The sequence below is a fragment of the Dipodomys spectabilis genome, unplaced genomic scaffold, assembly GCF_019054845.1.
Source record: "Dipodomys spectabilis isolate Male_0828 unplaced genomic scaffold, ASM1905484v1 ptg000030l, whole genome shotgun sequence".
In the NCBI taxonomy this organism is placed as follows: domain Eukaryota; kingdom Metazoa; phylum Chordata; class Mammalia; order Rodentia; family Heteromyidae; genus Dipodomys; species Dipodomys spectabilis.
The window spans coordinates 2593109-2737287 of record NW_024870707.1 but is presented as its reverse complement, the minus strand read 5'-3'; the positions used below and the strand labels follow the sequence as shown (position 1 = coordinate 2737287).

The following is a 144179-nucleotide window of genomic DNA, read 5'->3' as shown; positions in this document are numbered from 1 at the left end:
CCACTTGAGTCGTAGCTCTACTTCTGGACTATGGTAACTAATTGATCTTAAGAGTCTCTTCAGATCTCAGCCTCCTGATTAGCTATGATTACATGCATAAGCTACCAGTACTCAGCTCTGATAAGAGCTTTGTACATGGTTCATTCCTATCACTACTTTTACCTGACTCAGGAAGTGTCATTGTTGAAGCTATAGCCTGGCAATGGCACATTAAGAACATGAATCTACCAAAAGGGCTACCGTTCGTTCTCCTTGTGCTATTTCATGCTTCCTGTGGTTTTTGTTCTGCTCAATCAACCATGCTGAGTTTGATGAGGATACTAAACCATTATCTCCTTAACAGAGTAAAAACTGAGTATTTTGAATATATTGTTTGGTGTTTCAAAAATTTAACACTTTACAAAAAACTAACAAATAGTAAGAAGGGATTTTCAACTGAAAATATTAGGTCAGTAGTTTTCTAAAGAAAAACTACCCTAGATCCTACATGACAGGATTTTTTTCTAAACATAAAGCAATGCTAAACAAAAGGAATTCCAAGCTATGGAAACAAGAGGTTTCTCTTTGTTGTTCTTGTTTTTAATGTACTATATGAAGCAATTTCTTTTTTCTTCATCTTTGTCTTCCCTATGGTTTAATCCTTGTTGTCACTGTATTTGATGTTGGTACCTTTTGTATTGTATATACATTTATCTGAATTAGGGAAAGGAAGGAGAACAACAAAGTGGCGAGACAAAGGACAAATGGTAAACCAATGCAACAGCCATACTCACAAGACACTATGTTGGAAATGAACTGTACAACTCAGGGAAGGGGGGGGGGGGGAATGGGAGGAAAAAAGGGGGCTAACAATATTTGACAACAAATATACTTACATATGTAACTGTAATAACCCCTCTGTATCTCACCTTGACAATAAAATTAAATTTAAAATGTGTATAATATATAGGGCTTTACAGTCATTTTTGAATAAATGTAATCACTTTTGTAATTTTATGTCTCTCTGAGTAACATTGGATAACATACAATGCTAGGCATCATTTTTTTTTCCTTTGCAGACAGACTAAATGCTTGTTGAACCCATGTTAAGATTCACACGTTCAAGTCCATATAATGTTTCAGAAAATAATACACATAGGGTCCCTCGGAGCTACCACACTGGTATATTATGTAATTGTGAATTTTTTAATTCAGGTATGTCTAAAAGAATTATAGTGCTTTGTTATCATACTATACAAACTACAATACTCCATAAAATAAAATAATAAATCCACTTGTTTTAATATATAATGTAATCATATATAACTATATGTAATATGTATTCATATTTTATATATTATATAATATTCTATATCACATATATATCAAGGATCACTCTTTTTATATTGTATGTTATCATGTATGTTAACATACCCTATATTTATATTTTATGTGATATATATATCATATATCTCATGGATCACTCATTATTTGCCAAAAACAAACACCAACAAAGTACCATAAATATATATATATACATATATATATATATATATATATATATATATATATATATGTTTGTTCTAAGTACTTTCTAGGCTTTGCTAGCTGTACTGGTTTAATTTGGGTGCACGTAATGACAATTGGTGATATTTGATCCATTGGCTGTATTTCAATATAGCATACAATTTTTCACCTGGTATCCATTGTCATTTTCCATGAGCTCACATCTTGGGTCTTGTTCTGCTTTCACTCAGGGTGGCTCAGCATGTTAGGGAGCTGTGTGCTCACAGAACTCAGGATAGCCTGAGGCTGATGAGAAGATCGACAAAAGACTCCAACTGTCCACAGTTCCTATCCAGGCAGGTTTTCCTCATCTGTCTTTCAGAGAAAAATGTACTGGATGCCTCAGATATAAAAATATTTAAATTTCAACATTCACTGTATAAACATCTGAAGATTCTCACGCATTGGAAAACTTGCCTCATGGAAAACAGTTTTATATTTTTTGTGACCAAAACTAACCTAAACTAACCTAACCAAATGTATTTTTTGGTAGTACTAATAAACAGATGCAAAATTTCAATATCAAAATCAGTTATATAGGTTTTCTTCTTAATTGTGTTAAAGCAAGAAAAAATGTTTACTTTCTCAACATTTAAGTAGATACTTGTTAAAATAATTAACAAGACAAAGGCTGGTATTCAATTAAGTGTAAAAACTGATAATGGCTGTTTCTCATAAGAAAGTGAAACTTGTCAATCCTTTACTCATTCAAATGACACCTTCCTAAGTAAGGTCTCTTCGTTCTTAAATATAAACATAACCCAATGTCTCCATAATCCCATTCCAAAAAATAAAAACTTCTACAAACAAACCCATCTATAAGAAATGATGCATACAAAAAGAAAACATGACACTCCTAGAGGATCTCAAGACAAGCCGCCACCTGAGAGCTACTCAAGCCTGGGTAAAATCTGAGTTTTTAAAAAATCCTACTGGGTCTATCTAAAAATAAAATAAATCTTCCCTTTATATGAATGTGCAAGCTAGGAGTTTTATATGGTTGCTATTATTAATGAGAGATATGATAAGGTCATTATAGATTTGTTTGTTGCAATATTTGGAACAAAATCAAATGAATTCATTTCTCTGGGGTAAATTTCTTTCTTTGGACATCCCTACTGAGAAAACACTTGGCTCCTACCAAAAAAAGTGTAGCTAGCAGAGAAAATCATACGAAAATCTTCTAAGGTAAAAATTCTTCACTGTGTTCATTAATAATGTATGGCTTTCACATCATTAAATAGATAAGGAAGGAGATATTTGATCCAGCCTGAAAATATGTAATCCAGCCACAGTCCCCTAACATAATCACCCCAACCTAACCACTGTGAGAAGTTACTGCCCAAGAAGCTCAGAGGCTCAGTGGCACAGTGCCTTTTAAGTGAATGAATCATGAAAAGATAGCAGTATAAAAGAATTCTGAGTTAGATCCAAACACATACATTGCTTTGGAACACCATGGAGTTGGGATTTTAAAACAGTTGGGAAAATATTAATATTCCTATAAGAAGGTCCAACTGGGAACAAAGCCATGGCTCAAGTTGGTGGAGCACCAGCCATGAGCACACAAGCCAATGGGAGTATGAAGTCCTCCATCCAAGGCATCTTTTCTTTCTTTGTTTTTCAAGGCTCTATTATGGCATACAAATGAATAAATAGCCTGGCAAGAAGGGCTCACATCTGCAATCCTAGATACTCAGGAGGCTGAGATCAGAGGACATGGTTTGAAGCCAGCTTGGGCAGAAAAGTCTGCAAGACTCCATCTCCAAAGTACTATCAAAACTCAAGCTGGTGGTTTGACTCAAGAGATAGAGTGCAGGTGGAGCAAGCAAGCTAAATGAGAATAAGAGGGATTTTATTCAAGACCTGGAACTTACACACACACACAAAAGTGTAACTAGAAAGGTGAGTAAGATTCTGCTCCTAAGTTCCAAATAACTTTTAAAAGATTAATCAGAAAATATAAAACTACAAAAATTTTATATGTATTCAAACGATAAAAGTATGTAAGGATTTTTTATGAAATTTTGGTTGTTCAAGCCTTTAATCCTAGCCTCTCAGGAAAATGATCTCTAGAGCACCATGGTTCAAATCCAGCTGGGGCAAAAGAGGGAATGAAACTATATAGCCAATTAGCTAGTGAAATGCCCAGCTGCAGGTGTGGCCCAAGTGTTTGAGCTCAGGAACTCTGAGTCTTGATTAAGAACAAAGATGTTCGAATCTTCCTTCAGACAAAATTGGTCTTAATCACTCAGAAAAGGGAAGTATTTTGAGGTTAAAAGAGGTGAGGGTTTTAAGAGAAGAAAAATAATAAATTTGTGTTTTGTACTAAATTTATATCCCATATCAATAAAAGTGAAATAATAAAATGGCCCTTAAAACTTTTTGATTCTGGCCTCTCTTCATACATCTCAGTTGAAATTCACATTACCCAAATGATGGGGAATAACCCTAAATTTACTGAGTTTACCATTCATTTTACCACTTCCAATCCTTAAAAACACAGTCACAGGAATGTTGATATTGACATGCTCTGAGGTAAAGGCAAAAGGTCTGTGAACATCCCATCTGTATTTGAACTTTAGCACATATGGTAAAATCATTTGATGATTCATCACTAACACTTTAATTAAATTCATTGGGACCTTAATAATAATTCTGAGGGTAGAATACACTTCTCCAGAAATTCCATAAGAATGGTAACTACAAATGACCAGTTCTAACAGAAAACCCTTAGAAAAATTATGATGAGGGAGAAACTTGAGGTCAAATCATCAACATTGGGAAGTCCAGTCAAGGAAAGTATTGAGCATATAAAAACCTTCTTGGTAAAAATATCGGTACATGGAATGAGTATACTGTTCCATCTGCAACTTCTTAGCTGACATCTAAACTCACAACCAGAGTATAAGCAAAACTGACTTCAGAACAAGTCTTTAAAAACTTGATTCAAAAGCCCACAGATTGGGAGAAGATCTTCACTAGCCATACAACAGACAAGGGTCTCATATCTAAAATATACTTGGAACTCAAAAAAATTAAATCCCCCAACAACAAATCCTCAAAGAAACAACTGCCCAATAAATAAGTGGGCTAAAGACTTAAAGAGAAACTTCTCTGAATAGGAAATAAGAATGGCCAATAGACACATGAAGAAATGTTCCACCTCCCTATCCATAAAAGAAACGCAAATCAAAACAACATTGAGATACCACCTCATCCCAGTTAGAATGGCTATAATCAAGAACTCTAACAACAACAGATGCTGGAGGGGATGTGGACAGAAAGGAACCTTACTTCATTGTTGGTGGGAGTGTAAACTTGTTCAACCACTTTGGAAAGCAGTATAAAGGTTCCTGAAAAGACTTCACATAGAGCTCCCCTATGACCCAGCAATCCCACTTTTGGGCATTTACCCAAATGTTTACAAACAAGACTACACTAAAGCTACCAGCACAACTATGTTTATTGCAGCATTATTTACCATAGCTAAGATATGGAACCAACCCAGATGCCCCTCCGTAGATGAATGGATCAAGAAAATGTGGTATATATACACAATGGAATTCTATGCCTCCATCAGAAAGAATGACATTGCCCCATTTGTTAGGAAATGGAAAGGCTTGGAAAAAATTATATTAAGTGTAGTAAGCCAAGCCCAAAGAAACATAGGTCCCATGGTTTCCCTTATTTGCAATATCTAGTACATGTATGAGTCAAGCAGAAAAGGCCAGATAATGTGATGTTAGGAAAATGAACCCTTAGATATGTATTTAAATGTTTTTTTCTTTCATGCATTTGTTTCTAACGCATTTATAAGATGAATTCTTTGTTGCTTTGTATGTCCCTCCCACACAGTATAACCCCTGCTTTCACTATATTTGATGTCGGTATAATTTGTGGAGGAGATGGGGAAAAACAAGTCGTTTAAGGATACAGGTGGACCTGTTGCAACAATGAGAAGTACAAGTTGTCATGTCGAAAACGAACTTTACGACTTTGGTGGGGGGAGGGGAGGGGGAATTGGCAGGGGGTGGGGAGAGGCTGGGCAGGGATGTGAAGGATAAACAAAGGAGGAGACTGCAATGCTTGATAAGAAATATACTCATTATCTTGCCTATGTAATTGTAACCCCTCTGTACAGTATGTTCACAAAAAATTAAAATTAAAATTAAAAAAAAACTTGATTCAAATACAAATGAAGCAAGTTTTCCCCTAAGGAAAGTACTGTTCTTAGCACATAGCTTCAAGAAGGCAATTGGTAAATGTATATTACTACTGAAATAGGGAAAGAGAAAAATACATGGGAAATTATTCTCCATATCTTAGTATTCATGATACATTCAAAAATGTAAATACACACAGTACTATAACACACATTGTGACCCTGTTCCAAAGTATTTAATTCATGAAAAACACATAACAAGTAATAAGGAACTCAACCAGAAATTGATACCAAAAATAGCTAATTATTACAAATTAAGAAGCTATCTACATGAATTTGAAACATAAGACTCTAACTATAAATCTCCACTGAAATATATTCTACATGTAAAAGCAGCTAGAAAGAAATCTTAAACTGCATTGGACAGCAGTCATAGTTCAATAGTATCGTTCTTATGTTATACTTTTCCAGCTCTATTGGTGCACAATTGATATATGATCAATTTGAGTTTCATAAGTGACATTGCAAAATGATTACCACAATTAAACTAATAAATACAACTATCACCCTGGGTAAATACTATTTTCTTTGATTTGCTTTGGGTTTAAAAACACTTAAGTTATTTCTATTAAAATTTTAAGTACATAACACATTCTTAGTGTAGCTCGTATGCTATAATATCAATGCAGAAATCATTTATGTTTTGTATTGAAACTTTGTAACTCTCCAGTCTTTGTGAAAACCATTTTGGCCTTTACTTCCATGAGTTTGACTATTTTATATGCTACATAAATAAGACAATGCCTATTTTGCTCTCATATCTGGCATACAATTTATTACAATACCTTCCAGATCCATATAGGATATTTTCTAATACAAAGCTAAATAACATTCCATTGTAAATTTTCTTTGTCCATTCAGCCAGTGTCTGACACTGCATTATACTATTGTAGTAGTTATCCTGAATAATGCCATATTGAACACAAATGTGCAAGTCCTGTTTTATTTCATTTAAGTAAGTACACAGAAATAGAATTTCTAGATTACACAATAAAAACAGTACCAGGAAATGTGACTCACTTTGTGACATACACTTATCAATCAAACAAGCAGCCCTTCTTTCAAGTACTAATAACAGCAGATAATAATCTCCAAATAAAAAGCATGGCTGGAGGTATGGATCAAGTAGTAGAGTGCCTGCCTAGAAGCATGATGCCACAAGTTCAAACCTAACACCAAAGGAGAGGGAAAAAATCAACTAGAAATTCTTTTCATCATCACCTATTTCCAACATTAAAAAAAACCTCTACACTGGTAATATCTCATTTTGTTTTGCTCTGTGTTGTTTCTCTTTCCGTCACCTTGTAGTTGGAGACTGCATCTCACCAAGCACTACAAGAGGGCCTGGAAGTCCTAGTCCTCTCCTCTCTCTCTTACAGTAAGTTAAAAGGTAGAAAGCTTCAAGGTGATGCTAGTTGGACTTTTCTACCTGTTATAGGGGAAAATATTGCTATCTCTCATTTGGCTTCCTTAATTTCATGTAAAATGCAATATCAAAAGATGTTATTACATGGTTTTCAGTGAAAAGAACCAGGTCTAGAGAAAGCATTCAGTTGAATAATCTTTTGTAAGAATTCATTGTCTGTCTGATGTTTCTGAATTAAGAACAAGCCTCTTCGCCATGGGAGATGCACGCTTCCTCAACCCGTGGTTAACTGTCTACACCAGAGTTTGTTCATAGCATTTTTCATCTCTGAATTTCTCAAGGTGTATATCAAAGGGTTCAGCACAGGAGTGATGATCATAAACACGACACTAAGGGACTTGTCGATGGAAAAGTTGGAGACGGGTCGCACATAGATGAAAATACAAGGAACAAAAAAGAGCACCACCACCATGATGTGGGAGCTGCAGGTGGATAGGGCTTTGCGCCTCCCCTCCTGACTGTGAGTCTTCAGAGACGATAAGATGACTCCATAGGAGATGAGGAGAAGAGTGAAAATGACCACACAGATGGCGCCGCCATTGGCAACCACTGTGAGGCCTATGACATAGGTGTCGGTGCACGCGAGTTCCAACAGTGGGTACATGTCACAAATGAAGTGGTCGATGACATTGGGGCCACAGAAAGGAAGACTGTACACAAAGACTATTTGAATAATAGAGTGTCCAAATCCTCCAGTACAGGCCACCATCAACAGGATAAAGCAAACCCTCCGATTCATGATGGTCACATAATGCAATGGCTTACAGATGGCCACATAGCGATCATAGGCCATCATTACCAGAAGGAAGATCTCAGCACCCCCAAATAAGTGCTGTATAAAGAGCTGACCCATGTAACCTTGGAAGGAAATGGTCTTTTCAGCATAGAGTAAATCCACAATCATCTTGGGTGTGATGGCCGTGGAATACACAGCATCCATGAGTGACAGGCAAGCAAGGAAGAAGTACATTGGGGACCCTAAGGAGGGACTGGCAATAATGGTCACCACGATGAGCAGGTTGCCCACCATTGTCACAATGTATATGAGTGAAAACAGGACAAATAAGGCTTTTTGCACATAGGGATCCTGAGTGAGACCCAGGAGGACAAATTCTGTGACATTGTTCCTCTCTGTCATCCTTTACTCTTCTATGGGTCTTGAATCACCAATGAGAGCTCAGAACACTTCCTGAAATCAAGAACAGTATTTAGAATCCAGTGTATCATACAGAACATTTTCATCACTTTCTTCTACAGGGGTGAACACATATTAAACTTTTAGTATCGAGTAGAATGTTCTTGCAAAGGGGCCACGAGATCATCCCCTGACATTTCTATTATTCCTGAAATGATGTGCTTTAGAACCTAGCATTTAAAGAAAATCAAATACCCAACAGTTTTTTCATACATTTATTAAGATGATATAAGGTCATCTCTTTAAGTCTGTAGTATTCATGGATCATGATCAATATGATCATACAAAAATATCTGAAAAAATATTTAACTAAATAAAGTTGCATCCCAGTACTTATTAGGGAGTAATATTTCATATGTCAACAAAACAATCAGTCTTTGTGAATTGTTCATCAAGTCTGGATAAATACATTGGACTTGAAATGTGCCATCAGAGTTCTCAAGCACTGAACATGCTGCTTCCTGGAACAATTTCTTCCTATCACCTTTTTCAGGAACTATAATTCTGTCCTTTGTACCTCTGCCTATGCCAATTTTACAGTGCACATCCACTCATTGCCCTTTTTTTCATCAAATATTTTTTAACTAAACTGAACAAAATCATGATTTTTAACAGCTATTGGATTAAATGCACCTTTATTTTGCTGGGGTATTTTTTTAGATCTCTTGTGGTAAAACTGGTAATAACAATGGAAAAAATAGAAAGTAAAGTGAAAGATAGTGAATAATGAGGCATGCTTTATATATAAGACTTCCTTGGACATACTGCCCAAAAATGGAAGATCACAATGTTAAAATCACAACCTAATAAAGGAGAAAAGACCACTTGTTTTAGGTATGTTTCTAAAGGTAAATATGAGTAAGCTCAAAAGTCATCCCATATTAAGATAACATGATTGAACTAGATGATTTTAGAAAGCCTCTTCAGTCAAACTATTTACAAAACTAATTTGTATAGTTCTATATTTCACATTCTATTAGCATCTTCATATTTTTATACTTTATAAATAGCGATTTCCAAGTTTATCCTTTCTACTAAACAACATAAGCCAATAGTCAATGTGACATATTGACTACTCTAACCAAACATCAATTCTAAACGTTTCTCAGCCAGTAGGTAATGAAATAGACCCAAGACATCCCCAGAGAGAGAGAGAGAGGCATGGTTATATGGAATCAAGGTCTCTGCTGTCATGTTGAACTCCCAGGGCACTTATTTGCAGTCTACGTGACTTGAACAACTTAGAAAACTTCTCTGAGCATCTGGCATCATTATTCTGTGGTGACAAACATAGCATCAACCAGTTATACAGATAAGTACATACAATATTGCTTCATACCTGGAAAGTCTAACTAAGTGATATTTGTCATTAATGTTCTTGAATGCTTTACTATAAAGCTTGGATTGGGGGTAAGTCATCAGAATCATCTCATTTTAGCATGAATATTGACATATTTCTGAATATAAAGAATACAGTATCTGCAGGTGGACTTGTTGCAACAATGAGAAGTACAAGTTGTCATGTCGAAAATGAGCTTTACAACGTTGGTGTGGGGGGGGGAGGATTGGGGGAGGGGGAGGCTGGGAAGGGATGTGAAGGGTAAACAAAGGAGGAAGCTGCAATGCTTGGTAAGAAATGTATACATTATCCTGCCCATGTAATTGTAACCCCTCTGTACAATATGTTCACAAATAAAAAAAAAGAATACAGTATCTGTAAATCATGCAGTCTATTTGTAGGAAAGAATGAACTTATATCTACTAGGAATACTTGTTTAACTAAATAACAGTGAGAGTAACATTGATCTATTTTAATGAAAACACAGCAAGATTAGATGCACATGGATTTTATAGTGGAAGAAGACACATGCAAATAGCATCTAGGTATCTTCAGAAACCACCTGATAGGAATTTGCTTACTTACCTACTTGCTTGCTCATCATTTCTTTCTCTTTTTCTTCTTTTCTCTTTTTTTATTGTTTTTGTTTTTGGTACCAGTCATAGGGCTTGAACTCAGGGCCTGGGCACTGTCCCTGAGCTTTTATGTTCAAGGCTAGCACTCTACCACTTGAATCATAGCTCCACTTCTGGACTTTTGGTAATGAATTGAACATACGAGTCTCCTCAGATCTCAGCCTCCTGATTAGTTAAGATTACAGGCATAAGCTGCCAGTACTCAGCTCTGATAAGAGCTTTGTACAGCTCTGATAAGAGCTTTGTACAGCTCTGATAAGAGCTTTGTACATGGCTCATTCCTATCACTACTTTGACCTGACTCAGGAGGTGGCATTGTTGAAGCTACAGCCTGGCAATGGCACATTAAGAACATGAATGTACAGAATGGGCTGCAGTTCATTCTCCTTGTGCTATTTCATGCTTCCTGTAGTTTTTGTTCTGCTCAATCAACCATGCTGAGTTTGATCAGTATACTAAGCCATTATCTCCTTAACAGAGTAAAAGCTGAGTATTTTGAATATATTGTTTGGTGTTTCAATAATTTAACACTTTACAAAAAAAACTAACAATTAGTAATAAGGGATTTTCAACTGAAAATATTAGGTTAATAGTTTTCTAAAGAAAAATTACCCTAGATCCTACATGACAGGATTTTTTTCTAAACAAAATGATTTCCAAGGTATGGAAACAAGAGGTTGCTCTTTGTTGTTCTTGTTAATATACTATATGAAGCTATTCCTTTTTGTTCATTATTTCCCCCCCTATGGTTTATCCCCTGTTGTCACTGTATTTGATGTCGGTACCCTGTGTATTGTATATGCATTTATCTGAATTAGGGAAGGGGAACAACAAAATGGTGAGACAAAGGACAAAGGGAAAACCAATGCAACAGTGATACCCACAAGACACTATGTTGGAAGTGAACTGTACAACTGGGGAGGGGAGTTATTGTGGAAGAGGGAACATGGGAGAAAAAGAGGAGGGAGGGGCTAACAATGCTCGACAAGAAATGTACTCACTACCTTATGCATATAACTGTAAGCCCTCTATACATCAGCTTGACAATAAAATCAAATTTTAAAAAGTGATACCACAAATATTGTATATAGGACTTTACAGTCATAATCATATAAATGCAACCAATTTTATAATTTGATGTCTCTCTGAGTAACATTGAATAACCTATGATGCCAGGCATTGTTTTTTTCTGTGCACACACATTTAGCCTAAATGCTTGTTGGACCCATGCTAAGATTCACACATTAAAGTCCATATAATGTTTCATAACATGATATACATGGGGTCCCTCAGAGCTACTACACTGGCATATTATGTAATTGTGAATTTTCTGATTCAGATACGTCTAAAAGAATTATACTGCTTTGTTACCATACTATGCAAACTACAATACCCTATAAAATAAAGTAATAAATTCACTTAGATACTTGTTTACATATATCATATATAAGATAATCATATATAATTATATATAATATGTGTTTATATATTGTGCCCTATATAATAGTCTATATCACATATATATATTGAGTCATTCTTTATATGATGCATGTTATCATGGTGATAATATGCTATATTTATTATATATATGTTACATGATATATATATTATATATATATCATAGATAACTTATTATTAGCCCAAAATAAACACCAACAAAGTATCATAAAAATAAGCAAATATATTTCATATGATCTAATTAATTTCTATGCTTCGCTACCTTTACTGGCTTAATTCAGGTGCACGTAATGACTATTGGTGATATTTAATCTATTGGTTGTATTTCAATGTAGCATACGAATTTTCACCTGGTACCCATTGTCATTTCCCATGAGCTCACATCTTGGGTCTTGTCCTGGTCTGGAAATGAATGCTTCATTCACTCAGGGTGGCTCAGCATGTTAGGGAGTTGTATGCTCACAGAACTCAGGATAGAGTGAGGCTGATGGACAAAATGGTTCCGATTGTCCACTGTTCCTGTATCCCCAAGCAGGTTTTCCTCATCTGTCTTTCAGAAAAAAATGTTTTAAGTGGATGTGTCAGATATAAAAGCTTTGAAATTTCAACTTTTACTGCATAGACAGCTGATTATTCCCACACATTGGAAAACTTGCCTCATGGAAAACACTTTTATATTTTTGTGATTAAACTGATGATTAGCAGAAACTAACCTAGCCAAGTGCATTATTTAGTAGCACCAATAAACAGATGCAAAATTTCAATATTAAAATCAGTGATATAGGGATTTTTTAAGTTGTGCTAAAGCAAGAAAAAAATCTTAACTTTCTCAACATTTAAATAGATGTTAAGAGCATCAACAAACAAGCAAAACCTGGTATTCCATTAAGTGTAGAAATTGATGATGGCTGTTTCTCATAAGTAAAACTTGTCAATCCTTTATTCATTCAAAGGACACTTTCCTAAGTAAAATTTCTTCCTTCCTAACTATAAACATAACCCAATGTCTCCATAACCCCATTCCAAGAAAATAAAAACTTCTGTAAACAAAACTATCTGTAAGCAATGATGTATAGAAAAAGAAAACATGACACTCCTGGGATCTCAGAACAAGTCACTAGCTGAGAGCTGCTCAAGCCTGGGTAAAATCTGAGTTTAAAAAAATCCTACTGGGTCATTCTAACAATAAAATAAATCTTCTCTTTATATTTGCAGGCTACAAGTTTTACATCATTGTTAGTATTAATAAGAGATACAATAAGGTCATTATAGATTTGTTTATTGCAAGATTTGGAACAAAATCAAATGAATTCATCTCTCTGGGGTAAATTTCTTTCTTTGAACAATCCCTAGTGAGAAAACACTTGGCTCCTACCAGAAAGTGTAGCTAGCAGATAAAAATCATCTTAAACTCTTATAAAGAGATAGCAAAAATTCTTCACTGCATTTATTAATAATGTATGTCTTACACATTATAAAATAGATACAGAAGGAAATATTTGATCCATCTTGAAAATATTTAATCCAGCCCCAGTCCCCTTACATCATCACCTCCCAATCTAACCGCTATGAGAAAGACACTGCCCAAGAAGCTCAGAGGCTCAGTGGCACAGTGCCTTTCATTTGAATGAAACATGAAAAGATAGCAGTATAAAAGAATTCTGAGTTAGATCCAAACACATACATTGCTTTGGAACAGCATGGAGGTGGGATTTTAAAACAGTTGGGAAAATTATCATACACCTTTTAAAAAGTTCCAACTGGGAACAAAGCCATGGCTCAAGTTGGTGGAGCACCAACCATGAGCACGCAAGCCAATGGGAGTATGAAGTCCTCCATCCAAGGCATCATTTTTTTCTTTGTTTTTCAAGGCTCTATTATGGCATACAAATGAATAAATAGCCTGGCAAGAAGTGCTCACATCTGCAATCCTAGATACTCAGGAGGCTGAGATCAGAGGAGCATGGTTTGAAGCTAGCTTGGGCAGAAAAGTCTGCAAGACTACATCTCCAAAGAACTATCAAAAGTCAAGCTGGAGGTATGGCTCAAGAGATAGAGTCCCAGGTGGAGCAAGCAAGCTAAATGAGAATTAGAGGGACTTTATTCAAGACCTGGAACTTACACACACACACACACACACACACACACACACACACACACACACACAAACACACACACACTTGTAACTAGAAATGTAAGATTCCACCCCTAACTAAGCTCCGAATAATTTTTTAAAGATTAATCATCTCCCTTATCGAAAATTAGATGGCTACAGGTGTGTAGGTTCATTTCTGGGTTTTCAATTCTATTCCATTGGTCCTGAGGTCTGTTCTTGTGCCGTTCAAGCTGTTTTGATTACTATGGCTTTGTAGTAGAGTTTGAAATGTGGTATTGATATTCCTCCAGCACTGTTCTTTCTGTTGAGGATCGTTTTAGCTATTCGGGCTTTTATTGTTCCATATGAATTTTTGGATTGCCTCTTCTATTTCCTTGAAGAATGAGGATGGAATATTGATAGGTATCGCATTGAATTTGTAGATAGCCTTGGGAAGTATTGCCATTTTCACGATGTTGATCTTTTCAATCCAGGAGAATGGGAGTTTTTGCCACTTTCTAAGTTCTGTTTTGATTTCCTTTTTCAAGTTTTTAATGTTTTCCTCATAGAGGTCCTTCAGTTCTTTGGTTAAGTTAATTCCCAGGTATTTTATTTTTTGTAGGGTTATTACGAATGGAGTTGTTTCCTTAATTTCAGTCACACTTTTCTCATTGTTGGCATACAGAAAAGCCATTGATATTTGAGAGTTAATTTTATATCCTGCTGGTTTGCCAAAGTTTTGAATCAGCTTGAGTAATTATTGTAAATGTATTCAAACAATAAAAGTATGTGAGTTTTTTATGGAATTTTGGTTGCTCAAGCCTTTAATCTTAGCCTCTCAGGAAAATGATCTCTAGAGCATCATGATTTAAATCCTGCTGGGGCAAAAAATGAATGAGACTATATAGCCAATTAACTAGCGAAATGTCCAGCTGGAGGTGTGGCTCAAGTGTTTGAGTACCAGCCTTGTTTAAGTAAGCGACACATGAGTAGGAGGGCCAGAGTTCCAACATTGGTATTTTGGTAACTATGAATTGAGTATATTCTTCTACTTGTGGAATTTTTTAAAATAAAGTATTGACAGATTTGGCTACAAAACTGTTGAAATGTTACTAAAAATTCTATAATTACTTTATGTCATTGTAGCATCAAGAGTAAATCACCAGCTAGGAAACTATGATTACATGCACACCATCAAGGAAAGTTGTTTCCTACATAATGTGACCACAATATTTGTGTAGCAAAGATAAGCAATCATAGAAATCTTGTCAATGTAAACTGAATAAAACCATCTTAAGCAGGTTAAATAATAGTCTAGATTAAATTTAGTGAAGATGAATTAAGCAATCTTTTAGTCAGATTACCAATTGACTTGACAATACAGCTTCTATGAATACACTCAATCATATTCAAAAAGTTTGTTGCAGAACTCTTTATCATGGAAAATTGAAATACATTGAGGAATACTGAATACATTAATTTTTTACATCTTAATAAAGTAATATATAATAAAGAGAAAGGTGAAAATGGAGTATCTTAACCTCATGTTAATAACATGAGGTTAATATACTCCGAGGTAAATACCAGCTTTTTTTTACAGATATGTAACCACTTGTGTTCCTTTGCAAATATGCTTATATTGGGCAAGAATAAATATTAGATGAAGATTAGAAACACAATACAGCATTTTAACTTGCAAAGCTCTTGAAGGCTAGAGAGTGATGAGCATCATTTTGGAATTAGTATGCATGCCATTTTATCATATATTTTAAGATGTAAGATTTTTACACTAAAATTCATATGCCATGTAACTGGTATCCAACATAGATGGTAGTCTAAAATATAACAACCTAAAATATAATACATAATATACTATAATATAATGTATTGTTTTAATTAGTATAATAAAAATAAGAGAACTTCAAAAATAATCTAAAAATAAATGAAAAACAAACATAAATACATTTGTTGGAATCATTGATTTAATTTTATTTTTTTGGCTAGTTTATTTGTGTGTGTATGTGTGTGCATTTGTGTGTGCCAGTCTTGAGGCTTGAACGCTGAACCTTGGTACTTTCCCTTGAACTGATATGATCCACTAACACCCAGCTTTTAACTTAAAGTAGTTAATGTAAAACATTTTAAAAGTATAATATATTGACAACCATCCTAAGCATAAGTTTACCAACTTCATAATAATTCCAGAAAGTTGCATAAATCTAGTTGATTTTTGAGTGACCAAAATACTCTAATTATTACATTTAATAATTCTATTATTTATTGACTCATTATGACAGATGCATTACATCTTTCCAATACATTGATGATATATTATAGAAGAGAAAGTGTGATTAATACCATGACATATCCTTCATGTTTTATACTTACCATAGAATAATGAAGAGAACGGAATTTAAAAGTTGATTTGGGATGACTTCTCAGCAGAAGGGATGTGTGCCCAGCAGAAAAGTAACTGTTTTTGTGGTTGGTGATTTGCATATGTGAATGACTTTATGTGAATTTTCTTGCATATGTGAATGACTTCATGTGAATTCTTCCTGGGGACCTCCTTCGCCGCATTTTTAACTCTGGGTTTCTTCTCTAATCTTTTAAATAACTTCACTATATTTAAGTAGTTGTACAAAGGACTTGCCATGCAAATGCACAGTTTATGAATAGTGTCTCTCCTCTTCCGCCCCTCCCACCCCACATCACTTTGCTTAACCTTTAGGCTTGAATTTCTGCCATTTAACAAAGTAGTTTATGTATGCAATGTATCTTGACCTGTGTCATCCCTTCAAGATCTTCACCCCCTCCCTTCAGCCAACCCTTTCCCTTATTTTTCTCAATTCTGTGGTATATACAATGCATTTTTGACTGCATACTACAACCTTTCCCCCTTCATTTCTCCATCCCTCTCTCATTGCTCTCCCTGATTACTTACTTTTTGGGGATTTCACTTAATCTTTCTAGAGAATTATACTATGTGCACTCTGCATAGTCTATTCTACTTCAGTTAATTCATTTATAACTGCTTTCATACTACCCAGTGTGTTTACTTACTGATTTATAGATACAATCTAGGTACCACAAATGAGGGAACCATGCAATCTTTGTTTCTCTGGGTTTGGCTTACGCTATTATTATTTTTTCCAAGACTTTCCATTTCCTTACAAATGGTACAATATTATTCTTTCTGATGGATGGGTAGAATTCCATTGTGTATATACACACTACATTCTTCAATATAATAAAGGCTATATATGACAAATATACAACCAACATTATAGTTAATAGTGAAAAATATAAAGTCATTCTCCCTAAAATCAGAAACAAGACAAGGGTGTCTTGTCTTCAATATACTATTGGAAATCTAACAAGAACAATAAAGTAAGAGAAAAATGTAAAGGGTATCCAAATAGAGAAAGAAGAAGTAAAACTATCCTTTTTGGCAGATGACATGATTCTGTATTTAAAGGACCCTATAGACTCCTCCCCAAGCTACTAGAGTTGATCACAAAGTTTGGCAAAGTAACAGGCTATAAAATTAACCCACTAAAAATCAGTACAGTAGCTTTTCTGTATGCCAACAATGAGATCAACACTGAAAGCAACCCCATTTATAGTAGCATCAAAAACTAAAAGAAAAGAAAGACAGAAAAACTAGGAATTGACAGCCAAAGATATAAAGGACATGTGTTCAGAAAACTTTACAAATTTGAAAAAGGAAATTGAAGAAGATTTAAAGAAATGGAAAGACTTTCCATGCTCCTGGATTAGAAGAATTAGCATCATGAAAATGACAATACTGCCCCCGCCAATTTACACATTCAATGCAATACCCATCAAAATCCCAAAAACATTCATTATGAGATAGAGAAAGCAATCCAAAAATTACTATGAAATAAAAAAGAAAGATTCTGATAGGAAGAGAAATCTTTAGCAGGCAGAACAGTGTTGGAAAGATAATAACAACAAATTTCATCTCTGGGTTTCTTTTTTTATTAATAAGTTTTTTTATTGTGAAAATACTGTACAGAGGGGTTACAATTACATGAGCAAGGAAATGAGTACATTTCTTACCAAGCATTTTTGCCTCCTCCTTTGTTTCCCCTTACCATCCCTGATTTCCAATCTGCCCCCTCACTCCCCCCCCCCCACTTACCCCCACCCTCACTCCCCCCCACCCCCCACCCCACCCCCCACCCCCCGCCAAAACTGTAAGACCCAGAAACACAACAAATCAAAGAAAGGTTGGACAGATGGGATCGCATGAAGTTGCAGAGCTTCTGCATGGCAAAGGACATAGCTAGCAAGATCAATAGAAAGCCCACGGATTGGGAGAAGATCTTCACTAGCCATACAACAGACAAGGGTCTCATATCTAAAATATACCTGGAACTTAAAAAATTAAATCTCCCAACAACAAATCCTCAATGAAAATGCTCATAATTTGCCACTCAGTGGGGAAAAATCTGTAAATGCTTGCTGAATGCTCCACTGAAAGGTGACATCTGTTCCTGCCCACACAACCAAGATATAGGCTGGGACAAATGTTTGGGGGTAACACATTTTTATAGGCAAATACCACAGTCCTATCTATGGACGGTAAGAATAAATCAGAATGTTCCATGTTTTTCAAGTTTAACCAATATTATAATAAATTAAGTAGAGATCTGTCATAAAACATTAGAACTTATTGCAAAGGAGTGATTTTTTTTTAAATTTTATTGTCAAGATGATGTATAGAGGGGTTACAGTTACAGATGTAAGGTAGCAAGTACATTTCTTGTCAAACTCGTTTTTAATTATGTCATCATTTATCCAGCAAATCCAAAAGTATTAATTGAAAAAAATCTCATATAAAATAAAGGAGTTAAGTGAAATATTTCAATATTAAACTTTCTTGAATACTCCACAGTTATTTGGAAAATATAATGCAGAAAGTACATATTTTATTTACTTAACCCAAATAGCAAACATAGTCACAAATAAGAATGTTAATATCTATACAATGGAAAAAAATAAAGAAAAACAAACACTGAAAGATTAAAAGGATTTAAACATAGATATTTCATGATTTCTAATAGGTTCATTGTGTTCAGGATAAAACTATACATTTAATATACTGTTAGTCAAAAACCTTTCTAGATTTATAGAGTCTTCTAAAATTATTCCAAAGAGGAAAACATTAATAAGAATATTGAATGGGAAGCATGTCATTACACATTGCTGTAATATTCACTTAAAATAATTCAAAGGGACAAAGAAGAAGGAATGTTGTCATAAAATTCAATGCTTATTCTACAAAATTAAGAAAACTGAGGGAAGGGATTAGGGTGGGAAGAGTAGGGGAGAATAATAAGAGATAACATTGATCAAATTTCATAGTATTTATATACAACTTTGTTTAACTCCTCTGTACAAGTACTTAAAGATAAAAATAAAACTTTTTAAGATAAAAAAGAAATAATCTATTGATAAACTTAATATAGTTTAATCTGGGCACTGGTGGCTCAATTTGTAATCCTAGGTATTCAGGAGGCTGAGATCTTAAGATCATGATTCAAAGTCTGCCCAGATTAAGAAACTTGGTGAGACTCTTATCACCAATGAACTACTCAAAAAAGCCAGAAGTAGCACTCAGGCTCAAGTGGTAGAGCATTTACCTTGAGAGAAAAGAAGTTCAGGGACAATGCCTAGGCACAAGTTCAAGCCCAAGGACAGGCAAAAAAAATTAACATAGTTTAGAAAGAGATGTGTAAACATTAGAATGTTACCATAATGAACACAGCATATCAGACAAATGAAGAACTATTTTTAATGTCAAAAATGCTTCCAGGCCAGCAAGAAAATGATTATTATGATAGTAACAAAACAAATATCCCTATTGAAAACATCTTAAACCAAAAAAGTCAATATTCTCACCATAAAAAATATTAAGGTAATGGGTATGTGAATTAGCTCTATAAACACCTGTACTATTTGAAATCAGAATGCAAGCATCATACTATGTACTGATTCAGGGATTAATTCATAAAATGTATAAGAAATATATTTTAAAATAAAGGTAAATTAGAAATTCTTACTATTCACACTATATAATGATACTGTGAAGATGACTAAGAGCCTGGGATCAGTGGTTCACTTCAGTATACCTAGCTACTCAGGAAGCTGAGGTGTGAGGATGGAGGCTCAAAGCCAGTCCAGGTAGGAAAGTCCTTGAGATTCTTTTCTCCAATTAATTAACAAAAATAATGGAAGAGAGCAATGGCTAACGTCATAGAGCACTAGCCTTGAACAATAAAGCTTAGGAATGGTGCCTATGACCTGAGTACAAGCCCCAGAGCTGCTGAAATAAAGAAATCTTTGTGAACCGTATAAAAATAATCGGTATAACAAGTATCTACAAGAATGTGCATCGTGTTCAATATGGTTTTCTAATTCTTGTTGATACTTCGCCCCTAAGCCTTCTCATGGAATTTTTCATCTCCGAATTTCTCAAGGTATAGATCAAAGGATTCAGCATGGGGGTGACAATGGTGTAGAAAACAGTCAAGGACTTATCAATGGGAAAGTTGGAAACAGGTCTGACATACATAAAGATGCAGGGAACAAAAAACAGGACAACCACCGTGATATGGGAGCCACAGGTGGACAGGGCTTTGCGCCTCCCCTCCTGACTGTGAGTCTGAAGATTGTTCAGGATGATGCCATAGGAGATGAGGAGAAGAATGAAGACCACAGTACACATGGCACCAGCATTGGCAACCACAGTGAGGCCTACAACATAGGTGTCGGTGCACGCAAGTTCCAGTAATGGGAACATGTCACAGATGAAGTGGTCAATGACATTGGGGCCACAGAAAGGAAGATTGTACACAACGATGAACTGAAAGGCAGAGTGTCCAAATCCTCCAACCCAGGCCACCACCAACAGGATTCTACAAACCCTTCTATTCATGATGATCAAATAGTGCAGTGGCTTACAGATGGCCACATAAGGGTCATAGGCCATCGCCACCAGAAGGAACACCTCAGCACCACCAGATAAATGCACAATAAAGAGATGGACCATGCAAGCTTGGAAGGAAATCGTCTTTACTTCACAGAGTAAGTCCATGATCAATTTGGGCAAGACTGCAGTGGCATACACAGCATCCATGAGTGACAGGCAAGCAAGGAAGAAGTACATCGGGGAGCCCAAGGAGGGGCTGGCAGTAATGGTCGTCACGATGAGCAGGTTGCCCACCATTGTCACAATGTAGATGAGTAAAAACAAGATGAATAATACTTTTTGTACATCAGGATCCTGAGTGAGGCCCAGCAGGACAAATTCTGTGACATTGTTCCTCTCTGTCATCATTTACTCCTCTAGAAGGCTGGCTTTAGAGATTATAAGTCATCACAATAGGACTTTTCAGGAAATTCTGAACAGGACTAGGACCCTGTGCATAAGAAGGACAGCATCTTTGAGTCTACCACATAGGGAACACACAGCAAATATTTAGTTCACATCTGCTGAGTTCCTCTTCCAAGGAGCATAGCAACTCTTCTTAGGGACAATTCTATTTCCTCTTGGATTACCTGGTTATGCTACAGGCATAGGCTTCTATCCCAAAGTCAGTAGTGCTATAGAGAGAAGAATAGAAAAAGGTGTGTTTGTAATTTATATATATATATATATACACATATATATGTATATATATAAATATATGTATATATATGTGTATATATATATATATATACACATATATATGTATATATATAAATATATGTATATATATGTATATATACATATATACGTATGTATATATATACATATATACGTATATATACATGTATTTATATATATATATATATATATATATATATATATATATATATACAGAGAGAGAGAGAGAGAGAGAGAGAGAGTCGATCATGGGGCTTGAATTCTGGGCTTGGGCGCTGTCCCTGAGCTCTTCAGCTCAAGGCGAGTGCTTGAGCCACAGCATCACTTCTGGTTTTCTAATGGTTTATTGGAGATAAGAATCTCAGGGACTTTCCTGCCAGGGCTAGCTCTGAACCGTGATCCTCATAACTCAGCCTCCAGAGTAGCTAGGATTACAGACATGAGCCACCGGTGCCAGGCTTGTCATTTATATATTTAAAACTACGTATATAAAAGAAGTTACCACTTGACATAGATCTCAGCAAATATGCAGGGAAAAAATTCTCCTTATATGAAACCTATAATAGAAGAGTGCCAATAATTTTGCACTATATAACTAACATGAATTCAGTCCTTCATCTTACTATATTTGTGGAGTGTAACTTTATAACATGATCCATGTAGCACCAAATTTCTCACCTGTCCTGGAATACCAATTTCAATGCTATAAATGGCTCTATTGGAAGTTTCAAAGTATATCTAGTATTTGGGTCATGCTAGTATCAGAACATAAGGCCTAATGATTGCTAGGCAAGTGCTCTATCACTTGAGCCACGCCTCCAAAGCTCATATCAGTATTAATAAGAGTAATTAAATCTCAGGAAATTTACTCTGAACTGTATCAAAAAAACTCAAAAATTAGTTAGCTCACTGATAGCTATAACCACTACTAAATAAGATCTTGATTGTCAGTTTTATCAAGAGCTATAATTCTGTCCATTTCATTCTAGCTTATAACAATTCATAACATAATTACTTACATTCCCCGTTGGGATTTACAGCAATATTTTTAACTAACCTATTTTAGCAAACATTTAAAACTAACTCATTTCTCTCATCTAAGTTTCTACGTATTTTACTCGGTACTTTGAAAGCTCAAGGTAGACCTTCAGTTTCAAGATTCAAAAAATATCAGTATATTAAAGGAAAAGCACACACACACACACACACACACACACACACACACACACCAGTTAGAAAGCCTGGGTCTGAGTCATTTCTAAGTATAATTACAAAGTAGTCCCATTACACACATTGTAAAATATAAGGTTACAAGAGACGAATTCAGAGTCCGTTAACATCCTACTACCTACATCATTATAAGAGGAACCCTACCTTTTTGTATGTTGACTTCTTCTTTTTATAAGTACCTAATCAAATAACAATCTCCTAGTGATTTATTGTTTCCTGCCTGAAAAATGTTCAGTGATAAATGGGATGTAATATATACTGTAAGCCATGAATTTCTGTCAGGATTAATTCAGAGTGTAACTAGAAAAGATGCAAAAGAGTGTGGCCAATGTTGAGCAATATGGACTCTGAAACTTCATGGCTTGTGTTGCAATCCAAGGTTCACTCATTTGCTATCAATATGGCCTTAGACAACATAACTGCCTGGTGCCTGGCTTTTCCTTTTTGCATGTGGACACCCATAATATTCACAGCTCCGTGGGTTATTATACTCTTGTTAAGATACAGAGTTAAAAAAGCACTGTTCAGGACCATATGAGCTCTAAATAAATGATATTTGTTTTTAATATTTTGACTGCTTCCCAATGAACATGTAGACAATAAATCATGAAGATCATTGTCAATGCAATGAGAACTATAGAAAATTTATGCAAAGTCTAGCATGTAAAGAAAGTATATCTATAAGTCATGAATGCCCTTTTAGACAGACATAGAATAAATTTTATGTCCTAGTAATTACCTATTTTACCATATATCAGCACAATAGTAATATATTCCTATGAAAATATGTATTTTGACTAAAAGCAACTAAAAAAATGACTTTTGCTGGAACTCTATGGTAGAGAATATGTGCATAAAGTAATATATATTTTAGTTGTTTGTTTGCTTACATATAATGTATGTTACATATTGTATGTACGAAATAAATACAACATATATATCATAAATAAATATACTAATATTATATATTAAACTGCAAATAAAAATATTAATATTATATATCAATAAGATAATACATTAATATTATATGCTAGTCATATATAACTATATCATATATAACTATATAATATATACTATATATGATGTACATATAATATGTGATCTATATCATATTATATATGATATACTTATATATCATGAATCACTCATTATTTCTCAAAGATAAAGTCCTATAAAGTGTCAAGAGAAAAAAACATTTGTATGTTCGAGTTAATTTCTGTGTTTTGGTAGCTTTTTTTATTTAGATGCGCGTAATGACAATTAGTGATATTCAAACCATTGGTAGTATTTCAATGTAGCTAGAAATTTTCACCTGGTATCCATTGCATTTGCTATGAGCACACGTCCTGGTTCTTGTTCTGGTCTGGACATGAACGCTGCTTTCACTCAGGACAGCTCAGCATCTTAGGGAGTTGTGTGCTCACAGAACTCAGGATAGCGTGAGGGTGATGAGAGGATTGACAAATGGCTCCAAATGTCCACTGTTCCTGTTTCTCCACAAAGGATTCCCTCATCTGTCTTTCAGAGAAAAACCTCAGTGAACACCTCAGATATAAAAGCTTTTACATTTCAACATTTATGGTATAGACACCTGAAGATTCTCGCGCATTGGAAAACTCTTCATGGAAAACACTTTTATATTTCTGTGACTAAAAAGGACATGGATTTTGTTCTTAGTTGTGCTAACGCAAGAAAAATATCTTCTGTTTTCCAACATTTACGGGTTAAGACAAAGGCTAGTATCCAACTCATTGTAAAAACTGATGATGGCTGCTTATCTTAAGTTAAAGTAAAACTTGTCAATCCTTTAGTCATTCAAATAACACCTCCCAAGTAAGGTCTCTTACTTCCTAAATAAAAACATGACCCAATATCTCCATAATCCCATTCCAAAAAATAAAAACCTCTATAAACAAACCCATTCATAAGAAACAGTATAGTACATACAAAAAGAAACAACATTTCTGGACAAGCAACCAATTGAGACCTACTCAAGCCTGGGTAAAATCTTAATTTTTTTAAAAAACTGAACTGTCATTCTAACAGGAAAATAACTCTTCCCTTTATTACCTGCAGGCTAGGAATTTTACATGATTGCTATTATTAACGAGAAATACGGTAAGGTCATTATAGATTTGTTTATTTGATATTTGGAACAAAATCAAATGAATTCATCTCTCTGGGGTAAATTTCTACCCTTGAACAAGCCCTAGAGAGAAAACACTTGGCTCCTACTGAGAGAGAGTAACGAACTGAAAATTCCATATGAAAAGCATATAGTGTAAGAATGGAAGTCTCCACTGCCTTTATTAATTATGTATGGCTTTCACATTATGAAATAAATAAGGAAGGAAATATTCAATCGAGCCTGAAAATATTGAATCCAACCCTAATCACATCCACTGTGAGAAAGACGCTGCCCAAGAAGCTCTGGGGTTCAGTGGCACAGTGCTTTTCATTCGAATGAAACAGGAAAATACTTTAGTATAAAAGGATCCTGATACCTTTAGTGTGACCTTGTTTGTGTTCCATTGGATAGATGCCCAGAAATAGGACTGCTGGGTCACAGGGAAGCTCTATGTTAACTCTTTTGAGGAACATCCATACTGCTTTCCAAAGTGGTTAAACAAATGCACATTCCTACCAACAGCGTAGTAGTATTCCCTTTTAGCCACATCCTCTCCAGACTTTGTTCTAGTTCATTTTCTTGATAATGGCCAGTCAGACTGGGGTAAGGTAGAATCTCAGTGTTATTTTGATTTGTATTTCTTTTATGACCAGAGGGGTTGAACCTTTCCTCATGTCTGGTGACCACTCTTACTTCTTCCTCTGAAAAGTCTCTCTTTAAGCCTTTAGCCAATTTATCAATGTTGAGCTTTTGAGGGGTTTTTCCAGAGGAGGGGTTAATTTTTAGAGCTGAAGGATATTTTAGATAGGTGGCCCTTGTCTGATCCATAGCTGGTAAAAAGCTTCTCCTACTCTGTGGGGTTTCTACCTATCTTGTTAGCTATTTCCTGAGAATATGCTTCTTTAGCTGAAGAATATTTTATCATTTAAATGAATATATATATATATATATATATATATATATATATGCTTTCCCCCATTCTTCTGTTAATTAGCATGACAGTTGCTTTCATACTTTGGCCATTTTGGTTAATATTGTAACTGATGGAGGTGCTCCTGTATTTTTCAAGGTATTGATGTTTTTCTCCTTTCATATGCCCATAGAGGATGAGTGCTTTTGACTAGTTTCTGGAGATGGACATTTCAATATATTGAATGAATGACATCTAATGATGTGAAATGAATTATGTTTCACCAAGTCACAACCACTAATGCGATCAATATTATTGAGGTGTAACTGTAACCCTTCCGTATATCACCTTGACAATAAAATTTAAATTAAAAAAATTAGACTTGGGAACCAATGCAACAGTGCTATACACAAGACAATATGTACAACTCGGGGGGCGAGAGGCTGTGGGGGGAGGGAAAGCAGGAGATAAATGAGGGAGGGGGTAACAAGTTTGACAAGAAATGTACTTACTACCTCACTTATGTAACTATAACCCCTCTGTACCTTGACAATAAAAAAGGAAAATATTAGTTATGATAGACATCGCTGAGTTTAGAATACCTGAGAAACTGCTTTAAAGAACTTTGAAAAATAGTTGTTAGTGTCAATAAATGCTCAATATCATGTAAAGAATTTACAAAGCATAATTAGGCACAGACCCTAGTGCTTTTACATAGATTTATCCTGAAATACAATTTTAGATTTCTAGTTTTCACTTGGCCTGTGCTCAAAGTCACAAATGGAAACACTATCAGGCTATTGAAATTATGTGATTTACTCCCCTAAACTATAATTTTTGAACCAAGTTGTATACAAATGACCCCAGGCGGTGTTCATAAAATGACTAGCAGGCATAGCACATAGATTTACTCTGGCCCAATATCCACAGGAAACACATAGAAAGGTGAGAAGTCCTAATGAGCTCTTCCCATGACAATCTTTGAGTAAAGTTTCATTAGTGCTCCAACTGAGAATTATGATTTTATTATCTGTGATGAACTTAAGGTTCAATTTCTCTGCTAAGATAATTTGGATAAGAATGAACCGGAACTATGAAAGCATAGATAGGGATGAGTGAGCAGCTTAATTGGTAAAGGAATGTCAAAAGTACTACGGGATAGTCTTTGATTTGGGATTATATAAACCATTGACCTTAAATCTTTTTTTCCATTAATGCTCTTTACTTTTATTTTTTTCACTGAAGAGCTTTCTTCTTTTTTTTATTGTGAAAATACTGTACACAGGGGTTACAATTACATGAGCAAGGTAATGAGTACATTTCTTATCAAGCATTGTTGCCTCCTCCTTTCTTTCCCCTTCTCATCCCTTCCTATCTTCCCCACCCATCCCCCCCGCCCTGCACCAAAGTTGCAAAGTTCATTTTTTGACATAACGTCTTGTACATCTCATTGTTGCAATGGGTCCCTTAAATCTTATTGGAAATATGGAGCACTTACTATATCACACAAAGTAGTGTGACTAGAACTCCAATCACTTCCTCCCATTCTATGCTAGAATTTCTATTCACTCTTGAAACGTTCAGGTTATTTTTTTATTGAAAGAGCCAGAAGTGTTTCATTCTATGAAAATAAATCATCAAATGAATATTTGAAGGACAGGGAGTCAAATCTAACATATCCATATTATAATGAATTTTGTGTCTATGTGCTGGTATTGGGCTTGAAATCAAGGCCTTCTAATCTGGTTTTGCTTCTTTGCTCAGGGCTGGCACTCTATCACTTGAACCACACCTGCACTTTTGAATTTGGGGCTGCTTAATTGGAGATAAGAGTCTCATCAATTTCTCTTCCCAGGCTGGCTTTGAACCTCAATCATCAGATCTCAAGCACGTGAGTAGCAGGATTGCAGGCAGGAGCTATCAATGCTTAGCTTATGTCTATTATTATCATTACTGTTTTATTTGCATGTCTAATAATAGAGTAATAAGTTATATATAAACTCTGTTACAAGCAAATGCTTGTCATTAGTAAATATTATAATGTCCAGAAGGAATTTGAAATTATATAAGGAATCTCCACAAAATATTGATGGGATAAAAATGATACAAAAATCTCTATTATCCTATGATTTGCCATGAAAAACTCATTTTCCCATGACCTGAATGCCACATAAATCCACGCTAAGCAGTGAAATCGGGAAAAACTAAATTTATTTGATCATGAGTCACAAATTTTCACAAAGATTTTATATATCAAATTTTGGTTAAAAAAAGCACTATATATTATGTCAACATTACACTTAACAATCCACATTTAATTAGCAGAGGATCTTGAAATACCCAAACAAAACTAATAACAAGCTCATGGAAACACTACTTACCCTGATTTGAATAACATATATTGTATACATATATGAAAATAGCACTCTGTTCCCATAAATATCTACAATTCTTATGAGCTTATCAAACTTTCCTTTAACATTACAAGGAATGGAAATGCTAAATAATATTTTTGATTACTGTACAACCTATATAATTATAATACTGCATACAATAATAGGTAAAATTAAAATAAACATAAACAATAAACATGTAATTGTAAAAATGAAAATAAAGAGAAAATAAAGATTTTAGCAGGATTCTTTTTCTTGCAAATGATAGTTTGCATCTGGTGTTCATTTCCATGTTGTATGGTGTATTTCTTTAATTATGAATTATATTAATCTTACATAAGAAAAGCAGCATCTGGCCCCTTTTAGATGTCCACAGACATGTAAATAATCATGTGACAGACATATTGAAAATTTTGCAAAGATATTAGCAGGTATTTTAAAGTACAGAGGAAGATTAACGGGTTGTTTTTATTTTTATGAAAAATATATCACAAAGCTTTTCCACCAGAGAAACAAATTATTCTTGAATTTGGAAAGTAAGGTTAAGTTTGTATATATCTCCATGCCCATTCAGATTGCTTTTCATGCATAGTCTCCTCTTGTTAAACTTTATATGTTAAGCAATGTGAACAGACTACATATTCAAACTATCCTACAAGTACAAATAGAAAATATTTACTTTGAAGATCAAAATGATCAATTCATATTATGTATATATATATATAAGGAGATAAAATACCCAAGAATTTTCATATTTGATTTTTTTAAAAAATCTGTAATAAACACTATTGATGGTCAAATAGTATTAGCCTTATTTTACAAAGAAACAAGTAGTCAGTCTGCCATTAAGTAAAATAAATTTAATTGTGGCACATAAATCACTAGTCCCTACAGAATCAAATATATATCCTCCAGATTGATATAGAATATTTTTTAATACAAAGCTAAATAACATTCCATTGCATATTTTCTTTGTCCATTCAAACAGTGCCAGACACTTCATTGTTTCAGTGTAGTGATTATCCTGAATAATGCCCTGTTGAGGGCTGGGATGTAGCTCAGTGGCAGAGCCCTTGCCTAGCAAGTGCAACGTCCTGGGTTCCATCCCCAGTACCAAAAAAGAAAAGACAAAAAAAAAAAAAATAATGCCCTGTTGAACACAAAAGTGCAGATATTTTTAAGTCCTTTTTCATTTAAATAAATACACAAATATAGAATTGCTAGATTACACAATAAAAACAGGACTGGGATATGTTGCTCACTTGGTGGCATATAGTTATCAATCAAACATGGAGCCCTTATTTCGAGTCCCTAACAACAACTAATAATCTCCAAATTAAAAAAAAAAATCATGACTGGAGGTATGGATCAAGCAGTAGAGTACCTATCTAGCAAGCATGATGCCATTAGTTCAAACCCAGCACCAAAAGAGAGGGAAAAAATAAACTAGAAATTCTTTTCAATATCAACTATTTCCCATATTAAAAAAAACTCTACACTGGTAATATCTCATTTTATTTTGCTCTGTTCTGTGTAATTTTCCCTTGTCTTGTAGTAGGAGACTGGATCTAACCAAGCACTACAAGGGGGCCTTGAACTCCTAGTCCTCTCCCCACTCTCTTATGATAAGTTAAAAGATAGAAAGTTTCAAGGTGACTCTAGTTTGACATTTTTATGAGTTATAGGGGAAAAAAATCAGTGTCTTCATTTCAGCTTCCCTAATTTCATATAAGATGCAATCTCAGATGTAATCTCATTAATGAAAAGAACCAGTTCTAGAGAATACATTGAGTTGAGTAACCATTTGTAAGAATTCACTGTCTGTCTGATGTTTCTGAATTAAGAACAAGCCTCTTCACTGTGGGAGATTCACGCCACCTCCACCCGTGGTTAACTGTCTACACCAGAGTTTGTTCATAGCATTTTTCATCTCTGAATTTCTCAAGGTGTATATCAAAGGGTTCAGCACAGGAGTGATGATCATAAACACGACACTGATGGACTTGTCGATGGGAAAGTTGGAGACGGGTCTCACATACATGAAAATACAAGGAACAAAAAAGAGCACCACCACCATGATGTGGGAGCTGCAGGTGGACAGGGCTTTGCGCCTCCCCTCCTGACTGTGAGTCTTCAGATGATTCAAGATGACACCATAAGAGATGAGGAGGAGGATGAAGACCGCCATACAGATGGCGCCTCCATTGGCAACCACTGTGAGGCCTATGACATAGGTGTCCGTGCATGCAAGTTCCAACAGTGGGAACATGTCACAGGCAAAGTGGTCAATGACTTTGGGGCCACAGAAAGGAAGATTGTACACAAAGACAATCTGAACCACAGAGTGTGCAAAACCTCCAGTACAGGCCACCACCAACAGGATAAAGCAAACCCGCCGATTCATGATGGTCACATAATGCAATGGTTTACAGATGGCCACATAGCGGTCATAGGCCATCATTACTAGAAGGAAGATCTCAGCACCACCAAGCAAGTGCTCTGTAAAGATCTGGACCAAGCAAGCAAGGAAGGAAATCGTCTTTACCTCACAGAGTAGGTCTACAATCAACTTGGGTGAAACATTAGTGGAATACACAGCATCCATGAGTGACAGGCAAGCAAGGAAGAAGTACATCAGGGACCCTAAGGAAGGGCTGGCAATAATGGTCACCATGATGAGCAGGTTGCCCACCATTGTCACAATGTAGATGAGTGAAAATAGGACAAACAAGGCTTTTTGCACATCAGGATTCTGAGTGAGGCCCAGGAGGACAAATTCTGTGACATTGTTCCTCATTGTTTACTCTTCTATGGGACTTGCATGAAAGATGAGGGCTCCAAAGAACAGTTCCTGTCATGAAATTGTGAACAGTATTTAGAATCCAATGTGCCATACAGCACATTTTCATCATTTTCTTCTACAATGGTGAACACATATTAAACTTTTAGTATCAACTAGATTGATATCCCAAAGGGGCCATGATACCATCCCCTGACATTTCTATTATTCCTCAATGATTTTCTTTAGAGCCTAAAGTAAAACAGACAAATACCCAACAGTTTTCTCATGCATTTAATAAGTCATTGCTTAGATTTTATCACACTGTTGTATAGATTTCAGCAACAAGAGCAGGAAAAGGCTTCTTGTTGCCCACTTACTTTCTAGTGATGGCAGTTCCTTCTAAAGATATGAAGAGATAAGGTCACTGCTTCAAGTTTGTAGTATTCATGGATCATGCTGTTCAATATGATCTGGGTAGCACCATAATCAAATAACTAAAAAGAAACATTTAACTGAATTAAGTTGTACTCCAGTATTCATTAAGGGGCAATATTTTGTATATCAAAAAGTCCAGTCTTTGTGTCTTGTTCATCAAATTGGAATAAATGCACTGGACTTGAAATGTGACATCAGAGTTCTCAAGCATTTAACATGCTGCTTCCTGGAACAATTTCTTCCTATCAATGTTTTCAGGAACTATAATAATGTTCTTTGTAGCTTGCCTATGCCCATTTTACAATGCACATCCATTCACTGCCTTGATTTTCAGCAAATATTTTTAACTAAACTGAACAAAATCATGATTTTTAACAGCTATTGAATTAGCAACACCTTTATTTTGCTGGGGTATTTTTTTCATTTTTTTAATTGTGAAAATACCATACAGAGGTGTTACAATTACATGGGCAAGGTAATGAGTACATTTCTTTTTTTTTTTTTTTTTTGGTTGGTCGTGGGGCTTGAACTCTGGGCCTGGGCGTTGTCCCTCAGCTCTTCAGCTCAAGGTGAGCGCTCTACCCCTTGAGCTACAGCGCCACTTCCAGTTTTATGGTAGTTTATTGGAGATAGGAGTCTCATGGTCTCTCCTGCCCGGGCTGGCTTTGAACCGCGATCCTCAGATCTCAGCCGCCTGAGTAGCTAGGATTACAGGTGTGAGCCACCAGCACCCGGCGGTAATGAGTACATTTCTTATCAAGCGTTGTTACCTCCTCCTTTGTTTCCCCTTCCCATCCCTTCCCAACCCCCCCCCCCCCCCCCCCCCCCCCCCCGCCACTGGCCAAAGAGTAAAGAAGGATGGCCAATAAACACATGAAGAAATGCTCAACCTCTCTAGCCATAAAAGAAATGCAAATCAAAACAACATTGAGATACCACCTCACCCCAGTTAGAATGGCTATAATCTAGAACTCTAATAACAACAGATGCTGGAGGGGATGTGGACAGAAGGGAACCCTACTGCATTGTTGGTGGGAGTGTAAACTTGTTCAACCACTTTGGAAAGTAGTATGGAGGTTCATCAGAAGACTCCACACAGAACTCCCCTATGACCCTGCTAGGGTATTTTTTAGATATCGTAAGACTATTAATAATGATGGAGAAAATAGTAAAGTGAAAGGTAGTGAATAATGATGTATGCTTTATATGTAAGACTTCCTGGGACATAGTGCTCAAAATTGGAAGTTCACAATATTAAAAATCATACCCTAACAAAGGAGAAAAGACCACTTGAATAAGCTCAAAAGTCTTTACGTATAAAGATAACATGATCAAACTGCACAATTAAAGAAATCCTCTTCATTCAAATTATTTGCAAGACTAATTTGTGTAGTTCTATATCTTCACATTCTATTAACATCTTCATGTTTTTTATACTTTATACAGAGAAATTCCTAAGCTTATCCTTTCTACTAAACAACACAAGCCAATAGTCAATGTGACATATTGACAACTCTAACCACATCAATTCTGAAAGACTCTTGGCTGCTAATTAGTGAAATAGACCCAAAATATCCGAGGAGAGAGACAGGCACGATTATATGGAATCAGGGTCTATGCTGTCGTGATGAAGTCTGTGTGACTTCAACAACTTAGAAAACTTCTCTGAGCAACTGCTTCATCATTTTTCTGTGAGGACAAACATAGCACCTACCAATTATGCATGTAAGTACATACAATATTGCTTTGTACCTGAAAAGTCTAACTAAATGATATCTGTCATTAATGTTCTTGAATGCTTTACTATAAGGTTGGATTGGAAAAAAGTCATCATAATCGCTCTCATTTTAACATGAATATTGACGTATTTCCAGGGTCTATAGAATACAATACCTGTAAATCATGTAGTCCATTTGTGGGAGAGAATAAATTTATATCTATGAAGAATATCCATTTTACTAAATAACAGTGAGAGTAAAATTGACCTGTAAAGAAATCTATTTTATGGATTTTACTGTGGAAGAAGACACATGCAGAGTTGAAGTATCTTTGGAAGCCACCTATGGGAGCTTGCTTGCTTGCCTATTTGCTTGCTTGTCCTTTTTCTTTTTCTTTTTTTTTTTTTTTTGTACTAGTCATGGGGCTTGAACTCAGGGCCTGGCCAGTGTCCCTTGGGCTTTAGGCTCAAGGCTGGCACTCTATCATTTGGGCCATAGCTCCATTCTGGCCTTTTTGGAAACTAATTGGACATAAGAGTTGGGGAGGTGGGAAGGGAAGGGATGGTAGGTGAAAAACAAAGGAGGGGTAACAATGCTCAACAGGAAATGTACTCATTACCCTACTCATGCAACTGTAACCCCTCCATACAGTATCTTTACAATAAAAAATATATATTAAAAAGTCCATGTAAACTTTCAGAACATAATAGACATAGAGTCCCTCATGATTTACCACACTGTAATAGTAAATTTTATAATTCTGATATGTTTAAAGGAATTACAGTGCTTCGGTACCATACTATGAAAACTACAATACTCCATAAAATAAAGTAATAAACCCATTTAAGTATTTGTTTTAATATGTCATATTTATAATATTATAATAATATATGATGATATTTAATATCTAATATATTTATTTAGTATATAATATTCTCAATCACATATTTATCATGGGTCAATCATATATGTTTTTATATATGTTAATGTAATATAGTTTATACTTATTATAGACATATATGCTATGTGATAAATATTATATTATATATCTCATGGATCACTCATTATTTGTGAAAGATGAACACCAGCAAAATGTCATGAAAAAAATATATTTGTATGTTCTAATTAATTTCTGTGTTTTGCTAGCTTTATTGGCTTAGTTCAGGTGCACATAATGACAGTTGGAGATATTTAATCCATTGGTTGTATTTCAGTATGGCATATGAATTTTGACCTGTTATCCATTGTCATTTCCCATGAGCTCACATCTTGGGTCTTGTTCTGGTCTGGAAATGTACACTGTTTTCACTCAGGGCGGCTCAGCCTCTTAGGAAGCTGTGTGCTCACAGAACTTAGGATAGGATGAGAGGATCGACAGATGGCTCCAACTGTCCACGGTATTTCCACTCAGGTTTTCCTCATTTGTCTTTCAGAGAAAAATGTCCTTAGTGAACAGTTTTAAATATCAACATTTATGGTAAAGACAGCTGAAGATTCTCATGCATTGGAAAACTTCCTTCATGGAAAACACTTATATTTTTGTGACTAAAACTGACAATTAGTGGAAATTAATCTAGCCAAGTGCATTACTTGGTAGAACTAATAAACAGAAACTTTCAATATTAAAATTAGTGACATAGATTTTCTAAAGCATGAATAAAGTCTTTAGTATGGCAGCATTTTAATGGATACCTGCTAAGATCATTAACAAACAACACAATGATTGGTATTCAGTTAATTGCTAAAATTGATGTTGGATGTTTCTCACAAGTAAAGGAAATGTGTCAATGCTTTAGTCATTCAAATAACCTCTTCCTAAGTAAGTTCTCTTCCATCCTAACTATAAACATATCATCTCTATAACCCATTCCAAATAATAAAAACCTCTATACAAACCCATCTATAAAAAATAATACATACCAAAAACATGCTGTTTCTGGATAAGCAACCAACTGAGAGCTACTCACACCCACATAAAATCTTGTTTTTTAAAAACAAAAAATCTTGATGTTTTTTAAAAACGAACTGTCATTTCAACAGGTAAATAACTCTTCCCTTTATTGTGTGCAGGCTAGGAATTTTATATCATAGTTATTATTAATGAGAGATGCAGTAAGTTCATTATAGATTTGTTTATTCAATACTTGGAACGAAATCAAATGGATTAGTCTCTTGAGGGTAAATTTCTTTCTTTGAACAATCCCTTGAGAGAAAATACTTGGCTCCTACCAAGAGAGGGTAGCTAACTGAAAAAGTCATATGAGAAACACGTAATGTAGTAATAAAAAGTCTCCACTACCTTTATTAATCATGTATTTCACATAATGAAATGGATAAGGAAGGAAATATTTGATCCAGCCTAAAAATATTTAATCCAGCCCTAATCCCCTTACCTAATTATACCCACTCTACCCACTGTGTGTACCACACTTCCTAGGATGCTTTGAGGCTCAGTGGCACAGTGCCTTTCATTTGAATGAAACATGAAAATACTTCAGTATAAAAGAATCCAGACAGCTTTAGTGTGGCCTTGTTTGTGTTCTGTTGGATAAATGACCAGAAGTGGGATTGCTGGGTCATAGGGAAGCTCTATGTTTAGTATTTTGAGGAGGCTCCATACTGCTTACCAGAATGGTTGAATAAGTTTATATTCCCACCAACAGTATAGTAGCATTGCCTTTTGGCCACATCCCCACCAGCATCTGTTATTGTTAGTTTTCTCGACAATGGCCATTCTAACTGGGGTGGGGTGGAATCTCAATGTTGTTTTGATTTGCATTTCTTTTATGGCCAGAGACGTTGAATATTTCTTCATGTATCTATTCTTACTTCTCCTGAGAAGTTTCTTTTTATGTCTTTAGCCAATTTACTAACTGGGTTGTTATTTCCTTGAGGAATTATTTTGGGAGGATTACTTATTTGAGCTCTAAGTATATTTTAAATATGAAGCCCTTGTCTGATTCACATCTGGTAAAAAAAAAAAAAAAATCTCCCATTGTGTGGGCTTTCTATTTATCTTGGTGGCTATACCCTTTGCCATACAGAAACTTCAGTTTTAAACAATCCCACTTATCCAGTCTTTCTTTGACTTGTGATTCTGGAATTTTACATAGGAAGTTTGAACCATACCAAAGAGCCTTAATGTTACCTCTACTCATTTCTGCAATATTTTCGTGATATTTGGCCTTAAATTTAGGTCTCTGATCAGTTTTGAATTGATTCTGGTGCAAGATGAAATGTGTATGGATCTAGCTTCAGTTCATTACAGCATTGTTTATCATAGCCAAGATATGGAATCAACCCAGATGACCCAAGCAAGAAAATGTAGTTCATATACACAATGGAATTAAATCTATCTCTCAGAAAGAAGAGTATGATGCCATTCATAAGGAAACTTATAAGGAGGGGCACAGAAATGGAGGGACAAATGGTGAACAAATACAGCAGTGCTACTCACTAGATACTATGTTAAAAAGGAACTATCCAACTTGAAGGTAGGGACAAGTAGAAAAAACTGGAGAGTGGGAGGGAAGGAGTGATATTGTCCAAAAGGAATGTACTTTATATCTGACTTATGTAACTATAAACCTACTCTACATAACTTTAAAATAACAGGAAAAATAAATTAAAATAAATTTCAAATGTCACATAATGAAAATTAAATGACAAGAAAAAGCAGCAAACAATAAATAAATAAATAGACTCCTGTGTTATACTAAACACATACATTGTTTGGAACATAATAAAATTGGGAATTCGAAACAGTTGGGAAAAATAATTATACACCTATAAAATGGTCCAACTAGGACTAGAGGCATGGCTCTAGAGCACCAGCCAAGAGCAAACAAGCCTAGCAGGAATTTGAAGCCCTGAGTTCAAACCACATAGGCACAGAGGGAATGCATCTCTAATCTTACCTAAGGAGGATGAGATCAGAGGATCATGGTTTCAAGCCAGCTTGGAAAGAAATGTGTATGTGTGTGCATATGTCCCAGGCCCGGGGTTTGAACCCGTGCCTGGGTGCTGTCCCTGAGCTTTTCTTCTAAAGGCTAGCACTCTACTATTTGACTCACAGATCCATTGCTAGGTTTTTGCTGGCTAATTGGAGATAAGAATCTCATGGACTTTCCTTCTCAGGCTATTTTCAAGCCAAGCTCCTCAGATCTCAGCCCCTTAGTAGGTAGGAATACAGCATGAGGCACTGGTTCCCTAGTTTTGATTCAATTTTAATTAGTTAAAGGTAGGGGAAATACAAAGGAGGAGACAACAATGCTTGATAAGAAATGTATTCATTATCTTGTTCATGTAACTGTAACCCATCCTCTGTACAGTATTCTCACAATAAAACACTTGTTAGATAAAAAATTAATAAAATATTTTTAAATTTAGATATATTGAGGACTGTCCTAAGTATAGGTTTTCCAATTTTGAAATAATTTAATAAGGTTGCATGAATGCAGTAGGATTTTTTGACAGACCAAACAGAAGGAGAAAAAAAAAGAAAAAATAACTCTAAGTATAATCATTGATATATTTAATAGTTTTTATCTATTGTTCATTGACTCACAGATGCATTTTCTTTTTGTATGTTGATAGTATATCATAGAAAAGAAAGTGTAACTAGAACACAACACACCCTTCATATTTTATAATTACCTAGAACAATGAAGATAATGAATTGTTTTTCTTTCAAGTCTTTAATTTCAACAAATTGAAAGAATTCAGCAACTTCCAAGATTAGGAGCAATATTTACAAGAATAATTTGAAAAAATATTTTTTTGCTAAACAGAAAAATCCTCACTTGCTAGATTTATTATTGGAAGATGAAATAGCATTCTTGCATTAAAACTTTTTACTTGTAACAAATATAAAACAAGTATGGACAAAAGTTAAACTGTAGGTCTGTCCTTTGCTTCACTTGTGTCCAAGTTTCCTCTGATGACTCTCATTTTCATTCTTTTTAATTGACAGAGTATTCTAATACTCAGTCTTTACTTTTTCTTCCCTTTAGATTCTTGTCCCATAAGTGATTTTTACCTAATCCAGTAGCTTTGGTTATCAGTTAATGGATGGATGAATCTAGAACCGATTTTCACAGCCAACTGGAGAAGAGATATATGCCCAACAGAAAATAATTGTTCCCATGGTGACTCACTTATGAACTCCTTCAAGTTAATCTTAAAGACCTCCTTTGCTACATTTTCAGCTCTGAGTTTCGCAGCATGTAGATTAAGAGGTTGAGGCTGTATAAACATACTCGTGATTGATCGTTCAGTGGGGAAAATCTGCAAATGTTTGTTGATTGCTACACTCAAAGGTGACATCTGTTCCAGCCCACACAACCAAGATACAGGTTGGGATGACTGTTTTTTAGTCATACATTTTTATAGGGAAAGACCACAATCATCCCCAGGATGCTAAGAATAATCAGCACTCCATGTTTTCTAATTTTATCCAATACTGTAATAGCATAAGTAAACATATGTCATAGAGCATAGAACTTACTACAAAATGTTGATTTTTTTGATTATGTGATCATTTATCCAGAAAATTCAAAAGGATTAGCTATAAATCTCTCCTATAAAATAAAAGAGTTAGAGGGAAGTCATTTCATGTAAAACTTTTTTGAATAACACACAGATATTTGGAAAACATAATGCAGAAAGCAGATATTTTATTAACTTAGCCCAAACAACAAACCTAAGCACAAATAAAAATGTTAAAGATCTATACAATGGAAAAAAGAAGAAAATGAAATACTGAAACAATAAACAAATTTGAACAAAGATGTTTCATGATTTCCAATATGATAATTTAATTTGTTCAAATAAAATTATACATTTAATATACTGGTAGTCAAAAACCTTTAAGATTTAGAGGCTTCTGAATTTTTTGTGAAAAAACAACCTTCCTAGATTGACAAAGCCTTCTAAAATTATTCCAAATAGGAAAATATTATTTTTTGAGAATAGTGAATGGGAAGCATTTCATTACAAATCAATATAATATTGAATTAGATATAATCACCTCAAAGAGAAATACAATCATAAAATTAAATGCATGTTCTACAAAATTAAGAAAATTAAAAGAAAGAATGAGGTTGGCAGGGATAGGGAAGAATGAACAAAACTCATTGTATTTATATACTACTTTTATGGCAACTCTTTTGTAAACTACTTAAAGATAAAAATAAAAATTAAAGAAATGGAAAACAAGATAGCTAATTGATAAAACTAAGATAGTTTAGAAAGGAATACACAAATATTTGAATGTAAAAAAATGAACATAGCCTATCAGATGAAAAATATTTCTAATGTCTTAAATACAGAAAATTATTATTACAGTAACAAAAATATCTCTATTTAAAATGGCTTAAAACCTAGAATGTAACGTTCTCAACATAAAAGAATCTTAAATGATGTAATGGCTATGTAATTACCTCATTTTTTATTTGAAATGAGAAATTCCAACTTAACTAAATGATAGTGTAAAAACATAACCAATAGCCTAGTACCAATGGCTCACTCTCTCATCCTAACTACTCAGGAAGCTGAAGTCTGAGGATGGAGGTTCAAAGCCTGTTAGGACAGGAAAGTTTCTGATACTCTTACCTACAATTAATTACCCAAAAGGCTATAAGTATAGTGGCGGTTTAAGTGATAGAGCACTAGACATGAGCAAAAAAGCTCAGCGAAAAGGCCTGGGTCCTAGCTTCCCTCCACAGCATGGAGACACAAATAAAGACAAAGAACCAAAGAAACTGAGAGGTCTTTGGGGTCCATCTAATCAATATATTAGAATTAGTACCATGTTCAGCATGGTTTTCTTTTTTTTGTGTGAAAATACTGTACAGAGGGATTACAATTACATGGTCAAGATAATGAGTACATTTCTTATCAAGCATTGTAGCCTCCTCCTTTGTTTCCCTTTCCCATCCCTTCCCATCCCCCCCCCCCCCCCCCCCCCCGCCCCCTACCTCCAATCCTCCCGTTTCCCCCCCACCAAAGTTGTAAAGTTCCTTTTGGACATAATGACTTGTACATTTCATTGTTGCAATGGGTCCACCTGTATCCCTATTTAAACGATTTGTTTTTCCCCTTTCCCTCCACAAATTATACTGACATCAAATACAGTGAAAGCAGGGGTTATACTGTGGGGGAGGAACATACAAAGCAACAAAGAAATAATCTTATAAATGCATTAGAAACAATCACATGAAAGAAAAAAAAACACTTGAATACATATCTTAGGGTTCATTTCCCTAACATCACCTTATCTGAACTTTTCGGCTTGACTCAGACATCTACTAGATATTGCAAATAAGGGAAACCATGGGACCTATGTTTCTTTGGGCCTGGCTTACTTCACTTAATATAATTTTTTCCAAGCCTTTCCATTTCCTAACAAATGGGGCAACGTCATTCTTTCTGATGGAGGCATAGAATTCCATTGTGTATATATACCACATTTTCGTGATCCATTCATCTACTGAGGGGCATCTGGGTGGATTCCATATCTTAGCTATAGTAAATAGTTCAGCATGGTTTTCTAACTCTTGTTGATACTATGCCCCAAAGTTTTCCCATGGAAGTTTTCATCTCTGTATTTCTCAAGGTATAGATCAAAGGATTCAGCATGGGGGTGACAATGGTATAGAAAACAGTCAAGGATTTGTCAATGGGGAAGTTGGAAACCGGTCGAACATACATGAAGATACAGGGAACAAAAAACAGGACAACCACCGTGATGTGGGAGCTGCAGGTGGACAGGGCTTTGCGCCTCCCCTCCTGACTGTGAGTCTTGAGATTGTTCAGGATGATGCCATAGGAGATGAGGAGGAGAATGAAGACCACCATACAGATGGCGCCACCATTGGCAACCACAGTGAGGCCTACGACATAGGTGTCGGTGCACGCAAGTTCCAACAGTGGGTACATGTCACAGATGAAGTGGTCGATGACATTAGGGCCACAAAAGGGGAGGCTGTACACAAAACCAATTTGAACAATCGAGTGTCCAAAACCTCCAGCCCAGGCCACCAGCAACAGGAGGATGCAAACTCTACGATTCATGATGGTCAAATAGTGCAGTGGCTTACAGATGGCCACATAGCGATCATAGGCCATCACCACCAGAAGGAACACCTCAGCACCTCCAAATAAGTGTGCAACGAACAGTTGGACCATGCAAGCTTGAAAGGAAATCGTCTTTACCTCACAGAGGAAGTCTGAAATCATCTTGGGTGAGATGGCCGTGGAATACACAGCATCCATGAGTGACAGGTACGCAAGGAAGAAGTACATCGGGGAGCCCAAGGAGGGGCTGGCAGTAATGGTCACCACTATAAGTAAGTTGCCAGCCATTGTCACAATGTAGATGAGTAAAAACAGGATGAATAGTACTTTTTGCACATCAGGATCCTGAATGAGGCCCAGGAGGACAAATTCTGTGACATTGTTCCTCCCTGTCATCATTACTCTTCTTGGCTTTAGAGATGACAACACAGGACAGGAGAGCTTGGCAGGAAATCGAGGACAGGACTAGGAACTGTCCAGCAGGAGGGTAGCACCACTGTGTCTACTACATACAGATGTGACCATGATCTCCTGTATCATGGAACACAACATCTTTACATCTTCCAAGTAGTAAATGCACAGAAAATGCTTAGTTTTCTACTGGGTTCCTCTTCCAAGAAGCACAACAACCCTTTTTTAGGGACAATTCTATTTTTTTCTTGGATTGCCTAGTTTGCTTACGGGTATGGGATTTTTTCTCAAAATGAGTAGGTTCCTAAAGAGAAGAGTAGAAAAAGGTTTATTGGTCATTTATATATTTAAAACTATTTATATAAAAGAAGCTACCACTTGATCTTTGCAAATACACAAGGAGAATTTTTTTCTTCTTTTTTTATGAAACCATCACACAGGAGTGCCAGTAATTTTGAAATATATGACCAATATCAATTCAGTCCTTCATCTTAGTATATTTGTGGGAAGAAACTTTACAACATGATCAGTGTAGCACCAAATTTCACATCTGTACTAGAACACCCATTTAGTGCTATAAATTGCTCTATTAGTGGTTTGTCTTTCAATTTTCAAGGTATATCCAGTATTTTGGTAGTACTGGTGTTTGAACGCACAGCCTCATGACTTCTAGGAAAGTTCTCTATCAATTGAGCCACAGCTCCAACCCTTATATCCAGTATTAATAAGAGTAATTAAATTTCATGAAATTTGACTCTAAACTATATCAAATAATTCCAGAATTAATTACACTCATAGCTATAACCACTACTAAATATGAGCTATACCTCTGTCCATTTTCACTAGCCTACACCAATTTTATTTACATTCCTTGTCCAGATTCTTAGCAATATTTTTAACTAACCCATTTTAGCAAATATTTAAAACTAACTCCTTTCTCTCACCAGCTATTACATCAGGAGCTAAGTTTTTATTTATAAGCTTCACTAGATCCTGGGCAAGTTCAAATAGAAGTTCAGTGAGGAGATTCAAAAAATCCAGTATATTAAAGGAAAAACTTGTCCTCCTGGGTCTCAAAAAGTATTATTCACCCTGTTTTTACATCTTGTGTGTGTGCATGTGCACACACACCAGAATTAGAAAGCCTGAGTCTCAGCCATTTGTAAGTATAATTACAAATTAGTCTCAATGTGCATATTATAAAATATATGGTTATAACAGATGAATTCAGAATCCACTAAACATCCAACTACCTACAGCATTAGAAGAAGAATTCTTTTTCTACCTCTTTTTATTTTGATTTGTTTTTATATGTGCCTATTCAAATAGCAATTCCCAAGTGCACTATTGATTCCTGGAATAAATGTTATCAATAATAAATGGTATGTAATATTTGATGTAACCCAGGAATGACTGTCAGGGTGTGGACCAGTGTTGAGCAATATGGACTCTGGAACCTCATGGCTTATGCTGTGATCCAAGGTTCATTCATTTACTATCAGTGTGACCTTGGACAACATAACCCCCCCCCCCCCGGTACCATGCTTCTTCCTTTTTGCATGTGTACATTCATAGTATTCACATCTCCTTGAGTTATTATTCTGCTGTTAAGATACAGAGTTAAAAAGGACTGCCCAGTGAACTCTATTTAAATGGTATGTGGTACTAATATTTTTGACAGCTTTGCCTCTTGATGGGAATCTGCCTTGCTCTCGTAACCCAATGCTGCCTTTCTGGCCCACTGCCCCCCCACGCCTCTGGGGCTTTATAAATGTCCACATTGCCTGTGGGAGACCATCTTCAGTAGCTGCCCGAACCCTCCTGCTTGCACTCCATGTATCCCCGACTCCGTCTGGTGTTACCTCTTGCCCCTATACAGAAATGATTAAATCCAGATCTCATCTCTTTAAGTCTCTTCTTTCTCTCACCTTGTCTGCTTGATCTTTACTACCATATGCCTGACATCTCTATTCACAATTATCATGATGACTTGTCAATGCAATGAGAACTATAGAGGAGTCTTAGGCATTGCCTGGTATGAAAAGAAAGTGTATCAGTAAGTCATGAACACATTCTTAGACACAGAATAAAATTTTATGTTGTACATTTTACGTATATCAGCAATATAGCCATGCATTCTTGTGAAGAAATGTATTTTGACTGAAAGCAACAAAGAAAATTCCTTTGTAGGGACTCTAGGGTCAAGGATATGTGCATAAAATAAAATATTGAATCAATTCACTTATTTACATATATGATATATAATATATTACAAATTATATGTATAATGACTAATTCATGATATATACATATATACATATATGTATTTATATTTGTCAAAGATAAAATAAACACCAATAAAGTATCATGAAAAAAATGAATATATTTGTATGTTCTAATTAATTTCTGTTTTGCTAGCTTTATTGGCTTAATTCAGGTGCATTAAATGACAATTTGTGATACTTAATACATTGGTTGCATTTCAGTATAGCATAGAAATTTTCACCTGGTATCCATTGTCATTTCCCGTGAGCTCACATATTGGGTCTTGTCCTGGTCTGGAAATGAACACTGCTTTCATTTAGGACAGCTCAGCATCTTAGGGAGCTGTGTACTCACAGAACTAGGATAGTGTGAGGCTGTTGAGAGGATCGACAAATAGCTCCAACTGTCCACTGTTCCTGCATCTCCACGTGGGTTTCCTGATCTGTCTCTAAGAGAAAAATGTCCTAAGTGGATGCCTCAGATATAAAAGCTTTTAAATTTTAACGTTCACTGTGCAGACAGCTGATTATTCTTACCCTTTGGAAAATATTCTTCTTGGAAAACACTTACATTTTCATGACTAAAAACTGACAGTTCATAGAAGGTAACCTAGCCAATTGCATTATTTGATGGCTCCACACAGACACAGAATTCTATATGAAACTCGGTTACATGAGTTTCTTAGTCGATTGTGCTAACGCCACAAAAAGTTCTTTAGTTTGCCAACATTTAAATCGATACCTATTGAGATCATTAACAAACAAGACAAAGGCACTCAGTTAATTGTAAAAACTGATATTGGATGTGTCTCACAAGAGAAGCAAACTTTTCAATCCTTTAGTCATTCAAATGACATCTTCTCAAGTAAGGTCTCTTCTTTCCTAAAAAAATATATATGCCAAGATCTCCATAATCCCATTCCAAAATATAAAAAAAGCCATTGATAAGAAAAAGATGCATACACAGAAATGGAGGGTCAAAGGGTAAACAAATGCATCAGCAGTACTCAATAGACACTATGTTGCAAATGAACTATACAACTTGCCAAAAAGAAATGTACTCTTTATCTATCTTATGTAACTGTAACCCCTCAGTATATCACCTTTAAAAATAACAAAAATGATTTTTAAAAAGAAATTATGCATACAAAAAGAAAACATGACACTTCTAGGCACTAAGAACAAAACACCAGCTGAGAGCTACTCAAGCCTGGGTAAAACCTGAGTTTTTTCTAACAGGAAAATACCTCTTCCCTAAAATTTATACATGCAGGTAACGAGTTTTACATCATTGCCTTTATTAATGAGAGATTCAGTAAGGTCATTATAGATTTGTTCATTACAATATTTGGAACAAAATCAAATGAATTCATCTCTCTGGGGTAAATTTCTTCTTTTGAACAATTCCTAGAGAGAACATACTAAGCTAGAAAATACAGAGAGTAGCTAACTGACAAAAATCATATTAAAAAAAAAACCCTGTAAGGTTATAACAAAAAGTCTCCACTGCCTTATTAATAATGTATGGCTTCCACATTATGAAATAGATAAGGAAGGAAATATTGGATACAGCCTGAAAATATTTAATTCAGCCCCAGTCCCCTTACCCAATCACACCCAACCTAACCACTAGGAGAAAGGTATGGCCCAAGAAGCTCAGAGGCACAGTGCCTTCATTTGAATGAAACAGGAAAACACTTCAGTATAAAAGAAGGCTGAGTTAGATCCAAACACATGCATTGTCTTGGAACATAATAAATTGGGATTTCAAAGCAGTTGGGAAAAAATAATTATACACCCATAAAACATTTAACTAGAAGCATGGCTCAAATAGTAGAGCAATAGCCATGAGCAAGCAACCAATCAGGAATTTGAGGCCCTGCTTTTAAGCCACAGCTATGGCAGAGAAATAAAGATTTAGCCAGATCATGGTTTGAAGCAAACTTGGGCAAAAAATTCTGCAAGATGCCTTCTAGAGATGGATCAAAAATCCAGGCTGAAGGGATGATTCAAGAGATAGAGAGCCAACATAAAGCAAGCAAGCCATGTGAGAATGAAAGGTACCTTATTCAAGCCTCAGAATCGGTAAAAAGAAAAAAAAGTCTAACTAAAAACTTATTAAAATTCTGCCCCTAGCTAAACATTTTTAAAAATATAAAATCACAAACCGTGATTTTAAAATGTATGCAGAGAGAGGGGGTACCAAGGTGGCGACAGGGCAGTAGGGAAACGCCACAGCTCTCTCCAACCAAAAAGAGAGTTCGAGTTCCAACGCTTAATCTCCCCAAGAGACCGACAACAACAAAAAGACGAACACTCAGAGAAAAACCAGAGGTGGAAAATAATAAAAAAAGAAAGATAGGAAAAGAAGAATTTCAGAACAGAGAAGAGCGAAGACCCCTCCCCCAACCTTTACTGGCCGCGCGGCAGTGCGCCAAGCCGCCGGCCAGCCGGCCCGGCGGAGGCTGCCGGAGCCACAGAGACACAGGGGGCTGCTTGCAGATCACCAGGTACCGGTTTGCAGAACTGCGTATCGCCAGGAACAAAGAAACCTACCAGCCGGGAGTCTCCACGAGGATCCCACCCCCACCCCTCACTTTCGACCGGAGTAGAGAAGCTCCATCCCGCCAAAGCCGCCCGGCACCAGCAGCGCGACAAAGGGACCTGTTGGCAGACCACCCGCCGGATCGCGATTGCAACGACCCGGATCAAACCAGTTCAAAACAGCCCAAACCTGTTCAAACAGGTCAGAACCGGATCAAACCATTTAGAACCGGTTCAAACCGGATCAAACAGGTTTAAACCGGTTCAAGACAGTCAGAACCGGATCAAACCGGATCAAACCGGTTAGAACCAGTAAGAATCGGGTCAGACCGGCTCAAACCGGTTAGAGCCGGATGAAACCGGATTAAACCTGCTCTAACCGGTTCAAACTGGCCAGAACCAGATCAAACCGGTTATAACCGGCTCAAACTGGATCAGACCGGCGCAAACCGGTGTAATCCGCTTCAAACCGGATCAGACAGTTCAGAACCGGCTCGAACCGGTTAGAACCGGATCAAACCTGCTCTAACCGGTTAAAAAGAGCTCAAACCGGTTCAAACAGGTCAGAACCAGATCAAACCGGTCAGAACAGGCTCAAACCGGATCAGACCGGTCAGAAACGGATCAAGCCGGTTAGAACCGGATCAAACAGGTTTAAACCGATTCAAACTAGATCGAACCGGCTCAAACCGGTCAGAACCAGATCAAACCGGCTGAAATCGATTTGAACCGGCTCAAACCGGCGCCAACCGGTTTAAACCGCTTCAAACCGGATCAGACAGGTCAGAACGGGATCAAACCGGTCATGACCGGAAACTGGTGAGAACCGGATCAAACCGGTCAAACCGGTCAGAACCAGATCAAACCTGTTAGAACCAGCTCAAACCGGATCAGACCGGCGCAAGCTGGTGTAAGCCGCTTCAAACCAGATCAGACCGGTCAGAACCGGATCGAACCGGCTCAAACCGGTCAGAACCGGATCAGACCGGTCAGAACCGGTTCAAACCGGCTCAAACCGGTTCTAACTGGATCAAACCGGTTCTAACTGTTTCAAACCCGTCAGAATCCGATTTCAAACCCGTCAGAATCGGATCGAACCGGCCCAAACCGGTCAGAACCGGTTCAAACCGTTTAGAACCGGCTCAAACCGGATCAAACAGGTTTAAAACCGTTTCAAATCGGCTCAAACTGGTCAGATCCAGATCAAACCGGCTCAAAACGGTTTGAACCGGCTCAAACCAGATCAGACCGGTCAGAACGGGAACAAACTGGTTAGACCCGGATCAAACCGGTCGGTTCAAGCTTGTCAGAACCGGATCAAACCGGTTTGAACCCGTCAGAACCAGACCAAACCGGTTAGAACTGGATCAGACCGGTTCAAACCGGTCAGAACGGGATCAAACCGGTTAGAACCTGATCAAACCGGCTCGAACCGGATCAGACCGGCTCAAACCGGTTAGAACCGGTTCAAACCGGTCAGAACTGGATCAAACCGGCTCAGACCGGTTAGAACCGGATCAAACAGGCTCGAACCGGATCGGACCGGCTCGCACCAGTTAGAACCGGATCAAAGCAGTTCAAACTGGATCGGACCGGTTCAGACCAGTTAGAGCCGGATCAAAGCAGTTGGAACTGGATCGGACCGGTTCAAACCAGTTAGAGCCGGATCAGTTCGAACCAGATCGGACCAGTTCAAACCTATTAGAGCCGGAACAGACCGGCGCAAACCGGTTTAAACCGCTTCAAACCGGATCACACCGGTCAGAACCGGCTCAAACCGGCTCAAACCGGTTTACACACACACACACACACACACACATATAAATATATATCCATTTGTCCATTGAGGGGCATTTGGGCTGATTCCATACTTTGGCTGTGGTGAATAGTGCTGCAATAAAAATCGTGCTGGTGGCTCTAATGTATCCTGGTTTGTAATCTTTTGGATAAATGCCCAAGAGAGCTATTGCTGGATTGACCATAGGGTAGTTCTATGTTTAACTTTTTGAGAAAACTCCACATTGTTTTCAAGAGTGGTTGAACAAGTTTATATTCCCACCAACAGTGTTATTAAGGTTTGGTTTGGTTTGGCCACATCCTTACCAATATCTGTTATCAATTTTTTTCTTTTTGCAGTTGTGGGGCTTGAACTCTGGGACTGGCACTATCCCTGTGTTCTTCAGCTCAAGGTGAGTGCTCCATAGTGCCACTTCCAGTGTTCTAGTGGTTTATTGGAGATAAAGTCTCATGGACTTTTCTGCCCAGGCTGGCTTTAAGCCATGATCCTCAGATCTCAGCCTCCTGAGTAGCTAGGATTGCAGGCATGAATTGTCCAAGTCCCCACCCCTGCCTCGAGGAACTCGGGCATGCCCAGCGCCTGGAGATGGGACTCCACGTCCAAGAGTCTTTGGAAATTCCCTATCATCCAGCATGTTGCCAAGATGGGCCCAGTTAGATCCAGTATCCTTATTTCATTATAAAGATGATGTACAAAAGGAGTTGCAAGTGAACATCTCTTTCTGGACAATGTCACCCCTTCCCTCCTTCTCTTCTAGTTTTTCCCTGCCATCCCCACTCACAAATTGTCTAGTTCATTTTCAACATAGTGTCTAGTGAGCACCACTGCTGTATTTGTTTACTCTTTGTCCCTCCATTTCTGGGTCCCCCTTATCTTCCCAAGGACAGAAAAGGAGCAAACAAGACAAAAAGAAAACAAAAACAGCAACAAAGAAAAAAACAAAACTTGATGCCAGGCGCTGGTGGCTCACACCTGTAATCCTAACTACTAAAGAGCCTGAGATCTGAGGATCACAGTTCAAAGCCAGCCAGGGACCAGCCGGGATCTCCACGAGGATCCCACCTACACCCCTCACTTTCCACCGGAGCAGAGAGGCTCCATCCCGCCAAAGCCGCCTGGCACCAGCAGCGCGACAAAGGGACCTGTCGGCAGACCACCTGCCCGATCGCGATCGCAACGACCCGGGTCCCAGAGACACAGGGGGCTGCCTGCAGATCACCCGCGCACTCAGACCCACCGGATCTCTACAACCCACGAAGAAGCCGCCTGAGCGTGGACACTGTTGACCCGACAGCTTCGATAGAGGCAGAGACAGAAAAGAATCACACAGAGCCACCACCGCCCAACCCAGCCCGCAACCACCCCAACTGAACTCGGATTGCAACAACAACTGATGACCTATACCACACAGAAACAACCAGCTCCAGGGTGAGTACCCCACAGGGGACAGTGTATCCCTCAAGGGAGACCAGAGCTGGAGGGAATCCCCAGACCCTGACCTAGACTCCCTACCCCAACACCCGGACCACAGGACCCACTAAAACTGGGAACTGTCCGAGAGCTCCACCAGCCCATGGAGCATACTCTGCTGGCCAGACCAGAGCAAGAGTGCCCCTGGAAGGGAGCTTAAATGCCCAAGCCAGGAACAGCGCCCCTGGGTCAAGACTACCAACAGTAGAAGAAATTTGAACTGTGTCCTCCAGGCTGCATAACCTAGGTGGTATACACATCAGCATAGGCCTAACAAGCGCGCTCCAGGCTGGGGCCGGAACCAGGCCCGGGGATCCGGCGCCTGAACAACAAAAAACTGAGCATACGCCTCAACAGAGGGGAGAAAATAAACAACACTCCCCGGGAAGCACGCCTGTGACAACAAAAGACCTGGAGGCTCAGGACAAGAGAAGCCCAAACCCCACCAAAACTCCACCCATATACCCTAGGCTGGGAATTGGGCAACACAGGCTGCCAGCACCTGATAGTAAGCAGGAGCTCAGGCTGATAAGGCAGCTAAGCAATAGAGTGATAGTCTTGGATGTATGAGGCCCTGGATCTGATTCCTCAGCATTACAAAAGCAAAAAGGGTCAGAAGTGGTGCTGTGGCTCAAATGGTAGGGTGCCAGCCTTGAGCTGAAGAGCTGAGGGACAACACCCAAACCTAGAGTTCAAGCCCACAACCAGCCCAAAACAAACAAAAACACATCAGGAGCCCATAGCAGACTCCAGTATTTGGGAGAATGCATCCAGAGCATCTGATCTTCCCAAGAGCACCCGTAGGAGCAAACACAAGCAGTCTAGGCTGCTCAACCCTTCCAAAGGCGGGAATTGCCAGCAATCTACAGCAGAGAGCTGAGAATCCTAAGTAAGTCAGAATAGCAGCTGGAAATAGGCTCCCAACAGAACCCAGATCAGGCACAGACTCTCTCTACCAATACAGAATCAGCAACCAATCAAAGACAGACACACCAAAACAAAATTGAAGAGCAGTCTCCTGAACCCCCATGCGAAAATCACAGAGAAAAATCACAAGGTTTACCACCACCCAGGACAGCAAGCTCACCTCAAAAGCCAGCAGCCATGCAGGGGAGAGCCCCAGTGGGAGCAAAGCAGGAATGGAAGACAAAAGCTACATCCAAGGGTTGCTGGAGGCAATGACTCAAGAAATAAAGCGAGAAATGGATCAGAAATTGAAAGAGCACAAGGATGAACTATCAAAAGATATACAGCATATCAAACAAAAGTTGGATGCAAAAATAGAAGCTGCACAAACCTCAGTAAGAAGTGAGATAAATGCCAAATTAGAGGTAATGCATACCTCATTGAGAGGTAAGATCAGTACTCTGAGAATCCATAAAGGGATCCATTTCCTCCATGAAAACCACAATAGAAGCCACGGTCAACAGAGTGAATGAAATGGAAGGTAGAATATCAGACACAGAAGACAGAATACACCAACTGGACCAAAAAGTGACAGATATGGAAAAATCACTCAAACCAAAGGGAAATTCAAGAGCAAGCAGATAATGCCAAAAAATCTAATCTTCGCATAATCGGAGTGGACGAAGGTGAGGAATTCCAGAGCAAGGGAATGCAACACGTATTTAACAAGATAATCAATGAAAATTTTCCCCACCTCAAAAACAACCATCTTAACTATATTACAAAAGCTTATAAAACACCCAACAAGCAAGATCCCAGGAGAAACACTTCTAGACACATTATAGTAAAAAGATAGATCTGAATAATAAGGAAACAATCCTGCATGCAGCAAAAATGAAGAAGGAGCTATACTACAATGGGAAAAAAAATTAGAATCACTGCAGATCTCTCCACACAAACAATGAATGCAAGAAAAGCCTGGGAAAGCACCATACGAGCCCTGAGAGCCAATAACTGCCAACCCAGACTAATATACCCGGCAAAGCTAGCATTCACATTCGATGGAGAACTGAAAACTTTTAATAGCAAAGAAAAACTAAATGAATACATAAACATTAAGCCAGCATTACAAAGAATTCTAAGAGGGGGGGACACAACATGAAGAAAGCAACCAGGAACTGGGACCTGCCCCAAACAGGCATTACTCAAAGTCTAACTGAACAAGCACAGGAGGAAAGGAAAGAAGAAAAACTTAGGAAAACAGAATGGCAGGGACAACAATGCATCTCTCTATACTTTCTCTTAATATAAATGGGCTGAATTCGCCAATTAAAAGAAAACGAACTGAGGACTGGATCAGAAAACAAGACCCATCCATCTGTTGCCTTCAGGAGACCCACCTCTCAGCCAAACATACAAACAAACTCAGAGTGAAGGGGTGGAAAAGGATCTACCAATCAAATGCCCCCAGTAAGAAAGCAGGTGTAGCTATCCTGATATCTGACAAAATAAACTTTTCATTAAAATCAGTACAGAAAGACAAGGACGGACACTACATATTAATAAAGGGAACAATCCAAGAGGAGGATATAACCATCATCAACTTATATGCTCCAAATATTGGTGCACCCAGATATGTCAAACAAATACTCTCAAACTTGAAGAATAAAATAGATCCCAATACGATAATACTAGGAGACTTTAACACGCCACTCTCACCAAAAGACAGGTCTACCAACCAGAGAATTGGCAAAGAAGCTACCGAATTAAGTGAGGCCATACTTCAAGTGGAATTAACTGACATCTACCAAGTATTTCACCCTAAAACAACACAGTACACATTCTTCTCAGCAGCTCATGGAACTTTCTCCAAAATAGACCATATCATAGTTCATGCAAGGAACTTAAGCAAATACAAAGGGATCGACATAATCCCCTGTATCCTATCTGACCACAGTGGAATCAAGCTAGCTCTCAATAACAAAGCATACCGCAGAAATTTCTCTAATACATGGAAATTGAACAGCACACTCCTTAACAATGCCTGGGTAACAGAAGAGATCAGAGAAGAAATAAAGCATTTCCTACAACTCAATGAAAATGAAAACACCTCACAAAGAAACTTGTGGGACACAGCAAAAGCAGTCCTGAGGGGCAAATTTATTGCCCTCAGTGCCCACATCAAGAGAATGAAGACAGACCAAGTAAATAATCTCATTTTGCAATTAAAACAGCTAGAAAAACAAGAAAAAATGGGACCTAAAGCTACTAGACGAAGCCAGATAACCAAATTAAGAGCAGAGATTAACCAATTAGAAAATCAGAAAACCATAACCAAAATAAACCGAACAAAAAGCTGGTTCTTTGAAAAAATAAACAAAATTGATGGCCCATTGGCAAGATTAATTAAAAAAAGAAGAGAGGAAACCCATATTAATAGGATTAGGGATTCCACAGGAAACATCACAACACGTACCCAAGATATCCAAACAATTCTAACAGACTACTTTCAAAAGCTATACTCTCTAAAGGAAGAAAATCTGGCAGAAATGGATGCATTTTTAGAGAAATACAAGTTGCCCAAACTGAGCAAAGAAGAAGTTAACCAATTAAATAAGCCAATATCCTATAATGAGATACAGGAAGCTATCAAAAGTCTTCCAACAAAAAAAAGCCCAGGACCAGATGGATTCACAGCAGAATTCTATAAGACCTTTAAACAAGAACTAATACCCATACTCCTCAAGCTCTTCAGAGAAACAGAGAAGGAGGGAGCTATCCCAAACTCATTCTACGAAGCCAATATCACACTCATCCCCAAACCAGGCAAAGACCCAACCAAAAAGGAGAATTACAGGCCAATTTCCTTGATGAACACAGATGCAAAGATCCTTAACAAGATTCTAGCTAACAGAATCCAGAAACACATAAAAAAAAAAATACACTATGACCAGGTAGGCTTCATCCCAGAGACACAGGGATGGTTTAACATACCTAAGTCAATAAATGTAATCCAACATATCAATATAGCCAAGGTCAAGAATCACATGATTATCGCCACAGATGCAGAAAAGGCCTTTGATAAAATTCAACATTCATTCATGCTAAAAGCTCTGGAGAAAATAGGAATAGAAGGAACATTTCTAAAAACAATAAAAGCCATTTATGACAGACCAATAGCCAATATTATACTTAATAGGGAAAAGCTACAACCAATCCTCCTAAAATCAGGAACAAGGCAAGGATGCCCACTGTCTCCACTCCTCTTCAACATAGTCCTAGAACCCTTAGCCAGGGCAATAAGGCAAGAAAAAGACATTAAAGTGATCCGCATAGGGAAAGAAGAAGTTCAACTATCCCTTTTTGCAGACGACAAGATACTATACCTCCACGATCCCAAAAACTCCATCCCCAAACTTTTAGAAATCATAAGTCACTTTGCCAAAATAGCAGGATACAAAATAAACCCACAAAAATCAGTTGCCTTCCTATATACTGATAACGTACAGGAAGAGAGGGAAATAAAGGGAGCAACCCCATTCACAATAACCTCCCAAAAAATAAAATATTTAGGAATTAACCTAACCAAAGATGTAAAAGAACTATTTAATGAGAACTATAAAAAGTTAAAGAAAGAAATTGCAGAAGACACTAAGAAATGGAAAGACCTCCCATGCTCCTGGATAGGCCGACTTAATATAGTAAAGATGGTAATACTTCCAAAACTAATATACAAATTCAATGCAATTCCTATTAAAATCCCAATGACGTACATCACTGAACTACAGAAAACAGTCCAAAAATTTATTTGGAACAACAAAAGACTTAGAATAGCCAAAACAATTCTAAAGACAATATGGGAGGGCTATCCATGCCGAACTTCAAACTCTACTACAGAGCTATAATAACAAAGACAGCATGGTACTGGCACAAAAACAGACCCGAAGACCAATGGAACAGAATAGAAGATCCAGAAATAAATCCACAGGCCTACAGCCAGCTGATATTCGACAAAGGAGCCAAAGACATACAATGGAAGGAACACAGCCTCTTCAACCACTGGTGCTGGGAAAACTGGGCAGCCACATGCAGAAAACTAAAAGTGGACCCCAGCCTATCACCATGCACCAACATCAACTCAAAATGGATTAAAGACCTTAACATTAAACCTGAATCTCTGAAACTACTTCAGGACAGAGTAGGAGAGACACTTGAACTAATAGGCACAGGAAGGAACTTCCTGAACGGAGTCCCAGGGTCACAACAAGTTGAAGAGAGACTCGACAAATGGGACTACCTTAAAATAAAAAGCTTCTGCACAGCTAAATCTATCGCAACTAAGCTAGAAAGACAACCAACGAATTGGGAAAAAATATTTACCAGCAATATATCAGACAAGGGGTTAACATCCTGTATATACAGGGAACTCAAGAAACTAATCCCTCCCAAACCTAACAAACCAATTACTAAATGAGCAAGGGAACTAAAGAGGGACTTCTCAAATGAAGAAATAAAAATGGCAAAGAAACACATGAGGAAATGTTCATCATCCCTGGTGGTGAAGGAAATGCAAATTAAGACAACCCTGAGATACCGCCTTACCTCAGTCAGAATGTCCCACATCCACAAATTTGTCCCACAACGACAAATGCTGGAGGGGATGTGGAGAAAGAGGAACCCTATTACACTGTTGGTGGGAATGTACACTTATACAACCACTTTGGAAAGCAGTCTGGAGGGTCCTTAGAAAGCTAAAGATTGACCTCCCTTACGACCCAGTCATACCACTTCTAGGCATCTACCCTGAACAACAGGAACCAATATACAAGGACACGTGCACCTCCATGTTTATTGCAGCACTGTTCGCAATAGCTAGGATATGGAAACAACCTAGATGTCCCACCACAGATGAATGGATCCAAAAATTGTGGTATCTATACACAATGGAATATTATGCAGCCATTAGAAATGACAAAATAATGGCATTTGCAGGGAAATGGATGGAGCTAGAAGGAATCATGTTGAGCGAGGTAAGCCAAGAACGAAGAGACAAACGATACATGGTCTCCCTGATAAGTGGATGCTAAATCCAAAATGTTAGGTGATACGACAAAACTAACAGGACTTGAGAAACAAAGAACTCCCACTCATCTGGTTGAACCACTACTAAATATCCCCATGCTGCTGATCACAAATATGGTATATAACATGTGAACACTGTTATATATTACAGACTGTGATAGACAATTTGCTCCAGGAAAGTTAGAATGAACTTGTGACTTTGAAATTATGTAATCACTTAATCACAATCAAAAAAAAAAAAAAAAGAACCTCAGGGAAGGGAAGGAGGGAGGGGATGGTAGGGGGAAAACAATGGAGGGGGTAACAATGTTCAAGAGGAAGTGTACTCATTACCTCACTCATGTAACTGTAACCCTCTGTATAGTATCTTTACAATAAAAAAAAAATAAAAAATAAAATGTATGCAGAAAAAAGTATGTAAGAATTTTTCATGGGACACTGGCAACTCATTTAATCCTCGCTTCTCAGGAGGCTTATATGTCTAGGATCATGGTTCAAAGCCAGCTGGACAAAACAGTGCATGAGACTATATAACCAATTAACTAGCAAAATACCCAGCTGGAGGCATGACTCAAGTGGTAGAGGTGCAGCCATGTGCAAGAAAGCTGAACAAGAATAATAAGGCCTGAAGTCAAACATGAGTTTTAGATAAAAGTGAATTCATATATTCTTTTAAACCAGGAATATTTTTTTTAAATACTGACAGATTTGACTATAGAAATATAAAAATGTGGGCTGGGAAGGTGGCTCAGTGGTAGAGTGCTTGCCTCGCATGCATGAGGCCCTGGGTTCAATTCCTCAACACCACATAAGCAGAAAAACCGGAAGTGGCGCTGTGGCTCAAGTGGTAGAGTGCTAGCCTTGAGCTGAAGAGCTGAGGGGCAGCACCCAGGCCCAGAGTTCAGACCCCATGACTGGCAAAAAAAAAAGAAATATAAAAATGTTGCTTCAAATTCTATAATCATTTCATAGTTTTATAAAATCAAAAGTAAATCACCAGATAGGAAACTTGTATACTGTAAAGAAAATTTTATACCTATATCATTTTGATATATTTGATATATTTTATACATATATAATCACAAAAATCTGTTTGGCAAAGAAGAAATCTGATCAAATAATGTAAACTGAATGCAAACCATCTTAAATAATGTAAGCTGAATGCAAACCATCTTAAATGGGTTAATTAATATTCTAAGTAGATTAAACTTAGCAAATCTCAGTGAAAGTAGACAAATGAAAACAACCTTTCCGTCAAATTGCCACTTATATTATCATTGTCAAGGGCACTTTGCTGAGAATGAGTCAATCAAGTATTCTCAAAGACTTGTCAGTGACAAATCTGTCAACAGATTCATGGATGGTTTCATGCCAATCTCCATGAATACCAACATTTAAAATGTGTGTACCTACTGACTCAACAATACAGCTCCCATGAAGTCAACAACCAAAAAGCTCATTGCAGAATCACTTATTAAGGGAAATGTTTACATGTTGAGGAATACTGAATGCATCAATTTTTGTAAATCTTAATAAAGTAACATCATATAATAAAAAGAAACCTGGCAATAAAGTATATTTATGTGAACTCATATAAAAACTTTCAAGATACTGAGGATACAAAAACAAGTTTTATATAGAAAAATGTAACCACTTATACTGGACAAGAATAAATACTTGATGAATCATAGAAATATGGTGCAGCACTGGACTCTGAGACGCTGTGAAAAGTCTAAAGAGTGATGAGGATTTTTTCAAGTTTTATCATTTTGTATGTATACATTTTATCTTTATATTGTATATTAAGAGGTAAGTCTTTTCACTGAATACTCATGTAACTGAAATCAAATAGACATAGTATTCTACAAAATAACCTATATGCAATGTGATATATCTTACTGTGTTATTTTGTATGATAAAGAGAATGAAAATTTCAAAAATAATATAAAAGTAAATAAAAAATAAAAATGAATGCAATAATTGGAATCACTTTGGTTAATTTTATTAATATTGTTGTGTGTATGTGTATGTGTGCATGTGTGTTGGGGGAGTACTTTTCCTGTGAATTGTATCCTTGAGCCGAGTGCTATCACCTTAGCTATTTTTGCTCCAGGCTTTCAATCTGTCACTTGAACCACAGCTCCACTTCTGGCTTTTTGCTGGTTAATTGGAGATAAGAATCTCATGGACCTTCCTGCCCATGATGGCTTCAAACCACAGTCCTCAGATCTCAACCTTCCAAATAGCTAGGAGTACAGTCATGAGCCACTAAGACCCAGCTTTTCCATTAATTTTATTCAATTAATCTAAAAACGCTTTAAAAGTAAAATATATTAAGGGCCGTTCCAACTTGGGAATAATATCAAAAGAGTGAATCAATCTAGTAGGATTTTTGAATAAGATAAGAGAACATGCCCTAAGTATAATTATCACATTTCATGGTCCAATATGTATTATTTATTGACTCACTATTACAGACGTGTTATGCCTTTCTAATACACTGATAAATAGATAACAGAAGAGAAAGTGTGATTAATAACACAATATACCTTCATATTTTGTACTTACTGTAGAGCAATGATGAGAACAAATTTCAACAGCCAATTGGAGATGGCTTCTCAGCACAAGGGAACTGTGCCCAGGAGGAAAGCAATTGTTCTCATGGTGGGTGACTTGCTTATTAACTACTTTTTCTAAATTCCACTTGAGGACCTCCTTTGCTGCAATTTCAGCTCTGAGTTTCTCAGCATGTAGATTTAGGGGCTCAAATGGGGGTGGAGGCTGTATGAACATGCTCGGTGATTTGTTGCTGAGTGGTCTGCCAATGATGTTTTTGACTCTTACATTTTTGATTGCTGCATTGAAAAGTGATGTCTGTTCCTACCCAGACAACCAAGATAAAGGTTGACACAGTTATTTTTAATGAACATATTTTTATAAATACCAGTCATCGCTATGGATGCTAAGTATAAATGAAAGTTTTCCATATTTTCCAGTATAATATAACAAGTAGATATATGTCATTAAACATGAGAAATTCCTACAAAATATTGATTTTTTTAAGCTATTAGATCATTTACGTAGCAAATCCTAAAGTGTTTAACTGGAAATCTGGCATGTGAAATAAGGAAATAAATGAAGAATTTTGATGTTAAATATTCCATAGTCACTTGGAAAATGCAATGCACATATATTTAATTAACTTTACCTAAATAACAAGTACAAAAACAAATAAAAATGTTAAGCATTTGTGCAATTAAAGATTTTAATGACTAAAACAAAGCTATTTCTTGATTTTGAAGTATTCAGGTACAATTATACATTTAATACTGTTAGTTAAAAACCTTGATAGAGCCTTCCAAAGTTATTTCAAACAAGAAAACATTATTTGATAAGATTATTGAATGGGAAGAATTTTGTTAGATATCCATATAACATTATGAATGGATCAAGAAAATGTGGTATATATACACAATGGAATTCTATGCCTCCATCAAAAAGAATGACATTGCCCCATTTGTTAGGAAATGGAAAGGCTTGGAAAAAATTATATTAAGTGAAGTAAGCCAAGCCCAAAGAAACAACGGTCCCATGGTTTCCCTTATTTGCAATATCTAGTATATGTATGAGTCAAGCAGGAAAGGTCAGATAATGTGATGCTAGGAAAATGAACCCTTAGCTAAGTATTTAAATGTTTTTTTCTTTCATGCATTTGTTTCTAACTCATTTATAAGATTATTTCTTTGTAGCTTTGTATGTCCCTCCCCCAGAGTACAATCCCTGCTTTCACTATATTTGATGTCGGTATAATTTGTGGAGGAGATGGGGAAAAGGATACAGGTGGACCCGATGCAACTATGAGAAGTACAAGTCGTCATGTCAAAAACGAACTTTACAACTTTGGTGGGGGAGGGGCGTGATTTGGGGTGGGGGGGAGGCTGGGAAGGGGTGTGAAGGGTAAACAAAGGAGGAGGCTGCAATGCTTGATAAGAAATGCACTCATTATCTTGCCCATGTAATTGTAACCCCTCTGTACAGTATGTTCACAAAAATAAAAATTAAAATTAAAAAAAAAACTAGAAATAACCAGTTGATAGAGACAAAGGGGTTGAAATACCATAATAAAGGCCAATGCATATTCTACAAAATTAAGAAAATTGGAGAAAGTGATGTGGTTTGCATAAATAGAGGAGAATGAATGAAAATTAGTGACTTTGGTCAGGATTTATTATATTTATATACTACTTTGTTGAATGGAAACTCCTTTATACAACTACTTAAAGATAAAAATAAAATTTTACAAAGAAAGAAAGAAAAATAAACATTTGATAACAACTAAGTTTAGAAATATTTCAATGTACTCTAACAACAACAGATGCTGGAGGGGATGTGGACAGAAGGGAACCTTACTTCATTGTTGGTGGGAATGTAAACTTGTTCAACCACTTTGGAAAGCAGTATGGAGGTTCCTCAAAAGACTTCACATAGAGCTCCCCTATGACCCAGCAATCCCACTTTGGGGCATTTACCCAAATGTTTACAAACAAGACCACACTAAAGCTACCAACACAACTATGTTTATTGCAGCATTATTTACCATAGCTAAGATATGGAACCAACCCAGATGCCCCTCAGTAGATGAATGGATCAAGAAAATGTGGTATATATACACAATGGAATTCTATGCCTCCATCAGAAAGAATGACATTGCCCCATTTGTTAGGAAATGGAAAACTTGGAAAAAATTATATTAAGTGAAGTAAGCCAGACCCAAAGAAACATAGGTCCCATGGTTTCCCTTATTTGCAATAACTAGTATATGTCTGAGTCAAGCAGAAAAGGTCAGATAATGTGATGTTAGGAAAATGAACCCTTAGATATGTATTTTAATGCTTTTTTCTTGCATGCATTTGTTTCTAACGCATTTATAAGATTATTTCTTTGTTGCTTTGTATGGCCCTCCCCCACAGTATAACTCCTGCTTTCACTATATTTGATGTCAGCATAACTTGTGGAGGAGATGGGGAAAAACAAGTCATATAAGGATACAGGTGGACCTGTTGAAACAATGAGAAGTAGAAGTTGTCATGTCGAAAAGGAGCTTTACAAGGGTTGGTGTGGGGGGGGAGGATTGGGCGGGGGGGGGGGGGGGGGGGGGGGAGGCTGGGAAGGGATGTGAAGGGTAAACAAAGGAGGAGGCTGCAATGCTTGATAAGAAATGTAAGCATTATCCTGCCCATGTAATTGTAACCCCTCTCTATAGTATGTTCACAAAATAAAATAAAATAAAATGAAAAAAAATTTTTAAAAAAAGAAATATTTCAATGTAAGATATAATACAAGGGAAGAAGACAAGGGAAGAATTAGTTTTAATGCCTTACAAAAGGTTTTCAAAACAAGAATGAAAATGATTATCACCATTGTAACAAAACACTTATCTCTATGGAAATTGGCTTAATATAGAAGGTAAATGTTCTCAACATAAAAGAATCCTAAATGAGGTAATGGGCATGTAAATTAACTCAAATAACTCCTCTATTATTTGAAATCAGAAAGTTTGTATCACAATATGTACTAATTTCTTTTTCTCTTTTTCTTTTTTTTAACTATGAAAATACAGTAGAGAGGGGTTACAAGGTAATGAATATATTCCTTTTTTTTTTTTTTTGTCAGTCGTGGGGCTTGAACTCTGGGCTTGGGCTCTGTCCCTGTGCTCTTCAGCTCAAAGTGAGTGCTCTAAGGCTGGAGCCACAGCGCCACTTCCATTAGTATATTTCTTATCAAGCATTGTTGCCTCCTCCTTTGTTTCCCCTTCCCATCCCTTCCCATCCCCCCTCCCTCCCTGCCACTCCCCCCTCTCCTTCCCCCATCCCCCATCCTTCCCTGCTCCCCAGCCAAAGTTGTAAAGTTCGTTTTCAACATAATGTCTTGTACATCTCATTGTTGCAATGGGTCCACCTATAACCCCATTTAAACAATTTGTTTTTTCCCTTCCCCTCCACAAATTATACCAACATCAAATACAATGAAAACAGAGCTTATACTGTGGAGGAGGGACAAACAAAGCAACAAAGAAATCATCTTTTAAATATCGCAAGAAAGAAAAAAACATTTGAATCCTATCTTGGGGTTCATTTCACTTAACATCAACTTATCTGACCACTTCTGCTCGTCTCAGACATATACTAATAATTGCAAATAAAGGAAACCATGGCTATGTTTCTTTGGGCTTGGCTTACTTCACTTAATATAATTTTTTCCAAGTCTTTCCATTTCCTAACAAATGGGGCAATGTCATTCTTTCTGATGGAGACATAGCATTCCATTGTGTATATATACCACATTTTCTTGATCCATTCATCTACTGAGGGGCATCTGGGTTGGTTCCATATCTTAGCTATGGTAAATAATGCTGCAATAAACATCATCGTGCTGGTAGGTTTAGTGTAATCTTGTTTGCCGATCATTCGGGTAAATGCCCAAAAGTGGGATTGCTGGGTCATAGGGGAGCTCTATGTGGACTCTTCTGATGAACCTCCATACTACTTTCCAAAGTGGTTGAACAAGTTTACACTCCCACCAAAAATGCAGTAAGGTTCCCTTCTGTCCACATCCCCTCCAGCATCTGTTGTTACTAGAGTTCTTGATTATAGCCATTCTAACTGGGATGAGGTGGTATCTCAATGTTGTTTTGATTTGCATTTCTTTTATGGCTAGGGAGGTGGAACATTTCTTCATGTGTCTATTGGCCATTCTTATTTCCTATTTAGAGAAGTTTCTCTTTAAGTCTTTAGCCCACTTATTTATTGGGCAGTTGTTTCTTTGAGGATTTGTTGTTGGGGGATTTAATTTTTTGAGTTCCAGGTATATTTTAGATATGAGACCCTTATCCGTTGTATAGCTAGTGAAGATCTTCTAGTGAAGATCTTCTCCCAATCCATGGGCTTTCTATTGATTTTGCTTGCTATGTCCTTTGCCATGCAGAAACTGCAATTTCATGCAATCCCATTTGTCCAACCTTTCTTTGATTTGTTGCATTTCTGGGTCTCTATTAAGAAAATTTCAGCCTGTGCCAAGGAGACCTAGGGTTTCTCCTATTCCATCACAATACAGGACTCTTTCAAGGCCCTGTAATTTCTTCATTAATTTAAAAACTGTATTTTTATTAAGAATTTTTTATTGTGAAAATACAGTATAGAAGGGTTACAATTACATGAGCAAGGTAATGAATACAGTTCTTATCAAGCATTGTTGCCTCCTCCTTTCTTTCCCCTTATCATCCCTGCCTTCCCATCCCCCCATCTCCTGCTGCCAAACTTGCAAAGTTTGTTTTTTGACATGTTTTGTACATCTCATTGTTGCCATGGGTCCACCTGTATCCCTATTTAATCAATTTGTTTTTTCCCTTCCCCTCCACAAATTATACCAACATCAAATACAGTGAAAACAGGGCTTATGCCATGGGGGAGGGACATACAAAGCAACAAAAAATCATCTTAGAAATATATTAGAAATATATATAATTTATATATATAAATATATTTATATATATAAAGATATATAAATAGCAAGAAAGAAAAACCATTTGAGTTCTTATCCAGGGGTTCATTTCACCTAACATCAACTTGTCTGACCGTTTCTGCTTAAAAAAAACAACTGTATGAGAATATTTTTAAATAAAGGTAAATTAGAAGTTCCTACTATTCAAAAATACATAATGATAGTGTAGTAAAGGACCAACAGCCTGGCACCAATGGCTCATTTCTGTAATTCTATCAACTAAGGAGGCTAATTACCAGTTAATTATCAAAAAGATGGGAAGAAGAGCAGTGGCTCAAGTGGTGGAGCACCTGCCTTTAAATGAAAAGTTTAGGGACAGTGCCCAGGTCCTGAATGCCAGCCCCCCCCTTAAAAAACAACAGAAATAGAGAAGCTTGTATAATCCATATAATCAGTATATTGGAATATATATATGTATGTCATGTTCAGCCTGGTTCTCTAACTCCTGTTGATACTTTACTCCAAAGATTTCCCATGGAATTTTTCATCTCTGAATTTCTCAAGGTATAGATCAAAGGATTCAGCATGGGGGTGACAATGGTGTAGGAAACAGTCACATATTTATCAATGGGCAAGTTGGAAACAGGTCGAACATACATAAAAATACAAGGAACGAAAAACAGGACAACCACCGTGATATGGGAGCTGCAGGTGGACAGGGCTTTGCGCCTCCCCTCCTGACTGTGAGTCTTGAGATTGTTCAGGATGACACCATAGGAGATGAGGAGAAGAATGAAGACCACAGTACAGATGGCGCCACCATTGGCAACCACAGTGAGGCCTATGACATAGGTGTTGGTGCACGCAAGTTCCAACAGTGGGAACATGTCACAGGCAAAGTGATCAATGATATTAGGACCACAGAAAGGGAGATTATACACAATGACAATTTGAACAATCGAGTGTCCAAAACCTCCAGCCCAGGCCACCAGCAACAGGAGGATGCAAACTCGTCGATTCATGATGGTCAAATAGTGCAGTGGCTTACAAATGGCTACCCAGCGATCATAGGCCATCATCACCAAAAGGAACACCTCAGCACCCCCAAATAAGTGTGCAATGAACAGCTGGATCATGCAAGCTTGGAAGGAAATCGTCTTTACCTCACAGAGGAAGTCTGAAATTATTTTGGGAGAGATGGCTGTGGAATAAAAAGCATCCATGAATGATAGATAAGCAAGGAAGAAGTACATTGGGGAACCTAAGGAAGGGCTGGCAATAATGGTAGCCACAATGAGCAGGTTGCCTACCATGGTCACAATGTAACTGAGTAACAACAGGATGAATAATACTTTTTGCACATCAGGATCCTGAGTGAAGCCCAGGAGGACAAATTCTGTGACATTGTTTCGTCCTGCCATCATTTGCTCTTCTATCAGGCTGGCTATAGAGACAGCAAGTCAGGACAAGAGGACTTTTCAGGAAATCATGGACAGGATTAGGACCCTCTGCATCATGAGGACAGCTCCATTGTGTCTACTACATGGCGAACACACAGAAAATATTTAGTTCACATCTGCTGAGTTCCTCTTCCAAGAAGCACATCAGCACTTTTGGGGGACAATCCTATTTCCTCTTGGATTGCAAGGTTAGGCTACAAGTACAGCCTTCTATCCCAAAGTCAGTAGTTCCCTGGAGAGAAGAGTAGAGAAAAGTGTATCTGTCCTGTATACATTTAAAACTATGTATGTTACCACTTGACACAAATCTCAACAATCACACAGGGAAAATTTTTCTCCCTTTATGATACCTATCATGCTCCAGTACATATAATTCCAAAATACAACTACTAACATAAATTCATCTTTTCACCTTGCTATGTTTGTAGAGAATAACATTTCAACATGATCTGTGTAACACCAAAATTTACATTTGTCCTTGACACCAACTCAGTGCTATGAATTGCTCTATTAGAGGACTTGAAAGACACTTTCAAGTTCCAAAGTAGATCCAGTATTAACATGAGTCATTAAATATCAAGAAATCTGACTCTGAACTGTATCAAATAACTCCAGCATTATTTAGTTCACTTGTAGTTATGACAATTACTAAATCTGTTGATAACCACCATTTTTATTAGTAGCTATAATTCTGTCCATTTCCTTCAAGTCTATACCAATTCCTAACATATTTACCTACCTTCCCTGTTATGATTTTTTGCAAACATTTTAAACTAACCCATTTTAGCAAACATTTAAAACTAACTCATTTTTCTCACCAACTATTACATCAGGATCTAAGTTTCTATATGTAAGCTTTACTAAATACTGGGGAAGCTCAAAACAGAACTTCAGAGTTGAGATTCAAAAGAGAAATACCATATGTTTTACTACGTATCAGCAACATAGCAATACTTCTCTGTGAACAAGCGTATTTTGACTAAGTGCAACTAAGAAAATGTCTTTTGTGGGAATTCTATGGTGAATAATACATACCTAGAGTCTGAGTTTCTTTCTTAAAAAAGCAGTTGTGAGAAACATTCTACATGTCTCATTCATAATATTGACCCATTCAATATTATGATTTGGAGTAGTCTTGCTTGATTATATAGATGAATTAAGGCACAACTTCTAAAGACCATTATATAAATATTTTATGTCCATTTTTGTCTCTTCAACATCTTTTTGCCTACATAATGCCTCTACTCATCACTTTTTAGAGCTGTATTTCATCAGGGCAATCCTTTTATTTGTCAGTTTAATTATTTGAATATTAGAGCAAAAATAGAGTTTTCAAACTATATCATACTTAAAACATATAAACTTTCCTGTAAGTTATCACACAGTTGCTGATGCAAAAAGGAAAGAATAACATGAGTATATTTCACTTAAAACATTAAAATAATGTTATTATTAATGTTATTAATAAATAATATATAACATTGTAATTATGTTATAAAATTATAATTTGTGATATAATAACTTAATGTTATTAACAAGTAATATAGGTTAATAATACAAAAATAATAAATAATAGATTAATAAATAATAAAAATTAATGCCAGTTTTACAAACATGACTTTGAAACTGATAGACTTACCATTACAAAAAATACCCAAATAGTATATTATATTAACTAATAAATCCAACAGAAATAGAGAATATACTAATCTGATCATAAATTTTCCTATATATGCATACTAGCACATTTGCTGGAATCATATAAAGGTGTATGCATAAAAGATAGCATTAGCTTTCAGTGTTCCCTTATAGTCTAACAAATTTTATATAATATCCAATTTAAATACTATCATTGAAATATATGCAAAATAAGTACATTTCTATGTTAACATATCATGCAAATTATAATATTCCATAAACTACACAAATGAATTTTGGTGTTTTTGTTATGCATCTTATATGCATCATTTCTTATTTGGAACAATAGGAAAAAACACAATCAGGCCATGCTATTAAAACCTAATATGATTTGTATATTCTGATTAAATTCTGTGACTTGCCAACAAATATTTCCAATTTCAGATAGCGCTTGTGAAGTTACATGTCCTCTAACATATTGGCTATATTTTAGTGCATCACAGGACCAGTTAAATAGTATCCCTTCCCCAGGTTTTACTCACTTACTTCTTAAGTAATATCCTCATTATAGAAAAGTCAAGTTATTTTATTCAGGGTGATTTCAGATAGTTCCATGTGCCTGTGAATCTTCATAGAACACATAGAAATTTATGGCTGGTCAGCTGACCTAGATAGCACCAAGTGGCTACAACAAACCAACCAACACAGGATTCCCATTATGTCAGAGGATTATAAGACTTTCTCACCTAAAATCTAAATGCATTTAAATAAAATGCTAATAGCTACAAGGTGGTATACAAGGTGCTGGGTGCTCTTACCTTCATGGGAAATGAATATGAGATCTTTCCATGGCTATAAAAAACTGACCTGACAAAAATTGACCAAAATCATTACTCACTAGCATAAATAAACAAAAATATAACAACTATGAAATCACTTATTTTTTTCTCCTTCCATTCAATTGAGATGAAGCATGGAAAAGGGTTTTGCTTTATCAATCTGCCACAGATTCATGTGTCTAGTTTCTAGATCAGACGAAGGCCACGTTTAAATTCCATACAAAAGGTTATGTTTCTTAGTATAGAAGATGATGAAAGTTCTCAGAGATAGAAGCACACTCTTGGCTCTTTCAGTCACTCAAATAGCATCATCCCAAATGGTGTGTGTTTCCTCCTTATCAGAGTATGTCCACATGCTTAGAACAAATTTAGCCTTCCACAAATGTTTTTATAAGCAATCATGGATACAACATCAATCAGGACACACATAGAACGCTAAGTACCAACTGAAGACATATTCAAGCTTGGACTGATGATGAGTTTTCAGAAACCTTTCTAGCCATTTATCAGGAAAACAGTACCATTACCTATGCATGAAGAAAGACTGTGACCTTTTGTATCACCTCTCTGCTTTAATAGGTTAGCTTGTTAGAATAGCTGGAACTAATTCAAATGAAGCAATCACTCCTAAACAGGTTTCTTCCCCCCTGACCAATCCCTAGAGAAAATAGACTTAAATCCTGTGAAGAATGAGTAGTTGGGTGCCAACTGATAGGAGCTTATAATTTATAAAGAAAATTTCCAAGTTGTAATGATTGAAAAACTATGAGTTACAAATGATGAACTACTTAGCTAAGGCAAGTTCTAACTAAAAGAAACCAGGTGAAGGAAACCATAATGATCTCCAATCTGTCGATTCAATCCTTTAATTTCAATTTGAATTATTTGAATGTCTATTTCCCACATTCAGATATTTATTAGTTTGGCCATTGTATATCATCTTTTGAGAAATAGCTATTGAAGTCCTTCTCCTCCATTAACTGATTGTTTAGAGTGTTTTTAGTAACTGAATTTAGTTTCTTATATATTCTGTATATTAACACTTTGTCAAATTATGTGTCTTTCTCACCCAGTCAATTGGGTGAGAAATAGTCATAGACTGTTCCCTCTACTCGGTGGAAGCTTTTGTGTTTGATAAATCTTGTATTTGCCAATATTTTGTTGCTTTTATGATTTATCCAGAACCTTTTGCCCATTCCAATCTATTGAAGAATTTCCTCTTTGTTAACTTCTTTTCACTCATATTACCTTTAAGTAGTTGTACAAAGGAGTTGCCCTTTAACAAAGCAGTTTGTGAATATATATCTTGTTCAATTTCACCTCCTTCAGCATCTTTACCCATCCCTTCCCTACCCATCCCTCCCCTCACTCCTCTTAATATTGTAGTGTATGTGTTGGATTCTGATCAGCATTTTCCTCCTTTTCTCTGTTTACCTCATAGTGTGAAGGCTTTTCTCCATTTTGAGTTGGTTTTGGTAGATGAGGAACAATAAAAGTTTGAACTTCATTCTTTATGTGGATTTCCACTTTATCCATTACCATTCATTGAGCTGGTCTACCTTTCCCCAGTGCAAATTCTTGTTAACTGCATTAGATATAATTAGGTTGTAAATACAAAATATTTGGGGATCACTAATTAGAAAAAATTAGCATAGTATGCATAATATCCTTAGACCAGTTTATTTACATATCCACATCTGCTAGTTTGATTCTTTAGTGAACATCAGGATATAGATATATAGGATATATAAATTGTAGTGTATCTGGAACAACAAAACTACTGGAACACTGTGAGATGATAGGCATGTTAATTTGCTTCACTTCATTGAATATTTTGATATTAGTACAGCTCTTATTCCATATTGTATAACTAGGCAAAATAAAACATATTTCAACACAAAGCAAAATAACCACAAAATATAGATAAGGTACCACATTTCAGTGAAAATAAATAAACATACTTCCTGCTTTTTTATGCTTCAAGATGAAAGTAGATGGAAAAAAATTTCTCTTTTATGACATACATTTATATGCCAATGTATTATTATACCAAAATATACCCTTTTATTTCTATTACAAATTTTTGCAGTACAATCTTAAGAAAACATTCCACTTATACATACAACACATTTATTTCATCAAGTCAAAGTGACATACTTTGACTATTTTTAAACAGCTAGATTTTACTAGGTGGGGAATTTTGAAAATGCATGTTTACCACATTAACATAGTTTTAAAATCCAAGTATTTTTCTTTCAAGAAGAACTAGAGTCTGCTTTTGTCATCAACCACAATCACATCCAACAACACTTCCACAATAGTGTCATTGGCAGTACCATCTGTCACACAAATATCCTGAGTGGAAAATATACAGGCAGTGACCTGATAAAAATATCAAATGTTGATCAAAAAGGAACAACACATTTATCAAAATCCCTTTGGTCCCACAAATTTGTTTAAATCTACTTTTATAAATATGATGATAGTAAATTTTAAGCCAATAGCTTATTGTGTAGCTTTTTATTTTATTTCATTTTTGTGGCTTTAAAAAGAAAAGAAAAAAAAACACTTTCCTTAAGGTTTACTTAATCCGAAATAAGAAAAACAATTAGATGACAAGTTATACCTTTACTTATAATAATACAGCTTTTAAACCTGTGACTTGTATTTTCTTAAAATCAATTACAAAACTAATGGATAACTTATTTATATTTCAGGAGATCTTTTGCTAGACTCATACATTCCAACACAATTAATTAAGCTACATCACCTTCCTTAGAATGTGGTCACTGTTGGCCACGTTTGAATTCCTATCCTGTTCAGCACAGAGACTTTCTTACTTGACCCTGAAACTTTTCACACCAGAGTTTCTCCATACACTTTTTCATCTCTGAGTTTCTCAATGTGTATATCAAGGGATTCAACATGGGAGTGACAACTGTGCAAAAAACGTTTACAAATTTATCAGCGGGAAAATTGTAAACGGGTCTGACATACATGAAAATGCAGGGAACAAAAAACAGGACAACCACCGTGATGTGGGAACTGCAGGTGGACAGGGCTTTGCGCCTCCCCTCCTGACTGTGAGTCTTGAGATTGTTCAGGATGATGCCATAGGAGATGAGGAGGAGGATGAAGACCACCATACAGATGGCTCCAGTGTTTGCAACCACAGTGAGGCCTATGGCGTAGGTGTCGGTGCACGCAAGTTCCAGTAATGGGTACATCTCACAGATGAAATGGTCAATGACATTTGGGCCACAGAAAGGGAGATTATACACAAAGGCGAGCTGACCCACAGAGTGTGCAAAACCTCCAACACAGGCCACCACCAAGAAGATGATACAAACCCGTCTGCTCATGATGGTCAAATAGTGCAGTGGCTTACAGATGGCCACATAGCGATCATAGGCCATCACCACCAGGAGGAACACCTCTGCACCACCAAACAAATGCACTATAAAAAGCTGACCCATGCAAGCGTCGAAGGAAATAGTTGTTTTATCAGAAAGTAAGTCTGTAATCAGTTTGGGAGAGGTGGCACTGGAAAAAAGAGCATCCATGAGAGAGAGATAAGTCAAAAAGAAGTACATCGGGGAGGCCAACGAAGGACTGGCAATAACGGTCACCACGATGAGCAGGTTGCCCACCATTGTCACAACGTAGCTGAGTAAAAACAGGACAAATAAGGCTTTTTGCCCATCTGGATCCACAGTGAGGCCCAAGAGGACGAATCCTGTGACGTTGCACCTCTTGCCCATTGATCTCCACAAAGCTTGCTTCAGAAAGATGGGAGCTGAGGAGAAGAGTGAAAATAAAAATGAGACTACAATCTCTTATGTCATGGAGCACAGCATCCTTACATCTTCTACTCCCAGCCAATACTGAGTTAGCATCTACTGAGTTCCTCTTCCAAGAAGTCCAGTAGACCTATTTGTGGATGATTCTATTTCTCTATGGAAATTCCTTGTTAGGCTAGAGGTACAGCGTTCTGTCATAAGGTCAGTAGTACTCAACTGCGAAGAGTAGAAAAATATAGATCCATTGTTCACACATTCAAACTTTCCTACATAAAATCGGTTACTATTTGACAATAATCTCAGCAAACATACAGAGAAAAAAATTTCTCCTTTTATAAAACATACTAGGTAGTGGCAGGTTTAGTGCCTAAACATATCAACTAATAATTACTCAATCCTGCTCTTTGATATACTTGTGGACAGCAACTTTACCCTATGATCTGAATGGTATGATAATTAACATCAGTCTTAGAGCATCCATTTTAATTCTGTGACTCGCTCTATTAGAGGTCTGGCCTTCAAGTTTCAAAGTACATCAAGTATTCACAAGACTTATGAAAACTCAAGAGACTTGATTTGTTAAGTATTATTTAACACATTTTTGAATATAGCAATTATATTAAGTGTTAAGTATTGTTAAGTATTATTCAACACAATTTTGAATATAACAATGTCTAAATATGACCCTGTCAGATTTATCAGAACCTGTTATTCTGTTCATTTTATTCTAACCCATACCAGTTGCTAATATATTCATCTTATGTTCATCTACATGACTTTTAGAAAACATTTAAAATGAACTCATTACCCCCACCAACTACATCAGCAGCAAGTATGATGTTTAGTATTTCCAGAGTAGTTACATATAAAAAGGGAGAAAAATATAAACTTTTAAAAAGTTGGGAAGAGTAGGGTGTGATTTTATATCTAAGATACTGGGAAGTTAAATTACAACTCACTATCAGATCCCCAAAACAGTATATTGTTAGAGTTAAATTAATACACTCTCATTAAAAAGCTTGTGTCTGAATCTTTTTTAATTTAGTCTCAGCATGCACAGATGAGTTCAAAGTCCTTTACAATCCAGCTACATACAGCATTACAAGAAAAGCCCTGTGTTTCTCACTGGTTTTTTTTTTTTCATTTTAACATTTACACAGTCAAACAAGAATATCCAAGTGTATTACAATTTGCTGAAAAATCCTGCCAGTGGTAAGTGGGATGAGATGTAATATCTACTGTAACAGGTGAATGACTCAGGATCTATTCAATGTGCAAAAGCAGATAGGACTCTAAAGAGTATAGCACTTAAGCAACTCCCCATGTAATTGTTTCATCTACTTACATGTGTGGTCATCAATGGCATTTCTAGCTCCAAAACTTAGGGCTATTTTGTTGTTACATATAAAGTTTATAGGGTACTGTTCAGGAACTTGTGAACTCTAAATAAATGATATTAAAATTATTGTTTCTTAATGTTTCACTGGAATCTTTGTACCTGAATAAATCAGAGGCATCTCTATCAAGTTAATAAGAATCACAAGGGAAATGTAGGCATAGATAAATGAAAAGAAAGTATATCTCTAATTCATGATACCTCCTTAAAGACAGAATAAAATCACATGTTATAGTAACTCTTTTATGAGATATAGGAACTAACAATATTTACCTGAATTTCAACTAATGCATTTCAGTTAAAACTAAGAAAATTTCATTCAAGAGACTCAGTTACTAAAGAAGGTATTAATGTAATCAAAGACTTTAGAATTTGTGTATGCTAACATCTTTTCCGGTATAATCTTAAAGGCATTCACATAAAAACCTCATAAATTACATTAATAAATTTTTAATGTTTTGTTAGTCATATGATATCTATCACTTGTTATTTGGATGAAATGGGAAAAGCACACTGAAGCCAAGACTCTGAAACAAAACATTATTTGTATATCCAGATTAAATTCTGTATTCTGCCAACAATGTTTTCCAATTTCAATAGCACTTTTGAGGCTAATGATCCTTCACATGTTGGCTCTATTTCAGCATTTCACAAGAATAATCGGTTGTTGGGCTGAGAAGTTGGCTCAGTGGTAGAGCACTCGCCTTGAATGCTTAAGGCCCTGGGTTCGATTCCTCAGCACAACATAAGCAAAAAGAAAAAAGCCGTAAGTGGCACTGTGGCTCAAGTGGTAGTGCACTAGCCTTGAGCTGAAGAGCTGAGGGACAGCGCCCAGGCCCAGAGTTCAGGCCCCACGACCGGACCCAAAAAAAAAACAAGAATAATCGGTTGTCATTCCCTCTCACTCATTACATTACCTACCTCCAGGATAGTGTTCTTGTAACAGAAAGTCCAGATTTATTTTCTAAGGGTGACTGCAGTCAGCTCGTGGTCCTAACTCCAAATGACTACAAGAAACAAACCAACTTGGGCTTCCCAACATTAATCTTTCAGAAGACTGTATTACTATCCAAATATAAATACATATGAAATATCAATACATGTAATATAGAATGCCAATAGCTACTGCAAATGGTGGCTGGGTATTATCACCTGCTGAGAAAACATCTTCATAGTAAAACAAATACGTGATGTTTCTATATTTTTATACAAAAATTGACCAAACCCATTATATATTAGCATGCATAAACAACAATATAACAAAAACAAAATCAGTTTTTTTTTCTTCTTCTGGTCAATTGAGGTATAACTACCAAAATGGCTTTGCTTTAACTACTTATAAGGAGATTCATGCATGGAGATCAGAAGCCATGTAATTTTCCAAGCAAAGATTTAATTTCTTGGTAAAGAGGATGATGGAGGTTCAAGCAAGTGAGGCAGGCCCTTGATAATTTCAGTCATTCAAATACCATCATCCTAAATCAGATGTCTCCTTCTCTGTTAGAGGTATGCTCCCGTATCTTCCTGACCTGGTACCATGACACTGAAGCCTTCCACAAACTTATAAGCAATGATAGATACAAACAAAATAGACATGACCCAAAGAATACTAAATAGCAGCTGAAGACAGACTTGAGCTTGGAAGGGACTTGGGTTTTCAGAAACCTTTTGGATCATTTATCAGGCAGACAGCATCGCCATTCATATGTGCAGAAACATCCTCACTTTTCTGTATCCACATTGTGCTTTAATAGATTCGCTTGTTAGAATTTTTGGAACTAATTCAAATGAACCCATAACTCTTAAACAGGTTTCTCGCTTTGAACAGTCCCTAGAGGAAACAGATTTGGTACTCCCAAGGATGAGTAGCTAAAAGCTAAACTTATAATTTATAAAGAAAAACCTTGAAATTATAATGATTTTTTAAAAAACTATGGGTCACAAATTATGATTTAATTAGCAAAGCAAGTAATATCTAAAAGAAGCCAGATGAAGAAGCAGGACCTCAATTAAGCACACCTCAAGAAGATGGTCTTCTTGAGTGTATAAGAAGCAGAATGCTTAAAACTGGAGAGTCTACTCTAATTGGTTAATTAATAACCAAAAGATAGGCAATCATAGTTGGGCACTACGTGGGCTCTGAATCAAGGCCTAAATCTATGTGAAAAGAAACCATAGTGATCTTCCCTATATTAGTTCAATCCCTTCCTGTCAATTCTCTATTGACTGAATAACAATTTCTACAATTAAGAAATAGTCTGTGTCCAAGAAGTTTATCAGTGCTGGAGTGTTTCCACTGTTACTCTCTTAGTTGGCTATCATTGGTTGTATTGAGCATATGTTAACATACTTTATTTACTCATAGTATCATCTGTATTAGGAAGGCCTAAATACAGGCTCACATACAAACAAATCAGAATCAGATAGAGGTCTTTATCATTATATGGGACCCAGTATATAACAAATTTTTAACTTATAAAACAAATGGAATAAATCAAGCAATCAATATATGTAATTGATATTACTTCTAAGATAAAGTACAAGTCTCTTCTATTAATGGAAAGTGATAAAGTTAGTACAAAAATTAGTTTATTTGGATCAAATCATCACCCACAGATGGAGACTGTGTACATATACAAACATGACTACTTCACTAAACTTTATGTATATGCATGTGGCAAGGAGATTGGTTTCTGCTAAATTATCACAGAAATGTGCAAACACTAAGTATTCATATAGCTGTTTAAATTTCACACATATTCAAGCTTTCAGCCAATAGAGTAGGTCAATGGGCAAACAATCTTCACTTAAAAATGCTGACTCTTGGAGGAGGGGTATGGAGAGGTATAGTGGGGAGGGAAGATGGGAAGGGATAGGAAGGGGAAACAAAGGAGGAGGGTACAAAGCTTGATAAGAAATGTACTCACTATCTTGCCCATGTAATTGTAACTCCTCTGTATGGTATTTTCTTTTTTTTTCTTTTGTTTTTATTTTTTGTGAACATACTGTACAGAGGGGTTACAATTACATGGGCAAGATAATGGGTACATTTCTTATCAAGCATTACAGCCTCCTCCTTTGTTTACCCTTCACACCCCTTCCCAGCCTCCCCCCCACCCCCCCACCCAATTCTTCCCCCGCCCCCTGCACCAAAGTTGTAAAGTTCATTTTCGACATGACAACTTGTACTTCTCATTGTTGCAACAGGTCCACCTGTATCCTTAAACGACTTGTTTTTCCCCATCTCCTCCCCAAATTATACCGGCATCAAATATAGTGAAAGCAGGGGTTATACTGTGGGGGAGGGACATACAAAGTAACAAAGAAATAATCTTTTAAATGCATTAGAAACAAATGCATGAAAGAAAAAAACATTAAAATACATATCTAAGGGTTCCTTTTCCTAACATCACATTATCTGACCTTTTCTGCTTAACTCATACATATACTAGATATTGCAAATAAGGGAAATCATGGGACCTATGTTTCTTTGGGCTTGGCTTACTTCACTTAATATAATTTTTTCCAAGCCTTTCCATTTCCTAACAAATGGGGCAATGTCATTCTTTCTGATGAAGGCATAGAATTCAATTGTGTATAAATACCATATTTTCTTGATCCATTCATCTACTGAGGGGCATCTGGGTTGGTTCCATATCTTAGCTATGGTAAATAATGCTGCAATAAACATAGTTGTGCTGGTAGCTTTAGTGTGGTCTTGTTTGTAAACATTTGGGTAAATGCCCAAAAGTGGGATTATTGGGTCATAGGGGAGCTCTATGAGAAGTCTTTTGAGGAACCTCCATACTGCTTTCCAAAGTGGTTGAACAAGTTTACACTCCCACCAACAATGTAGTAAGGTTCCCTTCTGTCCACATCCCCTCCAGCATCTGTTGTTGTTAGAGTTCTTGTTTTTTGCCATTCTAACTGAGGTGAGGTATCTCAATGTTGTTTTGATTTGCATTTCTTTTATGGCTAGGGAGGTTGAGCATTTCTTCATGTGTCTATTGGCCATCCTTCTTTCTTCTTCAGAGAAGTTTCTCTTTAAGTCTTTAGCTCACTTATTTATTGGGCAATGCTTGATAAGAAATGTACTCATTATCTTGCCCATGTAATTGTAACCCCTCTGTACAGTATTTTCACAATAAAATATAAAAATTAAAAAACTAAAAAAAATTCCATCTAAGATGCTACAATATTTATGAACAAATTTCATGTATTCATAGATATACATAAATTATACTATTACATTTTAAAATACAAAATTCTCAATATACATCATCTGTTAGAGAAATAATCTCAGATCTTTTCATTTACCTGTTTATATCTGCTACTTTGTATCCTGTAATGAGTGAACATTTGGACAATAGAAAATAAATTGCACTATATCCGGAATTTAAGCAAAGTTAGTACATGTCTCTTACAACAAAGGCAAAATCTGAGTTAACTATGCAAAATGACAAGCATGTTAATTTTTTTCATTGAGTACATATTATTATCTATATGCATCATATTTCATAAACTGTACACTTATTTCCTTATGAATGGTACAATATCATTCTTTCTAATAGAAGAATAGAATTCCATTGTGTCTGTATACCACATTTTCTTGATCCATTCATCCATTGAGGGACATCTGGGTTGCTTCTATATCTTGGCTATGGTAAACAATTCTGCAATTAACATGGTTGTGCTGGTGGCTTTAGTGTGACATGGTTTGTTTCCTATTGGATAAAATCCCAAGAGTAGAATTGCTAGATCATGGGGAAGCTCTATGTTTAGTCTTTTGAAGAACCTCCATACTGATTTTCAGAGTGGTTGCACACATTTACATTCCCACCTACAGTGTAGTAGTATTCCCTTTTGGCCACATTCCTGCCATTATCTGTCATTGTTAGTTGTCCTGGCCATTCTAATACTGGAGGTGAGGTGGAATCTCAATGTTGTTTGGATTTTCATTTCTTTTATGGCCAGAGATGTCGAACATATCTTCAGGTATCTATTGACCATTCTTACTTCTGGGACTTGGAAAAATTTATATTAAGTGAAGTAAGCCAGACCCAAAGAAACATAGGATACATTGTTTCCCTCATTTGTGGTACCTAGAATGTACCTATAAATCTACAAGTAAACACACTGAATAGTAAAAGACAAAAGATACACTTGGACTTGATAAATTATACAAGGCTTGAGACATTCACACAGTGAAACCAAATGAGGATATTCTAGGAGAAGATCACAAAGGCTCAATAGCTATGTGATATGAAAATATAAAATGGTATCTATCAAACGTAACTCCACAAAACAGAAACAAGAGGGTTTTTCCCTCTATTGCTGTTTTTGTTTTCTTTTCTCTTGTTTGTAAGTTTGTTTGGGGGAGGACAGAAATGGTGGGATAAATGGTAAACAAATGCAGTGGTGATTAGACACTATGCTGAAAATCAACTATACAACTTGGGGGGAGAGGATATTCAGGAGGGAAAAACTGGGAGAAAATGAGGGAAGAGGTGACACTGTTCAAAAAGAAATACACTCATTACCTGACTATGTAACTCTAATCTCTCTGTACATCATTCTTACAATAGAATTTTTTTCAAAAAGTCCTATAAGGATAAGTTTATGATAAGAAAAAGAAGACCACCCTATGCAGAACATCCTATGATATGACTGGTTACATAAAGACATAGTAGTATATGATTGGTATAATCACATGAGTAACAATACATGGCATGTTGAAAAGTACCAACATTACTACTTTTTTAAAATATTTTGGACTAGAGTTTGGCTTAGTAGATGAGCATTATAGTGAATGAATTCACCATTTTGAGTGACTCATTTACTCATGACCTGATGTAACTTTTCTTCTCCAGAGCTTCTTCATGGCATTTGTCATCTCTTTATTTCTTAGAGTGTAGATTAATGGATTCAGCATGGGGGTTAAGACAGTATAAAACACAGTAAATGATTTATCAATGGGGAAAGTCCTAGCAGGTCTTGCATACATGAAAATACAGGGAACAAAGAAGCAGACAACCACAGTGATGTGAGAGCCACAGGTGGACAGAGCTTTCCGCCTCCCTTCCTGACTTAGGTTCTTCAGAGAGTGCAAGATGACACCATAGGACATCAGTAAGAACAGAAATGCAATCACACACATCAGGCCTCCATTGACCACCACTAAGACACCAGTGACATAGATGTCAACACATACAAGTTCCAACAAAGGGAACATGTCACACATAAAATGATCAATGGCATTGGGGCCACAGAAAGGGAGCCCATAAATAGTGCTGAGCTGAATTATTGAATGCAAAAATCCTCCCACCCAAGACATGATTAACAACAAAATACACACCCTTTGTCTCATGATGACCAAATAATGCAAGGGCTTACAGATGGCCACGTAGCGGTCATAGGCCATCACCAGTAGAAGACAGATCTCTGACCCACCAAAAAAATGTTCTGTAAACAGCTGAATCATACAAGACTTGAAGGAGATGGTTTTCTCCCCAAAGAACAAGTCTGAAATCAGCTTAGGAGAAATAGATGATGAATAAATAATATCCACAAAAGATAAGCAAGCGAGAAAGAAGTACATGGGTGAATCCAGGGTCTTACTGAAAGCAATAGTCATGATAATGAACAGATTTCCCACCATGGTCATAATGTAGAAGAGTGAGAACATCACAAAAAGTACTTTCTGTTCCTTTGGATTCTGGGTGAGACCCAAGAGGACAAAGTAAGTTACATTGTTCCTTGGCTCCATATATTCTCTTACTTGAGCTGATTTCAACCATTTACCTATAAGAGAATGAAAAGCTTTTTAGAAGCATTATAATCTTCCTCTTCACCTATCCACCAATAATGTATATGCAGCATGTACTTGTGTCAACCAGTCTTCTGTTGACTCTTGGCTTGCCAAACTGAGTAAGACAGGGTTTCTTCCTCAAAATTATTCATATGTAAATATAGAGTCAGACAATTAAGTTCAACTCAACAAGTGTCTCTGAAGAAGTAGTACTTCAGAGAAGTGAGGTGAAATGATGGAAACAAGGAATTCTATAAAAAGATACATTATTCATAAAGTCATATATATGTTATGCTATATATAAAGTCATATGTTATATATAAAGTCAAAGAGATGTAATAATAAAAACTCATTTAAGATAATATCCATAGTTGCAAAACACAGGATAAATAATGAATTTACTAATTTACTAATACTATACATCAAAAATCACCGTATTAGATGCTAGTGCTGCTACCAGCACAACTATGTTTATTGCAGCATTATTTACCATAGCTAAGATATGGAACCAACCCAGATGTCCCTCAGTAGATGCATGGATCAAGAAAATGTGGTGTATAGACACAATGGAATTCTATGCCTCCATCAGAAAGAATGACATTGCCCCATTTGTTAGGAAATGGAAAGACTTGGAAAAAATTATATTAAGTGAAGTAATCATGGCCCAAAGAAACATAGGCCCCATAGTATCCCTTATTTGCAATAACTAGTATATGTCTGAGACAAGAATAAGAGGTCTGCTTGATGTTAGGTGAAATGAACCCCAAGATAAGTATTCAAATGTTTTTTCTTTCATGCGATTGTTCTAACATATTTATAAGATGATTTCTTTGTTGCTTTGTTTGTCCCTCCCCCATGGGATAACCCCTGCTTTCACTGTATTTGATGTTAGTATAATTTGTGGAGGGGAAGGGAAAAAAACAAATCGTTTAAATAGGGATACAGGTGGACCCATTGCAACAATGAGATGCACAAGTCGTTATGTTGAAAAACAAACTTTACAACTTTGGTGTGGGGGGGGAGGGTTATGGAGAGGGGGAAAGATGGGAAGAGATAGGAAGGGGAAACAAAGGAGGAGATAAAATGCTTGATAAGAAATGTACTCATTAGCTTGCACATGTAGTTGTAACCTCTCTGTACGGTATTTTCACAATAAAAAAAAACAATGATTTCAGAACAGTTGGCATAATTCAATGTGTAGTCTCTGATTACTTGCTAGCACCTAGCTAGCAAGTGCAAGATTCTCAAATTAAATTCCATAAAATCCAAAACAAATAAACATGTAAATGAATAAATGAATAATAGAACAATGATTTTTCTTCCTCCCATTCTTACCATTCTGTTGTTCCCCTTCCTTTCCCTCATTCAAATAAACATATATACAATATCAGGGTACCAGAATCAAATGTAGTGACAACAAGGGATATAGCATAAGGGACAAACATACAAAAGAAACAAAAAATCATATAGTATATTAAAAATAACAACAGAGAAAAACCTCTTATGCCCATGTGCTGTACTTCATGTTGCTTAACATCATCTTCTATGCCCTTATGTAATAGCTACTGAGCTATTCTGCTCATCTGCTAAGATTATCCTAGGCATATCTTTAAATAGTTGTACAAAGGATCTGCCATTTAATAAAGCAGTCTCTGATTACAATGGATCATGGTCAATGTCAACCCTTGTGAACATTCTTACCCCTCCCAATCTCTCCTCTCATTTTTCTTAATTCTTTAGGATACACATAGAATTTATTACTGTATTATAAGTATATTCACCATATGTTTCATATGCAACCTGCACAAGTTTACCTGCAGCTGTTTTCCAATATTTTGATTCTTATTAATACATAATTTTTATGTAATGAAAAAGTCAGCCTCTTACATAAGAAAAATGGAAAATTCCAGCTCCTTTGGGAGCTTGTTTACATTTTGAAGGACATTTTACCTCACTCTCAAGGTGCTAGAGATCTGTCTTCCATACAAGATACACACAGAAGAGAAGAAGATGAATGATTCCTTGAGGATGTATTTGATACTACATGGCTATGTTCATACATTTTCTAAGAATAACCCATCAAGCTAGTTAGCCTATCTCTTCAACTCTTCTCCCCTTGTGTGTTGGTATAACCTAAACCTTGCACCTGAGAATTATGCCTTTTTAAGATTGTGCCTTAAGCCTACTAAAGCATTTTCTGAAATAATGTGTCACTTACACTGAGGCCAGCATCTGCCACCTACATGGACAAAGATCGCCAAAGGTTTTATAAGTTGTAGCTGCATTTGTTATGGAGTCCTACAATTGGCATTTATCCAAGACAGATTCTTGCTTAATTAAATTCATTGGGATTTCTCACCAATTTTAAAAAGATATCTGTATGTGGGGATATCACTAAGTCAATTGCATAACTACCTAGCATTAAGAGAATGAAAAAAGAAAAAAACAATAATTTCAGAAACACTATATAACAATTCTCAGTAAAGAGCAAATTACCAGTCCAAGTTGTTTGTTAAATAAGAGGTGTTTATCAGTTATTTCCTTCTTTTCCAGAACAAATGATATTAACTTTTACCTATCGTTGATTTTTTTATGTATATTACTTTATAGTATTGCCAGTATTGGCTTTACATCTTACAAGAGACCCAAAATTAGAATGGGAACAGTGTTAATAAGTAATTATACTCCATGATCAGTGAAAACAACTCAACCATTAAGGTATTATGATAGAAAATAGGAGTAAGTTAACTATAAAACACTATCTTAAAGGTTATAACAAAGGTGAAATCCAAAGATGAGAAATTTGTCCCAAGGGAAACACTGTTAAGATCCAATTCTGGAAATTGGAATTATTTAAAAATTCCTCCTCAAATAAGATTAAGGAAGACACAAACTTAGTGGTGCAGCAAAAAATACTCTAAGAAAAATAATTAGCAAATCAAATATAATAATAAATACACTGGGGCCAACTAAAATGTATTCCACATATGTAAGACTGGTTCAATTTTACAATATCAGTTAATATCATCCATCAGACCAAAAGATTAAGAAAAAAAATCTCCTTCATTAAAATAACTCATTACGGGGCTGGGAAGGTGGCTCAGTGGTAGAGTGCTTGCCTAGCATGCATAAGGCCCTGGGTTCGATTCCTCAGCACCACATTAACAGAAAAGGTTGGAAGTGGCACTATGACTCAAGTGGAAGAGCACTAGCCTTGAGCTGAAGAGCTGAGGGACAGCGCCCAGGACCCACTACCAGACCCCTCCCCAAAAAAATTTCTATTAAATCACAATGTTGTTTTGATTTGCATTTCTTATTTTATTGTGAAAATACTGTACAGAGAGGTTACAATTTCATGGGCAAGATAATAAGTACATTTCTTCTCAAGCATTCTAGCCTCCTCCTTTGTTTCCCCTTCCCATCCCTTCACATCCTCCCCGCACCCCACCAAAGTTGTAAAGTTCGTTTTCAACATAACGACTTGTACATCTCATTGTTGCAATGGGTCCACCTGTATCCCTATTTAAATGATTTGTTTTTTCCCTTCCCCTCCACAAATTGGCTAGAGATGTTAAGCATTTCTTCATGTGTATACTGGCCATTCTTATTTCTCCTACAGAGAAGTTTCTCTGAAAATAAGTCTTTTTTAAATTGTGAAATTACCATACAGAGGGGTTACAATTAAATGGGCAAGGAAATGAGTCTTATCAAGCATTGTTGCCTCCTTCTTTGTTTCCCTTTCCCATCTCTTCCTCCCCCCAATGCAAAAGTTGTAAAGTTCATTTTTGACATAACATCTGGTGCATCTCATTGTTGCAATGGGGCCACCTGTATCCCTATTTAAACAATTTGTTTTTTCCTTCCTCTCCACAAAGTATACCAACATCAAATACACTGAAAACAGAGGTTATACCGTGGGGGAGGGGTATACAAAGCAACAAAGAAATCATCTTATAAATATGCTAGAAACAATAGCAAGAAAGAAAAACCATTTGAGTCCTTATCTTGGGGTTCATTTCACCCAATATCCACTTAACTGATTTTTTTCTGCTTGACTCAGATATATACTAGTTATTGCAAATAAGGGAAACCATGGGACCTATGTTTCTTTGGGCCTGGTTTACTGCACTTAATATAATTTTTTCCAAGTCTTTCCATTTCCTAACAAATGAGGCAATGTCATTCTTTCTGATGGAGGCATAGAATTCCATTGTGTATATATACCACATTTTTTGATCCATTCATCTACTGAGGGGCATCTGGGTTGGTTCCATATCTTATCTATGGTAAACAATGCTGCAGTAAACATGGTTTTTCTGGTGGCTTTAGTATGTATTGTTTGCCATCATTTGGGGAAAATTCCCAAAAGTGGGATTGCTGGGTCATAGGGGAGATCTATGTGGAGTTTTCGGAGGAACCTCCATACTTCTTTCCAAAGTGGTTGAACAAGTTTACCCTCCCACCAACAATGCAATAGGGTTCCCTTCTGGCCACATCCTCTCTAGCATTTGTTGTTATTAGAGTTCTTGATTATAGAATGCAAATCAACAAGATTGATATACCATCTCTTTAAGTCTTTAGCCCACTTATTTATTGGACAGTTGTTTCTTTGAGGATTTGTTGTTGGGGGATTTAATTTTTTTAGTTCCAGGTGTATTTTAGATATGAGACCCTTGTCTGTTGTATGGCTCATGAAGATCTTCTCTCAGTCCGTGGGCTTTCTATTGATCTTACTAGCTATGTCCTTTGCCATGCAGCTCTGCAGCTTCATGCAATCCCATTTGTCCAACCTTTCTTGGATTTGTTGTGGTCCGGGTCTCTATTAAAAAAATTTCAGCCTATGCCAAGGAGACCTAGGGTTCTCCTACTCCTTCCTATAATGTTTTCAGGGTATCTACTTTGACTTTGAGCTCTTTGATCCATTTGGAGTTGATTCTGGTGCAGAGTGATATATAAGGGTCTAGCTTTAGTTTTCTACAGGTGATTAACCAATTTTGCCAGCACCATTTACTGAAGAGGCTGTCTTACTTCCATTCTATTTTTTAGCTCCCTTATCGAAGATTGTATGGCTACAGGTCTGTGGGTTCATTATGGGTTTTCAATTCTATTCCATTGGTCCTGAGGTCTGTTCTTGTGCCAGTACCAAGCTGTTTGATTACTATGGCTTTATAGTAGAGTTTGAAATCCGGTATTGATATTCCTGGAGCACTGGACTTTCTGTTAAGGATCGTTTTTGCTATTCGGGGTCTTTTATTGTTCCATATATATTTTTGGATTGCCTCTTCTATTTCTTGGAAGAATGAGGCTGGAATATTGATAGGTATCACATTTAATTTGTAGATAGCCTTGGAAAGTATTGCCATTTTCACGATGTTGATCCTTCCAATCTAGGAGCAGGGGAGGTTTTTCCACGTCCTAAGTTCTGCTTTGATTTCCTTTTTCAGATTTTTAAAGTTTTCATCGGAGAGATCCTTCACTTCTTTAGTTAACTCCTAAGTATTTTATTTTTTGTGGGGCTATTATAAAAGGAATTGCTTTCCTGATTTCAGCTGTGCTCTTCTCATTTTTGGCATACAGAAAAGTCATTAATCAAGGGTCTCATATCTAAAATAAACTTAGAACTCAAAAAATTAAATTCCCCAACAACAAATCCTCAAAGAAACAACTGCCTGAAAAATAAGTGGGCTAAAGACTTACAGAGAAACTACTCTGAAGAGGAAATAAGAATGGTCAATAAACAAATGAAGAAATACTCAACTTCTCTAGCCATAAAGGAAATGCAAATCAAAACAGCATTAAGATTCCACCTCGCCCCAGTGAGAATAGCTATAATCAAGAACTCTAATAACAACAGATGCTGGAGGTGATGTGGCCAAAAGGGAGCCCTACTGCATTGTTGGTGGGAGTGTAAACTTGTTCGACCACTTTGGAAAGTAGTATGGGTTCCTCAAAAGACTCCACATAGAGCTCCCCTAAGACCCAGCAATCCCACTTTTAGGCATTTACCCAATCACAAACAAGTCCATACTAAGGCTACCAGCACAACAATTTTATTGCATCATTATTTACCATAGTTAATATATGAAACCAACCCAGATGCCCCTCAGTAGATGAGTAGATCAAGAAAATGTGGCATACACACACACAAAAATAAATGGATTTGATGCCTCTTTCAGAAATGACATTGCCCCATTTGTTAGGGAATGGAAAGATTTGGAAAAAATTATATTAATTGAAGTAAGCCAGGCCCAAAGAAACATAGGTCCCATGGTTTCCCTTATTTGCAATAACTAGTCTAAGTCTAGGACAAGCAGAAAAGGTCAAAAGCTATGTACATATGACCATATAAGATGATGTTAAATGAAATGAACCCCAAAATAGGAACACAAGTGGTTTTTTCTTTCTTGCTATTGTTTTTAATGTATTTAAAATGTACTACATGATTTTTTTGTTTCTTTGCATGTTATTCCCCCATGATATAACCCCTGTTTTCACTGTATTTTATATCAGTGTCCTATATCTTGTATATACATTTTTCTAATTTGGGGAGAGAGAGGGAAATTACAAAATCCTGAAATATGGATACAGGTTGACCCATTGTAACAATGAGATGTACAAGACACTATGTCCACAAAACTTGGTAGCAACAAACTTGCTCCTTTAGTGTGTAAATGGATAATCTATGGTATATTTAAATAACAGCATATCATTCATTAGTAAAACACTGAGCCATAGATCCATGAAAAAAAAAACAGAAGAAATAAACATATATTACCGAGAGACAGATGCCAATCTAAAAAGGGTATATTATATATAGGTCCAAATATATCACAAAGTAGACTATGGAGAAATATTTAATAGTTCTAATTGTTTTGGAGTAGATATGAATAGGTCGAACATGGTGGATTTTTACTTTGGGAAATCTATTCTGTACAATAGTCATAGAGATATGTCATTATACATAATTCTAAGCCCATGAAAAATACAATCCTAAAATAAATCCTAGTGTAAATTATGAATGTTGGATGATAATGCTGTGTTCTTGTGGATTGATTAACTGTAAAATAGGTCTCACTGTGATGTGGTACATGGAAGCCAGGTGTTGTGGCTTAAATATGTCTTCTAAACCTCATGCTCACAATTTCATGCCCATGGGCCTCCCTAACTTAGATCCCTGAGCGAAATAAATCTATCTGGTATGTATGTATATAAGTATGTATGTATGTAAGTATGTATGTATATGTATGTATATAACACTCAAGTGAATCTGATATACTGAAAAAATATTAAACTATTGCACAAAAATCATTACTGGCAGCACCCACAAATTTATTGGATGTGTTTGAACATAAACATTCACATCTATCTTAGTTTCCTTCCATTGACAAGAATAGAAATCTTTCTTCTAATTCCCATTTTAGTCTCTGAGGACAAAAATCTAAAAAGGTGAGGTTAGCTTTGTCTTTTCTTTTAATAAGATAAAAGCTTATTGCTACATTTATCTCCCAGAAATACTCTATTGATCTCATTCTAATCTCAAAGGACAATTAATTTGGCTTTTATGATGGACTTGAATAAAAACAGCATCTTTATGGATTTATTGAATAAACAAAATGATCCTAGGATACAATTTGCTGCATTTTGTTGCTTTACAATTAGTACTTTGCTCCACATGTAGACACTCATATTTTCTGTATGGTTAATATTTACACCAGAGATTTTTGGAAGTAATTTTCATCTCTGAGTTTTTAGTATATATTAAAGGATTCATCATGGGAGTGACAGCAGTATAGAAAAGAGTCGAAGATTTATCAATGGGAAAGTTGGAAACAGGTTAAACATACATGAAAACACAGGGAACAAAAACAGAACAACCACCGGGTGCCAGTGGCTGACGCCTGTAATCCTAGCTACTCAGGAGGCTGAGATCTGAGGATCGCAGTTCAAAGCCAGCCCAGGTAGGAAAATCCATGAAACTCTTATCTCCAATAAACCACCAAAAAACCGGAAGTGGCACTGTAGCTCAAATGGTAGAGTGCTAGCCTTGAGCTGAAGAGCTGAGGGACAGCACCCAGGCCCGGAGTTAAAGCCCCATGACAGACAAAAAAAAAAAAAAAAATAGAACAACCACCCTGATGTGGGAACTGCAGGTAGACAGGGCTTTGCTCCTCCCCTCCTGTGGGTCTTCAGATGATTCAGGATGATGCCATAAGAGATGAGGAGGACGATGAAGACCACCATACTCCCCCACTGGCAACCACAGACAGGCCTAAGATGTAGGTGTCAGTACACACAAGTTCCAACAGTGGATACATGTGACAATCAATGACACTGGAGCCACAGAAACGAAGACTGTTAACAAAGATAAACTGAAACACAGAGTGTCCAAATCCTCCAGCTCAAGACACTACCAACATTAAAGATGCAACCCCATTGGTTCATGGAAGTCAAATAGTGCAGTGGCTGACAGATGGCCACATAGTGATCATAGGCCATCACCACCAGAAGAAAGACTCCAGCATCACCAAATAAATGCTCTATAAAAAGCTGACCCAGGAAAGCTTGGAAAGTAATGCTCTTTTCTTTCACAGAGTAAATCTGTAATCATCTTGGGAGAAATCAAGTGGAATAAACAACATCCATGAGTGACAGGTGAGCAAGGAAGAAGTACTTTGGGGAGCCCAAGGAGGGGCTGGAGGTAGTCATGCCCACAATGAGCAGCTTTCCCACCAATGTCACAATGTAGCTGGGTAAAAATAGTACAGGTACTCCATTTTGCACATCATGATCCTGGGTGAGGCTCAGGAGGATAAATTCTATGCCATTGTTTTCCTGTGCTGTCTCATACTCTTCTCTAAACCTTACATCCGAGATGAGAGTTCTGGAGATCTAGACCAGCCACCAGATGATGAATAGAATTATGAGCTTTTGTATCCTGGTGTATGTCTTCCTTATATCTTGTGTATGATGAACCCACAGTATGCATTTAGTTTGTATCTAATGAGCTTGCCTTCCAATGAGTCCGCCTTCCAATGAGTCCAACAGATACTTTTTGTCGATGATCCACCCTGAGGTTTCCTGGTTAGATTACATGTACAAAGTTGTCTGAAGGGTTCCTTGTGTCTCCATATAGAAGAGAAGGCAAGTATATATGTCATTCATACATTTTAGTTAATTAGTTAAGCTGTACTACTTTTAAGGTGCATATCTGCAAACATGTATGGAGAAGATTTCTCCTTGTATGAAGCCATATAATGGTGTCAACAAACCTTAAATATATTAGCTAACATGCATTCTGTCCTTTAGGTTGCTATATATGTGAAGAGTAACTTTATGTTTACCAACAAAAGCAGTAGTCTCTGTACTGGAGCCTTCATTTCTATGCTCTGATATTGAACTGGTGGAGATTTTGTCATACATTTCTCTAAGGATGTCATTTATGGGTCTCTCATTAAATCTCAAGTCTGAGTTGGATTTTTATCAGGTGACTTAGATAGTATTTGATCATGCATTTCTGCCTGTGGTAATTACTTTATCTGAGTCAGGTTCAGACTTCGAAGTAGCTATCATTTGATTCATTTCATCCTAGTCTTTATGGGTTCTTAACATATTTGCATTCATTAGCATGACTTTTAACAAAGATTTTCAACTGACCAAAAGTAACCCATGGCTAACTGACTACTGCATCAACATCTTGCATACATACCTAAACCTGTACAGTGATGGATGAAAAAGAGAAACAAAAGAGAAACAGAAAAAATGGGATATTATTTTAATTGGGAAGTCTTCCTAAATACTCAAAGATCTAAAAACACAACTTCAATGTCTAAAATCCAAAAGCAGCAAATTCAAAGTGCAAATCCATAGGTGATGTGAAAGGAAAGGAATTGGGGATATTTTCTAAATGTAAGCACAAATAAGTCTATTTTTTACATTGTAAGAAAAAGTTTCAGACTGGACAATTTTTTCATAGAACAATAATCTGCAACTTTTAAGTGTAACCCTACCTTTTACTACTCTATTGATTTTTTTCATATTTTCAAAATCAGATGACAATTTCTATGTATATTACTGTTTCCGGGTAAAAGACAATCAGTTGAAAAGGAAATGTGATCATTACCATGACCAAAGTAATGGCTCTGGGCTTCTAGTCAGAACACAAGTGGTCTTGGAGGCTTGGGGTATAGCACAGTGGTTATAAGGCGAACTCTACAGGCATTGGTTCATCTTGCAATCCTAGAATTGGAAGATGAATCATGACTCTCTGTGTGAGCTTTGAGCAACTGAATAAATCTCCCAGTGCCTGCCTTCATCATGTCTGAAATAGAGACTTCCTAGAGTTGTTTTGCTATTATTATGTGAAAAGGCCTCCTACACTTCTTGGTACCTGGTAAAATCAGAATAAGTGAAATTTGGAAGGCATTTTTGTAGGGTGAAGAACAAAGTTAATCATTTGGATACCACAGTTTGTGGCTACCTTCTTCAGAGAGAGAAATTTTTGCTTTCCTTTTGAAAACTCAATTTTACTGCAGATATTTAAGAAATAGCAGCATGATGTTTAAGACACACATGTAAATATAGATATACATACATACATACATGCATGAATACTTAAATATTAGTCTTATAGAACAAGCTAATATCTCTATCTGTTACCCCTTTAGGCAAACATACCTCCAATGTAATTTACAAAAAAAGAAATGAATATACTACTCCGCATGTCCAGCATTGGTATTTCCAAATATCCACCTTTTCATCTTTTGACTTGTATCTTCCAATTCTTTTTTTTTATTGTGAGACTATCGTACAGAGGAGTTACAATTACATGGGCAAGATAACGAGTACATTGCATTGTTGCCTCCTCTTTGTTTCCCCTTCCCATCCCTTCCCATACTCCCTCCACCTCCCCCGACCCAATCCTTCCCCCACCCACCAAAGTTGTAAAGATCATTTTTCAACATAAGGACTTGTACATATCATTGTTGCAATGGGTCCATCTGTATCCCTAGTTAAACAATTTGTTTTTGCCCTTCCCCTCCATAAATTATACCATCATCAAATACAGTGAAAGCATGGGTTATACCATGGGGGGAGGGACATATAAAGCAACGTAGAAATCATCTTATAAATATGTTAGAAACAGTTGCATGAAAGAAAAAAATCTGCCAATTGTCATATTCTCCATCTATACATGTTTACCTTCCTATTTTTTTAATTCCAAACATAAGTGAAATCCTGTAGTTTTTGTTTCTGTCTTCTGTCACTTCATATAGCATCCTAGGAAGCCAGGTGCCAGTGACTCATGCCTATAATTCTAGCTATTTAGGAGACTGAAATCTGAGGATTGTGGTTCAAAGCCAGCCTGGGCAAGAAACTCCATGAGACTCTTGTCTCCAATAAGCCACTGGAAAGCCAGAAGTGGCACTGTGACTCAAGTGGTAGAGTGCTAGGCTTGAGCTGAAGAGAGCAAGGACAGCACCCAGGCCCAGAGTTCAAGCCCCACCACCAACAAAAAAAAAACGATCCTAGGACTGTATTGTGGTGAATAGCAGGGTTATCCTTTTTGTAGAGGTTAACTCATACACACACTCATATGCACACATAGACACACTCACTATAAACGTGTGTAGGGTATATTGTATAATAGCATATCTATGCTATTAAAAGTTGTGTATGATGTTGTGTGAATAATGCTGCAAAACAGGAGAATGCATGTAACTTTAAAATATAGACTTTTCACATTTTTGTGTATACTCTGGCACTGGTCACATGGATAAAGCCATTGAAGTTCCCATAATGATTGAAAGAGTACATGACCTATTACAACAATTCCCCCAAAACCAATAGTGTGATGCATACTAGGGTGTCATAACACTAGCAAGCAATCTCCTTTATATAATTTTGGACTCATTTTCCCGAGCAGCTAGCATCAACATTACATAAAGTAGATGTTTTCAGAGAGATCATAGGGATATTAGAAAAGGTGAATGTCCATACATTCTACTTGGAGCTACATTTAGCCTTTGATCCAAGATGCAGATGAAAATACTTTCCAGCTATTAAAACAAAGCATGATATGCCAATCTTCTCCCAAAAATTGTATCGAATTGTAAACAATTTCTTCATGGTCACTTCATACAAATGAGCTAAGACATAAACCATGTAGTCATTATTCTTCAATACCCATAATGGATTTCTAAGCAGTAGTCAACACAAATGGAAATGAAATGCATAAATAAGAAAAGCAAATGAGCACATACATGGGTTAAAATTCCTATGAAGAACATTTTGTTCTTTGGCCAGGAGTTTAAAGACTCTAGATAATCAAATATTGCTCAAAGAAGTGACAGTTTATATAAGAAGCCACTGGAATAAGTTTCACAAATAAAACATAGTGTATAAGATTTTGATATAATACTTTATTGTCTACTGTTACTTTGCCCCATATACATTTGCAATGAGCTTCTCCAGGTACAAATAATATACAAGACATTATCGAATTTATATTATAACAGGGAAATGTATTAACAGCACCAACATAGTTTACATTAACTTATTTTTCAGAAATGCTATAGAGGGAAGGGAACTTACCATCAAATTTCAGATGGCCCTCACATGTAATCTTAGCTACTGAGGAGGCTGAGATCAGACAATCATCATTCAAGCCAGCCCAAGCAAGAAAATTTGTTAGACTTCCCTCTCCAAGTAATCACCAAAAAGCTGAAAGTGGAGCTGTTACGGGGATACTGTCCAGGCTCTAAGTTCAAGTCCCAACACCAGCACCAAAAAATAAAAATACAAATATGAATCCTGAGGAGACAGCATTATTGTCAAAGGACTCTGATAGTGGTGGGTGACACACTTATTCATGTAACACTTGATGTAACTTTCCTTCTCCAGAGCTTCTTCATTGCATTTGTCATCTCTTTGTTTCTCAGAGTGTAGATTAATGGGTTGAGCATAGGGGTTAAGACAGTATAAAATACACTAAATGATTTATCAATAGGATAAGTCTTAGCAGGTCTTGCATATATGAAAATGCAGGGAATGAAGAAGCAGAAAACCACAGTGATGTGAGAGCCACAGGTGGAGAGAGCTTTCCGCCTCCCTTCCTTACTAAGGTTCTTTAGAGAATGCAAGATGACACCATAGGAGATGAGCAGGAGTGTGAAAATAATCACACACATCAGTCCTCCATTGGCCACCACTAAGATACCAGTGACATAGGTATCAATGCAGACAAGTTCCAATAAAGGATACATGTCACACATAAAATGATCAATGATGTTGGGGCCACAGAACGGGAGCCCATAAATTGTGATAAGTTGAATTATTGAGTGCAAAAATCCCCCAAACCAAGACACTACCAGCAACACAACACACACCCATTTCTTCATGATAACCAAATAATGTAAAGGCTTACAAATGGCCACATAGCGATCCAATGCCATCACCAGGAGAAGAGTTACCTCTGATCCACCAAAAAGGTGTTCTGTGAAGAGCTGAATCATACAGAACTTGAAGGAGATGGTTTTCTCCCCAAAGAACATGTCTGAAATCAACTTAGGTGAAATAGATGATGAGTAAATAATATCGACAAAAGATAAGCTAGCAAGGAAGAAGTACATGGGTGAATCGAGGGTCTTACTGAGATTTACAGTCACAACTATGAGAAGATTTCCCAGAACTGTCAAAATGTAGAAGAGCAAAAAGATGACAGAAAGTACTTTCTGTTCTCGCGGGTTCTGAGTGAGGCCCAGCAGGATGAAGTAAGTAACGTTGTTCCTTGGTTCCATCTATTCAGCTTGTGGTTCTGATTTCAGATATGCAAAGCAGCTTACCTATAAAACATTGCAAACATCCTTAGAAAAAATAAGAATCATAATTTCTAATCATTCACTATAAGTGATGAATAGAAAAGAGTGTGGTAGATGAATACAGTCTTAATACTCAATGAACATATGTGATATAGGAACTGGGAAATTTGGTGTCTGGTAGGGAAATGGGTAGGGAAGGAGACCGATGGAAGGAATGTTGTGGATTAAGATGCATTGTACACACAAATGGACATAATAAATTGTACCCTCCTTGTAAAACCATTTATAGAATAAAACACCTGAAATAGAAAAGTAATCCACTTGTGTTATACTACCTGCTACAACGATCTGGATTATTAAGTTGAATAGGACAATTTCTCCCTGCCTAAATGAAATATAGACAATGATGGGTCCTGCTAAAAATCAATTCAACATACATCAGCATAAATATACTTTCTATTCTGTAGTATAGATTCCTAGTGCTATAGTTTTTTAAATCACTAGAAACTGAGAGGCATTCTTTGAAGATAAAATAGTTAAATTTAAAGAAGTGACACAACAAAAGAGAATGAAAGCAACATTGCTTGATAAGAAATGTACTCAGTACCTTGCTCACGTTACTGTAACCCCTCTATACAGTATTTTCACAATAAAATCTTATTTTAAAAAAGAAAATGATAAAGGAATTCCATGAAAAGATACCTTGTGAATCATTTTATCACAATTATAAAGTGTGACACATGTCTAAATAACTATGAAGACTCAGGAAAAATCATTACAAATTCACATTTTATAAGCCATTATGAAAATATCTATAGAAAAAAATGACTCTCTTAGTTGCTAGTGCAACTAGCACAATTACAATCATTCCATTGCTTTACTAGAACATTTTCCTCATTTCCACATTTTCCTACCACAACCATGTTAGCATTCAATGCTTCTAGGAACATTCCTTTTGTGATGATAGATGAGTTCTTTAAATCTATAGAAACCTTTTCTGTATCTCTCCTTTTTCCTTCTGAGCCCTCACAAGAATTGTCTTTCCAAATCAGTATTTATACCATCTAGCCAACTAGGATCTTTCTTCCATTAGTCCCCAAACATTTTCACCATCTACTTATTACCTAAGTCCAGCAACATGCCCACATTTTTATATATTTTTATATGTTCACCACTTTCCAGGACCAAAAGCTAATATTTATTGATGGTGCTTTTCAGAAAAGCAGAAGCTAAGTGATTGAAACAACAGAAATCAATGTAGGGACAATGTCCTGTAGAAAACTCCGAGGAAGGAACAATTCCAGCTCCTTTACTTGGCTTGTATGTGATCAACTTCAGGTTTATGTGGCGTTCTACCTGGATTCAAATTTCCCTTCTTAAAAAATAAAAAATGTTGGGATGGTGGGGAGAGACGGGATGGTAGGAGATAAACAAAGGAGGAAGTGTACTCATTACCTTACTCATGTAACTGTAACCCTCTGTACACTATTTTTACAATAAAAAACATTTAAAAAAATTTTAAAATGTCATTTGGCTGGATGCTCGTGGCTCATGACTATAATCCAACCTACTGAGGAGCCTGAAATTTGGATAATCATGATTTGATGCCAGCCCAGCCAGAAGAGTTTGTGAGACTTCATCTCCAAAATGACCATCAACAATGGGTGACAATGTTGTCAGACACTTTGTATTCATATACTGTTTTGTAGAATGGGAACTTCTTTGTACAACTACTTAAAGATAATAATAAAAAAATGACCATCAAAATGGCAGCTGATCAAGCAAGCCAACCAAGAACAAGGCTCTGGATTGAAATCTCAGTTCTAACAAAATCTTTAAAATACTTGATTAAGTCTCACCATAATAAACTTACTTTAACTTGTTTCTGTCCATACCCTGTCCTCAATTAATTCACATTATTATGTCTTAGAGGCTAGGAATTTAGCCTAACAATCAAGAGTGATGGAAGGAAGATAATAAAACCACAATTGTTTCATCTGACACAGTGTATAACAAAGATCTTTCACATTACCAGGTCTCAAACCTAGTCATTTAAACCTATTTGTAGTATTGTAACATGGCTACTTCTTCTTTCCCTTCTTGGCCGTTTCTTCGGTATTCTCAAAGCATTCTGAAAGCAGTGTCTTCATGCTTGTGTATCTCCTACTCACACTCCTGTGTGTCTCCTAGTCTCAAACTTTTAGCTGCATATAGACAACAAACATCTCTAATTGGATAGCCATTTAGTATTTTTAAATTTTTTCACAATAAATCTAATCTTGCGAGTTTATCTCTACTCAACAAATAGTTCCTCTTCACCTGTTGTGAAGAAAAACCTCTCCCTTCTAGTAAGTACAGAAGTAAAAAACTTGGTATTCTCCTCTAAGGTACACGTGAGATGCCATGCCATGTCAGTCCATTCCCGATTGCATGCTTCAGGAAGTCACCACCTGCAGAGCTTTTCCAATAGCATTACATTTTATTAACTGAAAAACTGATTGCTTTTCAAGTTAAGAAAATTTATCAAGATGCAAACAAATCCTAGTCCTCATAAAATGATAAGAGTTAGACTTATATGTCTCCCATAAATTCTTCTCTAGTCCATTCTCATAGTTATTATTCTTTAAACTAAAAAAATATTATCTAACTTTGTATCACATCCTTCTCTTACATTGGGGTGATCAATTACTTGTATTTGAGCCTGAAGAGGTCATTCTTCTGTCTTCTTAAGATCATACTTTAAGACAAATAAAGACTATTTCACCTTCTGGGATAATTATATCAGCTACAAAGAGGATAGCAACAGCTACCTGACAGGAGCACAGATCACTGAAGGTTTTATAATGTGTAGCCATATTGGTGATGAAGTTCTACTACTGGCATATGTCCAAGATGGATCCTGCCTTAATTAAATTCAATGGGATTTCTCATGAATTTTAAAAGCATGTCTATAGGGGCTGGGAAAGTGGCTCAGTGATAGAATGCTTGCCTTCATACATGAGGCCCTGTGTTCAATTCCTTGGGACTATATAAGCAGAAAATAGCTGGAAGTGGCACTGTGGCTCAAATGGTACAGTGCTAGCCTTGAACTGAAGAGCTCAGGGATAGCACCCAGGCCCAGAGTTCAGGGCCCATGACTGACTAAAAAAAAGCATATCTGTATGTAATGATATCATTAGCTCAATCATACATCTACAGTCAGGAAAATTATATAAGGAAAAAACAATATTAAGACCATCATAGGATGGAGCTGGGTGACTCAGTGGTAGAGTGTTTCCTTTGCATGCATGAGGCCATGGGTTCAATTCCTCAGCACCACATATGCAGAAAAAGTCGGAAGTGGCACTGTTGCTCAAGTAGTAGAGCGCTAGCCTTAAGTTGAAGAGCTAAGGGACAGCGCCCAGATCCAGAGTTCAGGCCCCATGACCAATGAAAGAAAGAAAGAAAGAAAGAAAGAAAGAAAGAAAGAAAGAAAGAAAGAAAGAAAGAAAGAAAGAAAGAAAGAAAGAAAGAAAGAAAGAAAGAAAGAAAGAAAGAAAGAAAGAAAGAAAGGAAAGAAAGAAAGAACATCATAGGATAATTGTCAGTCAAGAGTAAAGAATATCAGCCTGTGTAGTTTGTTCAGTGAAAATGAGTTTATCACTTATTTTCCCATTTTGTGAGAGCAAATTATATTTCTTTTCACAAAACACTCAGTTTCTTGCTACCTATTAGTGAAATGTTAGATTTTATCTCTGTGTGTGTGTGTGTGTGTGTGTGTGTGTGTGTGTGTGTGTGTGTGTGTGTGTGTGTCCCAAAGCTTGAACACAGGGCCTAGGTGCTATCACTGAGCTGTTATGTTCAAGGTTAGTGCTTTATCATTTGAGACACAAGTCCACTTCCAGCTTTTTTGGTAGTTAACTGGAGATAAGCATCTCATGGACTTTCCTGAGCAAGCTGGCTTCCAACCCCAATCCTCAGAGCTCAGGCTTCTTAGTAGCTACTATTACAGGAGTGAGCCACCAGCACCTGGATGTTGGATATATTACTTAATTTTTTATTTAATTATTGGCTTACTGCTTCTTTTCAGAAAAATCTAGAGGATGTATTTTGTCTCACAGTCTATACTTTTACCTCTAGAGATACAATAGTTCATAAAACAGAAGTCAAAATGAGAATTATTCTTTGAAAATTAAAGTCACACAAGTAATGAGGAATGTCATAAAAGTAGGATTACAAACTTCACTTTGTGTGGTTTGAACAAAATCACCACATCATATATAGAAAAACTGTTCACGAAACATATCATCACCTAAATTAAGTATCATCAGCCATCTACATTCCCTGAGTATAAAGTACACAGAACTGAGGGACAGAATTAGTCTTAATATAGTGTGCATAATGCAAGTTTAAAAATACACATTTCCTTTGTTGTCAATGTACTCTATCAAGTTCTTTTTTTACTTTTTCTTATTTTTCCCTCTGGTTCATTACTGGTAATCCCTGTTTTTGGTTCTGGTACCCTGCATCTCGTTTATATGTTTATCTGATTTGGGGACTGGAAGGGGAATTACAAAATGGTGAAACAAGGACTAAGGGTGAACCAATGCAACAGTGATACTCATAAGACACTATGCTGGAAATGAACCTTACAACTTTGGGCAGCGGGGGGAAAAGTTGAGGGGAGGAATAGTGGAAGAAATTAAAGGAATGGAAAACAATGTTTGACAACAAATGCACTCATTACCTTCCTTATGTAACTGTAACCCCTCTGTACAACACCTTTACAACAAAATTAAATTATATTCACACACACACACACACACACACACACACACACACACACACACACACACACACACACACACACATATATATTTCTGGTACAATAATGAGCAATTGCATTTTTAAATCTTCTATTTTCATCCCAGAAATTTTTTTGGCCAAAGTCCTTTCTAATGAATCTGGATGATTATAAATATCCCAGACTATATTATTGTTTCCCTGTTGTAGATTAAAAATCACTGCATAGTTCACTCATCTTCAAGAAGCTTTCTATTAATCTGATTCTAATCTCAGAGACTATTTACTCTGATATTTTATGTCTGCAATGAAAGAAACCAATTGCTGCACAATCCACTGAATAGACCACATCATCCTCTTTTACTGAAAATCTGTGTTTATGTTTCTTTAGAATTAGCATCACATAGATGTTCTTAATCCATCTTTAGCTAATATTTTACACCACAGTTTCTCCATGGATTTTTATCATCTCTGAATTTCTCAAAGTATAGATCAAAGGATTCAACATGGGAGTGACAACTGTATAAAAAACAGCCATGGATTTGTCAATAGGCAAGTTAGAAACAGGTAGAACATACATGAAGATACAGGGGACAAAAAACAGGTCAACTACCGTGATGTGGGAGCTGCAGGTAGACAGGGCTTTGCGCCTTCCTCTCCTGACTGTGAGCCTTAGGATTGTTTAGGATGACACCATAGGAGATAAGGAGAAAAGGAAGACCACCATACAGATGGCGCCACCATTGGCAACCACAGTGAGGCCTATGCAAGTTCCAACAGTGGGTACATGTCACAGATGAAGTGGTCGATGACATTGGGGCCACAAAAAGGGAGGCTGTACACAATGACAAGTTGAACAACAGAGTGTCCTAAACCTCCAACCCAGGCCACCACCAACAGGAGGATGCAAACTCAACGATTCATGATGGCCAAATAGTGCAGTGGCTTACAGATGGCCACATTGCAGTGGGAAACCAGCCCAGGCAGGAAAGTCCATGAGACTCCTATCTCCAATAAACCACCCAAAATCTGGAAGTGGCGCTGTGGCTCAAGTGATAGAGCGCTAGCATTGAGCTGAAGAGCTGGAGGACAGTGCCCAGGCCCAGAGTTCATACCCCACAACCGACAAAAAAAAATATCAAACTACTTTCTTTAAAGAAAGTTACTTAAATCACAGAACTAAGATGCTGCTACATATGAAAAAATGTTTCAAATACTCTCTAAAGTTTATTCATTTTACTGTAATCCCATGATAAATCTCTGCATAACATTTTAATGTCTTCCACTTTTACATTTTTTTCAGTTATTTCCTGAATACCTTTATTACACCATAATATATTATTCTACAACATTTTTATTCTGTAAACCCGCTAACACTACAGCTATTAGGTAGACATGAGAAAATATTCCCAGTGCTATATCCTGATACTTGAAACTTCTATTGTAAATTTTGTTCAAATTGTAATTATTAAATGTTCTTTAAACAGTGGGTTTTTAAATCACAGTAAAAACATCATTCCATCTTAAATTACATAGAAACCCAAAAAAGACATCCAAAAAGAAGACAACGTATAATCAGAAAGTAACAAAGTGCTTCCTAAAAGCACTGAAGAGTGAACTCAAAGCAAGAGCCAGAACAGTGTGGCAATTCCCATCCCAGATGCTAGCTCTAGTTGCAGTTTTCTTTCTCAAGGAAACTCCATATGTCTTCCATACTCTCTGTTCTAACCTACATTCCATCCAACAGGGTCTAGAGTTCTTATCAGCACCCATTTGCTAATGTCAAGTTTATTGTGGTATCAACTGTTGATGAGGTTGAACATCAACCCCACACTGCTGACAGTGTAACTTAGGAAAGGAATGAAATCACAGTGAGAATGTAACTTAGGAAGGGAATGAAATCACAGGAAAACTCTGTGTAATATCTAACAGGGAACAACCCAGATGACCAATGACTAAACAGATGCATAATCTGGATTTACAGGAATAGTATACAGCAAGGAAATGAAAAGATAAAGGAGACATGGAATTACATGCTCAAATCTTGGAAAATTAATATTGGCTACAAAATAAGCAGAAACTATATACCACACAATTTTAATAAATTAAGAAGTAATTGTGTTTGAATTACATATGTTAATGTTACATAAATATATAGTTTAGCTATTTTAACTATACTGAGGACTAATAGAGGAATGCAATAAAGAATAATCTGAGAGCACGTTCAATGATCTGGATAATAGTCCATCTAAGATGTTACAACATTTAAAACAAATTTCATGTATTTATAGATATACATACATTATAATGTTACATTTGAAAATACAAAATTCTCAATATACATCATCTGTTAGAGAAATAATCTCAGTATAAATGACAGCCTTACATCTTTTTATTTATATGTCCATATCTGCTACTTTGTATCCTGTGATGAGTGAACATTTGGACAATAGAAAATAAATTGCACTATATCTGCAATTTAGCCAAAGTCAGTACATATCTGATGCTCTTCCAACAAAGGCAAAATATGAGTTAACTATGCAAAATGACAGGCACGTTAATTTGCTTCATTGAGTAAATATTTTATCTATATGCATCATATTTCATAAACTGTACATTTATTTCCTTATAAATGGTACAATATCATTCTTTCTGAGAGAATAGAATTCCACTGTGTCTATATACCATATTTTCTTCATCCATTCATCATTGAAAGACATCTGATTTGATTACATATCTTGACTATGGTAAACAATGCTGCAATGAACATGGTTGTGTTGATGGCTTTAGTGTGACTTGGTTTGTGTTCTGTTGTATAAATGCCCAGGAGTAGAATTGCTATATCATGGGGAAGCTCTATGTTTAGTCTTTTGAAGAACCTGTGTACTGCTTTGCAGAGTGGTTGCACATATTTCCAATCCCAACAACAGTATAGTACCATTCCCTTTTGGCCACATTCCTGCCAGTATGTCTTTGTTACTTCTTCTGATAATGACCATTCCAACTGGAGGTGAGGTGGAATCTCAAGGTTGTTTTGACTTTCTTTTATTTTATGGTCAGAGATGTTGGACATTTCTTCATTTGTTTATTGGCCATTCTTATTTCTGGCACTTGGAAAAAATTATACTAAGTGAAGTAAGCCAGAACTGAAGAAACATAGTTTGCATAGTTTCCCTCATTTGTGGTAACTAGAATGTGCCTGTAAATCTACAAGTAAACACACTGAAGAGTAAAACATAAAATAAATTATACAGGGCTTGTAAATTATACAGGGCTTGAGACATTCATACAGTGAAGCTAAAGGAGGATATTCTTAGGAAATGATCACAAAGGCTCAATAGTTATGTGCCTATGGTAATATGAAATTATATCTATCAAGAACTGCACAAAATGGAAACAAGGGTTTTTTTCATTTATTGCTGTTTTTGTTTTCTTATCTCTTCTCTTGTTTGTAAGTTTATGTTTGGGGAGCACAGAAATGGTAGGACAAAGGATGAACAAATAGAGCAATGGCCAGACACTATGTTGAAAATGAACCATACAACTTGAGGGAAGGGGATGTTCAGGAGGGAAAACCTGGGAGAAAATGAGGGAATGAGGTGACACTGTTCAAAAAGAAATACACTCATTACCTGACATGTAATTGCAACTTCTCTGTACATCACCTTTACAACAGAATTTTTTGAAAAGGTCCTAGCATAAGTTTATGATCAAAAGGAAGAGAGGGATCTGATGCAGAACATGCTATGATATGACAGGTTACATAAAGATATATTAGTATATGATTGGTATAATCATATCAGTAAATGAATACAATATACAATGCATGTTGAAAAGTACCAACGTCACTGCTTTTTTAATATTTTGGTCTAGACTGGCTTAGTAGATGAGCATTATGGTCAATGAATTCACCATGCTGGGTGACTCATTTACTCATGACCTGATGTAACTTTTCTTCTCCAGAGCTTCTTCATGGCATTTGTCATCTCTTTATTTCTCAGAGTGTAGATTAATGGATTCAGCATGGGGGTTAAGATAGTACAAAACACAGCAAATGATTTATCAATGGGGAAAGTCCTAGCAGGTCTTGCATACATGAAAATACAGGGAACAAAGAAGCAGACAACCACAGTGATGTGAGAGCCACAGGTGGACAGAGCTTTCCGCCTCCCTTCCTGACTTAGGTTCTTCAGAGAGTGCAAGATGACACCATAGGACATCAGTAAGAACAGAAATGCAATCACACACATCAGGCCTCCATTGACCACCACTAAGACACCAGTGACATAGATGTCAACACATACAAGTTCCAACAACGGGAACATGTCACACATAAAATGATCAATGGCATTGGGGCCACAGAAAGGGAGCCCATAAATAGTGCTGAGCTGAATTATTGAATGCAAAAACCCTCCCACCCAAGACATGATTAACAACAAAATACACACCCTTTGTCTCATGATGACCAAATAATGCAAGGGCTTACAGATGGCCACGTAGCGGTCATAGGCCATCACCAGTAGAAGACAGATCTCTGATCCACCAAAAAAATGTTCTGTAAACAGCTGAATCATACAAGACTTGAAGGAGATGGTTTTCTCCCCAAAGAACAAGTCTGAAATCAGCTTAGGAGAAATAGATGATGAATAAATAATATCCACAAAAGATAAGCAAGCGAGAAAGAAGTACATGGGTGAATCCAGGGTCTTACTGAAAGCAATAGTCATGATAATGAGCAGATTTCCCACCATGGTCATAATGTAGAAGAGTGAGAACATCACAAAAAGTACTTTCTGTTCCTTTGGATTCTGGGTGAGACCCAAGAGGACAAAGTAAGTGACATTGTTCCTTGGCTCCATATATTCTCTTACTTGAGCTGATTTCAACCATTTACCTATAAGAGAATGAGAAGCTTTTTAGAAGCATTATAATCTTCCTCTTCACATAACCACCAATAATGTATATGCAGCATATACTTTTGTCGACCAGCCTTCTGTTAACACTTGGGTTACTAAACTGAGTGAGACAGGGTTTCTTCCTCAAAATTATTCATATGTAAATATAGAGTCAGACAATTAAGTTCAACTCAACAAGTGTCTCTGAAGAAGTAGTACTTCAGAGAAGTGAGGTGAAATGATGGAAGCAAAGAATTCTATAAAAAGATATTTTATTCATAAAATCATCTGTATGTTATGTTATATATAAAGTCATATGTTATATATATTATATGTGATATATAAAGTCATAAAGATGTAATAATAACAACTCATTTAAAATAATTTGCATAGTTAGACACACAGGCTAAATAATGAATATTAGTAAGACTATACATCAAAAATCACTATATTATATGCTAATGCTGCTACTTTTAAACAATGTTGTCAGAACAATTGGCATAATTCAATGGGTAGAGCACCTGGATATAAAGGACAAGATTCTGAAATTAAATTCCATCAAATCAAAAAGAATTCAATAAACACATAAATAAATGAATAAGTAATAAAAAAATGATTTTTCTTCCTCCCCTTTCTAATAACTTGTTCCTCATTTCCATTTGTGACTTCACAATAAGCATCTCAGGGTTTTTATTCCTGGAAGCACTTTTTTCATGAAGGTCTATGCATTTTCTAAGACTAAGATGCCTTCTCTGTGGCTCTCCTTTTTTCTTTCTGAGTTCCTTACTAGAGTCAGTTTTTCAGTGTCTGAGTTTCTACCAACAGGCTCTTTCTTCCATTAATTAGTAAACTCTACCAGGTCTACCCAATACATCTACTCCTAGCAACCCCCATGTTTTACATGACTATTACCCCCTCTCACCAGTAGTATAAGCTGTGATCTTTTGCTAAAACAAAGTCACACCACCCAGATAGCCTAAACAATAGCAATGTGTTGTCTCTGAATTGTATATGCTAGAAATTCAGAATCAAGTATAGACACTGTTGCTTCAAAAATTGGTGAGAAGAGCTGTTCTAGGTCCTTCTCCTTGGTTTGTGAATTACCAATTAACTGTTCACATATCCAAATTTCTGCTTCTGATAAGGACAGCAGTCACACCAGATTGGATGCTATCCCAATGGCCAAGTTTTAATTTGGTTACAGCCACAAAGATCTCATCCCTCAAAGTCAGGGTCACACTTCAGTGACTCATGCCTGTATCTTAGCTACTCAGGAGGCTGAGATCTGAGAATCACTATTCAAAGGCAGTAGGAACAAAGGAGGAAGCTACAATGCTTGATAAGAAATGTACTCATTTCAAGCGGAAAAGGTCAGATAATGTGATGTCAGGAAAATGAACCCTTAGATGTGTATTTTAATGTTTGTTTTCTTTCATGCATGTGTTTCTAACACATTTATAAGATTATCTCTTTGTTGCTTTGTATGTCCCTCCCCCACAGTATAACCCCTGCTTTCACTATATTTGATGTCAGTATAACTTGTGGAGGAGATGGGGAAAAACCAGTTGTTTAAGGATACAGGTGGACCTGTTGCAACAATGAGAAGTACAAGTTGTCATGTCCAAAACGAGCTTTACAACGTTGGTGCTGGGGGGGGGGGGGCGGGGGGAAGGAGAAGGATTGGGATTGGGGGGGAAGGGGGAGGCTGGGAAGGGATGTGAAGGGTAAACAAAGGAGGAGGCTGCAATGCTTGGTAAGAAATGTATGCATTATCCTGCCCATGTAACTGTAACTCCTCTGTACAGTATGTTCACAAATAAAATTAAATTAAATTAAAAAAAAAAAAGAAATGTACTCATTATCTTGCCCATGTAATTGTAACCCTTTTGTACAGTATTTTCACAATAAAGGAAAAAAAAGTCAGCCAGGCCAAGAACGTCCAGGAGACTCTTATCTCCAATTAGCTACCAGAAAACAGGAAGTGAATCTGTGGCTGAAATGGTAGAGCACCAGCCTTGAGCAAAATAAAAGCTCAGGGATAGCACCCAGGCACAGAGTTCAAGCCCCAGGACCAATGTACATACACACACACACACACACACACACACACACACACACACACAGAGAGTCATACTCAGATTTCCTGGAAGTTAAGAATTTAGAAAAACAGACAAAAGTCAAATCGTTCCATGTAACACCATGTGTGAGTAATAATTCTGAGAGTCTCAGATACCCAATCCAATCATGAGAACCTTGCAGGGTGTTTACTTTTCCTAACATACAAATGCATAAAGCATAAAACTAGTGGTTATGGAAAACCTTCATCATGTTGTGTCAAGAAAATCACATTTCCAGGCATCCCTGAGTACCTGCTGTCTTACACAGGCTCAGATTCTACCCAAGGGTTCATGTCCTCTCAGGGCAGAAACTTTGAGATTCACTAAGGAAATACTTTTTGCCAGAAATCTTCAACTTTTCCAGAGAGAATTATAATCCTTAAGATATAACATGGGTACTATTCATTTTTCCTTTTTTATTGTCCAGGTGATACACAGAGGGGTTACAGTTACATAAGTAAGGTAAGAAGTACATTTCTTGTCTAACTTGTTACCCCTTCCCTCATTTTTCTCCTACTTTCCCTTTCCCCCTCTACCCCCAAGTTGTACAGATCATTTCCAACATATTGTCTTGTGTATGTCGCTGTTGCATTGGTTCCCGCTTGTCCTTCGTTTCACCATTCTGTTGTTCCCCTTCCCTTCCCTTATTCAAATAAACATATATACAATACCAGGGTACCAGAATCAGATACAGTGACAACAAAGGATAAGGCATAGGAGGATGAACATGCAAAAGAAAAAGAAATCACATAATACATTAAAAACAACAACTTCTTGTGTCCATGTCTTGGAGTTCATTTTTCTTAGCATTATCTTATATGGTCATATGTACATAGCTATTGAGCTATTCTGCTTATTGGCTCAGATTATCCTAGACGTATCTTTAAATAGTTGCACAAAGGATTTGCCATTCAACAAAGCAGTCTCTGATTACAATAGATTGTGGTCAATGCGAACCCTTGTGAACATTCTTACCCCTCCCTCCCAACCTCCACTTCTCTAATTTTTCTTAATTCTTTTTTTACTGTATTTTAAATATATTCACCATATGTATCATCTGCAACCTGCACAAGTTTTCCTGCAGCTGTTTTCCAATATTTTGATTCTTCTTAATGCATAATTTCCTATGTAATGAAAGTCAGCCTCTTACATAAGAAAAATGGAAAATTCCAGCTCCTTTGGGAGCTTGTTTGCATTTTGAAGGACATTTTACCTCACTCTCAAGGTGCTAGAGATCTGTCTTCCATTCAAGATACACACAGAAGAGAAGAAGATGAATGGTTCCTTGAGGATGTATTTGAAACTACATGGCTATGTTCGTACATTTTCCATGATCCTGTGCATATTCCAGGAAATCATTATTTGCATTTGAAAGCTATTTCAAAGGAATTACATAGTACAAACTGAAAAGTTACTATATTTCATATTAGGATAATTTATCAAAACTGCCCCCCAATTCCGATGTATACATAGGAAGATAGAAGCTGTCCTTTATAACAGGGAAGCTTTTCATTCATAAATTCTTTTCTGGTAACTAAAGAATAACTCATCAAGCTAGTTAGCCTATCTCTTCAACTCTTCTCCCCTTGTGTGTTGGCATAACCTAAACCTTGCACCTGAGAATTGGTCACATTCTTGTGCCTTGTTAAGATCGTGCCTTAAGCCTACTAAAGCATTTTCTGAAATAATGTGTCACCTAGACTGAGGCCAGAATCTGCCATCTACATGGACAAAGATTGCTGAAGGTTTTAAATTTGTAGCCAATCCTACAATTGGCATATATCCAAGACAGGTTCTTGCTTAATTAAATTCATTGGGATTTCTCACCAATTTTAAAAGAAAATCTATATGTGAGGATATCACTCGGTCAATTTCATAACTAATGTCAAGAGAATGAAAAAAGAAAAAATAATAATTTCAGAAACACTATATAACAATTCTCAGTAAAGACCAAAGTATCAGCCCAAGTAATTTGTTAAATAAGATGTTTATCAGCTACTTCCTACTTTACCAGAACAAATGATATTAACTTTTACCTATCCCTTGATTTTTTATGTACATTAGTTTGTAGAGGAATTTATTTATTTATTTTTCTTATTATCTTTTTATTGTAAAGATACTGTACAGAGGCAGTTACAGTTATAAGAGCAAGGTAATGAGTTCATTTCTTATGGAGCATTGTTATGCCCTCCTTTGTTTTTTCCCTACCATCCCTTCCCTCCCTACCTCCCTAATTCCTCCCTCTCCTCTCCCCCCCCCCACAAAGTTATAAAGTTCATTTTCAACATACTGTCTTGTACATCTCATTATTACAATATGTCATCCTGAATCCTTATTTCAGCATTTTGTTATTTCCCTTCCCCTCCCCAAGTTAGAAAAAAATGTATATATAAGATACAGGACACTAGAATAAAATACAGTGAAAACAGGGGCTATTCCATGGGAGAAGAACATGCAAAAGAAACAAAAAAAGCACATAGTACATTATAAGTACATTAAAAACAACAGCAACAAAGATAAAACCTCTTGTATCCGTATCTTGGGGTTCATTTTATTTAGCATCAATGGACTTACAATGGAATTCTATGCCTCCATCAGAAAGAGGAATTTATTTTTTTAATGCATTTATGCCCATAATTTTAGCTACTCGGGAGGCTGAAATATGAAGATCTCAATTCAAAGCCAGCTAAGGCAAACAAATCTGTATGACTCTTATCTTTAATTAGCCAACAAAATCCAGAAGCAGACATGAGCTTAATATTGAGCGAGAGAATAAGGCCTTAAATCTAACCCCATACACATCAAAAATGTAGTTATTGTATAAGTAATAATTCTCTGTTAATTTATTTTGATAGTAATTAAGAGGGTCTATTTCTTTTTTTTTTTAAGAGGGTCTATTTCATTTCAGAGTCTATGCTATTGTCAGGAGATATACTAGTTGGTAAAAATAGAAACAAAAATAATCTAGATATAGTATTTGTACAATACTCTAATCAAAGAGGTATGTCATTATACATATTTCTAAGCCCGTGAAAAATACAATCTTAAAATAAATCCTAGTGTAAACAATGAACTTTGGATGATAATGCTGTGTTCTTGAGGGTTGATTAACTGTAAAATAGGTCTCACTGTGATGTGGAACATGGAAGCCAGGTGTTGTGGTTTAAATATGTCTTCCATACCTCATGTGTTATCAACACTGCAAAAGCTCCCTCCTGCTGATAATTTCATGCTCATGAGCTTCACAAACTTAAATCCTTGGGCCAAATAAACCTATCTGCTATGTATGCACGCATGCATGTATGTATGTATGTATACAACTCTCAAATGAATCTGATGTAATATTAAATATTAAACTATTAAAAATGAAAAAATATTAAACTATTGTACAAAAATCATCACTGGCAGCACCCACAAATTTATTGAATGTGTTTGGACACATTCACATCTATTTTAGTTTCCTTCAATTGAAAAGAATACAAATCTTTCTTCTAAGTCCCATTTCAGTCTCTGAGGACAAAATCTAAAAAGGTGGGGTTAGCCTTTGTCTCTACTTTTTTTGGGGGGAAGGTCTGGTCGTGAGGCCTGAACTCTGGGCCTGGGCGCTGTCCCTCAGCTCTTCAGCTCAAGGCTAGCGCTCTACCACTTGAGCCACGGCTCCACTTCCAGCTTTTTTCTTTTTTGCTTATGTGGTGCTGAGGAATTGAACCCAGGGCCTCAGGCATGCAAGGCAAGCGCTCTACCACTGATCCACCTTCCTAGCCAGCTTTGTCTTTACTTTTAATAAGATAAAAGCTTATGTGCTGCATTTATCTCCCAGAAATACTTTATTTTATTTTTTTGGGGGGGGGGGGTGTCTGGTCGTGGGGCCTGAACTCTGAGCCTGGGCGCTGTCCCTCAACTCTTCAGCTCAAGGCTAGCGCTCTACCACTTGAGCCACAGCGCCACTTCCGGCTTTTTTCTTTTTGCTTATGTGGTGCTGAAGAATCGAACCCAGGGCCTTGAGCATGCAAGGCAAGCGCTCTACCACTGAGCCATCTTCCCAGCCCCAGAAATACTTTATTGATCTCATTCTAATCTCAAAGGAAAATTAATTCAACTTTTATGATGGACTTGAATTAAAACAAGCATCTTTATAGAATTTCTTGAGTAAGCTACATCATCCTGGACTACAATTTGCTGCCATTTTGTTGCTTTACAATTGCTCCACATGTAGACACTCATATTCTCTCTGTAGTTAACAGGTTACAATAGAGATTTTGGGTAGCATTTTTCATTTCTGAGTTTCTTAGTTATATATTGAAGGAGTGACAACAGTACAGAAAAGAGTTAAAGATCTATCAATAGGAAAGTTGGAAACAGGTCAAACATACGTAAAAACACAGGGAACAAAAACAGAACAACCACCGTGATGTGGGAGCTGCAGGTAGCCAGGGCTTTGCTCCTCCACTCCTGTGGGTCTTCAGATGATTCAGGATGATGCCATTAGAGATGAGGAGGAGGATGAAGACCACCATATTCCACCACTGGAAACCACAGCGAGGCCTATGATGTAGGTGTCAGTACACACAAGTTCCAACAGTGGATACATGTGACAATCAGTGACACTGGGGCCACAGAAACGAAGACTGTTAACAAAGATAAACTGAAACACAGAGTGTCCAAATCCTCCAGCTCAAGACACTACCAACATTAAAGATGCAACCCCTTGGTTCATGGAGGTCAAATAGTGCACGGGCTGACAGATGGCCACATAGTGATCATAGGCCATCACCACCAGAAGAAAGACTCCAGCACCACCAGAAGAAAGACTCCAGCACCACCAAATAAATGCTCTATAAAAAGCTGATCCTTTGCAACAATGAGACATACAAGTCATTATGTTGAAAACAAACTTTACAACTTTGGTGGGGGAGGAGAAGGATTGCGTGGGGGGCGGGAGGAGGATGGGAAGGGATGGAAAGGGGAAACAAAGGAGGAGGCTACAATGCTTGATAAGAAATGTACTCATTATCTTGTCCATGTAATTGTAACCCCTCTGTACAGTATTTTCACAATAAAAATAAAAAAAATTTTAAAAAGCTGACCCAGGCAAGCATGGAAAGAAACGCTCTTTTATTTCAAAGAGTAAATCTGTAATCATCTTGGGAGAAATGGAAGTGGAATAAACAACATCCACGAGTGACAGGTGAGCAAGGAAGAAGTACTTTGGGGAGCCCAAGAAGGGGCTGGAGGTAGTCATGCCCACAATGAGCAGCTTTCCCACCAATGTCACAATGTAGCTGGGTAAAAATAGTACAGGTACTCCATTTTGCACATCATGATCCTGAGTGAGGCTCAGGAGGATAAATTCTATGCCATTGTTTTCCTGTGTTGTCTCTTACTCTTCTCTAAACCTTACATCAGAAATGAGAGTTCTGGGGATGTAGACCAGCCACCAGATGATGAATAGAATTATCATCTTTTGTATCCTGGTGTATGTCTTCCTTATATCTTGTGTATGATGAACCCACAGTATGCATTCAGTTTGTGTCTAATGAGCTTTCCTTCCAATGAGTCCGACATTTTTGTCGATGATCCTCCCTGAGGTTTCTTGATTAGGTTACATGTACAAAGTTGTCTGAAGGGTTCCTTGTGTCTCCATAGAGAAGAGTAGACAGTATGTATGTCATTCATACATTTTGGTTAATTAGTTAAGCTGTACTACTTTTTTTTTTTAATTTTATTTTATTTGAGAACATACTGTACAGAGGGGTTACAATTACATGGGCAGAATAATGCATACATTTCTTACCAAGCATTGCAGCCTCCTCCTTTGTTTACCCTTCACCTCCCTTCCCAGCCTCTCCCCTCCCCCCCACCCAAACATACCCCCCCTGCCCCCCCCAACCGACATTGTAAAGATGGTTTTGACATGACATTTTGTACTTCTCATTGTTGCAACAGGTCCACCTGAATCCTTAAACAACTTGTTTGTCCCCGTCTCCTCCACATGTTATACTGACATCAAATATAGTGAAAGCTGGGGTTACACTGTGGGGGAGGGACATACAAAGCAACAAAGAAATAATCTTATATATGCGTTAGAAACACATGCATGAAAGAGACAAAAACATTAAAATACATATTTGAGGGTTCCTTTTCCTAACATCACATTCTCTGGCTTTTTCCGCTTGACTCATACCTATACTAGATATTGCAAATAAGGGAAACCATGGGACCTATGTTTCTTTGGGCCTGGCTTACTTCACTTAATATAATTTTTTCCAAGCCTTTCCATTTCCTAACAAATGGGGAAATGTCATTCTTTCTGATGGAGGCATAGAATTCCATTGTGTATATATACCACATCTTCTTGACCCATTCATCTACTGAGGGGCATCTGGGTTGGTTCCATATCTTAGCTATGGTAAATAATGCTGCAATAAACATAGTTGTGCTGGTAGCTTTAGTGTGGTCTTGTTTGTAAACATTAGGGTAAATGCCCAAAAGTGGGATTGCTGGGTCATAGGGGAGCTCTATGTGGAGTCTTTTGAGGAACCTCCATACTGCTTTCCAAAGTGGTTGAACAAGTTTACATTCCCACCAACAATGAAGTAAGGTTCCTTTCTGTCCACATCCCCTCCAGCATCTGTTGTTGTTAGAGTTCTTGATTTTTGCTGTTCTAACTGGAGTGAGGTGATATCTCAATGTTGTTTTGATTTGCATTTCTTTTATGGCTAGGGATGTTGAACATTTCTTCATGTGTCTATTGGCCATCCTTCTTTCTTCTTCAGAGAAGCTTCTCTTTAAGTCTTTCGCCCACTTACTTATTGGGCAGTTGTTTCTTTGAGGATTTGTTGTTGGGTGGTTTAATTTTTTGAGTTCCAAGTATATTTTAGATATGAGACCCTTGTCCGTTGTATGGCTAGTAAAGATCTTCTCCCAGTCTGTGGGCTTTCTATTGATCTTGCTAGCTATGTCATTTGCCCTGCAGAAGCTCTGCAACCTTATACAATCCCATTGGTCCAACCTTTCTTTGATTTGCTGTGTTTCCGGGTCTCTATTCAGAAAATTTCAGCCTGAACCAAGGAGACCCAGGGTTTCTCCTATTCCATCCTGTAATGTTTTCAGAGTGTCTGCTTTGGGTTCAAGGTCTTTGATCCATTTGGAGTTGATTCTGGTGCAGGGTGATATATAAGGATCTAGCTTTAGTTTTCTACATGTAGTTAACCAGTTTTGCCAGCACCATTTACTGAAGAGGCTGTCTGTCTTCCATTCTATTGTTTTAGCTCCCTTATCGAAGATTAGATGGCTATAGGTCTGTAGGTTCATTTCTGGGTTTTCAATTCTATTCCATTGGTCCTGAGGTCTGTTCTTATGCCAATACCAAGCTGTTTTGATTACTATGGCTTTATAGTAGAGTTTGAAATTTGGTATTGATATTCCTCCAGCAGTGTTCTTTCCATTGAGGAGCGTTTTTGCTATTCGGGGTCTTTTATTGTTCCATATGAATTTTTGGATTGCCTCTTCTATTTCCTTGAAGAATGAGGGTGGAATTTTGATAGGTATTGCGTTGAATTTGTAGATAGCCTTGGGAAGTATTGCCATTTCACGATGTTAATCTTTCCAATCCAGGAGCATGGGAGGTTTTGCCATTTTTTAAGTTCTGTGTTGATTTCCCTTTTCAAGATTTTAAAGTTTTCATCATAGAGGTCCTTCACTTCTTTAGTTAAGTTAATTCCTAGGTATTTTATTTTTTGTGGGGCTATTACAAATGGAGTTGCTTTCCTAATTTCAGCCACACTTTTCTCATTGTTGGCATACAGAAAAGCCATTGATTTTGGGGGGTTAATTTTATAACCTGCTACTTTGCCAAAGTTTTGAATCAGCTTGAGTAATTTGGGAGTGGAGTCTATGGGATTCTTTAAATACAAGATCATGTCATCTGCAAAGAGGGAGAGTTTTATTTCTTCTTTCCCTATTTGGATCCCCTTTATGTCTGCATCTTGTCTTATTGCTGTAGCTAGGCATTCTAATACTAGATTGAAGAGAAGTGGAGAGAGTGGGCATCCTTGTCTTGTTCCTGAGTTAAGAGGAAATGGCTTTAGTTTTTCACCATTGAGTATAATGCTGGCTGTAGGTTTGTCATATACAGCCTTTATTGTATTGAGGAATGTTCCATGGATTCCTAATTTTTCCAAAACCTTCATCATAAAGGGGTGTTGGATCTTGTCGAATGCTTTTTCTGCGTCTATTGAGATAACCATGTGGTTCTTATTCTTGCTCCTGTTGATGTGATGAATAATATTAATTGATTTGCGTATATTGAACCAGCTTTGCATCCCTGAAATGAATCCTGTTTGATCGTGGTGTATGATTTTTTGGATGAATTGTTGAAGTCGGTTGGCCAAATTTTTGTTGAGAAATTTTGCATCAATGTTCATCAAAGAAATGGGTCTATAGTTCTCTTTCTTTGATGAGTCCCTGCCTGGTTTTGGGATGAGGGTTATGATGGCTTCATAGAATGTGTTCGGTAGTGAGCTTTCTCTTTCAATTTCATTGAAGAGTTGGAGAATTGGTGTGAGCTCTGCTTTGAAGGCCTTGTAAAATTCCGCTGTAAAACCATCTGGTCCTGGACTTTTCTTAGCTGGGAGGTCTCTTATTGCTGTTTCTATTTCAATGCTTGATATGGGCCTGTTAAGATAGTTTAACTCATCTTGGTTTAGTTTTGGCATGTCAATATTTGCTAGGAAGAGGTCCATTTCTGTCAAGTTCTCAAACTTATTAGCATAAAGTTTTGAGAAGTATTCCCTTATAATGTTCTGAATCTTGGTTGTTTCCGTGGTGATGTTTCCATTCTCATCTCTGAGTTTATTAATTTGGGTGTGTTCTCTTCTTTTTCTGATAAGATTTGCTAAGGGTCTGTCAATTTTGTTAAGTTTTTCAAAGAACCAACTCTTTGTTTTGTTGATTCTTTCTATAGTTTTTTTGGATTCTAATTCATTTAATTCTGATTTAATTTTGATTATTTCTTTCCGTCTACTGGATTGGGGTTTATCTTGCTGCTCTTTTTCAAGGAGGTTTAGATGTGTCATTAAATTGTTAGTTTCAGATCTCTCCAATTTGTTGATGTAGGAGCTCAGAGCTATAAACTTGCCTCTGAGTACTGCCTTTGCTGTGTCCCAGAGGAGCTGGTATTTTGTGTGTTCATTTTTGTTGAATAGCATGAACATTTGAATTTCCTTTCTAATCTCTTCCATGACCCACTCATGATTCAGCAGTGTGTTGTTCAGCCTCCATGTGATACCGGACTTTCTTTGGTGGCTTTTGGTGTTGAGTTCCAATTTTATTCCCTTGTGGTCAGAGAGAATGCAAGGTATAACTTCAATGTTTCTGAATTTAGACAAGTTTGCTTTGTGGCCTAAAATGTGGTCTATTTTAGAAAACGTTCCATGTGCTGCTGAGAAAAACGTGTATTCTGATGCTGCTGGGTGAAATGTTCGATAAATGTCTGTTAAGTCTAGTTGATCTATGCAGCTGTTTAGATCTGCGGTTTCTCTGTTGAGTTTTTGCCGAGTTGATCTATCTAGTGGAGAGAGTGGTGTGTTAAAATCCCCAACAATTAATGTCTTTGGATCTATATGGGATTTGAGGGAAAGTAGTGTTTCTTTGATAAATTTGGGTGCTCCATTTTTTGGCGAATAGATATTTAGAATTGTAATATCCTCCTGAAGGAGAGATCCTTTAATTAGTATGTAGCGACCTTCTTTATCTCTTTTCATGAATTTTAATTTGAAGTCTATTTTATCTGATATTAGGATTGCAACTCCCGCCTGTTTATGCGGTCCGTTTGCTTGGTAGATTTTGTTCCAGCCTTTAACATTGAAAATGTGTTTGTTTTTATGGGCAAGGTGTGACTCCTGAAGGCAGCAGATAGAAGGGTCTTGTTTTTTAATCCAACTAGACAGTCTATGTCGCTTAATTGGAGAGTTCAGTCCGTTAACATTAAGAGATAGGACTGAGAGGTATTTGGGAGTTCCTGCCATGTTATCTACCTTCTTGGGGGCTGCGAAAACTGGGTTCTTCCTATGGTTCTTGGATTCTCAGTTTGGGTGCAGTTTCTTGGCCTTTATTGCGGTCTTGTTGGTTTTCTATGTGTAGGACATCTTTAAGAATCTTTTTTAGGGCTGGTTTGGTGGAGATGTATTGTTTCAATTTTTCTTTGCTATGGAAGGTTTTTATTTGGCCTTCAGTTATGAAGGAGAGTTTAGCTGAGTAAAGTATTCTTGGTTGATAGTTGTTTGTTTTTAGGGCATGGCATACATCATTCCAGGCTCTTCTTGCTTTGATTGTCTCTGCTGAGAAATCTGAGGTGATTCTAATTGGTTTCCCTTTATAAGTGATTACCCTTTTCTCTCTGACAGCTTTAAGGATCTTTTCCTTGTTCTGAGTTGATCCTGTGTGGATTATAATGTGGCGGTGGGCTGTCCTATTCTGGTCTGGTCTATTTGGGGTTCTAAAGGCTTCTTGTATCTGGACAGGCCTATCTTTTTGCATGTTTGGGAAGTTCTCTGCTAGGATCCTGTTAAACAAATTTCCTAGACCATTAACTTCTGTTTCTAGGTGCTCCTCTACACCCATTATCCTTAGATTAGGCCTTCTGATGGTGTCTTCCAGGTGTTGGATAGATCTATCATATTTCTTGGACTTGTCTTGGATGGTTGTATGTTCTTTCTCTATAATATCTAGGCTGTCTTCAATCCCTGAGATTCGATCTTCCGCATGGTCTAACCTGCTGTCAAGACTCTCTACTTTGTTTTTTATCTCTTTTCCTTCTAGTTGGTCAGCTTTGATGGCTTCAAGTTCTTTGTTGAAGCTCTGTTTTAGGTCTTGTATGAAGTTCTTTACTTCCTTAATTTGGTGTTCAGTGTTTGTCCTCAAATCGCTTAGTTGATTGGTTATGGTTTCTTTGGGCTCCCATTCCTTCTGTTGGGTTCCATTCAGCATTCCCTTTGTGGTCTCCCTGACTTCCTTCAGCTCTTTGTTAATGGATTCCATGAATGCCTTTAGTGATCTTTGTGTGTTCTCTACCTGGTCTCTCAATTCCTGTATTACTCTTTGATTAGCTTCCTCCCGTTCGTGGGATTCCTGCAGATCTCTTTGAGTGTTCTCAGCCTGCTCACGCCATTCCTCCCTTTCTCTTTGAGTATTCTCAAGTTGTTCACTCAAATCCTGTATCAGTTTTTGAGCAGCTTCCTCACGCTTATGATATTCCTGTATAAACTTCTGGGATGCCTCCTCTCTCTCCCTATCACGCTCATACAGAGTCATTTGTACGTTGTCAAGCTTTTCATTTATCATGTTTGCCAGCAGTGTTTGTAGAGCTGTTTGGGAACTCTCCTCTGGATTATTCATTTTCTGTTCTAACCCCTGATTATCAAGATTGGGAATTGAGATACCCGAATTTGCCATTTTTCTTGTGTTTTTCCGGCTTACTCTGCCCATTTGAGATGAAGATAGCACCAGTTTTGTGCTAGAACACTATCTTAAGGCAACCATCAACCAAAGTTTGCATTTGTACAGTCAATAGTCTACAGATACAATCTAGTTCAACAGATACATCTATTCGACATCAAACAACTATATGTTAAAGGGCTTCGAACCGCAGAGAAGAATTTGGAAAACCAGAAATTATTAGGGTTAGGGAGAGATGTGGGTAAAAAATAGGAATAGATTGGTGTGGGGAGGCACAGGGAGAGTTAACTATGTCCTAATCACAATGCAGGAAATAGGTTGGGTAGGATGCAAGTAGAGAGAGAAAAAGAAGAAAGGGAAAGGGGAATGAAAAGAGACCAGAAAAAAAAATAGAAACGTAAAAATTAATGTTATTTTAGAGATTAAAGACCATCTATTTATAGAGGAATATGAATATGTTGAGAGAAAGGGAGGGACATAGAGGAGATGAGAAAAACTTTAAAAAAATGCTTAAAATATTATATAGGTATAAAGAGGTAGTACTGCTATTAATGAATTTAAGTCTCAGAGGTTTTGAATTGAGTAATAAGTTTGTGGATTAAGTGTGTACACAATGGGGGGTAGGGTCTACTGGTTAACTACGGGTTTATCTGAGGATGTGCAGGACAAGAGTTAAGTCACATAAAGAAGAACAAAGAGGAAAAGATGGAAAGGATAGGAAAGTGAGAAGAAAAGATCAGAAGTTCAGTAGAGCTAGACAAAAAACAAAAAGATAATTAAGAATGAAAGAAAAAGAGAAAGAAGACAAAAAAAGAAAGGAAAACACACATTCACGTATTCCTAAAATAAAAATTATAAGAGGAGAAAAGAAAAACAAAAGTTAATGGAAAACAATTATTTTTTCAGAAGAGGCAAAAATTAAAGATTAATAAAAATTTTAGAAAAGCAAAAAAAAATTTTTTATATCTATAAGGTAACAAAAAACGAAAAAAAAAACAAAACAAAAAAAAGAAAAAAAAGAAAAGAAGAAGAAAAAAAAAAGTTCTTTGATTTTTTTTTTTTTTTGGGAGGGGTGGGAAGAGTCCTGTATCTCCCTTTTGTCTGTAACCAGAGTCTGGTTGGAGTCTCTGGTCAGCTTGAGGTCCTGTGGCTTGATTGGTTTCTTAAGTCAGTTTGTTGGAACAGGCAGAAAAATGCTCTGCTTTACCCAAGATTTTGAGATCCCCCTCCCAGGTTATATTACTGGGAGGGTGATCTGCTTTGAGAATCACAAAAGAGGGGGATGCAGTGATGAGGCTATGTTCTGGGTAGAGTTGAGGCCTTTCAACAAACAGTAGCTTTTCCCTGGGGCTATTTTGTGAAAAAAAAACTCACAGCACCCAGCCTGGAGCCATTCTCAGGGTTTCTGTTTTTCAATTGATTGTGGTGGCTGCTAGAAGGAGGGGCAGCCTCTGGCTCTGGTTACCCGGTGAGGAGAGCCACTCCAATGGCTGGCGCCTGAGCTGGGTGACTTTTCCCTGGATGGAACTGAGTCTGTGAGGTCACTTTGCCGTTAAGTTCTTGTGACCTGCTAAATGACTAGTTTTATTCCAAGGCCTGAGCTGGAGCTAGCCGCTCCTCCGAGCTTTGTCGGTATCCAAGATGGAGATCACCGGTGCTGGGGGGGGGGAGGGGTGGCCTTCCCTCCTCTGCTCCCTGAGAAGGAGTGAGGAAGTCGGGCTTCTACTCATGCCGAGTCTTGGATCCCGGGTCGTCTCTGGTCTGCAAAGTGCAGGATGAAGTTGTCCGCTCCTTGTCGGTTCCTGCTGGTGTTGAGTAGAATCCGCTCATCCGCTGCGTCTGGCTCCTTCGTCCCAGACTGTGTCTCAGGTGTGCCCCCGCGGCGGTGGTCACTGCCGCGACCCTGCATCTGCAGCAGCAGCTGCTGGCAGGCGCTCAGATGTGTCTGCTTGGCTTCCCCTCTCTTGACTAACTCTCTGTCCTGTGATGGCACACTTGGTGTGATTCTCTGGCTTGGGACTGTTCACTGGAACTCTGAAACTGTTTTCTATGCAAGAGCTTGTTCAGATTCCAGCTTCTCCTCCGCCATCTTCCTGGAACTCTCGCTGTACTACTTTTTAAGGTGCACATCTGCAAACATGTATGGAGAAGATTTCTTCTTGTATGAAGCCATATAATGTTGTCAATAAACCTTAAATATATTAGCTAATATGCATTCTGTCTTTCTAGTTGCTATGTATGTGAAGAGTAACTTTATAATATGTTTACAACAAAAGCAGTAGTATCTATACTGGAGCCTTCATTTCTATGCTATGATCTTGAACTGGTGGAGGTCTTGTCATACATTTCTCCAAGGATGTCACCATTTATGGGTCTCTCATTAAATCTCAAATCTGAGTTGGATTTTTATCAGGTGACTCAGATAGTATTTGATCATGCATTTCTGCCTGTGGCAATTACTTTATCTGAGTCAGGTTCAGACTTCGAAGTAGCTATCATTTGATTCATTTCGTCCTAGTCTTTATGAGTTCTTAGCATATTTGCATTCATTAGCATGACTTTTAACAAAGATTTTCAACTGACCAAAAGTAACCCATGGCTAACTGACTACTGCATCAACATCTTGCATACATACCTAAACCTGTGCAGTGATGGATGAAAAAGAGAAACAAAAATGGGATATTATTTTAATCGGGAAGTCTCCCTAAATACTCAAAGATCTAAAAACACAACTTCAATGTCTAAAATCCAAAAGCAGCAAATTCGAAGTGCAAATCCATAGGTGATGTGAAAGGAAAGGAATTGGAGATATTTTCTAAATGTAAGCACAAATAAGTCTATTTTTCACATTGTAAATAAAGCTTTCAGACTGGATAATTTTTTCATAAAACAATAATCTGCAACTTTGTAAGTGTAACCCTACCTTTAACTATTCTGTTGATTTTTTTGGTATTTTCAAAGTAAGATGACAAGTTCTTTTTTTAATAAGTTTTTTTATTGTGAGAATACTGTACAGAGGAGGGGTTACAGTTACAAGACCAAGGTAATGAGTACATTTCTTATCAAGCATTGTTGTTTCCTCCTTTGTTTTTCTCCTACCATCACTTCCCTCCCATCTCCATAACTTCACTCCCTGCCCACCCCCTCACCCCCTGCCTAAATTGTAAAGTTCATTTTTTTTTTTTTTAGGTCCGGTCCTGGGGCCTGAACTCTGGGCCTGGGCACTGTCCCTCAGTTCTTCAGCTCAAGGCTAGCACTCTACCACTTGAGCCACAGCGCCATTTCCAGCTTTTTTCTTTTTGCTTATGTGGTGCTGAAGAATTGAACCCAGGGCCTCAGGCATGCAAGGCAAGCGCTCTACCACTGAGCCACCTTCCCAGCCCAGTAAAGTTCATTTTTTGGCATAGCGTCTTGTACAACTCGTTGCAAAGGGTCAACCTGTACTCTTGTTTAAACAATTTGTTTTCCCTTCCCCTTCACAAATTATACCAACATCAAATACATAAAAAACAGGGGTTATACCATGGAGGAGGGACATACAAAGCAACAAAAAAATCATGAGGTGCCTTCTAAATACCTTAGATGCAATAGCAAGAAAAAAAACCATTTGTGTCCTTATCTTGGGGTTCATTTCGCTTAACATCATCTTATCTGACCTTTTCTCCTTGTCTCAGACATATACTAGATATTGCAAATAAGGGAAACCATGGGACCTATGTTTCTTTGGGCCTGGCTTACTTCACTTAATAGAAGTTTTTCCAAGTCTTTCCATTTCCTAACAAAAGGGCAATGTCATTCTTCCTGATGGAGGCAATAGAATTCTATTGTGTTTATATACTACATTTTCTTGATCCATTCATCTACTGAGGGACATCTGGCTTGCTTCCATATCTTAGCTATGGTAAATAATGCTGCAATAAACATAGTTGTGCTGGTAGCTTTAGTAAGGTCTTGTTTGTGATCATTTGGGTAAATGCCCAAAAGTGGATTGCTGGGTCATAGGGGAGCTCTATGTGGAGTCTTTTGAGGAACCTCCATACTACTTTCCAAAGTAGTTGAACAAGTTTACACTCCCACCAACAATGCAGTAGGGCTCCCTTCTGTCCTCATCCCCTCCAGCATCTGTTGTTATTAGAGTTCTTGACTATAGCCATTCTAACTGGTGGAATCTTAATGCTGTTTTGATTTGCATTTCTTTTGTGGCTAGAGAAGTTGAACATTTCTTCCTGTGTCTACTGGCCATTCTTATTTCCTCTTCAGAGAAAGTTCTCTTTAAGTCTTTAGCCCACTTATTTATTGGGCAGTTGTTTCTTTGAGGATGTGGTTAAATTTTTGAGCTCCAAGTATACTTTACATATGAGACCCTTATCTGTTGTTTGGCTAGTGAAGATCTTCTCCCAATCCATGGGCTTTCTATTGATCTTGCTAGCTATGCCCTTTGCCAGGCAGAAGCTCTGAAATTTCATGCAATCCCATTTGTCCAACCTTTCTTGGATTTGTTGTGTTTCTGGGTCTCTATTAAGAACATTTCAGCCTGTGCCAAGGATACCTAGGGTTTCTCCTATTCCGTCCTGTAATGTTTTCAGAGTGTCTGCTTTGACTCCGAGGTCTTTGATCTATTTGGGGTTGATTCTGGTGCAGGGTGATAGATAGGATATAGCTTTAGTTTTCTACAGGTGATTAACCGATTTTGCCAACACCATTTACTGAAGAGGCTGTCTTACTTCCATTCTATTTTTTTTAGCTCCCTTATCAAAGATTAGATGGCTAAAGATCTGTGGGTTAATTTCTGGGTTTTCAATTCTATTGCATTAGTCCTGAGGTCTGTTCTTGTGCCAGTACCAAGCTGTTTTGATTGCTATGGCATTGTAGTAGAGTTTGAAATTTGGTATTGATATTCCTCCAGCACTGTTCTTTCTGTTGAGGAATGTTTTTGCTATTCGGGGTCTTTTATTGTTCCATATGAATTTTTGGATTGCCTCTTCTATTTCCTTGAAGAATGAGGTTGGAATATTGATAGGCATCGCATTGAATTTGTAGATAGTCTTGGGAAGTATTGCCATTTTCGCGATGTTGACCCTTCCAATCCAGGAGCATGGGAGTTTTTGCCACTTTCTAAGTTATGTTTTGATTTCCTTTTTCGGGTTTTTAAAGTTTTCATCATAGAAGTCCTTCATTTCTTTGGTTAAGTTAATTCCTAGGTATTTTATTTTTTGTGGGGCTATTAGGAATGGAGTTGCTTTCCTGATTTCAACAGGAGAATGCATGTATCTTTCAAACAAAGTCTTTTCACATTTTTGTCTATACTCAAGCACTGGTCACATGGATAAAACCATTGAAGTTCACATAATGATAAAAAGAGAACATGACCTATTACAACTCTATGAAAACCACTAATATGATGAATACTAATATGCCATAACACTAGCAAGAAATCTTTTTTATGGGGTCTGGGAAAGTGGCTCAGTGGTAGAGCACTTGCCTTGCATGCCTGAGGCCCTGGGTTCGATTCCTCAGCACCACATAAGCAAAAAGAAAAAAGCCAGAAGTTGTGCTGTGGCTCAAGTGGTAGAGCGCTAGCCTTGAGCTGAAGAGCTGAGGGACAGCGCACAGGTCCAGAGTTCAGGCCCCACAACTGGACCCAAAAAAAAAAAATTTTCTTTATGTAACTTTGAACTAATTTTCCCAAGCAGCTAGCATGAACATTACATAAAGCTAATAGGGATATTAGAAAAGGCAAATGTCCATATTATTCTCCTTGGAGATACATTTAGCCTTTGATCCAAGATGCAGATGAAAATAATTTCCAGCTATTAAAACAAAACATGATATGCCAATCTTCTCCCAAAAATTATATCTCATTGAACCAATTTCCTCATGGTCACTTCATACAAATGAGCTAAGATATAAACCATGTAGTCATTATTCTTCAATACCCATAATGGATTTCTAAGCAGTAGTCAATACAAATGGAAATGAAATACATAAACAAGAAAATCAAATGAGCACATACATGGATTACAATTCCTGGGAAGAACATTTTATTCTTTGGCCAGGAGTTTAAAGACTTTAGATAATCAAATATTGCTCAAAGAAGTGAGAGTTCATATAAGGAGAAGCCACTGGAATAAGTTTCACAAATAAAACATACTGAAATATAAGATTTCATTGTAAAAATTTCTGATATACTATTACTTTATCCCGTATATAACTGCATTAAGCTTTTCCAGGTACAAATTATATACAAGACATTATCATATTTATATTATAATAGGGAAATGTATTAACACACCAACATAGTTTACATTAACTGTATTTTTCAGAAATGCTATAGAGGGAAGGGAACTTACCATCAAATTTCAGATGGCTCTCACATGTAATCTTAGCTACTGAGGAGGCTGAGACCAGACAATCATCATTCAAGCCAGCCCAAGCAAGAAAATTTGTTAGACTCCCCTCTCCAAGTAATCACCCAAAAGCTGAAAGTGGAGCTGTTGCTCAATGGTCAAATGTTAACCTTGAGCAAAAACTTGAGGATACTGTCCAGGCTATAAATTCAAGACCCAACACCAGCACCAAAAAATAAAAATACAATATGAATCCTGAGGAGACAGCATTATTGTCAAAGGACTCTGATAGTGGTGGGTGACATAGTTATTCATGTAACACTTGATGTAACTTTCCTTCTCCAGAGCTTCTTCATTGCATTTGTCATCTCTTTGTTTCTCAGAGTGTAGATTAATGGGTTGAGCATAGGGGTTAAGACAGTATAAAATACACTAAATGATTTATCAATAGGATAAGTCTTAGCAGGTCTTGCATATATGAAAATGCAGGGAATGAAGAAGCAGAAAACCACAGTGATGTGAGAGCCACAGGTGAGGAGAGCTTTCCGCCTCCCTTCCTTACTAAGGTTCTTTAGAGAATGCAAGATGACACCATAGGAGATGAGCAGGAGTGTGAAAATAATCACACACATCAGTCCTCCATTGGCCACCACTAAGATACCAGTGACATAGGTATCAATGCAGACAAGTTCCAATAAAGGATACATGTCACACATAAAATGATCAATGATGTTGGGGCCACAGAACGGGAGCCCATAAATCGTGATAAGTTGAATTATTGAGTGCAAAAATCCCCCAAACCAAGACACTACCAGCAACACAACACACACCCATTTCTTCATGATAACCAAATAATGTAAAGGCTTACAAATGGCCACATAGCGATCCAAAGCCATCACCAAGAGAAGAGTTACCTCTGATCCACCAAAAAGGTGTTCTGTGAAGAGCTGAATCATACAGAACTTGAAGGAGATGGTTTTCTCCCCAAAGAACATGTCTGAAATCAACTTAGGTGAAATAGATGATGAGTAAATAATATCGACAAAAGATAAGCTAGCAAGGAAGAAGTACATGGGTGAATCGAGGGTCTTACTGAGATTTACAGTCACAACAATGAGAAGATTTCCCAGAACTGTCAAAATGTAGAAGAGCAAAAAGATGACAGAAAGTACTTTCTGTTCTCTCGGGTTCTGAGTGAGGCCCAGCAGGATGAAGTAAGTAACGTTGTTCCTTGGTTCCATCTATTCTGTTTGTGATTCTGATTTCAGATATGCAAAGCAGCTTACCTATAAAACATTGCAAACATCCTTAGAAAAAATAAGAATCATAATTTCTAATCATTCACTATAAGTGATGAATAGAAAAGAGTGTGGTAGATGAATACAGTCTTAATACTCAATGAACATATGTGAAATAGGAACTGGGAAATTTGGTGTCTGGTAGGGAAATGGGTAGGGAAGTAGACCAATGGAAGGACTGTTGCAGATTAAGATGCATTGTACACACAAATGGACATAATAAATTGTAACCTCCTTGTAAAACCACTTATAGAATAAAACACCTGAAATAGAAAAGTAATCCACTTGTGACATACTACCTGCTACAACTATCTGGATTATTAAGTTGAATAGGACAATTTCTCCCTGCCTAAATGATATATGGACAATGATGAGTCCTGCTAAAAATCAATTCAACATACATCAGCATAAATATACTTTCTATTCTGTAGTATAGATTCCTAGTGCTAGAGTTTTTTAAATCACTAGAAACTGAGAGGCATTCTTTGAAGATAAAATAGTTAAATTTAAAGAAGTGACACAACAAAAGAGAATGAAAGCAACATTGCTTGATAAGAAATGTACTCAGTACCTTGCTCACGTAACTGTAACCCGTCTATACAGTATTTTCACAATAACATCTTATTTAAAAAAGAAAATGATAAAGGAATTCCATGAAAAGATACCTTGTGTATAGAATCACAAGTATAAAATGTGACACAGTCTAAATAGCTATGAAGACTCGGGAAAGATCTTTACAAATTCACATTGTATAAGCCATTATGAAAATATCTATAGAAAAAAATGTCCTCATAGTTGCTAGTGCAACTAGCACAATTACAATCATTCCATTGCTTTACAAGAACATTTTCCTCATTTCCACATTTTCCTACCACAACCAGGTTAGCATTCAATGCTTCTAGGAACATTCCTTTTATGATGATAGATGAGTTCTTTAAATCTATAGAAATCTTTTCTGTATCTCTCCTTTTTCCTTCTGAGCCTTCACAAGAATTGTCTTTCCAAATCAGTATTTATACCATCTAGCCAACTAGGATTTTCTTCCATTACTCCCCAAACATTTTCATCATCTACTTATTACCTAAATCCAGCAACATGCCCACATTTTTATATATTTTTATATGTTCACCACTTTCTAGGACCAAAAGCTAATACTTATTGATGGTGCTTCTTCAGAAAAGCAGAAGCTAAGTGATTGAAACAACAGAAATCAATGTAGAGACAATGTCCTCTAGAAAACTCTGAGGAAGGAACTATTCCAGATCCTTTACTTGGCTTGTATGTGATCAACTTCAGGTTTATGTGGCGTTCTACCTGGATTCAAATTTCCCTTCTTAAAAAATAAAAAATGTTGGGGTGGTGGGGAGAGAAGGGATGGTAGGGGATAAACAAAGGAGAAAGTGTACTCATTACCTTACTCATGTAACTGTAATCCTCTGTACACTATTTTTACAATAGAAAACATTAAAAAAATTTAAATGTCATTTGTCTGGATGCTGGTGGTTCATGCCTGTAATCCAACCTACTGAGGAGCCTGAAATATGGATAATCATGATTTGATGCCAGCCCAGCCAGAAGAGTTTGTGAGACTTCATCTCCAAAATGACCATCAACAATGGGTGACAATGTTGTCAGACACTTTGTATTCATATACTGTTTTGTAGAATGGGAACTTCTTTGTACAACTACTTAAAGATAATAATAAAAAAATGACCATCAAAAATGGCAGCTGATCAAGCAAGCCCACCAAGAACAAGGCTCTGGATTGAAATCTCAGTTCTAACAAAATCTTTAAAATACTTGATTAAGTCCCACCATAATAAATTTACATTAACTTGTCTCTGTCCAAACCCTGTCCTCAATTAATTCACATTATGATGTCTTAGAGGCTAGGAATTTAGCCTAACAATCAAGAGTGATGGAAGGTAAACAATAAACCACAATTGTTTCATCTGACACAGTGTATAACAAAGATCTTTCACATTATCAGATGTCAAACGTAGTCATTAAAACCTATTTGTAGTGTTGTAACATGGATACTTCTTCTTTCCCTTCTTGGTCGTTTCTTCGGTATTCTCAAAGCATTCTGAAAGCAGTGTCTTCATGCTTGTGTATCTTCTACTCACACTTCTGTGTGTCTCCTAGTCTCAAACTTTTAGCTGCATATAGACAACAAACATCTCTAATTGGATAGCCATTGACTATTTTTAAAATTTTTTCACAATAAATCTAATCTTGCAAGTTTAGCTCTACTCAACCAATAGTTCCTCTTTGCCTGTTGTTGTTCAAGACAATCTGTCTGTTTTTAAGTTTTTTTTTATTGTGAAAATATCATACTGAGGGGTTACAAGTACGTGAGCAAAGTAATAAGTACATTTCTTATCAAGCATTGTTGCCTTCTCCTTTGTTTTTCCCCTACCATCCCTGCCCTCTCATCTCCACAACTACACTCCCCCTCCCAAAGTTGTAAAGTTCATTTTTCATCATAGCATTTTGTACATTTCATTTTTACAATGGGTCCACCTGTCTCCCTATTTAAACAATTTGTTTTTTTCCCCTTCCCCTCCCCAAATTATACCAACATCAAATACAGTGAAAACAGGGGTTCTACAGGGGAGGGACATACAAAGCAACAAAACAATCACCTTATCAATATGCTAGAAACAATAGCAAGAAAGAAAAAAACACTTGTGTCTTTATCTTGGGGTTCATTTTGCCTAACATCATCTTATCAGACCTTTTCCACTCTTCTCAGACATATACTAGCTATTGCAAATAAGGGAAACCATTTTTAACTCCATGCCTCTAAAGTTACTTTTTCAATATAAATATATCCTGTGGTGACTTTTCATAATATATGACAAATATGTCCTTGTTACTATCCCTCACCACATTCTTTGTCTAATTATAGATACTTTTCCAAGTTGAACTACTTTCCTACTGAAAGAGCCAAAATAATCTTTCTAATGTTATTCAATTCACAGCCATCTCTTGTTTAAAAACCCTATAGAAGATTCTTACCTCATTCCTAGTTACATCCACTTATCCTTTATCAGATAAGATGCCAGGTGACTACAGTCCAGGCAACCCTCCCAAATTCACTGCTTGCAATTGTCTATGTTCACCTACTCTATCTGTGTTATTATGTTTCTAATGACCACATTTTTTCTTTCACTTAGACTTTGGTAAATGCTAATTTCAGAGACCACAAAAAATATTCCTAAACGCTAAACAATGTTAAATGTGTAAAGAGGCTCACAAATGCGCACATGTTCAATCTATATTCAAATGAGAAGTGGTTTTTAGAAGGCCTGTGTGGTGTCATTTTGTTCAAATAAGGCAGACTCACACTTCGGAGGCCACTGTCGTCTAACACCGGCGCACAGTCTATGCTGGATTTCAGAGCTAAGGAAGTAAGTCTTGGAACTGACATAAGGAATCTTGTTTCTACCTTAAGCCTTACATGCTCCAGACTTCTGTCTGGAGCATGTAAGGCTTAAGCTAGCTTTGTTTTCTTTCATTTTATCTATTTCCATAGCATACATTATAAAGAACTTGCAGCCACACTCTGCCTGCAGAAGTATTTTTTGCAACATTTAAATTGTAATGAACTCAAGCAATATTCTTGTCTATATAATGAAAAATCCACCCAGTTGTGAAACCTGGTTTTTTATTGCCAACTATTAAAGACATACCTTTTGGATGCCTTTTTACAGTTCAAAGACCTTTGCATGACAGTCTTAAAATTCTAGAAAAACCTCTCCCTTCTAGTAAGTACAGAAGTAAAAAACTTGGTATTCTCCTCTAAGGTACACACGTGAGATGCCATGGCCATGTCAGTCCATTCCCGATTGCATGCTTTTCCAATAGCATTACTTTTTATTAACTGAAAAACTGATTGCTTTTCAAGTTAAGACAATTTATCAAGATGCAAACAAATCCTAGTCCTCATAAAATGGTAAGAATTAGACTTATATGTCTCCCATAAATTCTTCTCTAGTCCATTCTCATAGTTATTATTCTTTAAACTAAAAAAATATTATCTAACTTTGTATCACATCCTTCTCTTACATTGGGGTGATCAATTACTTGTATTTGAGCCTGAAGAGGTCATTCTTCTGTCTTCTTAAGATCATACTTTAAGACAAATAAAGACTATTTCACCTTCTGGGATAATTATATCAGCTACAAAGAGGATAGCAACAGCTACCTGACAGGAGCACAGATCACTGAAGGTTTTATAATGTGTAGCCATATTGGTGATGAAGTTCTACTACTGGCATATGTCCAAGATGGATCCTGCCTTAATTAAATTCAATGGGATTTCTCATGAATTTTGAAAGCATATCTATAGGGGCTGGGAAGGTGGTTCAGTGATAGAATGCTTGCCTTCATGCATGAGGCCCTGTGTTCAATTCCTTGGGACTATATAAGCAGAAAATAGCTGGAAGTGGCACTGTGGCTCAAATGGTACAGTGCTAGCCTTGAACTGAAGAGCTCAGGGATAGCACCCAGGCCCAGAGTTCAGGGCCCATGACTGACTAAAAAAAAGCATATCTGTATGTAATGATATCATTAGCTCAATCATACATCTACAGTCAGGAAAATTATATAAGGAAAAAACAATATTAAGACCATCATAGGATGGAGCTGGGTGACTCAGTGGTAGAGTGTTTCCTTTGCATGCATGAGGCCATGGGTTCAATTCCTCAGCACCACATATGCAGAAAAAGCCAGAAGTGGCACTGTTGCTCAAGTGGTAGAGCGCTAGCCTTAAGCTGAGGAGCTAAGGGACAGCTCCCAGGTCCAGAGTTCAGGCCCCATGACCAATAAAAAAAAAAGAAAGAAAGAAAGAACATCATAGGATAATTGTCAGTCAAGAGTAAAGAATATCATCCGTGTATTTTGTTCAGTGAAAATGAGTTTATCACTTATTTTCCCATTTTGTGAGGGCAAATTATATTTCTTTTCACAAAACACTCAGTTTCTTGCTACCTATTAGTGAAATGTTAGATTTTATCTCTGTGTGTGTGTGTGTGTGTGTGTGTGTGTGTGTGTGTGTGCGTGTGTATGTATGTGTGTGTCCCGAAGATTGAACACAGGGCCTAGGTGCTATCACTGAGCTGTTATGTTCAAGGCTAGTGCTTTATCATTTGAGACACAAGTCCACTTCTAACTATTTTGGTAGTTAACTGGAGATAAGCATCTCATGGACTTTCCTGAGCAAGCTGGCTTCAAACCCCAATCTTCAGAGCTCAGGCTTCTAAGTAGCTACTATTACAGGAGCGAGCCTCCAGCACCTGGATGTTGGATATATTATTAAAATTTTCATTTAATTATTGGCTTACTGCTTCTTTTCATAAAAATCTAGACGATGTATTTTGTCTCATGGTCTATACTTTTACCTCTAGAGATACAATAGTTCATAAAACAGAAGCCAAAATAAGAATTATTCTTTGAAAATTAAAGTCACACAATTAATGAAGAATGTCATAAAAGTAGGATTACAAACTTCACTTTGTGTGGTTTGAACAAAATCACCACATCATATATAGAAAAACTTTTCATGAAACATATCATCACCTAAAGTAAGTATCATCAGCCATCTACATTCCCTGAGTATAAAGTACACAGAACTGAGGGACAGAATTAGTCTTAATATAGTGTGCATAATGCAAGTTTAAAAATACACATTTCCTTTGTTGTCAATGTACTCTATCAAGTTCTTTCTGTTTACTTTTTCTTATTTTTCCCTCTGGTTCATTACTGGTAATCCCTGTTTTTGGTTCTGGTACCCTGCATCTCATTTATATGTTTATCTGATTTGGGGACTGGAAGGGGAATTACAAAATGGTGAAATAAGGACTAAGGGTGAACTAATGCAACAGTGATACTCATAAGACACTATGCTGGAAATGAACCTTACAACTTCAGGCAGTGGGGGGAAAAGTTGAGGAGAGGAATAGTGGAAGAAGTTAAGGAATGGAAAACAATGTTTGACAACAAATGCACTCATTACCTTCCTCATGTAACTGTAACCCCTTTGTACAGACCATTACAACAAAATTAAATTAAATTTATATATGTACATGTATATATGTACATGTATACATATATATACACACACACAAATTTCTGGTACAACAATGAGCAATTGCATTTAAAATCTTCTATTTCCTTCCCAGAAATTTTATTGGCCAAAGTCCTTTTTAAAGAATCTGGATGATTATAAATTTCCCAGACTATATTATTGTTTCCTTGTTGTACAGTAAAAATCACTAAGTCCTATCTGAATTGCCACTGAGGAAATTAAAGCTAAAAGGTGAGGTGCATTCTAACTTCACTCTTAAGAAAACAAAAGTCTGTGTCGTTTACTCATCTTCAAGAAACTTTCTATTAATCTGATTGTAATCTCTGAGCCTATTTACTCTGATATATAATGGCTTTGATGAAGGAAACCAATCACTGGACAATCCACTGAGTGGATCACCTCATTTTCTACTGAAAATGTGTGTCTTTATGTTGCTTTCGAATTAGCATCCCATTCATCATGTAGACATTCTTAAACAGTCTTTAGCTCACATTTTGCACCACAATTTCTCCATGGAATTTTTCATTTCTGAATTTCTCAAGGTATAGATCAAAGGATTCAACATGGGAGTGACAACTGTATAAAAAACAGCTATGGATTTGTCAATAGGCAAGTTAGAAACAGGTCGAACATACATGAAGATACAGGGCACAAAAAACAGGACAACCACCGTGATGTGGGAGCTGCAGGTGGACAGGGCTTTGCGCCTCCCCTCCTGACTGTGAGTCTTGAGATTGTTCAGGATGACACCATAGGAGATGAGGAGGAGAATGAAGACCACCATACAGATGGCGCCACCATTGGCAACCACAGTGAGGCCTATGAAATAGGTGTCGGTGCACGCAAGTTCCAACAGTGGGTACATGTCACAGATGAAGTGGTCGATGACATTGGGGCCACAAAAAGGGAGGCTGTACGCAATGACAAGTTGAACAATCGAGTGTCCAAAACCTCCAACCCAGGCCACCACCAACAGGAGGATGCAAACCTGTCTATTCATGATGGTCAAATAGTGCAGTGGCTTACAGATGGCCACATAGCGATCATAGGCCATCACCACCAGAAGGAAGACTTCTGCACCACCAAGCAAGTGCTCTGTAAAGAGCTGGACCATGCAGGCTTGAAAGGAAATAGTCTTTAACTCACAGAGTAAGTCTACAATCAACTTGGGTGAAATAGTAGTGGCATACACGGCATCCGTGAGTGACAGGTATGCAAGGAAGAAGTACATTGGGGAATCCAAAGAGGGGCTGGAAATCACAGTCACCACGATGAGCAGGTTGCCCACCACTGTCACAATGTAGATGAGTGAAAACAGGAAAAATAAGGCTTTTTGCACACCGGGATCCTGAGTGAGGCCCAGGAGGACAAATTCTGTGACATTGTTCCTCTGTCCCATTTACTCTTCGACAAGTCTTACTTACTTCACAGATGAAAGTTCAGAAGAGCATGACCTGCCATGGAATTATGAACAGGACTATTCTCTTTTACGTCATACAGCACCATATCTTCTCCATGGTGCATCCACAGAAAATATTTAATTAATACTCCTGCAGTCCTCTACCTTTGAGCCCAACAGCACCTTTCTATTTTTCTCTTGAATGATCTTGTTAGTCTATGAAGTACAATATTCTCTCTCAGTCTTGGTGGATCTCTTTAGAGAAGAATAGGAAAACATCAGTCGTTAATTCATTTCAAGAGAAAAACTTTAAACAGTGTGTTATTACTTGAAGCAGATGTCAGCAAACACCTTGTGAAAAAGAGTTCTCCTTTTATCAAATTCACTAGTCAGTGGTACCAGTGAATCCTAAATTTATCAGCTACAATATTTCAGTCCTTGGAGCTGAGAACTGATAGAGAGGAACTTTACAATCTCAGGTGTAATAGTACCTGTCCCCTTATACCCAGTTCAATGTTTTGGCAACAGAGTAGAAAAGATCTCTGTCCTATATCAACATCTCACAGAATGTCCAATATTCATAGGTCTCTCATTTGGTCTCTACAGATTGGACTTAAAACCACATTATAGAGCTCAAATATTACTTAGCATGCTTTTGCCCATAGCAATTACTTTGCTTTATCCCTATTTACCTTACTACCATTCGCTCTAATTCAGTCTTTTTATCTAGCCTATAATAGTTTATAACACATTCACAATCACTATCATAATTTTCTAATAAATATCTTTACATGATCTAGAATAATCCATTAATGCCCATCAACTACTACACAGCCAGTTAGTACATGATTTAGACCTCTTGGGGTAACCATGTCTACTAAAGGAGGAAAAAATAGAAACTGAAAAGACAAGTCGAGAACAAGAGCATGTGGTCTTCTGTGTAATGGTTGCTTAGGTTCTGAGAGCTTCAGTGTCCTGATTTTTCAAAAGTAGCAGACTTAAGGGAAAACCCATACTCAAGGCTAGAACCCAGAGGTGTGCGTCCATTTCCAAATGTGATTACAAGTATGTCTCTGTTTGTACTTTGAAAAATTAAGGGAGTAAACTAGATAATTTCACATCCTTTCTAATGCATCTGCAACCGGACTAACTCATGCACACTTACCTTTCCTTAATCTGTATTTGTTCATGTTTTATCTTTTCATAGCCAAACAACAATTTCAAGCTTATTACTGTTCCTTATAACAATAGCCTATGGCAATATCTTTTTCCTTGGAAAGAAAGCCTAGCACAGCTTTGAAGCATACAGATTCTTGAGCCCTGAGGGAATATCTTAGCACACTGAGAAAAGTGCAGACTTGAGGCATATACTTGCTGAAATCCTAGTCTCCTTCACTTAGTCTCCATATGGCCTTGGGCAACTTAACCTCTCATTGCCTAAATTTCATCATTTTACTATAATGATATTTAATATATATATGTACAGATATATATATATATGTATATATATATATATATATATACACAACTATTGGTGATATTTAATTTGGATGAATGTATCTTGATAAGAAGCAACCAAGAAAATAGCATTACATGGACTTGGTGATGCCAAAAGACATGTCAGAAGAGCCTGAAGCTTCTTTAGAACCCAGCAATGACGAATCTTCTTGCTGTCATAGAATCAATGTTGGTTTCCTCTCATTCAGGATATCTGTAGCTGCCACTCTTCAAACAACAGACTGATACAGGCCCACCACCTGTAGAGTATAAAGGTATAAATTAGTTTATATTCAATTCTGTCTCTTTCATGTGTTCTTTTCTGCATGTTTTAAAGCACCTAGTAATTATCCCTACTGTATTAAACCAGACAAATCTGTTACCTTGATTAATAACATGCATAATGACAAAGTATAGCATTTCAAGGTTATGCAAACTAGGCCAGAATTTACCACAGATTGGATATTATGCAAACTAAAGGGTAATATAGCAGCTTTTAATTTAAATCATTAATACTTTCCTAGAAAAAATAATGATGAGGTTTGTAAGAAAAGATACTCATAGAATTTCAAAATATACTATAACAGTAACCAATTACTAAGTCTGAGAGACTGTAGAGAAAAGACTTCGCAGATCAACAGTTTCTCTATGGCCAGGCACCCATAGCTCAAGCCTATAATCCTAGCTACTCATGAGGCTGGGATCTGAGGATCACAGTTTGAAGCTAGCCAGGACCAGAAAGGCCCTGAAACTTTTATCTCCAAGTAATCACCAGAAAAGCCAAAGTAGAGCTGTGGCTCAAGTGCTAGAGCCTTATCCTTAAGAACAAAAGCTCAAGGATACTGCTCAGACCCTGAGTTCAAGCCTCAGGACCAGAAAAAAAGAAAAAAAAGATTTTCTATATGTACACACATTACATGCTTCCTGGGATAATTTGAAGTTTCACACACAAGCCTGAATCCAGCATTCAGAACATAAAAGACACTCTAAGCATTTATACTCTAAACACTTTGATGATAGGCAATTTTAACTTTTAGAATTCAAATATGTATAAGTGATTGTATTTCTTGGCTAACATATTATGTGATACATGATATCCCATAAACTAAAATTAAAAAATCCATTGGTTTTGGGGAGGTGTGGGGAGGGAAGAGATGGTAGGGGGGAAAAACAAAGGAGAGGGTAACAATGTTCCATAGGAAATGTACTCATTACCATACTCATGTAACGGTAACCTCTATGGACAGTATCTTTACAATAAAAAATATATATTGAAAAAATCCAATGGTTTATCTATATATTTCATTTATCATTTAATATCCGCAAAATGAAAACTAAACACTGACTGGACTATAATAATACAACAGACCAAATAGATAGATGATAAATGAGAGATGATAGATAATAGATTAGATAGATAGACAATAGAAGATAGATATATATAAATATAGATATATATTATACTATTTAATTTCTGTATGCTGCTATCTCAATTTTCCCAATACCAATACATCCTTTAAGACTAGCTGGCTTTTATTATATTAGGAATACCAAAAGAATATTTCAGTAGTATCCCTCTCTGGCATTTCACAAACTCACGTCTAGCGTCTTGTCTTCATTCCAGTTCTTTTCCTGAGAGTGACTATAGATCGTTCATGTACCTATGAGTCTTCACAGAACACATGAACATGTCATGCTGGCCAGTTGACATGCATCCTTAGCAAGTGTACCTACATGGAATCTTCCTTCATCCCAGTTTTTCAGAGAGGTAGTGTAGCCAAGTGAATATTTAAAATATATAGGTACACAAAGGTAATGCCAATACCTACGGTACAGGTAGCTTTATATTCTGAAAACGTCTTCACAGAAAAACAAAGATGCTATGTTGACAAAACTAGGTTAAACTACTGACCTAAATAACAAACATTAATCTGGCCAAACCCATTATTTGGTGGCACAGATAAATATTAATAGTAATAATAAAATTAATTATGTGATTTATCTTCTTTTCAGTCAATTGGGGTTACACAGCCAAAAGGAACTTTGCCTTAAGAAATGACAACAACATGTATGTGACTAGCTAACAAGTCATTTATCTATCTAGGTAAAGACAGGGATTTAACAATTTAGAAAAGTTGATGCTGGAGGTTCCTCACAACTAGAAGTAAAACACTTTAGTCTTCCAGTCATTCAAGTAGAATAGCATCTTCCTTTCTCCTTCCCAACTGCAACCATTTCTATCTCCACACACTCATGCCATGACATTGAAACCTTCCACAGACTTTCGTGAGCAATGGTGAAGAAAACTTGACGTGCCAGAGACAAAAGACCAGGTGAAGAGCTAGCCACTGAAGCTTGGGGAGAACTTCAGTTTCAGAGACTTCTCACATTGTTGAATCAAGAAAATCATTCTTTCATGCATATATACAAGCATAGCCTATAGTTTTTGCATCATCCTATTTTTAATAGATTAGTTTCTCAGAATATTTGGAACAAATTCAAATGAAGCAATCACTCCTTAATAGGTTTCTTTCCTAGAACAATCCCTAGAGGAAACAGATTTGGATCTTGCCGATGAAGAATACTGAATGTCAGGTGATATAAAACATATAATGTGAAATGATATAAGCTCTGAAGTTTAATGATTAATGAATTATGAGTTGTGAAGTAGGATGTATTCATGTAATGCTATTGAAGCCAGCCTGAAGGAGGAAGCAACTAACCCACCCACACCAGATCGAAGGACAGCCTGAGTAGAGTAGGGACCTCATCTAAGTAGCTCTGAGGTGCAGAGGCAGAAAAATTGGAGCTAGAGCAGCTATTGAATTTCTAATATCTGAAGAGTACAGTACTGCCCTGTGTGAGAACAATAATTCTGTTCACATAACTGAATTTGGTTCATTCAATTCCAATCCAATATTAATTTTTAAACTATGCATGACTCAAATGTTTTTTTTCTTTCTTGCTATTGTTTCTAACATATTTATAAGATATTTCTTTGTTGCATTGTATGTCCCTCCCCCACGGTATAATACCTGTTTTCACTGTATTTGATGTAGGTATAATTCGTGGAGGGGAAGGTGGACCTATTGCAACAATGAGATGTACAAGACGCTATGTCGAAAAAGGAACTTTACAACTTTGGCCCAGGGGTGGGGGGAAGGGGGACAGAGAGGGGGGCGGGAAATGGAAAGGGATGGTAAGGAGAAACAAAGGAGGAGGCAACAATGCTTGAGAAGAAATGTACTCATTACCTTGCCCATGTAATTGTAACCTGTCTGTATGGTATTTTCACAATTTAAAAAAAAAAAACTATGCATGAAAAATGTATTTTCCAAAGAGAAAGCAACACTTAAGAGCTTCTCCACTATTATTCTGTAACTTCAGCTTGTCACTGGCTCCACTGATCAAATGTCAAAACATGTTTACTTCACATTGGCTCTTCTGTGTCACAAGACCTGGGGGCAGGGTCACATTTGCATCTCTCTGAATCACCCAAAAATCTTTATCAGGTGCTGAACTCCACTAAATGGTGGTGGTTTTCAATTTACCTTGTAAATAGATAATCCATCAAACTCCACTGGAATAGTTTTGCTCTTAAGAGTTTTTATTGCTTAATGGTAAAAGATGCACAAAAACATTTAATTTAAAAGACTCACTTAATATGAACATATTTCTTTTGATTACATCACCACTTAAAGACAGTGACTCTAAATATAGTAAGGCACCAACCTGTGTGTCCCTCCATCTGAGTTCAAGACCTACTCTTGCTCTCCACTTATCTGAAGTGAAAGAACTTGCTCTAGTAGATGATACCTATAGTAGCCCATAAACTAAATTTTTGTCATAGAATTTTGTTGAAAACTTAAATGATATCATGTTCCCAGCAATTAAGTAATGGAATTCTCAACAACCAATAGGAAAAAATCACAATAGAAGGCAGAAAGAATTTTGAATTTGATGATGATGAAACCTTGTAGCATAATCGTTCATGAGTCATGAGTTCATGAGTCTTCCTCACAAATTTTAGACAAATATGAATATTTTATTATGATATTATAAATCCTTGATTCACATTCTTGCTTCCTGTTGCTATTTAGATTATCTAAATAGTATCAAAAATTATTTTGATTGCATTATTGTGCATGAAAACTTCCTAATCCAGTATATGTTTAGTTTTAGGGCTAAAGGGTCATTGTGCTTGCAAAATACTCTTGAGCCTTTCAGAGAAAAGATAAATATGTTTGTTTTTCAACATAACGTCTTGTACATCTCATTGTTGCAATGGATCCACCTGTATCTCTATTTAAACAATTTGTTTTTTCCCTTCCCCTCCACAAATTATACCAACATCAAATACAGTGAAAACAGGGGTTATATCATGGGGAAGGAACATGCAAAGCACCAAAGAAATCATCTTATAAATATGTTAGAAACAATAGCAAGAAAGAAAAACCCTTTGAGTCCTTATCTTGGGGTTCATTTTGCCTAACATCAACTTATCTGAACTTTCCTGTTTGTCTCAGACATATACTAGTTATTGCAATAAGGAAAACCATGGGACCTATGTTTCTTTGGGCCTGGCTTACTTCATATAATTTTTTCCAAGCCTTTCCATTTCCTAACAAATGGGGCAATGTCATTCTTTCTGATGGAGGCATAGAATTCCATTGTGTATATATACCACATTTTCTTGGGGGGGGGGGGGGGGAAGGGTGGCGAAGGAGGGGGGGAGGGTGGCAAGGAAGCAACAATGCTTGATAAGAAAATGTGAACATAAGTTAGACTTCCATCAGCTAAGCTGGTTCTGGAGTGGATACATTCCTGGGGTGATGAGCTTGCTCTAGATTTTTTGTTGTTGTTGTTTTGTTTGTTTGTTTTTATTGTGAAAATACTGTACAGAGGGGTTACAATTACATGAGCAAGGTAATGAGTACATTTCTTTCTTTTTTTTTTATTGTGAGAATACCGTACAGAAGAGTTACAATTACATGAGCAAGATAACAAGTACATTTCTTATCAAGCATTGTTACCTCCTCTTTGTTTCCCCTTCCCATCCCTTCCCATACTCCCCCCCTCACCCCACCTGATCCTCCACCCACCCCCCCACCAAAGTTGTAAAGTTCATTTTTCAACATAACGACTTGTACACACCATTGTTGCAATGGGTCCACCTGTATCCCTAGTTAAATGATTTGTTTTTGCCCTTCCCCTCCACAACTTATACCAACATCAAATACAGTGAAAGCATAGGTTATACCGTGGGGGAGGGACATACAAAGCAACAAAGAAATATCTTATAAATATATTAGAAACAATTGCATGAAAGGAAAAAAAAAACAAAAAAACATTTGAATATTTATCTTGGGGTTCATTCCCCTAACATCAGCTTATCTGACCTGGTCTACTTGACTCAGACATATACTAGTTATTGCAAATAAGGAAACTATGGCTGCCCAATAAATAAGTGGGCTAAAGACTTAAAGAGAATCTTCTCTGAAGAGGAAAGAAGGATGGTCAATAGACAATGAAGAAATGCTCAGCCTCTCTAGCCATAAAAGAAATGCAAATCAAAACAACATTGAGATATCACCTCACCCCAGTTAGAATGGCTATAATCAAGAACTCTAATAACAACAGATGCTGGAGGGGAACCTTACTGCATTGTTGGTGGGAGTGTAAACTTGTTCTACCACTTTGGAAAGCAGTATGGAAGTTCCTCAAAAGACTCCACATAGAGCTCCCCTATGACCCAGCAATCCCACTTTTGGGCATTTACCCAAATGATCACCAACAAGACCATACTAAAGCTACCAGCATGACTATGTTTATTGCAGCATTATTTACCATAGCTAAGATATGGAACCAACCCAGATGCTCCTCAGTAGATGAATGGATCAAGAAAATGTGGTATATATACACAATGGAATTCTATGCCTCCATTAGAAAGAATGACATTGACCCATTTGTTAGGAAATAGAAAGACTTGGAAAAACTTATATTAAGTGAAGTAAGCCAGGCCCAAAGAAACATAGGTCCCATGGTTTCCCTTAGTTGCAATATCTAGTATATGTCTGAGTCAAGCAGAAAAGGTCAGATAAGTTGATGCTAGGGAAATGAACCCTAAGATATGTATTCAAATGTTTTTTTCTTGCTATTGTTTCTAACACATTTATAAGAGTATTTCTTTGTTGCTTTGTATGTCCCTCCCCCACAGTATAACCCTGCTTTCACTGTAAAAAAATTTTCTTTCACTAACATTTAAGATATATAGGGTTTTTTTTTTGTTTTGTTTTTGTTTTGTTTTTTTTTGTCGGTCATGGGGCTTGAACTCAGGGCCTGGGCACTGTCCCTCAGCTCTTCAGCTCAAGGCGAGCGCTCTACCACTTGAGCTACAGCGCCACTTCTGGTTTTCTGGTGGTTTATTGGAGATAGGAGTCTCATGGTCTCTCCTGCCCGCGCTGGCTTTGAACCGCGATCCTCAGATCTCAGCCTCCTGAGTAGCTAAGATTACAGGCGTGAGCCACCAGCGCCCGGCAGATATATGGGTTTTTAAAATCAAATTTCAAGTATACTGTATAACATGACTACTGAAGCTTTGTTTTTGTCTAATATTTCTGGCTTTTGCCCATTCTCCCATCAATGACAACTTCTCTCTACTCTTATTAATATGAGTATTTTAGATTCTTGGTATATATGATGTTACACAGCATTTCTCTTTCTGTGTCTCACTTATATTACATAGTGTAATGTCCTCCTAGTTGATCCTTGTTACATATGATAAAAAAATTTTACCTGAAGAATCTTAGAAACACAGTTCAGTGTTTGAATTTGGAAGTACCACTGTGAGACTAATGCAGACTAGGTGGCTTTATTCTACAGTTTTACCACTTTGTATGGATTCTAAAAATAAAAGAGTGACAAACAATACAAATATCAATGCAGATATTTAATAAAAATCAGGGTGGTGCTGTGAATATTTCATTCATTTATTAATTACATAATACTCATTGGTTCCTATTATATGCACATATAGTTTTCCAGATACAATAGTATAGTGACTAACTTACACCAAGAAAATATGTTAATGGCACAAACATAAGGGCTCATTCAGTAATTTTATTTGTCAGAAATGCTTTGGACGAAAACAAAGTCAGCATCAAACGTAGGAGGACTTAGAATTACAGTCCAATGAATCATGTTATAGTGAATATTGTACTTATTTATGATCCTGATATAGCTTTCCTTCTCCATAGCTTCTTCATGGCATTTGTCATCTCTGAGTTCCTCAGAGTGTAGATTAGTGGGTTCAGCATGGGTGTTATGACTGTATAAAACACACTCAATGATTTGTCAATGGGGAAAGTTCTAGCAGGTCTTGCATACATGAAAATGCAGGGAACAAAGAAGCAGACAACCACAGTAATGTGAGAGCCACAGGTGGAGAGAGCTTTCCGCCTCCCTTCCTTACTCAGGTTCTTTAGAGAATGCAAGATGACACCATAGGAGATGAGCAAGAGCAGAAACACAACCATACAGATGAGCCCCCCATTGGCCAACACTAAGACCCCAATGACATAGGTGTCAGTACAGATCAGTTTCAACAAGGGGTACATGTCACACATGAAATGATCAATGACATTGGGACCACAGAATGGAAGCCCATATATAGTGCTGAGTTGAATTACTGAGTGCAAAAGACCGCCAAACCAAGACAGTACAAGCAGCACAACACAAACCCACTGCCTCATGATAACCAAATAATGCAAAGGCTTACAGATGGCCACATAGCGGTCATAGGCCATCACCAACAGTAGAAAGACCTCTGACCCACCAAAAAAGTGCTCAGTAAAGAGCTGGATCATACAAAACTTGAAGGATATGGTTTTCTCCCCAAAGAACAAGTTAGAAATCAACTTGGGGGAGATGGATGATGAATAAATGATATCCACAAATGATAAACTACCAAGAAAGAAGTACATAGGTGAATCTAGGGTCTTACTGAAAGTAATGGTCAGGACGATGAGCAAATTCCCCACCATGGTCAGAAGGTAAAACAACAAGAACATAACACAAAGTACTTTCTGTTCTTTTGGATTCTGAGTGAGACCCAAGAGGACAAAGTAAGTTACATTGTTCCTTGGTTCCATTTCTTCTTTTCTTGGAGTTTACCTACAAAACAGTGCATTCTTAGAAGTATTTTCATCTTAATTATTATTTATCCTCCATTAAATATAGAGAGATAGAAATGAAGCATGTATCTGTTCTAAATACAAGTGTGATCAAGTTCCATCACACAGAGTTCCTCATCAAAATAATCAGTACAAATGTCAGAGTTCACAAATTTAAAGACAATTTAACAAGTCAGTATAAATATATTTATTTATTTATGCCATGGAGTAGATTTGCTATGGATGAATTTCTAAGTCACCTGAAGCTTGTAAGGCATCACTAAAGAAGGAATACTTTAGATGAGTTTAAAGGACAAGTGAGCTAACAGGAGGGAATGAAAATAAGAATGCCATGAAAAGACGTATCATGCACAAAGTCACAAAGACGTCCTCATGTAGACTCATTCCAGGTAATTCACATACTCATTATGGGAGCCAAAAATAACAACTATAATACCATAGACCAAAGTCACCACATTAATAACCACAGCTGGAAATTTAGAACAATGATTATCTTTTCTCCACGTTGAAATAGAATGTGTCTCGCTTCCATTCGAGACCTCAGCCACAGTATTCATATCTAGAAACATTCTTTTCAGGATGATGATGATGTCTGCATGTGAATTCTCTAAGACAATAGATGGGTTTTTTCCATAATTCTTTCCTAAGCCCTCACCAGAATTCTTTCATACATCGTCTTTGAGGGTGTTAGATTCTTCTACCATGAATCGCAGAACTTCCAGCAGCTACCCAATTCTCAATATCTGAGCTACTTCTATCTTGCGATGCATTATCAGCAGAACTCAGACTTTCACGTACCAAAGCTACATTCTTTTGCTAGGGCCTCTAATTGCAAAGAAGAAGAAACTAAGTAGTTTGGACAACAGAAATATATTGTCTCAAACCTTTACATGCCAGATATTCAAGATCAGGGTAGAGATAATACTGAGTCCTTCAAAAGATTATGAAGGAAGGAGCAGGTCCAAACCTGGCCTCTTTATTTATGGCTGACTGAGTGATCATGTGGCATTATCCTTGAACACATATTTCCCACCTAATAAGAACATCCATACACTGGATTGGAGTCACCCTTATGACTTTAACTTCATTACATCTACAAAGACGCTGTCCACAAATAGAGTCACATCCTGAGATCCTGGAGGTTAGCATATAAATTTTGGGAGTGGTGTGGAAAGAAGGAAAATAAAACTACACTTCTGGGGCTGGGAAGGTGACTCAGTGGTAGAGTGCTTGCCTAGCATGCATGAGGCCCTGGGTTCGATTCCTCAGTACCACATAAGCAGAAAAAGCCAGAAGTGGCACTGTGGCTCAAATGGTAGAGCGCTATCCTTGAGCTGAAGAACTGAGGGGGAGTGCCCAGGCCCAGAGTTCAGGCCCAAAGACCAACCAAAAAAAAAACAAGAAACAAAAAACTACACTTCTTTCACACGACATGAGGCATGAGCAAGAAATATGTGTCTCAGATATCCAACAGTCTCTACAACCTCCTTTAACTGTCCTCCTCAGGATCTGCCTCACTTCTCTGGACTATACAAGCTCCAATCACTCACAAATTGTGTCTCCACCACTGTTTCTCCTCCAGGGTTTTGTTTATGTTTTGTTTTGCTGAATGGCTAGAGTTTGAACTCAGCTTTGAACTGTCTAGGCAGATTGAGCTCTATCTCTAGCTTCTCTCCTAAATGTCAAACTAGTATCTGTTTAACATCCTCAATCAAATATTTATTGAGTATTTTGTAGAGTTGAAAGGGGTGATATCGATGGAGATGCATTTTATTTAGAGACTGCTCTGCAGATTGGCAACTCCTTTGTATACCTACTTAAAGATAATGTATGTACGTACATAATAAAAAAGTAAATATTTAATTTTTAACAATTCTGTTCCTTCAATGTTTTCTCCATTTAATGAAATAGTACTTCTTTCCATAGTATAATTCAAGGCAAATTATTGCAGTGGTTTTCTTTTTTAAAATTGTATGGAAGAAGTTATGCAAAGGGGCATCAGTTAACCTGTCAGTTTATGAGTACAATGCATCTGGATTAATGTCACCTTTTCATCATTCTGCCTGTATCTTTCCCAGCTACATCCATCTCCTCAAGTTACCTTGTTCCACTTTGACATGTGTACATTGGCTATTGTGACTGTATTTACCTACTCTTTCTCTCTTGGTTCATCTGTCCCTCTCCCCTTGACTTTACACTGTCTGACAATACATGCTTCAGCTTCCTAGTATTTATTTTAGTACAGTATTTTTGGCTCCATCTTTCCTCTAGTGTTATTTACTCATATGTTTAGTAAGTCCTGTTGATTTTTCATAATATACTGCAAATATAACTATGTCACTATACCTCATTACATCCCATATTCCTTGTCTATGTATTTGCATTTTGCCCTCCAACAAAAAAAGCATAGGAACTATAATTGAAGTCATGTCATCCAAGGATAAATTTTTTTTGAGGGTCCTGGGGCTTGAACTCTGGGCCTGGGCTCTGTTTCTGAGCTTTTTGTGCTCAAAGCTAGCATTATACCACTTGATCCTCAGCTCCACTTCTGGAATTTTGTGCTTAATTGGAGATAGTCTCACATTCTTTCCCGGCCAGGCTGGCTTTGAACCCATGATCCTCCAACCTCAGCTTCCTGAATAGCTAGAATTATAGTCATGAGCCATTGGCACCTTGCTAGGGACAAAATTCTTTGTACCAACTGAGGAATTTTCTTTTCACCAGGGGTCATCAGCTTTTTCAGATAGAAGTACAACTCTTTAACATGTCTGCTAACTTAGTCTCCTTTCATTTATTAAAATATCTTTATGATGGTATGTGTTATATAAAACATGACCAACTTTCTGCCTGCAGAATGGGGATTTTTTTACGTATTAACTCTTATAAAGTCAGTGAACATAATTTCCCAAATAATAAAAAATTCATCCCATTGCAAAACCTAGTTTGTACTATCAATTATTGAGATCTTACCTTTTGGGAGCTTGTCACTGTGTGAGAAACTTTTCACCTTTCTCTTGAAGAGCTGGAGCTCTCTCTTCCATTTAATATTCACACAGAAGGCATACAATTGTCATTATACCTTTGAGATAAATTTGACATAGTCATA

At 36.9% G+C, this 144179-nt stretch overlaps 12 protein-coding genes and 3 pseudogenes across 12 annotated transcripts; all 15 read right to left on the bottom strand.

Annotated features, from left to right (window-relative positions):
* Positions 1-7410: 7410 nt before the first annotated feature.
* Positions 7411-8334, bottom strand: LOC122104991 (olfactory receptor 4A5-like). Its single transcript, XM_042676067.1, has one exon. The coding sequence runs from the start codon at positions 8332-8334 to the stop codon at positions 7411-7413; it is 924 nt and encodes a 307-aa protein (XP_042532001.1).
* A 12011-nt stretch (positions 8335-20345) lies between these two features.
* Positions 20346-21284, bottom strand: LOC122104695 (olfactory receptor 4A5-like). Its single transcript, XM_042675637.1, has one exon. It carries the CDS (start codon positions 21282-21284, stop codon positions 20346-20348), a length of 939 nt encoding a protein of 312 aa, XP_042531571.1.
* An 8825-nt stretch (positions 21285-30109) lies between these two features.
* Positions 30110-31051, bottom strand: LOC122105047 (olfactory receptor 4A16-like). Its single transcript, XM_042676144.1, has one exon. The coding sequence runs from the start codon at positions 31049-31051 to the stop codon at positions 30110-30112; it is 942 nt and encodes a 313-aa protein (XP_042532078.1).
* Positions 31052-37595: 6544 nt separating this feature from the next.
* Positions 37596-41661, bottom strand: LOC122104694 (olfactory receptor 4A5-like). The gene is made up of 2 exons (XM_042675636.1): positions 40767-41661; positions 37596-37666 (listed from the first exon to the last, which is right to left on the bottom strand). The coding sequence occupies exons 1-2, from the start codon at positions 41659-41661 to the stop codon at positions 37596-37598; spliced, it is 966 nt and encodes a 321-aa protein (XP_042531570.1).
* Positions 41662-63725: 22064 nt separating this feature from the next.
* LOC122104693 (olfactory receptor 4A5-like) lies at positions 63726-64661 on the bottom strand. The gene has a single exon (XM_042675634.1). It carries the CDS (start codon positions 64659-64661, stop codon positions 63726-63728), a length of 936 nt encoding a protein of 311 aa, XP_042531568.1.
* Positions 64662-69442: 4781 nt separating this feature from the next.
* Positions 69443-70938, bottom strand: LOC122104692 (olfactory receptor 4A5-like). The gene is made up of 2 exons (XM_042675633.1): positions 70018-70938; positions 69443-69559 (listed from the first exon to the last, which is right to left on the bottom strand). The coding sequence occupies exons 1-2, from the start codon at positions 70936-70938 to the stop codon at positions 69443-69445; spliced, it is 1038 nt and encodes a 345-aa protein (XP_042531567.1).
* A 7271-nt stretch (positions 70939-78209) lies between these two features.
* LOC122105044 (olfactory receptor 4A47-like) lies at positions 78210-79139 on the bottom strand. Its single transcript, XM_042676139.1, has one exon. The coding sequence runs from the start codon at positions 79137-79139 to the stop codon at positions 78210-78212; it is 930 nt and encodes a 309-aa protein (XP_042532073.1).
* A 7741-nt stretch (positions 79140-86880) lies between these two features.
* On the bottom strand, positions 86881-90995 carry LOC122104691 (annotated as a pseudogene).
* Positions 90996-92047: 1052 nt separating this feature from the next.
* LOC122105043 (olfactory receptor 4A47-like) lies at positions 92048-92977 on the bottom strand. Its single transcript, XM_042676138.1, has one exon. The coding sequence runs from the start codon at positions 92975-92977 to the stop codon at positions 92048-92050; it is 930 nt and encodes a 309-aa protein (XP_042532072.1).
* A 5202-nt stretch (positions 92978-98179) lies between these two features.
* On the bottom strand, positions 98180-98752 carry LOC122104690 (annotated as a pseudogene).
* Positions 98753-101709: 2957 nt separating this feature from the next.
* LOC122105051 (olfactory receptor 4A47-like) lies at positions 101710-102639 on the bottom strand. Its single transcript, XM_042676149.1, has one exon. It carries the CDS (start codon positions 102637-102639, stop codon positions 101710-101712), a length of 930 nt encoding a protein of 309 aa, XP_042532083.1.
* A 6373-nt stretch (positions 102640-109012) lies between these two features.
* LOC122104689 lies at positions 109013-109662 on the bottom strand (annotated as a pseudogene).
* Positions 109663-122907: 13245 nt separating this feature from the next.
* Positions 122908-123840, bottom strand: LOC122105092 (olfactory receptor 4A47-like). Its single transcript, XM_042676201.1, has one exon. It carries the CDS (start codon positions 123835-123837, stop codon positions 122908-122910), a length of 930 nt encoding a protein of 309 aa, XP_042532135.1. The 5' UTR covers positions 123838-123840.
* A 6632-nt stretch (positions 123841-130472) lies between these two features.
* LOC122104963 (olfactory receptor 4A5-like) lies at positions 130473-131384 on the bottom strand. Its single transcript, XM_042676017.1, has one exon. It carries the CDS (start codon positions 131382-131384, stop codon positions 130473-130475), a length of 912 nt encoding a protein of 303 aa, XP_042531951.1.
* Positions 131385-140104: 8720 nt separating this feature from the next.
* On the bottom strand, positions 140105-141031 carry LOC122105030 (olfactory receptor 4A47-like). The gene has a single exon (XM_042676120.1). The coding sequence runs from the start codon at positions 141029-141031 to the stop codon at positions 140105-140107; it is 927 nt and encodes a 308-aa protein (XP_042532054.1).
* Between the last annotated feature and the right edge of the window lie 3148 nt (positions 141032-144179).

Excerpts from the sequence above, each read along its gene's own strand:
- LOC122104991 (XM_042676067.1), bottom strand. The coding sequence starts at position 8,334 with ATGACAGAGAGGAACAATGTCACAGAATTTGTCCTCCTGGGTCTCACT.
- LOC122104695 (XM_042675637.1), bottom strand. The coding sequence starts at position 21,284 with ATGATGACAGAGAGGAACAATGTCACAGAATTTGTCCTGCTGGGCCTC.
- LOC122105047 (XM_042676144.1), bottom strand. The coding sequence starts at position 31,051 with ATGAGGAACAATGTCACAGAATTTGTCCTCCTGGGCCTCACTCAGAAT.
- LOC122104694 (XM_042675636.1), bottom strand. The coding sequence starts at position 41,661 with ATGACAGGGAGGAACAATGTCACAGAATTTGTCCTCCTGGGCCTCATT. Across the intron at positions 37,667-40,766 it reads GAAAACTTCCATGGGAAAAC|TCTGTCAAAAAATCCTACTG; the intron begins TTTGGGGCATAG and ends CCTTCTGTTTGG.
- LOC122104693 (XM_042675634.1), bottom strand. The coding sequence starts at position 64,661 with ATGGCAGGACGAAACAATGTCACAGAATTTGTCCTCCTGGGCTTCACT.
- LOC122104692 (XM_042675633.1), bottom strand. The coding sequence starts at position 70,938 with ATGGGCAAGAGGTGCAACGTCACAGGATTCGTCCTCTTGGGCCTCACT. Across the intron at positions 69,560-70,017 it reads GTGAAAAGTTTCAGGGTCAA|GTCACTGCCTGTATATTTTC; the intron begins GTAAGAAAGTCT and ends TATTTTTATCAG.
- LOC122105044 (XM_042676139.1), bottom strand. The coding sequence starts at position 79,139 with ATGGAGCCAAGGAACAATGTAACTTACTTTGTCCTCTTGGGTCTCACC.
- LOC122105043 (XM_042676138.1), bottom strand. The coding sequence starts at position 92,977 with ATGGAACCAAGGAACAACGTTACTTACTTCATCCTGCTGGGCCTCACT.
- LOC122105051 (XM_042676149.1), bottom strand. The coding sequence starts at position 102,639 with ATGGAGCCAAGGAACAATGTCACTTACTTTGTCCTCTTGGGTCTCACC.
- LOC122105092 (XM_042676201.1), bottom strand. The coding sequence starts at position 123,837 with ATGGAACCAAGGAACAACGTTACTTACTTCATCCTGCTGGGCCTCACT.
- LOC122104963 (XM_042676017.1), bottom strand. The coding sequence starts at position 131,384 with ATGGGACAGAGGAACAATGTCACAGAATTTGTCCTCCTGGGCCTCACT.
- LOC122105030 (XM_042676120.1), bottom strand. The coding sequence starts at position 141,031 with ATGGAACCAAGGAACAATGTAACTTACTTTGTCCTCTTGGGTCTCACT.